We start from the raw sequence: 120,765 nt of genomic DNA on the forward strand, positions 1-120,765 counted from the left end.
GACTTCTTGAAGCAACTGCTACGAAGTGAATCAGGGAAAAGTGTTCATTGGGTCATGTCTTGTTAGCCACCCTGAGCCTGCCTAGGCGGGGAGGGCGGGGTATAAATAAAAGTTATTATTGTTATTATTAGAATTCTTGTCGCCCACGTATAACCATAGCGTGACGTGTACAAACCATGGTGTGATTCCCACATGTGACCCCTATATGCAGAGCATGTGCAATTTCCTCCACGAAAATGACTTCCGTGTAGGAAACAAGAAGCGTGTACAGCAGCCCTAACAAGGGTGCTTAGACAAAGTGGGGGTTCTTTGCTAGAAGTTTGACCTTCTTATTCTCATTTGTACGTCAGTGACCAACGGTGAGCTAGAACCAGACTTCAGAATCATGAGTCTGCAGAAGACCAAAAGGAGAGGTCTTCTGAATGCACAAAGCTTCCTGCACACAGTCCAACATGTCATTATTATATTTGTAATCTCAAGCCAGTACAATTCTGAAAGTTGACGACCATCGATCCAACTTTTTGTCCTTCCCTTCAAAGCACCATGTTTCCCATTCAGTCACAAAGTTCTCCAGGCGCTATTCATTTTTTAAAGACCCACTAACTTTCTACCATCGCCAAACTAGTCGGGGCCGAAATCTGGCAAGAGAGAAGGAAATCGATCTTTTCTCTGCATGTGGAACAATTTCAAGTGGGATGGGAAATGCTGGCGCAGTGGTGAAGCATCTTGTGGCTCTCGGAAGAGAAGGCAGTGAAACAATCCCTCTGAGCATCCTTCTGATATAGTGCAAGCACATGGCAGACCAAGAACTCGCAATGACCATTGAGAAAAGGTAAGATACTTTCCCGGATTCCATCCGGTTTGGCCACAATCGGGTCCTACATGATCTTTCCAGGCTCAACGATAGCTGCCAACCAACTGATGTATTGGGTCGTCTTGAGGGTAAATTCTGCTCCTCCCTTCACGGAAAAGTCCAGCACTCGGAGCCAAAATATAGCCTCTCCCAGGTTCAGCTGGAACTGCTGTTCCTGTCATCTCTATCGATGGGAGTTCATTTCAGGGAAGATGCTTCGATAGCAGGGTCATCTTTCCACCGGGCAGTAAAATCTCTTCCTTGCCTAGATGAGAACAATTTTCTCCCCCAGTCAATACTTTTGAAGATGCCAATGCATGGTTTCTGGGAGCATCTTTCCATCTAGAACACTGTTCTGCCCACGATGCCATCCTCACAGGGTTCCAGCAGAACCTGTCTCTCCTGGAACACCTCCTGCTTCAGGCATTCTGTGCTCAAATGCTGTTCTCTTATGATATGTATTCAATATCCCTCCGGTAGGGCTCTTTCTCTTCTCACTCTCCCGATTTCCCAGGATGGCGTTCAATCTAAGAAAGAATTGTTTTGTTCAGAAATACCAATCTGGCATAATTTTCCCAGTCCAACCCATCAAATCAGCAGCACCGAAAAACTGATACCAATAAAGGCAAGAGATAAGCTGATAATTGCTGATCCGCTCCCTATATGGCAGAGGTGCATTTTCTGTTCCTGTTTTGACTGATGTTATAATGCTGGTTATGTTGGCAATCGCTTGTGTGAGCATTTGGCCTTCTCTGGCTGACAAGCATGTTTCAGGGGCTTGCTATTAGTACATTTGTTTCAGTGAGTCCCCAATGTGGAGACCATGGTACCTGCCAACACCTTTCTAAAGACACCCAAGTGTCTTTAGAAAATGTGCAGTGCGAAGTGGGGCTTTTGTCCAGCAAGGCTTCTGGCTGGCTGCTGGAGATTTGAGTGGCAGTGCAGATTTTAAAGAATATTACTATGGCAGCAGTTGCCACCACCGCACAAGGATCCTAATTGTATGACTAAAGATAAGCTGGAGCTGCCAATTTATGGCTGGCTCCCCCTCCTGTGGCAGTCATTTTGTGGCTAGGGTTACCAGGTCATAGGCTCCTGCCAACAGGGTGGGGGGGGGAGCTTTCCAGGAGTGGGGCAGCATCGCCATGTTGGCATTATGCAGAAGTGATGTTTTTAGGTGCTGCTGATGTCATGCGGTGGCACTTTGGTGTTTTGGGCAAAACTCTATGGTTACTGTAGAGTTTTGCCCAAAATACCAGAGCATCATCACACAGCATCCCTGGTATGATGACATCACTTCTGCATGATGTCATCATATTGGAGACATGATGCCGAGTCATAAGAACATAAGAGAAGCCATGTTGGATCAGGCCAATGGCCCATCCAGTCCAGCACTCTGTGTCACATAAGAACATAAGAAAAGCCATGTTGGATCAGGCCAATGGCCCCTCCAGTCCAACACTCTGGGTCACATAAGAGAAGCCATGTTGGATCAGGCCAGTGGCCCATCCAGTCCAACACTCTGGGTCACATAAGAACATAAGATAAGCCATGTTGGATCAGGCCAGTGGCCCCTCCAGTCCAACACTCTGTGTCACATAAGAACATAAGAGAAGCCCTGTTGGATCAGGCCAATGGCCCCTCCAGTCCAACACTCTGTGTCACATAAGAACATAAGAGAAGCCATGTTGGATCAGGCCAATGGCCCCTCCAGTCCAACACTCTGTGTCACATAAGAACATAAGAGAAGCCATGTTGGATCAGGCCAATGGCCCCTCCAGTCCAACACTCTGTGTCACATAAGAACATAAGAGAAGCCATGTTGGATCAGGCCAATGGCCCCTCCAGTCCAACACTCTGTGTCACATAAGAACATAAGAGAAGCCATGTTGGATCAGGCCAATGGCCCCTCCAGTCCAACATTCTGTGTCACATAAGAACATAAGAGAAGCCATGTTGGATCAGGCCAATGGCCCCTCCAGTCCAACACTCTGTGTCACATAAGAACATAAGAGAAGCCATGTTGGATCAGGCCAACGGCTCATCCAGTCCAACACTCTGTGTCACATAAGAACATAAGAGAAGCCATGTTGGATCAGGCCAATGGCCCATCCAGTCCAACACTCTGTGTCACATAAGAACATAAGAGAAGCCATGTTGGATCAGGCCAATGGCCCCTCCAGTCCAACACTCTGTGTCACATAAGAACATAAGAGAAGCCATGTTGGATCAGGCCAATGGCCCATCCAGTCCAACACTCTGTGTCACACAGTGGCCACTGTGTGACCATATATATATATATAATTTTTTGGCCACTGTGTGACACTGTGTGACACAGAGTGTTGGACTGGATGGGCCATTGGCCTGATCCAACAATATATATATATACCATATTTTTCAGACCATAAGATGCACTCCCCCCCCCAAAAAAAAAGTGGTGGGGGGGAAGTGTGTGCATCTTATGGAGCGAAGGGACGATAGGACGTACCTTCCTCCGGGGGGGGGGGGGGGGATCCGCTGCCTCCACCTCCAATCCCAGTGCTTCCCCCGCGCCTGCCTGCCTGCCTCCAGCTCTTCTTCCAGCAAGCGCTGGGATCGTTCCACGCTGCCCCCACTGCAAACCCAGCGCTTCGTGAGCGCTGGCTGCGGAGGGGGCAGCGTGCTTCCTCTGTGCCTGTCTGCCTGGCTCCAGCTCTGACTCTTACAGCAAGCACCAGGATCGCTCCCTCCGCCCTCCGATCCTGGCGCTTGCTTTAAGCATCAGAGCTGGAGCCAGGCAGACAGGAACGGAGGAAGCACGCCGCCCCCTCTGCAGCCGGCGCTCGCGAAGCGCTGGGTTTGCGGTGGGGGCAGCGTGGAGCAATCCCAGCAGTTGCTGGAAGCAGAGTTGGAGCCGGGCAGGCAGGTGCGGGGGAAGCGCCGGGATCGGAGGCGGAGGCAGCGGATCGCCCCCCAGGAGGAAGGTGCGTCCTATGGTCCGGAGCATCTTATGGACCAAAAAATACGGGTGTATATATACGCACACACTGTGGCTAATACCCACTGATGGACCTCTGCTCCATATTTTTATCTAACCCCCTCTTGAAGCTGGCTATGCTTGTAGCCGCCACCACCTCCTGTGGCAGTGAATTCCACATGTAATGGCTGTTGGGGGTGGGGCTCACTGACCAGCTGATGAAATCGGGATCCTCCTCTCCCCCATGGGGGCTGGCAGCCCTATTTGTGGCTGTGCCCACCACATGCTGTATCAGAATTATAATCGTCTGCAGGCTCAAAAGTTGGATACCCCTGATATAAGCGGCTTGGAGTCTCCATGACTGGGGGTCTCATCTGGGTCTTCTTTGGGTTCTATCATGCAGCCATGCTCTGCAAGTTCCTAGCTGAAACTTAGATTTTCAGGCACATGGGGGTGATTTGGACTGAGGTCACAGTGTGTGGGGGGAAAGGGCTTAAGCTTCCCCTTGAACTGTTTTCCCAATCTGACACAACCCCAAGGAGCCTCTCTTTTGCCTCGCTGGCAAATTTACATGTACTGATTGGCTATATAGTATATATGTCTTGTGGGCTGTAGTCCTGATCTAATTCAGACTCAAGTGCACCTGGAGATCTAATTTTCAACAGAAAATTCCCAGCACACATGTACTTGACAGGACCCAAGGGGGACCCAAAACAGACCTGGAGACAGCAAAGCATGTAGTCAGGCCCCTAACCTTCTAGCGGTGTGTCCCTGTGCCTGGAGCTTAAGCATCATCAGGATGCCATTCCCCATCTAGATTGTGAGAATTCAGATGGGTTTTTAAGAATAAGCAATTAGACTGATGCAATCTTCAGCAAATGCTCTGGGACTCATACCGAGTAGTCACGCCTTTGACTCCCATCTTCAGGTACGTCCATCTACAGGGTGGAGAGACAGAGGAAAAGTTGTCAAAAAGTGATGAAGAAAAGGTTACTTTTCATGTGTTTTTTTTTTTTTAAAGTACAGCCAGTTAAGGAGATTAAAAAACCTGAAAACTATTTGTCAGCATTTGGTAGACTTCTGTAGAGGAAAAGTTGTCAAAAGTGTAGAAGAAAAGGTTACTTTCCATGTGGTTTTCGAAAAGTACAGCCAGTTAAGGAGATTACAAAGCTTGGAAACTATTTGTCAGCATGAGGCAGATTTCTGTATCCTGGCCTCCTTAATGACAGGGACCAAAATTAGAGATGTTCGTTTGATGGAAGACTGGCAGAACATGAAGTGATTTTTTCAGTCAAACCAGAATAATAATGTAATGGCCAGATTTCTGCTTCCAGCAGGAGAGCAATAGCGCGTGCCAGTTCGAGGCTTTGGGGGACTAACGGCAAGACGCCAACTGAGCCAAGGGATGAAGAGAAAGAAGTCAAGATGTGTGTACACAGGAGCTGTTTAGTGCCACTGTGGATTGCAGGCTCTCCCAAGTGTGCTGCCACAGCCTGTATCTATGCTCCCACTTTGAAGGAAGGAAGGAAGAGCAAATGTGTACGTGTGCCAGTGGGAAATGTGTGTGTATGCCAGTGGTTAATTAACAGGGCTTCTATTCTTCTGCTGTCACCAGGGTGGGGCAGATGATGGGGGTATAGTCTGGCTTATTTATTATTATTTATTTATTACTTTCCATTTATATCCCGCCCTCTCCGCAAGTGGACTCAGGGCGGCTTACAACATCATAAAAACAATCAATCCAATAAAACATATAAAACCATAATTTACATATATCAACTTTAAAACCATTCTATAGCGCTATTTCAGTCCAGTATAGGCGGTATTGACTTCTCGACCCAGATCGCCAGCATTCTGTAGGATGTCCGGTGGCAGCCCTTTTTCAATCAAACCGCAAAAGCCTGTTTAAACAATTCGGTCTTACAGGCCCTGTGGAACGCAGACAAATCCCGCAGGGCCCTTATAGCTTCTGGGAGGGTGTTCCAAAGTTCTGGTGCTGCCACCGAAAAAGCCCTGGATCTCGTTATACATAGCTTGGCTTCTTTTGGGCCAGGGGCAGACAGCAGATTTTTTGTCCCTGATCGCAGTGCTCTCTGGGTGATATATGGGGAAAGGCAGTCCCGTAGATAGGCAGGTCCCTGACCATAGAGGGCTTTAAAGGTTAATACCAACACCTTGAAGCGAACTCGGAACACAACAGGCAACCAGTGCAGCTCTCTCAGCACTAGCTGAATGTGCTCCCGTCGCAGCAGCCCCATTAACAGCCGTGCCGCAGCGTTCTGCACTAGTTGTAGTCTCCGGGTTAGCGTCAAGGGTAGCCCCATGTAGAGAGCATTACAGTGATCTATTCTTGAGGTGACCGTAGCATGGATTACCGTCGCTAAGTCGTTGCGCTCCAGGTAAGGGGCCAGCTGCCGCGCTTGCCGAAGATGAAAAAAGGCAGATCTAACAGTGGCTGCCACCTGAGCCTCCATTGTAAGGGAGGACTCAAGAAGCACGCCTAAGCTCTTGACCTTAGGGACCGGTATCAGTGGTACCCCATCAAGGGCCGGCAGCTGGATCTCTCTCCCCGGACCGCCCTGACCCAGGTAGCTGGCAGGAGGCTCTGAAGGGGCCCTGAAAGTAGCTTGACACTTGATGCCAGCCCTGCCATTAGGAAGCAGCACATAGATGCCAATCTTGCTGAGGGCTTCAGCTTGTAGGATCTTTTGAGGCAGAAGGAAGACCAGGTTATGAGATGGTTCTATTTGGATGAGCCACCAGGAACTTCTCACTTTTGAATTTTCAAAAAAGGTTTCTCACAAATCCCATGTTAATCTAGCAACTAAATACAGAATATTAAGTATGCATACATTTGGGCTGCCATTGTGAATATTTACAGCCATTACTGAGAACTGGGTCTAAATAGTTTCTGGGCAACTTGTAGGTTTCCATCCCAAGGCCGCACAACGGACCTCAGGTGGGCCAGCCTAGGGCACACAATCTGCTCTACCCTGCTGGGATCTTACCTCATTGTCTGGGTACAACAGATCTGCAATTTCTACCGGCTAGAAGGTGAACAAACAAACAAAAGCATTAGAACATGTTCAGAAGTTGTATCATTACCCCTTTCGGTCATGAGGGCCTACAACCTATGTCTTGATTGGTAAACATGACCCAGTACAGAACCAAACGCAGATCCCTTTATAAGAGAATGAATTCTTTAAATTAAATTTAGTGGAGGAATAGGTGAGACGCTAGAGCAACTAGGATGTGAAGGAACATATATATGAACATATGAAGCTGCCTTATACTGAATCAGACCTTTGGTCCATCAAAATCAGTATTGTTTTCTCAGACTGGCAGCGGCTCTCCAGGGTCTCAAGCTGAGGTTTTTCACACCTATTTGCCTGGCCCGTTTTTTGGAGATGCCAGGGATTGAACCTGGGACCTTCTGCTTCCCAAGCAGATGCTCTACCACTGAGCCACCGTCCCTCCCCGAGGAAGTGGCAGGGCTTCTTAGAAATGCTTTATGGGAAAGGGAAATGACAGAGATGAGCAGTTACCCAAAATCCATGGAAACCACGCACAGATTTGTGCTGGTGCACTTAAAAAAAATTGTGCAGGGTATTTATGGTGAGGCTAATCCAAAACTCGCAACAAGCAGTGTTTGGTGTGCAGATTATGAATTCACATGTCATGCTACACTGCATACCTTCAAGCTATGCAAATAACTTTTCTTACAACAGGCCCTTTGTTGATTTCCCCCTCTGAATTTTGGTGTAGTATCCTCTTTAATTGAAGAGGTTGCTAATTCCTGGATGACACTGTTCACCTGTGGTGCCATGTTAAAGTGAGGTCACGTGTTCTAAAGGTGGGCCAACGCCATGCTGGGAATTATTAGGAAGGGAATGGAAAACAAATCAGCCAGTATCATAATGCCCCTGTATAAATCGATGGTGCGGTCTCATTTGGAGTACCGTGTGCAGTTATTATTCTTATTTTTATTCTTCTTCCTCTTCTTCTTCTTCTTCTTCTTCTTCTTCTTCTTCTTCTTCTTCTTATTATTATTATTATTATTATTATTATTATTATTATTATTATTAATTTTATTTATATCCCGCCCTCCCCGCCTGGGCAGGCTCAGGGTGGCTAACAACACTCAATAAAACATGATATAAATACAATAATTAAAACACATTAAGCACATTAAACATATAGACACATTAAAATTATAAAACAGCATAAAATTTTTAAAACAACACTAATCCAGCATATGTAATCTATAATATCTAATCTACAGTTTAACAGCAGCAGAGGTGTTCCGGGCGCTGTTACATAGTGGCAAGAATCATTGAAGAATCACTTTATTGGATCCTCCATTCAGTCATCCTCTATCAGCATTCTGAGAAAGCCTGCCTGAAGAGGATGGTCTTGCAGGCCCTGCGGAACTGGTCTAAGCTCCGCAGGGCCCGCACCTCCTCCGGGAGTTGATTCCACAGGCTGGGGGCTGCCACGGAGAAAGCCCGTGCCTGTGTGGTCTGTAATTTTGCCTCCCTTGGCCCAGGGACAGTCAGCTTGCTCTTCCCTGCTGACCTCAGTGCTCTTTGGGGCTCGTATGGGGAGAGACGGTCCTTCAGGTAGGCAGGTCCTCGGCCATATAGGGCTTTAAAGGTAATGACCAGCACTTTGTAGCAAACCCGGTATGCAACTGGCAGCCAGTGCAGTTCGCGCAGTCTCGGCTGTATATGCTCCCATTTCGGGAGTCCTAATAGCAGCCTGGCCGCTGCGTTCTGCACTAGCTGCAGCTTCCGGGTTCGATACAAAGGCAGCCCCATGTAGAGGGCATTACAGTAGTCCAATCCTGAGGTGACCGTCGCATGGATCACTGTTGCTAGGTCCCGGCGCTCTAGGAAAGGAGCCAGCTGCCTTGCCCGCTTCAGATGAAAAAATGCCGACTTGGCAGTGGCAGCCACCTGGGCCTCCATCGATAGTGAAGGCTCCAGTAAAACTCCCAGGCTCTTGACCTGGCGCGCCGCTTTCAACGGCGTGCCATCAAAAACCGGGAGTGGTATTTCCCCCCCCCCCCCAGAGCACCGCGACCCACGCAAAGGACCTCTGTCTTCGTCGGATTCAGCTTCAGCCCACTCAGCCTAAGCCAGGTTGCCGCGGCCTGCAATGCCCAGTCCAAGTTCCCTGGGACGCAGTCAGGCTGGCCATCCATTAGCAGATAGAGCTGGGTGTCATCTGCGTACTGATGACAACCCAGCCCAAACCTCCAGACAATCTGGGCAAGGGGGTGCATATAGACGTTAAATAGCATCGGGGAGAGACCCGCTCCCTGGGGCACCCCACAATCTAGTGTGCGCCTCCGGGAGAACTCACCCCCAATTGCCACCCTTTGTCCCCGCCCTTTGAGGAAGGAGGAGAGCCATTGTAAGGCCAACCCCCTAACCCCTATGTCGGCGAGTCGGCGGGTCAGTAACTGATGGTCGACCGTGTCAAACGCAGCCAACAGATCTAGCAACATCAGCACTGCCACGCCGCCTCGATCCAGTTGCCGTTGGTCGCCGCACCTCAAAAAGGATATTATAGCATTGGAGAAAGTCCAGAAAAGGGCAACTACAATGATTAAAGGGCTGGAGCACTTTCCCTATGAAGAAAGGTTGAAACGCTTGGGACTCTTTAGCTTGGAGAAACGTCGACTGCGGGGTGACATGATAGAGGTTTACAAGATAATGCATGGGATGGAGAAAGTAGAGAAAGAAGTACTTTTCTCCCTTTCTCACAATACAAGAACTCGTGGGCATTCGATGAAATTGCTGAGCAGACAGGTTAAAACGGATAAAAGGAAGTACTTCTTCACCCAAAGGGTGATTAATATGTGGAATTCACTGCCACAGGAGGTGGTGGCGGCCACAAGTATAGCCACCTTCAAGAGGGGTTTAGATAAAAATATGGAGCACAGGTCCATCAGTGGCCATTAGCTACAGTGTGTGTGTGTGTATGTAAAATTTTTTGCCACTGTGTGACACAGTGTTGGACTGGATGGGCCGTTGGCCTGATCCAACATGGCTTCTCTTATGTTCTTATGTGACACAGAGTGTTGGACTGGATGGGCCACTGGCCTGATCCAACATGGCTTCTCTTATGTTCTTATGTGACACAGAGTGTTGGACTGGATGGGCCACTGGCCTGATCCAACACGGCTTCTCTTATGTGACACAAAGTATTGGACTGGATGGGCCATTGGCCTGATCCAACAGAGCTTCTCTTATGTTCTTATGTGACACAGAGTGTTGGACTGGAGGGGCCATTGGCCTGATCCAACACGGCTTCTCTTATGTGACACAAAGTATTGGACTGGATGGGCCATTGGCCTGATCCAACAGAGCTTCTCTTATGTTCTTATGTGACACAGAGTGTTGGACTGGAGGGGCCATTGGCCTGATCCAACATGGCTTCTCTTATGTTCTTAAACAGGGACTGTATGACCACATGCACAATTTGCAAGGCAGCGCGTGTGGATAGCCACACAGGTGAGGACGAAGTTGGACAAGGGAGCGCTCTACATACCGTTAGCAATGACTGCCTCCGTGCTTTCAAGGCTGCCGTTTTTATTGCTCCTTTCTGGTATTCTCTTTCAATCATGTTTGACTGTGAAAGGAAGACGAAAGTGACAATGGATGAATTAACCAGGAAGCACGTGCAGCCGCTTCCAGACGAGTGAAAGAAAATGTGTGGCTGCTTTTTTGACCAGCTGCCGTGAGAGTGATGCTGATTTGCACCCACAAGGAAATGACCCCCATCCCACTACCCCTTTCCAGGATTCCAAGCGAAGCAGCTGTACCTTTTCTAGGTTTGACAGTGTACTGAGGACATCGCCAGCCTTTCCGTGCGTGACCTCACTTGCAAGCATGGTGTCTGAGATGCTGGACCCTCGGATATTCCGTAGCACTATCTCTTGCTCCTGCTCAATATTGAACTTGATGGATTTCACCTCAGTGACTATTCTGTGAGGGTCAAAGCCAAGGAAGCTGAAGATTTTCGCCGACAACAACTTCTTCTATCAAAAGCTAATTTTTTAAGGGGCTGCAAGGATCTCTTCTGTTTTACCGGTACCGACTAATAATGTGGCTGCCCCTCTAGAATCTGCTTTGGAAAGAATTTCTTCTCCCATCTGAAATTATCCTTTACACCTCCTGATACTTCCAGGTGGGTAGCAACAAAATAGAACAGGAGTCCAAAGGCGACTTAAAAGACTAACCAAATTCATTCATTCATTCAGCATAATCTTTTGTGGTTCAGAGCTTATTTTATTTTTATTTATTTATTTGTGATTTATATCCCGCCCTTCCCACAAGTGGCTCAGGGCGGCTTCCAGAAATTGGTCAAACATAAAAATAAACAATTTTAAATATATAGACAATTAAACATTTAAAACAGTTAAAACCTTAAAACCAGTAAACATTCCAATTACATATAAAACTCAAGCTACATTGAGTTCTCATCTTAGCTAGGTGTAGGCTAGCCGGAAGAGGGTCGTCTTACAGGCCCTGCGGAACTGAACAAGGTCCCGCAGGGCCCTCACCTCCTCCGGCAGCTGATTCCACCATGTAGGGGCCATAACGGAGAAGGCCCTTTCTCTGGTGGATTTCAAGCGGGCTTCTTTCATCTGATGTATGAAATGGACATCCATAGCATACATATTGAAGCTTTTAGTATAAATATTTCTGCTAGGGACGTCTGATGAAGTGAGCTTTAACTCATGAAAGCTTTACTGTAATAAATTTTGTTAGTCTCTAAGGTGCCCCTGGAGTCTTACTTTTATATTTTAGTACAGGTCCGTATAGTACAAGAAGAGAAACCCAGACCAGGGTACACATATAAAACCATGTTCTACTGAGTCAGAACCTTGATCTATCAAGGTCAGTATTGTCTACTCGGACTGGCAGTAGCTCTACGTGGACTCAGGCCATGGGTCTTTCATATCACCTGATCCTGATAGCTGAAGACACTAGGAACTGAATCTGGGGCCTTCTGCCTGCAAAACAGATGCTCTACCACTCAGCCACAGTCCCTCATGCATAAACTTCTGAAGAGACCACCAAAGACCTGAAGTCCTTAAGCTGAGGCAACCAGTTCCACAACTTCCCAGAGCTACTGAAAGCTCTCTACGTCTTCAGGAAGAGGTAGGGAGCAGGGAAACCAGGCTAGAAGCTTCATCTCATCAGCTCCTGATGATGAGCCTCTCTCTTAATCCTTAATCCATCGATGGCCTGAGAAATAAAGGGTTTCTGATAAAGATGTCCCATGAGATTAAGCCCTCATGTCATAGTGGTTCAAGTGTCCCAACTAGGATCTGGAAGACCCAGATTCAGATCTTCACTTTGCCATGGAAGCTCACTGGGTAACCTTGGGCCAGTTACATACTCTCAGCCTAACCAACCTCACAAGGTTGTTGTGAGGATAAAATGGAGGACGGGAGAACAATGGAAGCTGCTTTTAGTCCACATTGAGGAGAAAAGCCAGATACATACAAAGAAACAAAATTTTAAAAATACCCCAAGTATTTTTTTTTTAAAAAAAACAGACTCATGTTATCATTCAGAATCCCCATTTTTCTCTCTAGTTTTGTAGGTGGGGGTCAGGATAGATTTTGTATCTTTTGAATCAAAAAAAGATCAAGCAAGGGTGTCAGCTTGACTTGCTTTACTTTTACTTCTTATTGTTTTTACAGCCTAAGTTATAAACAGCAAACCCTCCTTTTGACTTACCGGCTGAGCTCATTCCGGATCTCCTGGTATTCCTTGAGGTTCTCGTGGATCGCTTCCAGGACAACGCAGAGATCGTCACAGGTGGAATCATTCAGGTTACCCAAGTTACCGTAGCTAAGCAGATCCTGGCAATGGACCATGTCTGTGGCATTCATAACTTCTTTCATGTGCATCGGCGTCAGAGGTGGGAGGATATCATCATCTGTGCCATCCTGCTTAAGGATTAAGAGAGTTAGGCTCGTTTGTGGCCCTCCAGGAGCCCTGGCCCCAGTTCATCCACCTGCACTCTGTTTTTCAGTCCACATTGGGAACTGTTTCTTTGCCTAAAATGGATATTGGCTCTTTCCAAAAAGCTTTCCTAAACTGGTGTTTGTGACAGGGTTGGTTTGTTTTCTGGAGCATCCATATAAGATTGTTTCCTATCCACCCATTTTCGGCGCTTTCCCCTGTTCTGCAGAGGCCTTCTCCAACCCTAGTTTGATATGCTCTTTTGAGAAGGTGGCAGTCAAAGTGCCTCCGCATGCTCCGTGGCCAGAAAAGTGCTGATTTTTGCTCAAATTAGTGCCATTTTATTTGCCTCAGTATCCCAAGACACGCAAACAGAAATTCCATGCTTGCTAGAGGGGAAGCTTGGCTTGCAGGATGCCAGCATAGCACTTGGAGAAAGCGACCTTATTCAAATTAATTAATTTATACTCCACTATTCTCCCCAGTGGGGACCCATAATGGCTTACAGCATCGTTTCCCCATCCGCCATGCTTTCATCATCACAACAACCCTGTGAGGAAAATTAGGATGCAGGATAGAGTGACTGGCCCAAAGTCATCTAGCAAATTTCTGTGGCAGAGAAAGGATTTAAACCTGAGTCTCCCAGAGCCTCGTCTGACACTCTTCACCACTACCCCACTGGTCTATCTAGCTCTGTACTAGCTCTGCTCATGACCTGAGTTCGATCCCGGCAGAAGCTGTATTCAGGTAGCCAGCTCGAGGTTGACTCAGCCTTCCATCCTTCCGAGGTCGGTAAAATGAGTACCCAGTTTGCTGGGGGGGAAGTGTAGATGACTGGGGAAGGCAATGGCAAGCCACCCTGTAAAACTCTGCCAAGAAAATGTCATAATGTGATGTCACCCCATGGGTCTGTAACAACTTGGTGCTTGCACAGGGGACTACCTTTACCTTTTTATCTACTCTGTAGCTCTTGTAGATGTGACTGTCTCAACTACCATTAGGAGCTGTCCTCAACATAGCAAATAGTGCCTCTCCAGGGACATTTCAGGTCAAGAAAACAGCTTGGGGGGGAGGTCTAGGCCCCACTCTGTGCACTGCTATCACAATCTGAAACTGAGCCTGGGAGCATCAAGCTTGCATAATGCATCTTTGACATAACCCATGAATACACCAGAGAAAAATGTTAGGCTCATCAGTAAAGTTTGCTGGGTAAGTAATCTTGAGTTAGGCATGTTCTCTCAGCCTAATTAATTTAATTTATACTCCACTAGAGTGCATAATGCATCTTTGACATAACCCATGAATACACCAGAGAAAAATGTTAAGGCTCATCAGTAAAGTTTGCTGGGTAAGTAATCTTGAGTTAGGCATGTTCTCTCAGCCTAACCTACCTCACAAGGCTGTTGAGAGGATAAGACATGGGGAAAGGTGAACCATGCAGGCCATTCTGAGCTCCTTAGAAAAACAGCGAAAGACAAATGAACTAGACTGATAGGCCTTATTCACTCAAATCAAATTATAAGCTATACCCTTCTTCCTTGATGCAGTTGTCGGCTACGTGGCAAAGACCCCCTTGATAGCAACGAACTTTGTTTTGTTTTGTTCTCCCTGTTTGTCTTTAGGTTTTTAATCAGAGAAGTTCAAGCCACGAGCCATTTGCAATGGCTTAAAGATTATTATTTTAAAGCAGCTTTAGCAATAAAAATTATTTTTTAAAACTGAAAGTACTTAACAGTATTTTCAATGTTAAAATATTTTTGTTTAAAAATGTTAGTGTTTTGTTAAAAAAAAAACCCAAAAAAAAAAACCAACCTGGATTTTTGATACTGTGAGTTGTGCCACTGAAGCATCTGATCTTTTCTTTAAATGCAAAGCTGCTACTTGGAGATCAGGAGGAAAGCCTGTGGGGAGCAGGGGTTCTATTTGGGGAGGGATGGTGGCTCAGTGGTAGAGCATCTGCTTGGGAAGCAGAAAGTCCCAGGTTCAATCCTGGCATCTCCAAAAAAGGGTCCAGGCAAATAGGCGTGAAAAACCTCAGCTTGAGACCCTGGAGAGCCGCTGCCAGTCTGAGAAGACAATACTGACTTTGATGGACCAAAGGTCTGATTCAGTAGAAGGCAGCTTCATATGTTCATATGTTTGGGAGCGACGGTGGCTCAGTGGTAGAGCATCTGCTTGGGAAGCAGAAGGTCCCAGGTTACAATCCCTGGCATCTCCAAAAAAGGGTCCAGGCAAATAGGTGTGAAAAACCTCAGCTTGAGACCCTGGAGAGCCGCTGCCAGTCTGAGAAGACAATACTGACTTTGATGGACCAAGGGTCTGATTCAGTAGAAGGCAGCTTCATATGTAGGAGGGACGGTGGCTCAGTGGTAGAGCATCTGCTTGGGAAGCAGAAGGTCCCAGGTTCAATCCCCGGCATCTCCAAAAAAGGGTCCAGGCAAATAGATGTGAAAAACCTCAACTTGAGACCCTGGAGAGCCGCTGCCAGTCTGAGAAGACAAGACTGACTTAGATGGACCAAGGGTCTGATTCAGTATAAGGCAGCTTCATATGTTCATATGTACTTGCCCTGCCAGCAATTTGTCACAAGCATATTTGCAGAGATGTAGGTGATGAAGATGAAGAAGTCATGTCCCCACCAATTTCTCTATAAGTCGTTAAGCTGCTCCAAATATCTCCCCTGCTGTGCTACTTTTCAACCATTCTGTCTGCCCCAAACGACACTCTCCCTACATTTGGGGGGTTTTTTTCCCCCTTACATGGGAAAATATGCAGGATCACCCCTTAATCTCCCACCTTGGCTTCCTTTCCCAGCCCCTTGGCATTAAGACTCACATCCAGCCCAGTATATGCTGCCTTCGAACGGGCCAGCGATTGTGAATGCAGTTCCTCGTTGTAAGCAGCCACTGACTGCTCCAGGTTTGTCGTCACCACAGCCACAAGCAGATTTGAACAGATGAAGGCCCCGCAGGTGATGAAGATAAAGAAGTAGAGAGCCCCTCCAATCTTCAGGGCAATGCCTTCATCGCTGGAGAGGAAAGAGAGGGGGGGTTTACAAGCGACACCGCAGCCCTTCTCCATAGTGCTTCCTGTCCAGAGCATAGCCGTTCTCCAACAACATGCCTTTTATACACAACCGGTGCAACTATAACACGCAAATATACACAACCAGTGCAAATTTCACAAGAAAAATTCACTATCAGAGAACAAAAAGTGACACAAAGATAAAGCAGTCCTAAGAACACGGAAACAGGCCTGCTGGATCAGACCGGCGGTCCGTATAGTCCAGCATGCTACATCCAGTTGCCCTGTGGAGCCAACTAAGAGGGCAATAAAGACCAATTTCTCCCCTGCACTGACTGTTTCTAGACATGGAGGATTACTTCAGTCACTATGGCTAGTAGCCACTGATAGATTTCCCTGCCATGAATCTGTCTTATCCCCTTTTTAAATATCAACTATGTCATAGAATCAAAGAGTTGGAAAGGACCTCCGGGGTCATCTAGTTCAACCCCCTGCACAATGCAGAAAACTCACAAATACCTCCGCCTAAATTCACAGGCTCTTCGTTGCTGTCAGATGGCCATCTATCCTCTACTTAAAAACCTCGAAGGAAGGAGAGCCCACCACCTCCCGAGGAAACCTGTTCCACTGAGGAATCGCTCTAACGGCCAGGAAGTTCTAACTAATGTTGAGCTGGAAACTCCTTTGGTTTAATTTCAACCCGTTGGTTCTGGTCCTACCTTCCAGGGCCACAGAAAGCAATTCTGCACCATCTTCTATATGACAGCCCTTCAAGTACTTGATGGTGATCATATCACCTCTCAGCCGCCTCTTCTCCAGGCTAAACATGCCCAGCTCCTTCAACCTTTCCTCATAGGACTTGGTCTCCAGACCCCTCACCAATCTTTGTCACCCTCCTCTGGACCCGTTCCAGTTTGTCTATATCCTTAAAATGTGGTGCCCAAAACTGAACACAATACTCCAGGTGAGGTCTTACCAGAGCAAAGTAAAGCAATACCATCACTTCACGTGATCTGGACACTATACTTCTGTTGATACAGCCCAAAATTGCATTTGCCTTTTCAGCCACTGCATCACACTGTTGACTCATGTTCAGCGTATGGTCCACCAAGACCCCTAGATCCTTTTTGCACATACTACTGCTAAGACAAGTTCCCCCCATCCTATAACCATCCATTGGATTTTTCCTACCTAAATGCAGAACTTTACATTTATCCCTGTTAAAATTCATTGTATTGGTTTTAGCCCAGTTTTTCAGCCTGTCAAGGTCATCCTGTTTCTGTCTTCTTCTGTATTTGCAACCCCTCCCAATTTAGTATCATCGGCACATTTAATAAGCATTCCCTCTATTCCTTCATCCAAATAATGTATAAAAGATGTTGAACACAACAAAGAGCCCCGTGGTGCAGAGTGTTAAAGCTGCAGTACTGCAGTCCTAAGCTCTGCTCACAACCTGAATTCGATCCCTGATGGAAGCTGGGTTTTCAGGTAGCCGGCTCAAGGTTGACTCAGCCTTCCATCCTTCCGAGGTCAGTAAAATGAGTACCCAGCTTGCTAGGGGGGAAGTGTAGATGACTGGGGAAGGCAATGGCAAACCACCCTGTAAAAAAGTCTGCCGTGAAAACGTTACCCCAGAGTCAGAAACGACTGGTGCTTGCATAGGGGAACTTTCCTTTTTCCTTGAACAAAACAGCTCCCAGGACAGATCCTTGAGGCACTCCACTTGTCATTCCTCTCCAAGAGGATGAGGAACCATTCGCACTCTTTGGGTGCGATCTGTCAACCAGTTACAGATCCACCTAACGGTAGCAGGATCCAAACCACATTTTACCAACTTGTCAACAAGGATGTAGTGTCACTGCATCCTCTTGACAGTGAATTCCACAATATAATTATTCGCTGAGTGACAAAGTCACTTCTGTCGGTCTTGAATCCATAACCCATCAACTTCGTTGGATTCTGTGCAAGTTGATGTATTACGGGGGAAGGTTGAGAAGGTTCTCTGTATCCATTTACCCAACTGTAATTTCATATGTCATGTCCCCCCACTCCATATTTTTATATTCTTACAAAACTGAAGCCACAATCTCTTAAATATCCTGGCTGCAGTTTTTCCGGCTCTGCAATACCCTTTTTGAGATACAGCAACCAAAACTGTACATAGTTTGAGTCACACATGGGAAAAATGAAAATAAGAGTGGGACTTTTAAGGCAAAATAGCCGGCAGGGTCCCAACTGGTCGCTGGCTAGAGGCACACAATCCCGTTTGGACTACTTGTTCATTTTGGCTAGAGATGGGAAGAGGCTTACTCACTCAAAGGCATCATAAATGGTAATCCATCCATCCTGTGTTATGCAGATGAAAAGTGTGTACAAGGCAGTCCCCAAATTCCCAAAATGCACTGGGACAAGACTTCCAAAGAGCGTCACACCAAACACAGAGAAGACCTGCAAAAGAGATGAGATGTTGCGTGAAACCCTGGTTTATTTTTACCTATCGTTAGTTTGCGAAACTGGGATGCAGTTCACCATCACTCAAATTTCCGTTTGCCTCAGTCAAATCCCTAGTTTCAGTGACATCACTCTGTCACCTGGGAGGGGGGTTGTTAGGGAACAAGCCAGGCTCAAGCCCGAATGTCTGCATTCATATATTGCAGGGGTGGTCAATGGTAGCTCTCCAGATGCTTTTTTTTGCCTACAACTCCCATCAGCCCCAGCCAGCATGGCCAATGGCTGGGGCTGATGGGAGTTGTAGGCAAAAAAAAACATTGGAGAGCTACCATTGGCCACCCCTGATATATTGCATGAAGCCAGAGTTAATGTGGTTTATTTATTTATTTATTTATTATTTGTATCCCGCCCTTCCCACAAGTGGCTCAGGGCGGCTCCCAACAAATAGTCAAACATAAAATTAAACAGGTATTTAAATATATAAAGAATTAAAACATTTAAAACTGTTAAAACCTAAAAACCATTAACATTACAAAAATATGTATAACAGAAGTCTGGCCAGCTACGTTTAGTTTCTCATCTCAGCTAGGTGTAGGCTAGCCGGAAGAGGGTTGTCTTACAGGCCCTGCGGAACTGAACAAGGTCCCGCAGGGCCCTCACCTCCTCCGGGAGCTGATTCCACCATGTAGGGGCCATAACGGAGAAGGCCCTGGTTAATAAATCAACTTCATATCAAGATTACTGATATTCTGGTTCTTGTTATATATATATATATATCACTGGAAAATTTTAATTGTTTAAACTTTTACGTTTTAAATTTTAACGGTCTGAATTTTATTATTCTGTCATTATATGTATGTGACTGTGTGAGTTGCCCTGAGCCTGCTTGTGGGGAGGGCAGGATAGACACCGAAGAAAATGAAATGAAATAAATTGTTTGACAGGCCCCCAGCTGAACTACATTTGGGGTGCAGTCACACGTCACGTTAAAAGCACGTGTGTAGCACTCAAAATTTGAACCGCTGAATATTGATTTGATGTGGGGCCAATCAGATGAGCATCCGAGAATGCGCCTCATTCTGCTGTTGAACGATCAGACGTCCGATGCTATCACGCTCTTTTCTTGAAGCATGTGTGATCAGATGGTGATTCGAGGGGGGGGGGGGTTCATTGAACATGGCCTAACCGTTGTGAGGTGGGAAATCAAACTTTGCTTCAGGGGGAAGGGGGGGGGGAAGTTTCGGGAATTAACATTTCAGGAATTAACAATTAACTACTTTCCTAGAAATTGGCAGTGACAATGATATTTGGAAATCCTCCACATTGAAAAAAAGATTCCCCCCCCCCCCGTTTTGAATAGTGGGATAATATCCCCCCCCCCATCCTGTGTGGATCGGAGAAGCAGAAGGGTCACCTCAGATTCCCGGATGATCTGGCCAAGCACACGTCTCCTGGGGCTTTTTTTAAAAAGGGGGGGGGGCGGATGGCAGGCGCTAAACATCCCAATGGGCAGTATCGCATATGAGCTGTCCAAACAGGAAAAAACCCAAATGTATGCTGGTCCTGTGAAAAGGGCTGGCCTTTCTGCGCTACCCAATTAGTGCAGCATTGATCCGGGGCAAGCCGGGATGACCCCGGATGATGATCGATCGCCAGACGTGGACGTCTGGACGAACATATTTAACCCGTCAGCGAGACTGAGCTGTGCCGCCACTAATAGTACGTCTGAACGCACCCTTAGTGGAGTAGCCTGAACTCAGACGCTATCAGCATTTGTTCCATACCGATGCCTGATTCGTCAAGGAAGAAAGACGCTAGAGGTGTGAGAACAAGATATGTAGAAGGGAAGGCGGCTGAGAAACAACAGCAAGTGTGTTTGATGCACTTCTGTCGGGCGCACATATGTGAACCCATGAAGCCACCTACTGGTAAATCGCACAGACCTTGACCTGTTATTTACTCTGACTAGCAGCCGCTCTGCAACGTCTTCTTAGGGCAAGGCCCTTGGACATTACCTACAAGCTTTTCAACTAGAGATGCTAGGGACAACCTGGGACACTGCCTGCAAAACAGACGCTTGACCACTAAGCCACAGCTTAGAGTAACGGGACAAGGACATCTCACCAGCATGATAGAGAAAAGCAGGATCATGATGTTAAGCATGTCAGGAGTCGACTTCAGGATCACCTGGATCATCCTAGCCAGACCAGCCACTAAGGTACAAACTTGCATCAGTCGCATTATTCTGGGAAGAACAGAAGGAACGATATGCATTAGTTGACCATGTCCTGTCCGGCTACGAAGGGTGTAACTTTTTGTCACTGAGAATTCTGTAGCATCAGCTAGAAGATGGTCGGCGTCAAGCCAGAAGGAAGGTCTGCCTTCCGGGTGATTTTCAGCCATGAGAGAATTTGGATTATGCCCACAGTGAGGAAGAAGTTAAACTGATTTAGGATACCAAAGGCAGGGAAGACCCTTCAGTGATGGACTCCGGCAGTTATCCCAAATATGAAAATAGGGACATCTCGTGAAAGTCCCTAATTTCATCTGTGAAATGGCAGGAGCGGGGTATGAGATCACATACCCTCCAATGGGGAGGGACGGTGGCTCAGTGGTAGAGCATCTGCTTGGGAAGCAGAAGGTCCCAGGTTCAATCCCTGGCATCTCCAAAAAAGGGTCCAGGCAAATAGGTGTGAAAAACCTCAGCTTGAGACCCTGGAGAGCCGCTGCCAGTCAGGCGAGGGATGGTGGCTCAGTGGTAGAGCATCTGCTTGGGAAGCAGAAGGTCCCAGGTTCGATCCCCGGCATCCCCAACTCAAAAGGGTCCAGGCAAATAGGTGTGAAAAACCTCAGCTGGAGACCCTGGAGAGCCGCTGCCAGTCTGAGAAGACAATACTGACTTTGATGGAACAGGGGTCTGATTCAGTTAAAGGCAGCTTCATATGTTCATATGTTTTAAAAATGAAAATACAGACAACTCTGTTTTTACACCCAGAATTGCAGCCTAAATACTACTGTCAAACTATCATATTTATTTATACCTCAATTTTCAGACAGATTGGCTTGCAAAGAAAATTACAATGATGTCCACAGTTTAAAGACAGTTGTCGAACTGCATGTTTTGAACATAGGAAGCTGCCTTTCAGCAAGTCATACCACTGTTCCATCAAGATCAGCACTATCTGTTCTGATTGGCAGCAGCCCTCCAGGGTATCAAGGCAGAAGTCTTTAAATTACCAGCTACCTGATCTTTTTTAATTGGATATGCCAGGGACTGAACCTTCATACAAAGCAACTGCTCTGCCAATGAGGAATTCTCTGTCCCCAGTCCCAATCTCCTGCACTCAAGAAATTAAGAAGCAAGAGGGGGGAAACGCTCTCCCAATAGTGATGGAGCGCTGCTCAGAAGTGATTTGCTTCCTCTCCCAACTCCACCCTTTCTAGACGCTGTCCTCCAAACCTCCCAGCATTTGCCTAGACAGTGTTGGGAATCCTAGCACTTGTGCACAAGACTTTGTAAAACGATCTGCAAAACAGGAACAGAGATATATACCTTGGCAGGTGACAGAAAACAGGGACTGTAAATGATAAAAAAAAAAGATAGTTGGAGTGCATGAGACCCATATATTGTGACCTACTAGGTGCTCAACAGCTTCTCAGGTTCTAAAAATGCTACTGGACTTTGCAGGAACAGACTAACACGGCTAACTCCTCTGGATGTATCCTCATGTTCTGCAAGCAAAACTAGGAGAACAATCAAGATTCTGGTGAATGGTCATTCATCCCTTACAGGGGGCATTTGGCTGAGTAGATCACAATCCTGGCAGACCCATACAATTTATACCATAGTTGAATCATAGAGTTGGAAGGGACCTCCAGGGTCATCTAGTCCGACCCCCTGCACAATGCAGGAAACTCACAAACACCTCCCCCTAAATTCACAGGCTCTTCATTGCTGTCAGATGGCCATGTAGCCTCTGTTGAAAAACCTCCAAGGAAGGAGAGCCCACCACCTCCCGAGGAAGCCTGTTCCACTGAGGAATCGCTCTAACAGTCAGGAAGTTCTTCCTAATGTTGAGCCGGAAACTCTTTTGATTTAATTTCAACCCAGTAGTTCTGGTCCTACCTTCCAGGGCCACAGAAAACAAGTCCACACCATCCTCTATATCAGGGGTGGCCAATGGTAGGTCTTCAGATGTTTTTTGCCTACAACTCCCATCAGCCCCAGCCATTGGCCATGCTGGCTGAGGCTGATGGGAGTTGTAGGCAAAAAAAACATCTGGAGAGCTACCGTTGGTCACCCCTGCTCTACATGACAGCCCTTCAAGTACTTGAAGATGGTGATCATATCACCTGTCAGCCTCCTCCTCTCCAGGCTAAACATGCCCAGCTCCTTCAACCTTTCCTCATAGGACTTGGTCTCCAGACCCCTCCCCATCTTTGTCGCCCTCCTCTGGACCCGTTCCAGCTTGTCTATATTATTAATGAGCAATCATGAAAAGACTGAAGGCTGCCCACCTTCCAATTCCTACCTGAGGATGTGGAAAAATGTTCTGTCAGAGAGCACGGGGAGTAATAGGCCCAAGAACAGAAAGACCACAATGAAAAAATTGAGGATATTCCAGCCATCCTGCATGAAAAGAACAAACATAAGAATGGTGGAGTCATGGTAGTTCATTTAATAGCTCAGCAGAAATCAGTGAAATCAAGTAGGACGGCCAGATGCCATCTTTTCAGAGGACAGTCCTTTTTCCTGAGACCTCTTAAACGTGTGGGGACTGATTCTGTATAGTAAAACTGGCTGATATAACTGTGGAGACTCCGTTCCTAAGCAGCCACAGGATACTCAAAAGCCACCTGCATTTGGGAGAAGGGTTGCTCAAACTGACTTAGCTGTTCTGAAGGAATTAAAGAGGAGAATGGAGAGCAGAGACCATTCACAGGTGCATCTGGATAGCAAAAAGAGCCAGCATTTGAGGAGTTGTATTCCTATTTTAAATTATCATTGTATTTGTTGGGATGGGGAATTACCCCTCTCAAGAGCTTATACCCCAAAAATCTTGGTAGTCTCTAGTGAAGTCAAATCCAGCTGTCCTTTCCAACAAAGACCGCTGCGATGCCCAGAAGCGAGGTGTGAAGGCAACGGGCCTTCCCTGTCTGCCCTGTGAGCTGCTCCCTTTAAATCCAGGCCCTCTTGCTGCAGTGATACTAAAAAGAAGGGGTTTTTTGTTTCCTTGCCATAGCAGCAGCAGGGAACCTCATGTCGCAGTAAGCCTACTGGGTGGGCCCAGCTGCAGCTCCAGCCAGCAAGCCAGACAGCCAGAGGAGGAAGGACCTTCGGGGACTAGGGAAGCATGGGCTTCCCACTGGTCTGCCGCTCCCCTTTACAAGGCTGTCGTGGTGGCTGGCTTGCTTGCTGTTGGTGGGCAATTTCTGTCTGGCTTTGGTGGCAGTTTGAGCATTAGGCCAGATCTATTTTTTTTGGGGGGGGGGGGGTGGGGGGGAGGACATGCCTGCATGTCCCCCTCACCTATTTTGAGGAAGCCCTTCAGGGGTCTCAGGGTGGGACTCAGCTGAGGGTCTGTTGCCCTGCTCTATTCCCAGGTGGTGGGGGCACCACGCAGAGGCTTGCTCCCAGGACTTGCCATCCCAGGCTCCCCAAAGAAAAGGGGCTGGGGCAGTGGTTCCATTAGCTTATAGGTGGGTTGCCTGATGCTTGGATCCTTGCCCTATGCTGCACCAATACCTGTTGGGGTTCGGCTTCCCAATCCCCAGGTCCCAGCGGGGGATCCCCCGGTTTTACAGGCTTCCCCCCTCCCCCATCCAGCTGGCCGGCGGAGGAAGCCCCACCCCCACAGCCATTATCCACCTCCATGAACAATTCCCATAAGGAATGATGGGGAATTGATCCGCGGGTATCGGGGGCTCTGGGGGGGGGGGCTGTTTTTTGAGGTAGAGTTGCCAAATTTTCAGTATAGCATCTAGTTCCTCTTCCCAAAATGCCCCCCAAGTTTCAAAAGTATTGGACCAGGGGGTCCAATTCCATGAGCCCCAAAAAAGGTGCCCCGATCCTTCATTATTTTCTATGGAAGGAAGGCATTTTAAAAGGTGTGCTGTCCCTTTAAATGTGATGGCCAGAACTCCCTTGGAGTGCAATTCTGCTTGTCACACCCGTGCTCCTGGCTCCGCCCCCAATGTCTCCTGGCTCCACCCCCAAAGTCTCCTGGCCCCACCCCCAAAGTCCCCAGATATTTCTTGAATTGGACTTGGCAACCCTAGTTGGGGTTTAGAGATACTTTAGCAGAGTTGTGTGGAGAGAACCACAAAGATAAACAAGCCAGGCAGATGTTTTAGCTTAAGAATAAAAGTCGTTTACTTTTACTACGAGGAAAGGGTAGACTGGGATTACTAGAAAACAAATAAGGACTCAGTATCCTTACGAGCTTCCAAGCTACATCTCGACTCTATGGAGACTCTATGGAGCCTGTAAGACAACCCTCTTCCGGCTAGCCTACACCTAACTGATGAGTAACTAAATGTAGCTTTGCCAGACTCCTGTTACATATATATGCTGTAATGTTTAATGGTCTTAAGGCTTTAAATGTTTTTAATGCCTATATATTTGAATACCTGTTTAATTTTGTGTTTGATTAATTGTTGCGAGCCGCCCTGAGCCACTTGTGGGGAGGGCGGGATACAAATCATAAATAAATAAATAAAAAAACTCTAACTGCCTGGAGATCTGAGGGCTTTACACAAAGGGCAATAAAAACTGACCAAATGGGTTTCCCCCAGACCACCTCCCAAATATATGGATTAGCCAATTAGGGCTTTGCTTCAAAGGTCCCTATACATAATGACACCCAGCCTGAGCGGGAAATACGTGCGCACATTCTCACTGGCTCTGTCTCTCACTGGCTAAGCATCAGCATGCATATACATTCATTTAATCAACTCATGGCAACAGGAAGTGAAATTGCAACAGAAAACCCAACAATACCTCAGTGGTTATAACCAACAAAACTATGGCCTGTTTGACCCTCTGTATGGTGGTGGTGGTTGTTTTTTTGTCTCCCCCCCCCTTTCCTCCAGCTCCCCCCCCCATCCACCCACTCTTAGGACCACAAATCAATACCAAGCAGGCTGACGGTTGCATAGCTCCCCGTGCAAACCGCACAACTGAGCACAGTGCCAAAGTGTGCAGTGAAACTATGAATGATACAGATGCGGTGGTGCTACCGCTTCGGTACACGTCTACCTTCTTTAGTAAAGGTATAGATGAGCTGTGGGTAAAATTCGGAACTGAAGGAAAATGACATTTCATTCCTTTACATCAACTTCTCACCAAGCTTGGACAAGAAATATGTGGTGCTATTTGTTGGAAAAGACAGCTGGATTTGAATTCACCTGCACTGGAGAGCCAGTTTGGTGTAGTGGTGAAGTGTGCGGACTCTTATCTGGGAGAACCGGGTTTGAGTCCCCACTCCTCCACTTGCACCTGCTGGCATGGCCTTGGGTCAGCCATAGCTCTGGCAGAGGTTGTCCTTGAAAGGGCAGCTGCTGTGGGAGCCCTCTCAGCCCCACCCACCTCACAGGGTGCCTGTTGTGGGGGAGGAAGGTAAAGGAGATTGTGAGCCGCTCTGAGACTCTTCGGAGTGGAGGGCGGGATATAAATCCAATATCTTCATCTACCTCACAGGGTGTCTGTTGTGGGGGAGGAAGGGAAAGGAGATTGTAGGCCGCTCTGAGACTCTTCGGAGTGGAGGGCGGGATATAAATCCAATATCTTCATCTACCTCACAGGGTGTCTGTTGTGGGGGAGGAAGGGAAAGGAGATTGTAGGCCGCTCTGAGACTCTTCGGAGTGGAGGGCGGGATATAAATCCAATATCTGCTTCATCTGCATCTGCTACCCTAGAGACTACCAAGATTTTGGGGATATAAGCAACCATGAAATGCTGGATCCTGTGGACAACAGCTGGGAGGAGGTGAACAGGCATGTAGAAGAAGAAGAAGATATTGGATTTATATCCCGCCCTCCACTCCGAAGAGTCTCAGAGCGGCTCACAATCTCCTTTACCCCCCCCCCCCCACAACAGACACCCTGTGAGATGGGTGGGGCTGAGAGGGCTCTCACAGCAGCTGCCCTTTCAAGGACAAACTCTGTGATAACTATGGCTGACCCAAGGCCATTCCAGCAGGTGCAAGCGGAGGAGTGGGGAATCAAACCCGGTTCTCCCAGATAAGAGTCTGCACACTTAACCACTACACCATACTGGCTCTCCAACACAGTACCAACACAGTGTCTCAGGCACAATTGTGAAGTGCCACCTTCTAACCAGTGATGATGTTTTAAGCAAATTAGGACCAAACCAGTAGCAATGAGAGCAGAGCCTGTTAAGTTTCTTGAACAATTTGGGGAGACTGACCATCTGTCACAGGAAGACATTTCAGATGTCTTTGCCTACTCCTCATTTAAAGACCCCCATGGGGGAGCAGGGATGGGGTGTGGCCGTGGGGGCAGCCTGGAGCAGCAAAAACTGTAGCATCCCCATCCCCACCACTCCATGGAAAAATTGACTTCCACAAAACTGGTCCCTGGTGCCAAAAAAGTTGGGGGCCACTGGGCTAAAGGACGCTCAGGAACATTCTCAGGGTGAATGTGGGAGGAAACCACCTGGAAAAGTAAATTACTTTTTGCCTGCAAAATTGTAACGTATCCGGATCTGGAAGAAGTGTAGCTGGACATGGGTCTAAACTCTTGCCCCAAACAGAGATGCATTATAAAGAATGTTGTCTTTACAGATGATTCATCCATTGCTCTGTGCTTCAAAGCAGCTGTCCGGTTCTCACCTTCCAGTACAATGAGAATCCATAGTACCAGTTGAGAAATACCTCACAGATAAGGAAAGCCAGGACAATTGTATCTATGGCAGAGAAGAATCCGAAGTATTTCTACAATAGAAAAGAAGAAGAGGATGATATTGGATTTATATCCCGCCCTCCACTCCGAAGTGTCTCAGAGCGGCTCACAATCTCCTTTACCTTCCTCCCCCACAACAGACACCCTGTGAGGTAGATGAAGATATTGGATTTATATCCCGCCCTCCACTCCGAAGAGTCTCAGAGCGGCTCACAATCTCCTTTATCTTCCTCCCCCACAACAGACACCCTGTGCGGTAGATGAAGATATTGGATTTATATCCCGCCCTCCATTCCGAAGTGTCTCAGAGCGGCTCACAATCTCCTTTATCTTCCTCCCCCACAACAAACACCCTGTGCGGTAGATGAAGATATTGGATTTATACCCTGCCCTCCACTCCGAAGAGTCTCAGAGCGGCTCACAATCTCCTTTTCCTTCCCCCCCCCCCACAACAGACACCCTGTGAGGTGGGTGGGGCTGGAGAGGGCTCTCACAGCAGCTGCCCTTTCAAGCACAACCTCTGCCGGAGCTATGGCTGACCCAAGGCCATGCTAGCAGGTGCAAGTGGAGGAGTGGGGAATCAAACCCGGTTCTCCCAGATAAGAGTCCGCACACTTAACCACTACACCAAACTGGCTCTCCAAGAGAGAAGAACAGACTAGATAACCTCTCCAAAGGGGGAGGTTATCTAGTCTGTTCTTCTTACAAAGGGAGGTTATCTTACAAAGGGGTGTGTATACATCCACTTTGTAAGATAATCCTGTAACCCATCGCCACCACTCTCACGCATATGCACAGTAGAGTTCCATTCCACAGGCTGGAGTGGGGGATCCCCTGCTTTTTGTGAAACCCCACCCACACACAGCAACATCATGCGGTGTCGTCATCGACGCGATGATGTCATGCATAAGTGATGTTATCCTGTCAGGGACATTGGTGGCAACGCTTGGCTTTTTTGGACAAAACTCTATGGTTTGAGGGCCATATTGTCATAGAGTTTTGCCCCCAAAGCAGAATGTCACTGCACAACATCCTCCCACTTCCATGTGACATCACTGTATTGGGGACATTGCATGACGTTCCCATTCCCTCCAGAAACACCCCCCAAATCCTCCCGCTGGTGCAAAAGGTAGGACATCGCAAGCCTAGTGCAGGGCTGAAGGATGTTCATGAACATTCCCAGGGTGAATGTGCTTGCAATGGCATGTCGACAAACAATCTCACTTCTAAGAGGGAAGTGAAAAATCGGGGAGATGTTTGCCTCTAAACTATCAGGATTGTGTGCTACTTGTATAATTAGGGTTTGTAGATTCTTTCGGGCTCAAGTGCCGTGTTCTACTGGAGAAAGTTTTTCTTCCAGACGTTTCGTTCTCAGTTGCAGAGAACATCCTCAGTGGCGTTGCAGCTGGAGCAGGCGCTCTGACCTTCTTGGCTGCTGTGCATTGAGTGGGGCCAGGGCTGCTGGAGAGCTGCTATTTCTAGGCTGGAGGGGGTGTGGTGAAAGGGCAATTGGTTTGTGGATGTGCCCATGGTTTGGTAGGGCTTCCTGGAAGGGTAGTGATAAGGAAACTGGCTGTTGAATGTGACCATTGTTCTGTGTTAATTGCTAGGAGGGTTGGAAGGGGTGTGAAGATAAGGAAGATGGTTGTTGACTGTGCTGATTGTTCTGGGGAATGTGCTGGTTGTTCTGAGACTTTCTGCAATTTATAGTCTGTAGGGTGTTTTGCAGAGCTGGATACCAAGATTGGTGGATGGAAATGCCTTCTTCCTTTCTGTTAAAATTGTGCTGGTGTTTGTAAATCTCAATAGCTTCTCTGTTCAGGCGGGTATGATAATGTGAGACCGTAGAAATGACTTCAGTTCTTTCAAAGTGGATGACGTGATCTCCTTCTTGTATAATGTCAGGGAAAATACAAGCAAAGGTGCTCGGCAGTAAGACGATTGGGCACTGGAGCAGGAAATGTGTCGAGGAAAGGAAGAGGCAGGTTGCTCAGAGAAATGAAAAAGGTGGGGAATGGAAGTGAAAGTCTAAGGAGTCACAGGGTGATATATATCTCAGAAGAGATGAATAAAACGTATGTGTGCACACATACATACACACAGATATAAGCAATGACAGTAACAAGAATGTTCATGAACATTTATGGGAGCAGCAAATAGGTATGAAACTCCAAACAGGGTCCTAGAGAAGGGGAAAGCTGTATCCTGATATATGCGATCGTTTCATTTGCTTCTGTTAGAGATATTTCCCACCATACCATGGATAGGGTTCATGAAATTATTCCAAACATATGCAGAGGGCTGATGTCACGGGTCAGCATTTTAATCATCATGCAGACTGATACAAGAGTCCGTAAGCATTTCCCCCCCCCCCCCGTGCTTCACCCTCTTTTCCCTGGGCTTTCTCACTTGGCTTGCTGCATAGGGAAGAGGGCTTGGCATAGCAGGCATCGGCCAGCTGAGCAGGTGGGCAAGGAGTGGGTGGACCAGGCGAGCAGGCCTCTTTGCAGCGCAAAGGAGTCGCACGTGATCATATGGCACGACTCCTTGTCTGCCTGCTCCTCACCTGCCCACTCAGCTTGCTCGCTGCCCTGGTTGCGCACTCCCAGACAAGCTGGCCTTTTGGGTGGAGTTGCGTGGGGGCAAAAGTGGTGGAGAGGCGGCTGGACTTTATTGGCGTGAGTGCGCATGGCTGCAGGTGGCTATTTTTTATTTTATTGTTGGGAAGTCAGTCAGCGACATCACGCCCCCTCTCTGTGTCCACCCCCCCAAATTCCTAGCTATGGGCCTGATCAATCAATTGAGTCAATTTGCTTCTCCTAAATACAGATCTGGGAACTCATGGGGGGGAGAAAAGCAAGCTGATAGGGACAGTTTGGAAGGGAGAAGCAGGGGTAAGGATCAGAGGCAGAGCACATGTTTTGCAGGCAGGAGGGTAAGTCTACGGTCACTAGGCAAGACTGCAACATCAGTACCCCTCAGCCAGTGGGTAGGAGGGCAATGGTGACATCACGACTGAGTTAAGTCCCTGAACTTCTTGGGTAGACAGGATTCAGTTCACAAAGGCAGGAAATGCAGTCTCCTTCCTGGTCTCCTTCCTGGTGCCAGCCACTAGCTGGCAACCCTGCTGCAACCCCATTAGAAGCAAACATGTCCCCGGCACTGCCTCAGAATGGAACAGCAAACCCACCTCTTCTAACGTTGGCTCCGTCCGCAGGGCAATGTTGATCGCGTTGGTGATGATGAATCCCGCCAAAAGCAGCTTATAGGCTGGATGGTGGAGGAATATCCCCATGCACGTGTGTGAGACGAACTCTTCCACATCCCAGTTATCCTACGAGAAGAAACATAAATGGCGGAGCTATTGAAGGGGTGGAGAGCGAACCGCGCGAAAAACAACCGTACGGCCACCTCCTTTTCACAAGCTAGTTGGCTTTGAGTTTGGTTGCGCTTGGGTGCTCTGCGGTGGATTCAGTGAACTGATTGGGCAAGCCCTCCCTCAGACTTGCTATTCTTTCATCTGTAAAATGGGCACATGTGTTCACAAGTTTAATTTCTGCACCGTATCTAGCTAGCCCGTTTTTTACTTCAGCTTTCCTCTAAGGAGCTCAGGGCAGCATACATGTTTCTCCCTTTTCCATTGTACTCGCACAACAATCCTGTTAAATCTGTTAGGTTTAGAGAGGGGGTGACTGGCCGAGAGCCACCTGCTGAATAGAGTGGGAGTTCAAGCCCAGTGCTTCCGGATTCCAGCCCAGCACACGTTAACCCTGACATTGTGTCACATATGAGGCATTATTCAACTTGTGGCTTCACCCACTTCTCTGAGTGAGCTGCTTTGAATTTGGTTGTTGCTTTAGCTAGCGCATTTATTATGTCGCATCCATTCCGATATCAGCTCATTGTTGCTCAAAGGGGGGGGGGGAAAGAAAACAACATGACTTTGAAACAATTAAGAACAATTTAACTCTGTATCATCCAACTGGACTTCTCTGCCATGAATTCCCTGACTGTTTTTGGGACTGAATCAAAACTTCAGCACTCCACTACAGGTGCAGAGGAGAGCAATTAGGATGATCAGAGGCCTGGAGACCAAGCCCTATGAGGAAAGGCTGCCATTTGGAGGAGGGCAGGGAGTTGTTTCTGTTGGCAGCAAAGGATAGAACTCACAGTAATGGGTTTAAATTAAATGTGGAAAGGTGCTGCCTTGTCGTGGCAAGAGGGCTTGCGTGGTTCAATGAGGCTGTGGGCTATGCCATGCAGGGCCACCCAAGATGGACACGGCACAGCTGAGAACCCAGATCCACTGGAGTGATCCACTGGAGAAGGAAATGGCAAACCACTCCAGTATCCTTGCCAAGAAAACCCCAGGAACAGAAAAAAAAGGCTAAAAGATATGGTGCTGGAAGGTGAGCCCCTCAGGTCATAAGGTGCCCAATATGCTACTGGGGAAGAGCGTTCAAGTAACCACAGAAAGAGTGAAACGGCTGGGCCAAAACTGAAAGGACGCTCAGCTGTGGATGTGTCTGATGGTGAAAGAACAATCTGATGCTGCAAAGAACAATACTGCATCGGAACGTGGAATGTAAGATCTATGAATCAAGGTAAGCTAGATGTGGTCAAACAAGAGATGGCAAGACTGAACATCAACATCTTGGGAATCACTGAACTAAAATGGATGGGAATGGGTGAATTTAACTCAGAGGATCACTACATCTATTATTGTGGCCAAGAGTCCCGTAGAAGAAATGGTGTGGCCTTTATAGTTAACAAGAGTGTGAGGAAGGCAGTAATGGGATACAATCTCAAAAATGACAGAATGATCTCAGTCCATATCTAAGGCAAACCATTCCGTATCACAGTAATCCAAGTCTATGACCCAACCACTGATGTAGAAGAGGCTGAAGTGGACCAGTTCTATGAAGATCTACAACACCTTTTAGAATTAACACCAGAAAAAGATGTCCTCCTCATCTTAGGGGACTGGAATGCCAAAGTAGGAAGTCAAAAGGTAACCGGAACAACTGACAAGTTTGACCTTGGAGAACAAAATGAAGCCGGGCAAAGGCTAATAGAGTTTTGTCAAGAGAAGAAGCTGGTCATAGCGAACACCCTCTACCAACAACCTAAAAGGCAACTCTACACGTGGACATCACCTGATGGGCAACACAGAAATCAAAGATGGAGAAGTCAAAGATGGAGAAGCTCCTTACAGTCAGCTAAAACAAGACCTGGAGCTGACTGCAGCTCAGATCGTGAGCTAGTCATCGCAAAATTCAGGCTTAAACTGAAGTAAACTGGGGAAACCATTAGGTCATTTAGGTTTGACCTTGATCACATCCTTTATGAATATACAGTGGAGGTGAAGAATAGGTTTAAGGAAAAAGAGTTGATAGACAGAGTGCCTGAAGAACTACAGACGGAGGTTCGTGACATTGTGCAGAAGGCAGCAATCAGCACCATCCCAAAGAAAAAGAAATGCCAGAAAGTAAAGTGGCTGTCTGATGAGGCATTACAAATAGCTGAGGAAAGAAGGAAAGCAAAAGGCAAAGATGAAAAGGAAAGGTTCACCCAACTGAATGCAGATTTCCAGAGAACAGCAAGGAGAGATAAGGAGGCCTTCCCGAAGGAACAATGCAAAGCAATAGAGGAAAATAATAGAATGGGAAGGACAAGAGATCTAGTCAAGAAAATTGGAGAAATCAAGGGAGTGTTTCGTGCAAAGATGGCCGTGATAAAGGACAAAAATGGTAGAGACCTAACAGAAGCAGAAGAGATCAGGCAGCTGCAGAGTGTTGGGTCCTTCAAGGCCAGGGCCCTCAGCGGTTACCCCTGTTGCTGAGGTACCTGCAAGGTAGACTCATGCCTCTTTCGTCTCTCTTTCCCCTGAATAGGATTTTAGTCTAGGTGAAGTGAGATGTATTCATGATTGCTGCTAGAGTTGCTAATTCTCTTCAAGAATCTGGGGGGAGGGGATGTCTTGATGGGTCAGGAGACCAAGGTAACAAAGAGGATATGTTTTTGTCTGGAGTGTGCAGCTATTATATGTCATGATAATTACTCTCCATCATAGAATCACAGAGTTGGAAGGGGCCATACAGGTCATTTAGTCCAGGGATGACCAAACCATGGAAAACGGGCATCAGAAGAACATACCTGGATGCGAGTGATGTCTTTGCAGTTGATCTCTACTGGCTCTGCATCAGGGTTAGGCCGTCCTCCAGTCTGTGGCAGGTCAGGTGTCTGGGAGATGTAAGAAAGACATGTGTATGGTTTAGGTACCTGGGGAGACATCCTAGCATTCAAAACTGCTCTTTCTGCTTCCTGTAGGTCCCACTTCCTACTATTTGGGCCCCTGTGCTTAGGCTACCCAGTTCCCAAAACACACAGTGAGAGCTTTTCCACAAGGGTCTCTCCCCCACCCCACTCAGGATCAATGCTGCTGAGAAGTGCTCCCCCCCCCCCGAATCTGCTTTTCTGCAATGTTTCAGGAAAGATCTCAGCAAAGGTTGGGTGGCACCAGGTGAGGGGAATGTGGCAAAACAGAGTTCCAGAACCTCTTTGTGGAAACAAAATTCTCAAAAAAATGTTTAAAAGTTCATGATGGGCAGCCATGTGTTTCTCCTGCATTTCCCTCCTGAGTTCTGGCACCTCTTTTTCCAGGAAAAAAAGCCCTGGGTGGCATCCACATGGATGGGAAAGGCTGGATTTTCCCAGTACCTATGGAGGCCCCTCCCCACGACCACCCCAGGGTGGCTTTTTGAAGTCTCTTTAAATTTGGTCATTGACATTCCAATATATGGTTATGTGAATTACCAGGGGGGAGGTGAGATCCTTGAAAAAGAAAACACAGGGAAACGGGCATCAGAAGAACATACGTGGATGCGAGTGATGTCTTTGCAGTTGATTTCTACTGGTTCTGCATCAGGGTTAGGGTTAGGGTCAGTAGTGACACGTCTACCATTCTGGGAGGTAGAGAGGAATTCCCAAAGAGAAGGGGAGGAATTCCCTCCCCAAAGCCTTCCCACAGTCCTCTGCAACCAACCCGTGTTCTCACCAAAGAGTATGCGCGCTGCGTGGCCATTGCACCAACGTGTGGCGTCTCTGTTTCAGAGGTGACCCCTGGAGCACTCCACGGGCTCCACAGCAGCTGTAGCCACAATATGGCTTGCACAGTGAAGCGCTGCCTTGTGGAAAAGCCTTTAGATGTTGATATTGGGGGGGGGGGGGGAGTAGTGCCCAGTGAATGTTACTTCTGCTTTAAAAAAACAACAACAGAAGATAACCTCGAGGCTCAAAATGTGATTCTGTTCCTGAAACTATCAAAGTTTATGCTGAATATACATTCAAATTAAGCCATATTTACAACTACGGAGTACCTTTTTTCTGACATGCTATGTATCTATGTGAGGGGTAGCCAAACGGTGGCTCAGGAGCCACATGAAGCTCTTTCACACATATTGTGTGGCTCTCAAAGCCCCCACCACCCCATAAACCAGCTTGGGGAAGGCATTTGTCTCTTTAAATCACTTCACCAAGTCAGCAGCAGATTGCAGCACCCCACTCTGAAATCCATCCATCCTTCGCAGCTCTCGAACATCTGACATTTATTCTCTGAGGCACTTACGTTAAGCAAATTTGGCCGCCCCTGATCTATGCATCTCTTTCTTGACATTGTAACTGTTGCTTTTCCTCATTCCTGATATTTGCTGCAGCCACCCAGAATCCAGAGGTGATAAATCTCCTTTCCTCTTGGCTGTGCCAACTGCCTTTCAAACACATGCAACAAGCATGTTATTTAAGGCGATTCCCATTCAGAGAGGCTGAACAAAGAGCAGAAATGTTTTGGAGTTTGAAAACTTGGATGGCTTACTCTGCTGCTTATAAAGACCTCTGCGAGCAGCTGGCAGCGGAGTGCAGCGCCCTGCTCTAAAATCTGCTGCCCAAGATGACCACCTCAGATGGCATCATTATAGAGCCATCCCTCAGGCTCCCACTCTCTCAAACACAGTAAATGGTTACAGGGCATTTTTGATGGTGGCACCCCACATATGAAAATCCTTCTCCATATCTGCTATGGTTGCCAGCCTCCAAGGGTGTGGGGTCAAGATCCTCCCATTATGCCTGTTTTCCAGATGACAGATTTCAAGTTTCCTGAAGAAAACCCAGCTGAGCTCCCTTCCTTCCCCAAACTCCTCCCATCCCAGGTACTACCTCCAAATCTCCAGCAATTTCCCTGGCACTGGCAGCTTTCATGGCAGAGAGCGCCTGTGAACCTGATTCAGTTCTGACACAAGGGTTCCCGCTGGGGGGGAGCTTACTCAGAAAGAGAAAACCCAGCCAATGTTGCAGTGACGTATCTACATCACTGCCAATGCCACCCGAAAGTGACATCACCGCTTCAGTAACATCAGGGTGACACTCTGGTATTTGGACAAAAACTCTATGGTTGAAACCAAATTTACCATAGAGTTTTTGCCCAAATACCAGAGAGTCACCCCAATGTCACGGCATGATTATATCATTTCCAGGTCATGTTGAAGATATTGGATTTATATCCCACCCTCCACTCCGAAGAGTCTCAGAGCGGCTAACAATCTCCTTTACCTTCCTCCCCCACAACAGACACTCTGTGAGTTGGGTGGGGCTGGAAAGGGCTCTCACAGCAGCTGCCATTTCAAGGACAACCTCTGCCAGAGCTATGGCTGACCCAAGGCCATGCTAGCAGGTGCAAGTGGAGGAGTGGGGAATCAAACCCGGTTCTCCCAGATAAGAGTCCGCACACTTAACCACTACACCAAACTGGCTCTCCAGTTGTCGGCTAAGCCTCCCTCTCGATATCTCTATCCACCTCCATCCCCTGCCAGTTGCCGGAGGGACCTTGCAACCCCTTATCTGACATTCTAGCCATTACACCATGTTGACTTTCCCCATCTGTATGAGATCTGTGGGCTTTACAATGAGGAGGGGACCATTACAGGCAGCTACCTAGCAAATGTCATACTTCTCCTTAGAGCCATAGATTTTAAAACCAAACAGAAGGCCTTCTTGGTAATGAGGGCCAAACATGTTTCAGAAACACCATCTGTGAGAGAGATAGACCCAAGATTCTGAACCCTATCCCTGGTTAATCAAGGCCTAGACACTGGGAGAGCTGTGACAAGATTTCTTCCAGTATTTTCCATAACGTTTACAACTGCTCTCGGCAGAAAGCCCGACACCCCTGCGTGATGTCACCAATCGATACCATCCTCCTTCCTGCGCTATTAACCCTGGAAAGGCAAAAAGGGGGGTGGGGGGAAGGATCTGTCTCTGTTTCATTTCCTTTCTCCTTTCCTGCAGGTTGAAAGAGCAACCAGGAGGGTATAAAGAAACATTCAGTCTGAGAAAGCTACCAATCTCTATCTTCCTTGATGCTGTGTCCAAATGACTTGAGACTTAAGCCTTGTTTATATGTTACAGTGAATAGACATACACTCTCCATAAGCATGTGCATGTCTGTTTGTAAGGGAAAAATTGAATGCTCATTCGCTTTATTAATGAAACTAAGTGCAAGTAACTGGATAAACATGTAATTTTAGTCATAAAGTCAGCTGTACTGTGTTACATTACTCAGAACATCACACACACACACATCAATTGTACATTGCGAATGGTGGCACCCCATGTTGTACGAGCATTCAATGTAATTTGTCGTGAACAGGGCTCTAGAGGTGGGATGCAGAAGGAAGGTTCCAGTAGTGACACGTCTACCATTCTGGGAGGTAGAGAGGGTGGCCTGACGTTCCCCAAAGAGAATTCCCTCCCCAAACCTTCCCACAGTCCTCCGCAACCAACCCGTGTTCTCACCAAAGAGTTTACGCGCGGCATGGCCATTGCACCAACGTGTGGAGTCCACCACCTACTAAACCATCATTCCTTCCTGCATTATGACACCACCATTCTAAATCTCATAGAATCCTGCAACCATGACATCACAGAAGCCACCACCTTCTCTAGATCGTTTCCATAACGGCTCAAGGGAAGTGAGCAAGCAGCCTGTTGTCTTGGATAGCTTGGGTTGCACATTGCTACAGCACTGGCCACTACTTAAAGCGGGATATCATAGATCAGGGGTGTCAAACTCATCAGTTAGGAGGGCTGGATCTGGCACAAATGGGACTTTGTGGGGCTGAGTCGTGCGTGTCATAAAATGTAATGTGAGGTAGCAAAGAACATATATGAACATATGAAGCTGCTATATACTGAATCAGACCCTTGGTCCATCAAAGTCAGTATTGTCTTCTCAGACTGGCAGCGGCTCTCCAGGGTCTCAAGCTGAGGTTTTCCATGCCTCTTTGCCTGGACCCTTTTTGGAGATGCCAGGGATTGAACCTGGGACCGTCTGCTTACCAAGCAGATGCTCTACCACTGAGCCACCGTCCCTCCCCTTTATAAGCTTTATAAAGGACACAGACAAACACAATGAAAGCTATTATTTTTTAAAACTTAAAACACAAACATGCTTAAAACTCTTGCAGCCTTTTGTTTAAAATGAAAAGGTAGGGGAATAGTGGGATTTGGCAATGCAATTTTAAAAATAAAACATCAAGAAAAAGCACAAATATAAAGTGCTCTGAGCCTGGGAAAACAATGAAATGGCATTGCAAGCTTCTCTCCCCACCAAGGGGTCTACTCAGATTGGCAATGGCTCTCCAGTGTAATATCCTACTTTGGCTGTGGGTTCCCAGGTTAGAGTACTCATTGGGTACCCGTTCTCAGGTTCATTCAGCAGAGACAAGCTGGCTCAAGGCATCAACCCTTTATTTGCAGGAAGCATGAGCTTTAGCTGGCTATAGGAACACTGAAAGTGAAATTGATCTCCAGTCCATTGAAACGCACTGCAGCACAGACAAAGTTGCAAGGAAAATGTGGAATAGATTTTCTATTCAGTTCTCTAGGGTCTATCTATCTGGGCAGAAAGACCTTAATGGAAACCCCATTCCATGTTTTCCTTGCAGCTTTGCTTCTTGCTGCAGCTGGCAAAGACAAGGCAGAAAGAAAAGGGAAGAGCTTCAAGGGTGAGTACTGGGAAGGAGGATGGGGGGGAGAAAAGAGCCCCATGGGCCTGATTAAAGCCCTGGGCAGGTCGGTTCTGGCCTGTGGGCCAGACATTTAAATACCCCTGTCACAGGCAGTCTAAGTTAACAAGAAGCATCCATCCAACTTTTAAGACTTTTCTAGTAACAGCGTGTCCTTGAGTATCAGTGTGCTAAATTCCACATTTCTCTCAGTTGTGGAAGTATCTCAATTGTTTTGATAACCTTGTAAGCAAACAAGGCGCACATATCTATCAATAGATGATATTATCCACAAATCCCAGATTAACTTGCAAACAGAATACTACCCTGATTGCCATAGCCAGACAAAACCCCACATGAGAGGATTATTGAAAAGCATCAAAGGAGAGAACTTCTTCATTCAATTTTCAGACTCACATTCCTGGTTGCCGCTGTGATGCTCCCCCCCCCCCCCCCCAATTCGAAGGCTGATTTTACAGGGCCATGTTCCCTTCCATAAATGACTTGGCTTGCTACTGCTCCAGACTTCTGAGGTGTGTGTATATAGCCTGTAGATGCAAGAAATGTCCCAGTTTTCAAACTAATCAGGGTGTTTGGCTATCCCATCCTCTACCTGACTCAGTGGGGGTGAAACCACAGGGTTGCTGGAGGGCTTCCACAATCAAGTCAAGATAGGTAGCTGCAAGGAGTTGCCCGGGACTTATCACGATCTGGGTTGGAGAGCTCTTGAACCAGCAGCACGTGAAACTCAACTGAGGAGTTATAAAGGGAACCATTTTCTACCCTTTCGTGTAGGGAGAGTTAAGGCCCTGATCCAGCCAAGACTCAGAAGAGACATCTTCCTCCAATGTACAACTAGAGGAGAGAGAGGCCCAAGCTGCCAAGCATAGACTCCTCCTGGTGCTGTTTTCAGTCCTGCCTCTTCATCTTTTTCACTCTTTGAGGAGACTGTGGTGGAACTTGAGGGGCTGCGGTACTGATCCATCAGACTCCAGTTCTTGGATAGGAGCTGATCTGCCAGAACCTCTGGCTCTTGTCTGTGAATCAGCTGTGACAGAGATACCAAGGGCATTTTCTTCTGAAGATCCTGGAGGGCTAGGTGTCTGAGGTGTATTGAGGACCACAGCGGGGTTGTATTCTCCTCGTGGAGTCTCCCTCTAGGGTAGAACCTGACATTGGCAGAGGACATCTTACTTTTAAGTCAAGGTAGTATATTGGTTAGAGTGTATCTCTACTTAGCTATAAAACTCATTGGGTGATTTTGGGGTCAGTTAATCTCTTGCACAGCCGAATCTACCTCGCTGGTAGTTATGTAGATATAATGGAGGAAGGGAGAACCATGTAAGTCTTCCTGAGCTGCTGCTGCTGCTCTTCTTCTTCTTCAGCATTTAAAATGGAGCAGAACTTTCTAATTGGTGTTGAAATACCATCAATATAATGGTATTGAAATACCATGATTGAGGGGTGGTGGGCTTAAGTTCAGCATTTTTACCCTAAGACTTTTCTGTTCTTTTTTCAGATTGTTGGGGTTTTTGTTTTTGCCTTATTTGTTGAGTTACTGGGTGTTCTGGAAGAGACTAACAAAATGTTGTCTTTGTCACTAGTGTGGAAACATCACCATTTTGGGCCCTCCTTCCTGTTCCTTTGTCTTAATACAGAGACATACATATGTTCAGCTATAGTTTTAGTACTTGGAGGGAGGGATACCATGAATCTAATGGTGAATGTGTTCAAGAGTCACTGATGATTAAACATAAGCTCAGCACTAGGTATATATTTTTAAAAAAACACAATTTTTATTATTCTGCAATATATTGTAGTAATATTTATCTATCATTAAAAACTTAGTACCAATACATTACATTTTTCTCCTCCCTCCCCCCTCCCTTTTCGTAACCTCCGACGGTGCATTTTAGTTAAAATACTAAAAAAAAGTAATTTTATCAAATTAAGGATCTTCATAAAAGTCTTATATCCAAAATATAATAAAAATAACGGGGAAAAACCATATACTATAATTATAACTCATCTTCATCACGATCCTTTAGTCCTTATCATAAAAATAAAATTGAAGAGATAATATATTCCCATAGTCTCATTTTTTAACTATAATCCTTATCAAAATAAGTTGAAAAAAAGATATATTCACATTGTCTCATTTTTTAACTGTAGTCCATTTGTATTCCCCTGACGTTCAACTGTTGTCAAAAATCACCAAATGTCCTTTAACCTGTCCATCGTTTTTCAACATATTTTTGAAATTTTCCCCACTCATTTTTAAACTTCTTTTATTCTTTTAAGATTCTTTTAAGATCATATTCTTTTAAGATTCTTGTAAGCTTGTCCATTTCACTCCGATGCATGACTTTTACAGTCCAGTCCCACTTTTCTGGTATTTTGTCTTGCTTCCACATCTGCTCATATAATGTCCGTGCAGCTGAAAGCATGTACCAAATTATCGTTCTATCTTGTTTCGGAAATTTTTCCATTTGTAGTCCCAGCACCAGGTATCTTTGATACAGCATCAAATGAATGCAGTGCCCACTGAAAGGATTTTCATCAAGGTCCCCCCACCCCCCAAAAAACCCCCAGAGCATGCACAAAAACAGTGACAATCTAAATACACTGACAGACATTAATGTTGCTAAAGACAGCTTACTTGAACAAACACGGAATGGCAAAGAATTCTTGCTGCAGCCACCATCATCATCGAATTTGGGACTGATTTTAACCATCTTCTTTAAACACTGCCTTCGACAAGGCATGAGCTGAGCTCTGGCAAGGCCTTTCTAAGCACCTGAATTTTGTGGTTGAGGAGTTAGATTAGCTAACCCTCCTTGTTGAAGGAATTGAAAATAATTTTTTCAAGTATGCTTTTTCCTCGAAGAAGAAGAAGATATTGGATTTATATCCCGCCCTCCACTCCGAAGAGTCTCAGAGCGGCTCACAATCTCCTTTCCCTTCCTCCCCCACAACAGACACCCTGTGAGGTAGATGGAGATATTGGATTTATATCCCGCCCTCCACTCCGAAGAGTCTCAGAGCGGCTCACAATCTCCTTTCCCTTCCTCCCCCACAACAGACACCCTGTGAGGTAGATGAAGATATTGGATTTATATCCCGCCCTCCACTCTGAAGAGTCTCAGAGCAGCTCACAATCTCCTTTCCCTTCCTCCCCCACAACAGTCACCCTGTGAGGTAGATGAAGATATTGGATTTATATCCCGCCCTCCACTCCGAAGAGTCTCAGAGCGGCTCACAATCTCCCTTCCCTTCCTCCCCCACAACAGACACTCTGTGAGGTAGATGAAGATATTGGATTTATATCCCGCCCTCCACTCTGAAGAGTCTCAGAGCGGCTCACAATCTCCTTTACCTTCCTCCCCCCACAACAGTCACCCTGTGAGGTGGGTGGGGCTGGAGAGGGCTCTCACAGCAGCTGCCCTTTCAAGGACAACCTCTGCCAGAGCTATGGCTGACCCAAGCCCATGCTAGCAGGTGCAAGTGGAGGAGTGGGGAATCAAACCCGGTTCTCCCAGATAAGAGTCCACACACTTAACCACTACACCAAATATCTAGGCTAACCCAATCTCATTGAATCTCAGAAGCTAAGCAGAGTCAGCTCTGGTTAACATTTCGATGGGAGACAACCAAGAAATATCAGGGCTGCACAAAAAGGCAGGCAACGGCAAACCGCCTCTGAATATCTCAGGCCTTGAAAACCCCCTTGGGTCAGTGCAAGTCAGCTGTGACTTAACAGTAAAAAAAAAAAAAAGAATTTTTAACAATGATTTCTTTGCTTGATCTGCATTTCCACATATTTACCACAAAGGGGAGGTAAGAGACCAAGAACGAGGCTGGAAACAACTTTTTGGCCATTCTGTGACTTCTCTAGGGGGAGCCCACCGGATCCCAGCCAGACATATAAAAACATGCATTGGTCCCTTCCTCATATAGATCATCTCAGGGTCACTGTGAACCCAAACTTGTTCTAGGTGGTTTTGAAACAGAGCAAGACATGTTTGCTAACATGATGCCCAATTTTTCTCCTGGTCAGGGTACTCAGAGCTGAGGCAGTGATGCCCAGGGTGAGAGAACAAAAGCCACGCATGCACAGCTTATTTCTGATTTTCAGTGAAGTTGAGTCAGTTGGGATTTACTTCAAATGCTTTGCCTGCACTCTGCACTTTTTCCCTCCTCTTGTTTTCTATTGGGAATCAAGGACTATATATTCTGCATGCCAAAGAGAAAATCTGGACAGTGTTGTGGGGTTGGTCTCTCCTGATTAGTCAATTTCACACTGGGAATGTCTTTTGGATTAGGAGATTCTTTGAGCTGAATTTTCTATGAGGTCACCATTAGTGGTCCCCCCCTTACTAGTATACAAACGCCACCGTTGGTCAGTTTCCATCTATAAAATTCTGATTTTTTTTTTAAAAAGGAGAGTTTATTTTTTTTTCATTTTATTTAGTTTATATCCCGCCGTTCTTACCAAAGCAGCTCAGGGCGGCTCACAACACAAAAGTTCTAACATAGGATTAAGTTTTAAAATACATCAATTTACAACATTTAAACAATAAACCAGTAAAAACAGTAAAACAGTAAAACAAAGCCATTTACCAAAGTACCATACTACAGTCTTCTATTTGAAATTTTCAAGTATCGATCAGTTGTATTGGTACTTGAGCCAGTTTGGTGTAGTGGTTAAGTGTGCGGACTCTTATCTGGGAGAACCGGGTTTGATTCCCCACTCCTCCACTTGCACCTGCTGGAATGGCCTTGGGTCAGCCATAGCTCTGGCAGAGGTTGTCCTTGAAAGGGCAGCTGCTGGGAGAGCCCTCTCCAGCCCCACCCACCTCACAGGATGTCTGTTGTGGGGGAGGAAGATAAAGGAGATTGTGAGCCGTTCTGAAACTCTTTGGAGTGGAGGGCGGGATATAAATCCAATATCTTCTTCTTCATCTTCTTGTATGCCAACCGGAAGAGGACTGTCTTACAGGCCCTGTGGAACTGCCCAAGGTCCCGCAGGACCCTCACCTCTTCCGGTAGCTGGTTCCACCAGCAAGGGGCTGTGATTGAAAAGGCCCTGTCTTTGGTCGACTTAAGTTGGGCCTCCTTTGGCCCGGGGATTGCAAGCAGGTTTTGAGAACTCGATCTCAGCGCTCTCTGGGGAACATGGGGGGGAGAGACGGTCCCTGAGGTAGGCAGGTCCTAGGCCATATGTTTAGTGTTAGGAGTGTAGTTTAGCTAACCTGGGATGCTTTAAAAATTTGGCGAGAGGTGGTGTGCGTGTGTATAGTTAAAAGTTTTAAAAGACGCATGCCCCCAGGAGACAAGACGCCAACCACTTGGCCAGAGAGGCAGTGGGCAGGCAGCTATGTGGCAGCTTGGTGGAAGAGGTTCACAAGGGGGGGGGGTGGTGGAGACATCAATGCTTCACACCTGAGCCCCATCCCATGTTATTACAATGAGATGACAGGCCAAGAGGGGGCAGATGTTGAGATGGACCATATTTTTTTTAAAAAGGCTGCTGCAGCCCCAGAACAGGTTCCACAGCATCATCCTTGCATTTGAAATGGTTGTGGGCAGAGTCAATTTAAAAGAAAACCATATTTCCCCTTTAAAAATGAACTTGCCCAAATGGGGAATCATACCAACAACCTTGCAGTTAATACTCTGCATTCAAATCAGCTGAGCACACTGGCCATTCCTGCTAACAAGTCAGACAAAATTTCCTATTTCAAAAGGCACTCCAAGCACAAAACTGACCAATAAGGAGAGACCAACTGGCTTCCGAGGGGAGGAGGGAGGAGAAATCTGAGGGAATGTGTATGCTTTTAAATTGCCTTCAACTTGGAAGCAAACCAAGGGGAAGAATTGTCACAAAAGTCGTTTGAGGAAAGCCAGGGAAACAGTAGACTGAAAGTGGGCTAAGAACTGAAGTGGGGGGATGCAGAAAGAAAAATAAAACACAATTGGAGTGTGCGGAGGAATACAGAAGGGGGAGGGAGCCCGATGGTGATGCACAGTGAAAGCAAGGGGAATGATGTGCATAAAGGGCCAAAGTCAAAATCACAAAAGCACAAAACTGACCAATAAGGAGAGACCAACTGGCTTCCGAGGGGAGGAGGGAGGGAAAATCTGAGGGAATGTGTATGCTTTTAAATTGCCTTCAACTTGGAAGCAAACCAAGGGGAAGAATTGTCACAAAAGTCGTTTGAGGAAAGCCAGGGAAACATTAGACTGAAAGTGGGCTTAGAACTGAAGTGGGGGGATGCAGAAAGAAAAATGAAATACAATTGGAGTGTGCGGAGGAATACAGAAGGGGGGGGGACCCGATGGTGATGCACAGTGAAAGCAAGGGGAATTATGTGCATAAAGGGCCAAAGTCAAAATCCCACACTAGCCAGTTCTTCAGGAGGTTGGATGAGAGTCTAAGCGCCAAAAGCCACAGGTGCAGTCCAATTCAGGCATCCAGTATATCTGGAGGCAGACTCAGGCTACCCACAGAGTACCAAACCGTCCAGAAAGAAGAGACAAGCCATGGCTTGATGGGTTCTGAGATGCCATGCGTGGTCCCTGGGACTCCATGATGAGCACCAGAAAGCTGATGCTTGAAGTCAGAATGGAGACTACAGCCTATGTGGTGATGTTGGGCTGCACAGGAACCCGGTCTTTTCCATTTAGTGCTGAGGCTGCAGCTCAGTAGCAGAACATCTCCTTTGCATGCCAGAGGTCCCAGGTTCAATTCCCGGAATCTCCAAATAAAAGGATTAGGTAGTAGTTAGTGTGCAATGCCTCTGAGACCTAGGAGAGCTGTTGCCAGTCAGAGTAGGAAATACTGACCTTGATAGACTCAAGACTGTACTGAGTAGAAGACAGCTTCAATAAGGAGCAATGAACAGAGCTACGGCCCTTCTGCCAGACATTCTCACCATCAGAATGGAAGCCCCTCACTATCTGAACTGTATCTAGAATCCAGTCTTTGGGAGTATCTCCTCCACCTCCACCCCAGCACCCCATGTGCATTCTTGAGTGTTCACAATTCAAGACAAGCTGTATTTCCAGTGGCTGTCATTTGCTTAGCTAATGGCTATACAAGGTGCCAGAAAGCTTGTTAGAAATGAAATGGAGAGCAAACTGGAATGCTCAGTATGCAGGAAACTTTTTCCCCCTGGATGTTCAGAATGCCCCTGTATAAATCGATGGTGCGGTCTCATTTGGAATACTGTGTGCAGTTCTGGTCACCACACCTCAAAAAGGATATTATAGCATTGGAAAGGGTGCAGAAAAGGGCAACTAGAATGATTAAAGGGCTGGAACACTTTCCCTATGAAGAAAGGTTAAAACGCTTGGGGCTCTTTAGCTTGGAGAAACGTCGACTGCGGGGTGACATGATAGAGGTTTACAAGATAATGCATGGGATGGAGAAAGTAGAGAAAGAAGTCCTTTTCTCCCAATACAAGAACTCGTGGGCATTCGATGAAATTGCTGAGCAGTCGGGTTAAAACGGATAAAAGAACGTACTTCTTCACCCAAAGGGTGATTAACATGTGGAATTCACTGCCACAGGAGGTGGCGGCGGCTACAGGCATAGCCAGCTTCAAGAGGGGTTTAGATAAAAATATGGAGCAGAGGTCCATCAGTGGCTATTAGCCATAGTGTGTGGGTGTGTGTATATACATATACATACATATATATACATACATACACATATATATACATACATACACACACACACATATATATATATATATATATATATATATATATATATATATATATATATATATATATATATATATATATATATATATATATATATATATATAAAAATTATTGGCCACTGTGTGATACAGAGTGTTGGACTGGATGAGCCATTGGCCTGATCCAACATGGCTTCTCTTATGTTCTTATGTGACACAGAGTGTTGGACTGGATGGGCCACTGGCCTGATTTAACAGGGCTTCTCTTAAGTTCTTATGTGACACAGAGTATTGGACTGGATGGGCGGTTGGCCTGATCCAGCATGGCTTCTCTTATGTTCTTTTGTGACACAGAGTGTTGGACTGGATCGGCTGTTGGCCTGATCCAACAGGGCTTCTCTTATGTTCTTATGTGACACAGTGTTGGACTGGATGGGCCACTGGCCTGATCCAACAGGGCTTCTCTTATGTTCTTATGTGACACAGAGTGTTGGACTGGAGGGGCCACTGGCCTGATCCAACAGGGCTTCTCTTATGTTCTTATGTGACACAGAGTGTTGGGCTGGAGGGGCCACTGGCCTGATCCAACAGGGCTTCTCTTATGTTCTTATGTGACACAGAGTGTTGGACTGGATGGGCCACTGGCCTGATCCAACATGGCTTCTCTTATGTTCTTAGGTGCTTGCAATTTGTAATCAACCTGCAATTCATAGAGGAAAGATTACATGTAGACTTAAAAAAATACCCCCTCATCATTGTGTTTGGACAAGGACTAATTGCCCCACATTTCACAGTCTGCACAATGTGTTCTGCTAAACCTCTCCTGACTGGGTGATAGAGAGTGGATTTCCCAGGTACTGTTGCATTTTGGGATGGCTTGGAATTCTGCTAATATAAATGGAAGATTATTTCTTCTATACCGTATCCCAGTCAATCTGCTTGAGAGAGTGGGTTACAATGCTTGCCTAAATTCTAGATGACATATTGAAGTCCTATGGCCACTGAACAGCCGTCCTTCATGACTAGCAGATTTGTGCCGAAGAGTCCATTTGGCACCAGGCTGGGATTCAACCCAGGCCTTCCATGAACCAAGACCCAGTATTTTACTGCTTGCTGTACATGACATTGTAGCACATGACCTTCTCCAACATCTTGGGCTACCGTGGAGCAAGAGCTGGCAACTTAAACACCCTAGGGGCAGTGCTGGATTAAACCCTGTGGAGGCTCCTAGGCAGTTAATACCTCAGGGGCCCCCTTGTAAATTATCTCAGAGTCAGAGCACCCACCCCACCGCAGGTAGCCTCCACTGCAGCTTAAAGGCACTTTCTCAAAAGCCCCTTTAACAAAGCTGCGGGGGAGAGGCAGAGAGAGGCAAACTTGGCGATGATGCCAGCAGCAGCCAAACCAGGCAAGTCGGGCAAAGAGCAACTCAGTCACTGGCTGCATATGCAGGCTGGGAGGGCTGCAAACAGTGGGAAAACCGGGGGGGGGGGTCAACTCAGGACCCCTAAAGGCAAGGGGGCCCATAGGCCAGTGACTACTTGGCCTAATTGTTAATGCAGCCCTGCCTAGTGGTTTGTGCCCCAAATTTGCATTTATTGTGCACACCTCTCTCTCGGCTTGACTTCGCGAACGAAGATTTAAGAAAGGTGCAGTAGTCCACGTCTGCTGCAGGCTCGCTGGTGGCTGACAAGACCAACGCGGGACAGGCAGGTCCGGCCACAGTGGCTGCAGGGAAAAGTCTGCATGGTGTGGGTTGTGGATGTGGATACCCTTCAGGCCTGCGCAGAGGAATTTTTAGGTGCGGCGCAGTGTGTGCAGTACTGGCTCCACCCTTTCACCATGGGGTCATCTGCCATGGCCCAGTAAGCCGGGACACCGGCAGCGAGTCCTCCAGGTGGTAGATGTTACATTAACGAGCTCTGTCTGCCCGGGCTTGATGTTAGAGTTTTCCTTCTCTTGCCTGGCGAGGTTGGTGAGCCCAGCCTGCCTATCCGGTTAACTGAACACAGCCTGCAAACTCTGTGAAAACGGGGGGGACCAGCGAGAAGGTGTTGCCACGGATGCAGTAATGTAGGAGAGGCCATTGCAATGACCATCTGCCAGGCATAGCCAGACAGTGACCACGCAGCGTTCACTACACTGGGAAAGGAGAGGCGATGTATTGCGCATGCACTTCCCCTGGGGGGGGGCAGGACACCCAGAGGGAGCCCACCCCTCCACCCCCCACCCCCCATTGCGCACACAAGACCCATATAAAAGGCACTTGGTTGCATTCTGTACCATCAAGAAGATGCCAGCTGTTATGAGACAATCTTCTTCTACTTGAATGGAGTTTCTTCTGGTTAAAACCCCCCCAATGTTTGTAAAAAAAAAAAAAAAAGCCAACAACAACAACTCTGCAAAGCCCTGCTTGAAGCAAGCTGGAAAAGGCAGCCTTCCCTCAGTGCTGCAGCTCTCCGCAGCTGGGACACTACCCAGACTGATCATTATCTCTAATTCCTCCCCCCGCTGCTGCCACTGTGTTAACGATGCCCACAGCTGCACACTGAAGGGGCAATTAACTGCCTGGCCCGTGTAACCGTGGTTACAAGAGTGATACAGCCAGTGGGGTAAAGATCTGAAGCCGTTGTAGAAAGGGCGGGTGCACTCTTGGATGCAGCCGGCAAGCAGAGCCTGTGGGCGTGGGGAGAGGTTCAGAGCTGCCAAGGGTCACTGTCTCGGAGCTTGGCTGCAGCAAAAGCTGCGTCGGCATCAGACAGAGCATTGCTTAATCCCGGTGTTTTTAAGGCTGATCGTCGGATGCTCTGGTCACACAGCGGAGCATGGCGAAAAAGAGAATTCCGGCCTATCAGTTAAGTGCATTTCAGGGAGAGGTGCAGCAAGCCCCTTGGCGACTGTGTTCAGAAATCAACCCCCCTGAGTTCGCGGGTGCCAATCAGGCATAAACCAATCATTGAGCCTTTGGGAGGCGGCAGCAAATGATACAAATGCTTGCCAAACAAGTTTGCACCAGGCTTTGAAAAAAAACTGCATGCACAAAAAATGGGTTGGCAAACAGATAAAGAATCCATCAAAAAATCAGCTCCCCAGTAATAAATGGTGGACGTGACACAACCTAAATTAGTGGGCATTCAAGCAGCCCTAATGGTTACACCAGTGGCGGAACAAGGGTGGGGCCAGGGAGTGCGTTCTGCCCTGGGTGCAGCTAGAGGAAGGCCCTCGAAGTCAGCATCTTGTGCATCCAGCCAATGATGCGGTCACACTCACCATTAAATCCATCTGCAACGCGCCTCTATTATAATCCGCACAACCAATTTTCCGATCAGACAACAGCCAGGCTCCCGTTCTATCCCATGTGGGTCCCGTCGCTGGTCGATCAGAGTGCTCTACCGGACCTCGTTTCATGAGGCGTCAATCTGCATTAGCGCAGGCGCAGTGATGCCCGCTATCTGCAGCGCGTCGCTTTTAAATGGGTCGGATCACTAAGTTTTGCTAGTCCGTTGGCACTACTTTTCCAGCACGAGCACTACGCGTGCAGAAAAGAACCCAGGAATTCAAATCAGTTCACATCTAGTTCACATCTACTTTCAAAAGTGAGTTTTGTTTCCGGACATAGGGGCGGGTAAACGATTTATCGAGCCAACATTCGCTCGCTCATTCACTGGCGCAGTGATATCACTTGCAGGGGGCTTTGGGAGAGAAGCGGTGGTGCATTTCCGACGAGTCGCCAGCGATGGAGCGTTCAAACAGAGAAATTCCGCTCAGGAACCGTCAGAAGAATTTTGTTCCGGATTTAAAGCAGTATCAAATTGGTCCGCGCCCCAGTCGTCTCAACGCGGGACTCGAACGAGCTAACCACCATTCGCAGATGCTGACGTTTGGACAACCGCTTAAAATCCGACATGCTTCCGGACTCCACTCATGCCCGTAGCAGGATTTTATGAACGTCTGACCTCACCCCAAATGTTTTTCCTTTTATTTTTAAAATGCAGTTCTTGCTGCAACCGCTAAGGGTGCAGGGAAGTCTGAGCGTAGTGAAAAGCACTTTATGATCAGCTAGACTTCCCTTTCTCCAAGACTAAGGCAAACTTGCTTAACAAATAGTACAACCAAGCCAGCACCCTAACTGCTGCTACAGTCATTGCCAGCCTACAAGTCGTTTTCTCCAATAGGGGTGTCAAACATATGGCCCGTGGGCCAGAACTGGCTTGTCCAGGGCTCTTATCCAGCCTGCAAGCAACTGGTGCAAGGGCAGGAAGGCGGGAGGATGTTTCAAAAGGGGGGAGGGAGGCTGGATGCATCTAGTGAAGTGTGTGTGGTTGAAGCTAGAAGTATAAAGGAAATGGATAGGAACGGGGCTAAAAGGCTGAGGTAAAATAGTGGGGGGGATGGCAGTGAAGGTAAAGAAAGAGGAGGCATCCTGTTTTTCCCTCTCCTGCATCCTCCAACTGCTTCCTCTGACCACAGCAAAGCCACTATATCTGAGGGGGATGGATCTGTGCGGCCAGCGCTGCCACCACTAAATGTTTTCCCCCGATGTTGACCTTGGGGGGGGGGAGGAGGTTGACAAGAGTGGGTGCATGGAGCAGAAGTTTGCCAACAAAGGGGTGGGGCTGGTGGGAGAGAGAGGAAGAGGAGACCAGCACGTGGACTGGGAGGCAACTGGGCTGCACTCTGAAGGGAAAGATGTCCTGGCCTCAGAAACTGTCGGTGCGGGTGCTAGCAGAGAGAGCGGCGTGATGAGACCGACACTGAGCTCCAGGAAAGAAATCAGCCAGACACCTGCAGCTAGTGCCAAAGTAGTGTATTTACAGTATATACAACTTGTGCTCACTAGTGCAGTCCAATATATTGATCACAGGAACAAAATGCTTCGCCAGCACGTCCACTCTCAAAGAGAGACCTGTGCATTACAAACACAGTCCACTTATAGTTCAGTCAGCCAATCCTGGCAGTCCACTCTCATGCTGACTCAGCAGGTTCCTTCACTTGTCTTCAGCCGGCTCAAACCAGCCTGTTGATAAGGTCACTGTGACCTAGCATGCCGGCTAGATCACCAGCTGTCATTGCAGAGCTGTCAACCTGGGTTAAGATAGATTCCTTAACCAACAGAAACAGGTGGAGAGGCAAAGAGAAAAAGGGCAGCTGCTGTCACTACCACATGTCTGAATAGCCATGGAGCTGGGAGGCAGAGTGAGTGTTGGGGCAAGTGGAAGATGGCGACCTCCCGTCTCTCCCCACCTGTCCTCAGCCCATGAGGGAAACGGGGTTGCAGGAGGACAAAAAGCACCCCTGGAGGTTTGGGAAACAGCCTCTCCATCAGGTCTTCCCTTCAGCTCTTCAGCTTCTGTGGGAAATTCAGGAAGGATGAAAACTGGGGGTGTGGATAGCTGAGAGAGCCAGGCTCGGACTCCCCCTTCCTGAGCAAAGATCCTTTTTCCTGGGTCACCCTGTTGCTCAGTTTGGTTCACCTCATGGGATTGTTATTGATGGCGAGGGTGGGACAGTGGAGGGGGGAGTCTGGTGTGCCTCTTTGAGATCCTCAGAGGTAAGATGGGGGAAGAGAGGAAACAAAGAGTGAGAGATGGATTGTAGCCATGCTCAGCTGCTGAGGCTGAGCGTGGAGGGGGGGGGGGTGCCTGAAAAACGACCTTATTTGCTTGCAAGGAAGAGCGCTCATTCACTGCTAGGTATCAACCGCTTTTATTTGTATTTCGAGTAATAAATAATACTGTTCATTGGATTTGTCTGTTTTCTTTAACAGTTTGCATTACATTTTATGGCATGCACGGCCTGCCCAGCAAAGTGACATTTATGCCAGGTCTGGCCCTCATAACAAATGAGTTTGACACCCCTGGTCCAGCCTTTCTCTCTCCCTTTCCTCTCCTTGCACCCAGTTCAGCAAGATCTTGCAAAGCAATAGTTGAGGTATTGCAGCAAGATAAAACAACTTTTCCCTCTCTTAATTTCTCTTCCTCTTTTCCATACATTTCTCATTCATTTTTGTCTCTCTCCACCTAATTTTTTCCCTGCCCCTCACCCTTTATTTTCACTTTTTTAGTTTCAAGACCCTTTCATCCCCATCCTGCTTGGTGACAGAATGATTTAAGAGTGGTATAGTAGCAAGGGAAAGGGAAAGGTAGTCCCCTGTGCAAGCACCAGTCGTTTTCACGGCAGGCTTTCTACGGGGTGGTTTGCCATTGCCTTCCTTCCCCAGTCATCTACACTCCCCCGCCCCCAGCAAGCTGGATACTCATTTTACCGACCTCGGAAGGATGGAAGGCTGAGTCAGCCTGGAGCCGGCTTTGGTGTAGTGGTTAAGTGTGCGGACTCTTATCTGGGAGAACCGGGTTTGATTCCCCACTCCTCCACTTGCAGCTGCTGGAATGACCTTGGGTCAGCCATAGCTCTGGCAGAGGTTGTCCTTGAAAGGACAGCTTCTGGGAGAGCTCTCTCAGCCCCACCCACCTCACAGGGTGTCTGTTGTGGGGGAGGAAGGGAAAGGAGATTGTGAGCCGCTCTGAGACTCTTCGGAGTGGAGGGCGGGATATAAATCCAATATCTTCATCTACCTCACAGGCTGTCTGTTGTGGGGGGGAGGAAGGGAAAGGAGATTGTGAGCCGCTCTGAGACTCTTCGGAGTGGAGGGCGGGATATAAATCCAATATCTTCATCTACCTCACAGGGTGTCTGTTGTGGGGGAGGAAGGTAAAGGAGATTGTGAGCCGCTCTGGGACGCTTCGGAGTGGAGGTCGGGATATAAATCCAATATCTTCATCTACCTCACAGGGTGTCTGCTGTGGGGGAGGAAGGTAAAGGAGATTGTGAGGCAGTCTGAGACTCTTCGGAGTGGAGGGCGGGATATAAATCCAGTATCTTCATTATCATCATACTTGAACCAGCTTCTGCTGGGATCGAACTCAGGTCCTGAGCAGAGGGCTCCAACTGCAGTACTGCAGCTTTACCACTCTGCGCCACGAGGCTCTGTATAGCAGCAAACCTTGGTAAATATGAGCAGAAGGCACTGGGTTTACGGAGCACTGTACATAGCTCTGGTTCTGCTGGCTTCCAGCCCCCCTGCTTGGATTGTGATTCTATAGTCAACACTGGCTGGCATTGCCACAATGGTGCTGGGCTCTGCTAGGCATTCTGCAATTGCACTGGTACTGCTGAGTACTCTGTACATTGCACTAACTCCCCACCAGGGCCAGTGCGCCCATTAAGCGACAATAGGTAGCTGCCTCGGACACGGCCTGGAGGTGCCAAACTGGGCACCCCATACGACGCGAGGCAATTTCCAGAGTGAAAGCTGGGAGGGTGTGGGCCGCCTCTTCCCTTCCAGGCAATTTAAATTGTGCAGCCACTGCTTTTCCCGCTCCTGGGAAAGATCCTTTAAATCTCCTGGGAAGCCAGTGCGTGCTCCTGGGTGTTCTCCCAACCGTGCGGGAGCACCGGCAGAAGCGGCTGGGCTGGCCTCCCCCTCTCTTTAAAGAGCCAGCTGCTCAGCAAGGTCTTGAAATCGCACTGGAAGGGCAGTGGCTGCTCTTGCCACTCTCCCATCCTACTTGAATCACTGGCGGGACGACCTTCAAGCCACAGCCGAGGTGTTTGAAGGCCAGTGATTCAAACTGTGATTCAAATCAGCTGGTCAGCAGGCTCTTTAAGTGGAAGGGGGGGAAGGCCGTCCTGGCTGCTTCTGCCAGAGCTCTCGCATGATCAGGAGAGAACCTAGGAACAGGCGCTTTAAAGGCCCTGTCGATCAGCCGATCAGTGGGACCACTCCTGGGCATGGGAAGGGCAGCAGCAGTTCCTAGGCTCCCTGCTGCACAACTTAAATCACCCGGGAGAGAAGAGGCAGCCCCCACCTTCCCTGCCTAGGGCACCAACAAGGCCCTGCCCCCCACCTTCAGGTTCTACTGCAGAGAGTCTCCATTTTGACTCTCTAAATCAGGGGGCCTCAAACTTTCTAAATAGGGGGCCAGTTCACTGTCCCTCAGACTGTTGGAGGGCCGGACTGCCGTTACTGTACAAGGCCGCGGGCCTTCAGTTCTCCGTCTTCTGCATCTCTCTCCCTTCCCCACACCACACACCCCGGCCTGGGAACTCACCTCACCTCGGTATCACCTCACACTCTGTCTCCGCCGCCTCAGCCCAGTGCCAGAAGTGTGCGTCGCTAACGCAAGTTTAGGTCGAACGTCACTTCTGGTCTGATTTTGCCATAACCCGGCGGGCCGCATAAACATCCTCAGCGGGCCGCATTTGGCCCGCGGGCCGTAGGTTGAAGACCCCTGCTCTAAATCTTATTCCCTGAACCTCTATTTGGTCTCTAAGGTTCATGGACCTTGGCCAGTTCCGCAGGGCCTGTAAGACAGCCCTCTTCCTGCTGGCCTATAATTAACTGGCATTAGAAATTCTATAGAAGGTTCAGTGTAGTATTTTGATAGATCGCTGTTTAAACATTTTATTATTTTACTGTTTTAACTGTTGTAATTGATGTATTTTAAATTTAAAATTCTATGTTAGATTTTATACGCTGTGAGCCGCCCTGAGCCACTTCGGTGGGAAGGGCGGGATATAAATTGAAATAAACTTTATTACATTATTATGACTGCAAATAATTTTGTTGTATGGAGGAGGGGGCGTCAAAAAATGATCCGCTCTGAGCGTCGAAGGTGCTTAGGTATGCCGCTGCCGCGTGGGGTTGCCATAAGTCAGCTCCGGTGATGGCAGAAAAAAAACGGAGGAGGTGGGTAAAGCATGGCCCCTTCTTCCAAGGCGACAGGAGGGCTGCCAACAGGGACCGGAGCTCTGGCAGGTAGAAACTACTTAGGATCTCCCACATTTCTTTATAATGAGAAACTTCAGGGAGGAAGGGACCTACTCCAGTCAGGAGTCTGGCACTGAAGGAAGGGGTTTGCAGCCTCTTATGGCATTGTCGTAATCCTAGTCACCCTTGATCTACAGATGGCACACATGAGCACCCACAGTGTATGTGTTTTCTGTGGCAGAACAAGTTACAGTGGGGAGAGGGAGAATATGTATTGGGGAAATGGCATTTGGGACAACGTTGTAACCCTTCTCCCCAAGCCACATTTCCCCTTTCCCACGGCTGCCTTTAAAAGAAGAAATGGTAGGGAATCCTGGATCATGAATTTCCCTGGGCCTAATAAACCCTCCAATTATTTTATTTTATTTTATTTATTTATTTATTTAAGATTTATACCCCGCCCTTCCCACAAGTGGCTCAGGGCGGCTTCCAATAGTAGATCCATCAAAATTACACATATAAAGGGATCCATATTTAAAACAGATAAAACAGATAAAACCCTAGTTATTAATACACATAAATATTTCAGCTATATATAAAAGGAATCCAGCAATTATGCAGTATTCATCTTCTTTTCAACCACTAGATGGTGATAAAGAGTTGCACTTTGTGTCCAGCACTGAGATTGACATGTCCGAGCTTTGATTTTCACTGCCCTTAGAAAGGTGGCACACTGTTTTCAGTTGACTCTTGGTCCACCAATGCAGAAGGCCTTCCAGTACTGACCAGTGTGTGTGGAGGGGGTGCAGGGATGGCTGGGGACTGTGCAGCTCCCAGTGCAGAAACCCTTGCCAGTGGAGACACAGTTATTTGTTCAGCAGCCTCTGGATTTGGGAGATGCTCAACTCCAGCTAAGTCCATCAACACTGTTGATGCTGTGTGGGATTGCTCACCGCAGCTATGAGGCAGGACTGCATGCTACATATCTGGGAGAGCAATGAGACATTCCAATAAGAGTGCCCAGCATTTGAGTGTCCATTGTATACTTTATCTCACTGCTATTCCTAACAAAGACTCTGTTGGATAGATCAGTAATTACCTGCAGATTGCAAAGAAAGCGGGAGAGCTGAGTGACAGTTTCTTGTCAAAAAAACCACCTAATGAATTCATATTCTCTGCAAGATTTGAATTCACAACTTCCTGATTCATCTACAATACAATATTGCGCTGAATCTGCACATCTCCACCCTGCCTGAATTTTGAATTTGAAAGGATTCATTCTGTGTTACGGGAACAGCTTTCAGTTTCTCTGCAGAAGGAAATTACTCCCTTTAGTTCCAATCAGCAGGCTTGGAAGAAGATCTCTATTTGAACCAGAGGTCACGATTGCATGGGTAACAGACATCCAAGACATATCTGGATTCTATACACAAATCATAACTTCCTTACAAATCAAGGAAAGAGACCATCCCTCGCACCCCTCACAATGCCTTGTGACATAGTTGTTACCCCAGAGCTGGCCCAAGAGGTTTTATTTCCATCTCTGCAGGTCTGGTTTGGAGATTCTCTGTGGTGTCATTACCCACGGTCAAGAACACCTAAGCAGAGCTCCCACCACAAGCCACATGTGGCAGCATTTCATGCCACAGCGGGGGTCCAGCAAAGTTTTTACAATTCAAAAACCAAACTGCATCAAAATTCAAAGCAAGAGATCGACAAACAAGCAGTGTAAGAAAGCTTGAATGAGTGAACACTCATAAAAGCTCACACCCCGCTACAAATTTCGTTAGTCTTTAAGGTGCCACTGGCTTTCTACTGCTTGCATTACTGAAATTATGAAAAAATTAAGAGGTGATATCTCGATTCCAGTAGCCCAAACACTAGTTGTTTTACGTTCTGACGTAGGAAAAGCACCACACAAGGTGTCAATGCACACAGGTGCATCCTGAGAGATTGATTTAGTACACTTGCATAAATCTGTGTGTGGTTCACACTTCAGTTACTGGCAACAGTTCACCTCTTACCATTTCCCCTTCTGAAAAGTGTCACAGAAGCGCTTTAGTGGGTCCTGAGGAGAAAAAGGGAAAGGGAGATGATACATAAATATTCTAAATAAATAAATGTTGCCTGCAATTTTCTTTACAATCAGGTCATGCCACATCCCATTTATCTTTCCATTATACCTGACAGACAGCAGCATGGTGTTGGGCTTAGAGTGTGGGACTAGGATCTGGGAGAACCAAGTTCAAATCCCCACTCTGCCATGAAGATTCATGGGGTGACCTTGGCTCAGTCGTTCTTTCTCAGCCTAGCTGACCTTGCAGGGTTGTGGTGAGAACAAAACGGAGGGCGTCTACATAGGGAAGAAAAGTGTGGCATAAATCTAGTAAATAAGTAAAATGATGTGTGAATTTTTGTTTCCTTTTTTGAACAGCCACACTTATGTATTGATTGGATTTTTTTTTTTGTAGTCTCCACTCACCCAAATGGTCTCATGGCAATTTACAACATAAAAACCATATAAATAAGGTTAAAACAACATGGAAACAGATAACAAATATTGAGGGGGGTAGGGGAAAACCCCAACAGGAACTAATTTGCATATTAGGCCACACCCCATGACACCACCATTGTTTCACACAGGGCTTTTTTTGTAGAAAAAGCTCAGCAGGGACACATTTGTATATGAGGTCACACGCCAAGCTAGATGGAACTGCATCCCTGTGCGTTTCTACTCAAAAAAAGACCGCCTGCAGTCTACAAAAGTGTTTTCAAGAGTAGCCCTACGCAGAAGCAAATTGCCTCCAATCTGGAGGTAACCACTGCACTGACCAATATGGCAAGCAATGAAAATCCTGTCAATTTAGGGGAAGGTATTTGTGAGCTTCCTGCATTGTGCAGGGGGCTGGACTAGATGACCCTGGAGCTCCCTTCCAACTCTATGATTCTAAGGTCTGATCCAGACAAATAAGGAGCTAGTTGGCAGGCAGGGCCAAAGTAAGTCCCGTAACCAGTAATTTTTTCCCCAGAGGTGCTGGGGGCACTAATTAAATTGTTTGAATTCATTTAATTTACCTTTCATCCCCCCATCTAGCCAGCCTCACTTTGTCTGTATACCACACAGCCACTTTGCCTGGTGGGGAGCAAAGCCACAGCGTGCTCCGGGCCTCAGGTGGCCCCGCCCACCTTGCTCTTACTGGCTCAGCACACACTTCTCAGGGGGACGTACTCCATGGCCAACAGGGAATTTGTGGGGCTCCTCAGATGGGGGAACATGCTTGTCATAGTTCCAGCCATCAGTGTTGCACTGCCAGGTGCCAGGCAGCAGCAGCAGAAGAAGAGGATATTGGATTTATATCCCGCCCTCCACTCCAAAGAGTCTCAGAGCGGCTCACAATCTCCTTTCCCTTCCTCCCCCACAACAGACACCCTGTGAGGTAGATGAAGATATTGGATTTATATCCCACCCTCCACTCCGAAGAGTCTCAGAGCGGCTCACAATCTCCTTTCCCTTCCTCCCTCACAACAGACACCCTGTGAGGTAGATGAAGATATTGGATCTATATCCCGCCCTCCACTCCGAAGAGCCTCAGAGCGGCTCACAATCTCCTTTATCTCCCTCCTTCACAACAGGCACCCTGTGAGGTAGATGAAGATATTGGATTTATACCCCGCCCTCCACTCCGAAGAGTCTCAGAGCGACTCACAATCTCCTTTCCCTTCCTCCCCCACAACAGACACCCTGTGAGGTGGGTGGGGCTGGAGAGGGCTCTCACAGCAGCTGCCCTTTCAAGGACAACCTCTGCCAGAGCTCTGGCTGTCCCAAGGCCATGCCAGCAGGTGCAAGTGGAGGAGTGGGGAATCAAACCCGGTTCTCCCAAATAAGAGACCGCACACTTCACCACTACACCAAACTGGATCTCCAGACCAACACCCTCATAGCCTGCCCAGTGACGGACAGCCCCCAGCCAGTGTAGGACACTCGGTCGCCCATCACAACTATGACCACCCAGAGACAGGGAAGATTGCAGACTCTGCCCCCTCCTGAATCTACAACACCCCACAATCCCCCACCCCAACCTGGGAAGGTGCCAGACCAAGCTTACCCCCTACCCCAGTGGGCAGTCACCGGATTTCCTACTGTGGCTGAGCAGGGGGAGAGGGAGGGGTGTGACCTTGCAGCCAGCTACTCAAAGCCCCTCTCCTTTCCTGCCTCTTTGATCACAGCTGGAAGCGGAAAGCCTGGTGAGGCTGTGGAGCGACTGCCCACCAGAGTAAGGAGCTGCTTCTCTCCCTCCTCTCCCATCGTGCCTGCACCATTCTGCCGTGCCCGCCCGCCTCCTCCACATGCAGCCTCCTCAGGGAGATTCCCTGCTAACCCCCTACCCGCTTTCTGCCCCCCTCGTATTTCACTCACACCCAACGTTTTTGGACTCCAGGGCCATTGGAAGGCCTGGTGTCAGTGAAAAACTGTCAACTGGACGACCATGGACAGTTGCAGGCTGGTTCTCAGGGGTTTCAACATCCATGCTGACACAGCCTCCTCCGCATAGGCCCTGAGCCTGGTATCATCCGTGGCGAAGTCGGGACTCTCCCAGATTGTATTGGGTCCTACACAAAAGAACAGGCCACACCCTGGATCTGATCTTTGGAATGGGAATAAGTGTTGATCTGATTGCCACGGGCAGATCACTTTGCCCCGAAAGCCGGGCTGTGTGCACCACCCCCGCCCTGCCTAGGTGGTGAGCAGGTTTCTGCTCATCTGCAGAGAGGCTTATGGATCCTGTTGGTTTCCAGAACACTCTGCGGGATCCAGCATCCCCCCCAGCAACTCATTAGATGAGGTGATAGAGGTTTTCTGGAGCCACTGATGAGATCATTCCTCAATACATTCTTCATTCCTGCCCCAATCTGGCTCCATGGTATACAATGGAACTCAGAGAGATGAAGCAGGGGAGTCAAACATGCAGCCCAGGGGCTGAATCTGGCCCTCGGAAGGCTCCTATCAGGCCCCCAAGCACCTGGCTGTCATCTACTTTCTTCTCTCTCTCTCTCTCTTGCTTCCTTCTGCATAACTGCTTGCTTTGCAAGGTTTGCTCAATCGCACAGGAGCTACAGAACAAAGTCTCTGTTTTCTCCATTGGGCTGATGCTCCTCCCTTGGAGAGGAAGGGGGGGGGAGGAGAGCTTGCTTTGCTAGGCTCTCTCAATCGCACAGCAGAGCTACTGAGCCGAGCCTCTCTTCCTTCTACTGGCTGAGGCTCCTCTCCCTCCTGAACCCCTGGGAAAGGAAGGAAAGAGCCAGAGCTTCCTTTGCCCAGTTCCCTGGATCCCATGGGAGAGATAAGAAGAAGAAGATGATATTGGATTTATATCCCGCCCTCCACTCCAAAGAGTCTCAGAGCGGCTCACAATCTCCTTTACCTTCCTCCCCCACAACAAACAACCTGTGAGGTAGATGAAGATATTGGATTTATATCCCGCCCTCCACTCCGAAGAGTCTCAGAGCGGCTCACAATCTCCTTTCCCTTCCTCCCCCACAACAGACACCCTGTGAGGTAGATGAAGATATTGGATTTATATCCCGCCCTCCACTCCGAAGAGTCTCAGAGCGGCTCACAATCTCCTTTACCTTCCTCCCCCACAACAGACACCCTGTGAGGTGGGTGGGGCTGGAGAGGGCTTTCACAGCAGCTGATGTTTCAAGGACAACTTCTGCCAAAGCTATGGTTGACCCAAGGCCATTCCAGCAGGTGCAAGTGGAGGAGTGGGGAATCAAACCCGGTTCTCCCAGATAAGAGTCCACACACAAAGATACAAAGAAAGCACCTTTAAGACAAATGAGTGCTAATGTTTTAAGCGTTTAAGTTTTTGTGTTTGTCTGTGTCCTTTATAAAGTTTATATCTCTTCTACCTAATTTTAAATAGGTACACACATGGCCTGACATGGCTCCGCCCACCAAGGTCTCATTTACGTCAGATCCAGCCTTTATGAGTTTGACACCCCAGGGCTAGAGTGAGTGTGGCGCCAGTCTTATGGTGAAACTACAGGAGCACCTTATAGGTGGTTTATGAAAATCGATGAGACGTCAGTACAAGCTGTGAAGAGGAGTTTCTTTAAACTTTCCATTGCATCTGCTAACTCCTGCCCAGCTCAATTATTTAGGGTAATTTGGTCCTTAACCGCCCGTTCAGTGAGAGCCCAAAATACGAGAAATTCAACCCTTAGCTGTGAGGCATTGGCAAGGTTTTTCGTGGATAAAGTCTAGTCGCTCTGCCACAACCTGCCCACTACGGTTGATACAGTAAGGAACTTGAGGCCCCTTGGCCGTTCTTGAGTTCATTGTCTGACAACTTCAGCCGACTCTCTTGGGCTGACCTCAACAGGCTCCTGGGTGCTGATAGGCTGACCGTGCGCCTCTTGGGCCTGTGCCCCTCATGGCTAGTGAAGGCCAGCAACGATGGAATATGGGACCCCCGGTGGACATTATCAATCTAGGGTTGCCAATCCCCAGGTGGGGGCAGGGGATCCCTCCGGTTTGGAGGCCCTCCCCCCGCTTCAGGATCATCAAAAAGCGAGGGGAGGGGAGGGAAATATCTGCTGGGAACTTTATTATTCCCTATGGAGATGTATTCCCATAGGAAATAATGGAGAATGGATCCGCGAGTATCTGGGGCTCTGGGGGGGGGGCTGTTTTTTGAGGTAGAGGCCCCAGATTTGCAGTGTAGCATCTGGTGTCTCTCCCCAAAAGTCCCTCCAAGTTTTAAAAAGATTGGACCAGGGGGTCCAATTCTATGTGCCGCAAAAGAAGGTACCCCTATCCTTCATTATTTCCTATGGAAGGAAGGAATTGAAAAGGTGTGCCGTCCCTTTAAATGTGATGGCCAGAACTCCCTTTGGAGTTCAGTTATGCTTGTCACAGCCTTGATTTTGGCTCCACCCCCAAAATCTCCTGGTTCCACCCCCAAAGTCCCCTGATATTTCTTGAATTGGACTTGGCAACCCTAGGTGGCTGAGCAGCTCCAGAGTTTTCTGGAGGACATGTCAGTCCTTGGCCCAGCCCAGTCTGGCTTCCACCCTGCCCACAAGATGGAGAGGGTGCTGGTTGCTTTCACAGATGATCTCCACAGACAGCTGGATCATGGCAGGTTGGCGCTGCTGTTGCTGCTAGATCTGATAGAAGCGTTCATCACGATTGATGACCTGTTAGACCACTGCCTCACCAATGTAGGAGTTTGTGGGGTAGCCTTGAAGTGGAAGACTTCATTCCTCCAGGGTCAGGGACAGAGGGTGGTGCTGGGAGAGAGGGGGCCACCCCTTGGTGTGTGGGGTTCTTCAAGGGGCAGTCCTCTCTCCTATGTTAGGGGAGGGACGGTGGCTCATTGGTAGAGCATCTGCTTGGTAAACAGAAGGTCCCAGGTTCAATCCCCGACATCTCCAACTAAAAAGGGTCCAGGCAAATAGACATGAAAAACCTCAGCTCAAGACCCTGGACAGCCATGAATGGGGCTGTGGCTCAGTGGCAGAGCATCTGCTTGGGAAGCAGGAGGTCCCAGGTTCAATCCCCGGCATCTCCAACTCAAAAGGGTCCATGCAGTAGGTGATGGAGATGGAGGGATCGTGGCTCAGTGGCAGAGCCTCTGCTTAGGAAGCAGAAGGTCCCAGGTTCAATCCCCGGCATCTCCAACTAAAAAGGGTCCAGGCAAATAGACATGAAAAACCTCAGCTTGAGACCCTAGAGAGCCGCTGCCAGTCTGAGAAGACAATACTGACTTTGATGGACCCAGGGTCTGATTCAGTATAAGGCAGCTTCATATGTTGTTTAACCTCTTGCCCAGTTGGTGTGGAGTTTCAGGTTGGGCTATAACTGCCACCCAGCTGTATCTGCTGATGGATGTATCTACTGACCCATCAAATTTGTCCATGGGATTGCAATCCGTGGCTGGATGGTTGAAGAAGAGCCAGCCGAGACTGAATCCACCAAAGACAGAAGTACTGTGGCTGGGGAGGGGGGGCGCAACTCCCAGCACTTGACAGCATGCTGCTGATACTGGCATTGACTGTCAAGAGCTTGGATGTGCTCCTGGGCTGCCCTTGATCAATGGAGACTCCAGTTGCAAATGTTACCAAGCTGGCACTTTTCTAGCTTTGCCAGATCAGGCAGCTGGCCTCTTTCCTCTGTAGCCCAGACCTTACCACAGTGATCCACACAAGTCACCTCAAGGCTGGATTACTGTAATTTGTTCTACGTAGGGCTAACTTTGAGGCTGTTGAGAGACTGATCCAGAAATTACAGCTTGTCCAGAATGCATCAGTAAGGGTACTTCAGGTACTGAAATGATAGTACATATAGTACTTACAGCACATATTCAACCTGTGCTTTGCCAGCTGCACTAGCTCCAAGTTGGGCACCAGGTCCACTTCAAGATTTTGGTTTTTATCTTGGACCAATGTACCTGTGGGACTGCCTCTCCCGGTATGTTACCCAAAGACCTTGATGCTCGGGAGACCAAAATTTAGTTGCGATCCCCGGCTCAAAAAATATCTGACTGTCTTCAACTTGAGCCTGGTGGAACTCTCTGCCTAGTGACATCCATGTCTTGCAGGACTGAGTTTGGTTCTGCAGGGTGTGTGAAACAGAAATGTTCCATCAGCCCTACGGTTGAGGACAGCAGCAGCCTCTCAAGATGGCCTAACCATGGCCTTCACCAAGTCCAGGCCTTGATCTGCCAACGGAGGGAGTGAAATCTTGTGCTCACTTCGGCAGCACGTATACTGAAGTTGGAACAATACAGAGACGATGGCTCAGTGGTAGAGCATCTGCTTGGAAAGCAGAAGGTCCCAAGTTCAATCCCTGGCATCTCCATAAAAGGGTCCAGGCAAATAGGTGTGAAAAGGCTTCAGCTTGAGACCCTGGAGAGCAGGGGAGCGATGGTGGCTCAGTGGTAGAGCATCTGCTTGGGAAGCAGAAGGTCCCAGGTTCAATCCCCGGCATATCCAGTAAAAAAGGGTCCAGGCAAAGAGGTGTGAAAAACCTCAGCTTGAGACCCTGGAGAGCCGCTGCCAGTCTGAGAAGACAAGACTGACTTTGATGGACCAAGGGTCTGATTCAGTACAAGGCAGCTTCATATGTAGGAGGGATGGTGCCTCAGTGGTAGAGCATCTGCTTGGGAAGCAGAAGGTCCCAGGTTCAATCCCTGTCATCTCCAAAAAAGGGTCCAGGCAAATAGGTGTGAAAAACCTCAGCTTGAGACCCTGGAGAGCCGCTGCCAGTCTGAGAAGACAATACTGACTTTGATGGACCAAGTGTCTGATTCAGTACAAGGCAGCTTCATATGTTCATATGTTTAAGATCAGCATCGTGAGGGAGTGAAATCTTATGTATGTCACGATTATCTGGAAGATGTGTGTTGATTTTGTTATTAATTATCTATCATATTTTAATTGGTTGTACGCCCTCTGATGATGTGCATTGCCCTAAGCCCTTTTGAGGAAGGGTGGTTTATAAATTAATCAGACATCATCATCATCGCCCATTAAATGACTATGACAGGGGTGTCGAACTCATTTGTTATGCGGGCCGGATCTGCCATAGATGAGACTTTGTCGGGCCAGGCCACACACGTCATAAAAGGTAATGCCAGGTAGAAGAGAGATAAACTTTATAAAGGACACAGAAAAACACAAAGATTTCTTTTTAACTTTAAATAATATATGCTTAAAAGATTAGTACCCTTGCAATATTTTGTTTAGCAGTTTCTAACAACTGACCCCTCTCGTTCTGAATTATGGCATCAAAATCTGGAGACCGTGTCTGTGTTGTAGTAATCTTGAATATGCTGTTCACCTGTGTGTCTGTACGTTGCAAACCTACTTTTGATGGATTGACATTTATTACAGAAGCTTCATGGTTAATGCTTTGAGCCTAAGACCCAGGGAAAAACATGAAATGGCTGGGCATTGCATGCTTTTGTACATAAGCTGCTTCATGTGCTGGTCAGCCAATGGAGAAAACAGAGGGTTTGCTCTGTAACTCCTGTGCGATTGAGCAAGCCTGGCAAAGCAAGCTGTGATGCAGAAGGAAGCAAGAGAGAGAAGGAAGCAGATGACAGTGAGTTGCTCGCAGGTCTGATAAGAGTCCTCCAGGGGCCTGATCCAACCTTCGGACCACACGTTTGACACCTCTGGACTAAGGGCCCCCAGCAATGGCCAAGCCATACCAAAAGCTCAAGAGAAAGTCATTTTGCTTTTTCAAATAAACAACAGCATTTAGGGTTGCCAATCCCCAGGTGGGGACAGGGGATCCCCCGGTTTGGAGGCCCTCCCCCCGCTTCAGGGTCGTCAGAAAGCGGGGGGAGGGGAGGGAAATGTCTGCTGAGAACTCTGTTATTCCCTATGGAGATTTATTCCCATAGAAAATCATGGAGAATTGATCTGTGGGTATCTGGGGCTCTGGCGGGGGCTGTTTTTTGAGGTAGAGGTGCCAAATTTTTCAGTATAGCATCTAGTGCCTCTCCCCAAAATACCTCCCAAGTTTCAAAAGGATTGGACCAGGGGGTCCAATTCTATGAGCCCCAAAAGAAGGTGCCCCTATCCTTCATTATTTCCTATGGAAGGAAGGCATTCTAAAAGGTGTGCTGTCCCTTTAAATGTGATGGCCAGAACTCCCTTGGAGTTCAATTATGCTTGTCACACCCTTGCTCCTGGCTCCGCCCCAATGTCTCCTGGCTCCAACCCCAAAGTCCCCAGATATTTCTTGAATTGGACTTGGCAACCCTATAACAACTGCTTATTTGGCCTACTTACAGGCCTGGTGTAAGAATGGCAGCAAGATAATGTACGTACATCAAGCACTTAGAACACTGATAATATTATACAAAAGATAATGTCAGAATCAGCAGAGTCCTAGTCATGCTCTAACAGCGCCAGTCTTCCAGAAAATGAAAGGATATGACCACTTCTGAACATCTCTGCATTAAAAAAAAATGTTTTTTAGCTTTCCAGGTTTGTTGGAAAGGAATAAAAGACAGAAATACACGCGAGTCATTATCAGTGAAACAATCAAGACCCAGAAGAGACTTGTGTGCAAGTTTCTAGTCCTCAGGGGACAGGAACTCGGTTCAGACATTTCTTTGTTGAATCTCATGTTATCCTGTCCTTTGACCTATAGTTCTCCAAGGCAACTTACAAAACAAAGTGTTCAAAACAAAACAAAACAAAAATCACAAAAATCTACCGCTCAACATAAACCACTGACAAAAGCATCAGCAACAAAATTTTACATAAAGACTGCTGTGGTGTAGGGGTTAGAGCAGGCATGTCAAACTCACTTTTTATGAGGGCCAGATCTGACACAAATGTTGCTTTGTTGTGCTGGGCCATGTATTCCATAACACATAATGCCAGGTACCAGAGATATAAACTTTATAAAGGACACAGGCAAACTCAGTTAACAATCTTCTTCTTTTAACTCCAAATACAAACAAAAGTAGTAGATTCCTAGCAGTGAAAACAATTGATATACTGGGGAACCCACAGAAGCCCCAAAAACTGTATTTAATCATATGCAAGACTAGTTTTTTCCCCAAGGGATATCATAAAAAGTGTGGGGGAATCTTACACTTCCATGCAAATTAGCTGCTTTTTGTATATATAGCACTTTTAAGAGATGAGTCATAATCCTTGCAAGTAAATAAGGTAGGTTTTGACACACACCCTCCCCACATGCCCAGTCTCAGCAGCCAAGCACGGCTATGCTCTGCAATCTGTCTCTCAGTCTTCCACTCTTCCTCCATCCTGCCTCTGAGGATCTCAAGGTGGTGCACCAGACCCCTACCTACACCACCCCATCCCCACCACCAACCCTGTGAGGTGGTCCAGGGTGAGCAACTAGCCCTGGGTGACCCAGATGACAGGTTCCTGGCTCATGAGGGGGGGGGGCTGAACCAGATCCACATACACACACACACCCAGTTATCTCTCCTGCGTTTCCCACAGAAGTGGTGGGACTGAGGAAAGGCCTGATAGAGAGGCTGTTTCTGAAACCTCCGGGGGACATGTTTTGTCCTTTTGTGATCCCTTTTCTCTCACAAGCTAAGACCAGATGGGGGAGAAGGGATGTCACCGTCCCCCACCTGCCTTAATACTCACTCCGCCTCCCAGCTCTGTGACGTTCAGACATGTGGCAGTGACATCAGCACCCCATTTCCCTATATTTATTTGCCGCCCTCCCCCCGAAGAGCTCAGGGCAGCGTATACCATAGTAAGTTAAATGATAACATCAAGTACTTGATCAATTAACAGGATAAAACCATTACAATACAGTAAATTCGACAGTCGGATAGCGTTCAGTATATGTTTCTCTCCCTCCGTGGGGACGGATCATGGACCAAATACGATGGAGGCCATTGCTGTCTTCAGCCATAAGCCCAGCAGAACATTTCTGTCTTACTCGATCTAAGGAGCCATAGGGCACAGATGTCATCAGGTAGAGCGTTCCACAGAGAGGAGCCCTCGTTTAGGTTGAAGACAGCCAGCATCTTTTGGGCCATGGATCACTAGTAAGTTCTGATCTTCTGAGCATAAAGCTCTTAAGGGGACATACCAGGAGAGGCAGTGCCACAGGTCCATTGGCCCAAGACCATTTAGGGCCTTGAAGGTTTTAAACCAAACTTTGGAGCATTTCCAATGCTCAACTTGGAGTTAGTGCAGCTGGTATAGCGGTTGTATGTGTACCGTTACCAAATGCAATGCGAGTATCCGTTTTAATGCTAGAGATGTAACCTCTTATTTTTAATAATAATAATAAATTTATTTTTATATCCCGCCCTCCCCCGCCAAAGGCAGGCTCAGGGCGGCTAACAAGAAATCGTATGCACCATGATTATGGTAAAATACAATCATTACTATAAAGCAATTAAAATAGTTACCTGTAAATTACATTCATAAATTAAGTTAAAATTAGATAAAACAGTTAAACCATTATAAATTATAAATTTACTAGATTTTCCTTGAATGTTTTGAAGCCCTTTATTCTTCCAAAGAGAAAATATTCTTTAATGTTGCAATTATGTTCTCTGCTACTACAGTTGAAAAATGTGTTTTTATTAATATCGCCGGTTTCCCTCGTTGTCAATATCTATTCATGATATCTGATTTTAATGAATTCTTATTTTCCCTAATCCCTCTTTTTTTTTTCTGTATCCCAATTATCTTTTGAGGGGAAAAAAATATTAAAAGGCGTACTTGCTGCCATGGGGGTACCTGTATGTTCCTGGGCCATTTGTAATTTCCGATTCAGGTTCAAGGATAGCCTGGCATACAGCAAGTGATTGTAATCCAGCCTCAAGGTGACTGTTGCATGAGTACTGTAGCTAGGTCAGGGTGAGAGAGGAAGGGGGCCAGTTACTAGGCGTAGTTGGAAAAATGCCAGTCTGACAATGTTTGCATCCAGAAGCACACCCGGGTTCCTTTTTGTTGGTGCCAGTATTCATGCCAGCCTGGCACTAACAAACACCTGCATGCCATCAAGGGCTGGAAGTTGGCACTCCAGACTAGAGCTGCCCCCACCCAGCCACAGCATTTCTAGCTTTGACAGATTTCATCTCCAGCCAGCTCTGTTTCAACCATCCAGCCACAGCCTCCAGTCCCTCAACCAGATAAGATATTGGATTTATATCCCGCCCTCCACTCCGAAGAGTCTCAGAGCGGCTCACAATCTCCTTTCCCTTCCTCCCCCACAACAGACACCCTGTGAGGTAGATGAAGATATTGGATTTACATCCCGCCCTCCACTCCGAAGAGTCTCAGAGCGGCTCACAATCTCCTTTCCCTTCCTCCCCCACAACAGACACCCTGTGAGGTAGATGAAGATATTGGATTTATATCCCGCCCTCCACTCCGAAGAGTCTCAGAGCGGCTCACAATCTCCTTTCCCTTCCTCCCCCACAACAGACACCCTGTGAGGTAGATGAAGATACTGGATTTATATCCCGCCCTCCACTCCAAAGAGTCTCAGAGCGGCTCACAATCTCCTTTACCTTCCTCCCCCACAACAGACACCCTGTGAGGTAGATGAAGATACTGGATTTATATCCCGCCCTCCACTCCGAAGAGTCTCAGAGCGGCTCACAATCTCCTTTCCCTTCCTCCCCCACAACAGACACCCTGTGAGGTAGATGAAGATATTGGATTTATATCCCACCCTCCACTCCGAAGAGTCTCAGAGCGGCTCACAATCTCCTTTCCCTTCCTCCCCCACAACAGACACCCTGTGAGGTAGATGAAGATATTGGATTTATATCCCGCCCTCCACTCCGAAGAGTCTCAGAGCGGCTCACAATCTCCTTTCCCTTCCTCCCCCACAACAGACACCCTGTGAGGTAGATGAAGATATTGGATTTATATCCCGCCCTCCACTCCGAAGAGTCTCAGAGCGGCTCACAATCTCCTTTCCCTTCCTCCCCCACAACAGACACCCTGTGAGGTAGGTGAAGATACTGGATTTATATCCCGCCCTCCACTCCAAAGAGTCTCAGAGCGGCTCACCATCTCCTTTACCTTCCTCCCCCACAACAGACACCCTGTGAGGTAGATGAAGATATTGGATTTATATCCCGCCCTCCACTCCAAAGAGTCTCAGAGCGGCTCACAATCTCCTTTCCCTTCCTCCCCCACAACAGACACCCTGTGAGGTAGATGAAGATATTGGATTTATATCCCGCCCTCCACTCCGAAGAGTCTCAGAGTGGCTCACAATCTCCTTTCCCTTCCTCCCCCACAACAGACACCCTGTGAGGTAGATGAACATATTGGATTTATATCCCACCCTCCACTCCGAAGAGTCTCAGAGCGGCTCACAATCTCCTTTCCCTTCCTCCCCCACAACACACACCCTGTGAGGGAGATGAAGATATTGGATTTATATCCCGCCCTCCACTCCGAAGAGTCTCAGAGCGGCTCACAATCTCCTTTCCCTTCCTCCCCCACAACAGACACCCTGTGAGGTAGATGAAGATATTGGATTTATATCCCGCCCTCCACTCCGAAGAGTCTCAGAGCGGCTCACAATCTCCTTTCCCTTCCTCCCCCACAACAGACACCCTGTGAGGTAGGTGAAGATACTGGATTTATATCCCGCCCTTCACTCCAAAGAGTCTCAGAGCGGCTCACAATCTCCTTTACCTTCCTCCCCCACAACAGACACCCTGTGAGGTAGATGAAGATATTGGATTTATATCCCGCCCTCCACTCCGAAGAGTCTCAGAGCGGCTCACAATCTCCTTTCCCTTCCTCCCCCACAACAGACACCCTGTGAGGTAGATGAAGATATTGGATTTATATCCCACCCTCCACTCCGAAGAGTCTCAGAGCGGCTCACAATCTCCTTTCCCTTCCTCCCCCACAACAGACACCCTCTGAGGTGGGTGGGGCTGGAGAGGGCTCTCACAGCAGCTGCCCTTTCAAGGACAACCTCTGCCAGGGCTATGGCTGACCCCGGGCCATGCTAGCAGGTGCAAGTGGAGGAGTGGGGAATCAAACCCAGTTCTCCCAGATAAGAGTCCGCACTCTTAACCACTACACCAAACTGTCTCTCCATAATCCAGCCTCATGGATTATGGAGTGTATCAATAGATACAGCTAGGTGTCATCAGTGTATTGGTGACAACCCAGTCCGAAACTCTTCACCAGCTGGGCAAAGGATCCCCCTTTGGGGAACCCCTCACCTCACTCCTAGTGCCACCCCAACCCCGGAGAAGTGAAGTAAGCCACTTCAAGGCTACCACACAAACTCCTACATCGGTGAGGCAGAGAATCAAGAGATCATAGCTGACCTTGTTAAACACTGCTGTCAGATGGGATAGCAACAGCAGCGCTAAACCCCCATTGATCCAGCTGTCTGTGGAGATCACCCGCGAGGGCAACCAGTCCTGTGGCTGGGGCAGAAGATGAACTGGAATTGATCTAGGGCTGATGAATCTTCCGGGAGACTCTGGAGCTGCTCCACCACTGCTCTCTCAATTATCTTGCCCAGGAATCAAACATTTGAGACTGGGTGGTAATTGGAAAAATCCAACGGATCTAAAGACGGCTTTTTAAAAAGCAGTGTTATCACTGGGTGCTTCCACATAGCAACTGCAAGTAGATTTTGCCGTTCGTAAACAGAGAAAAAATCCCGTTGCGAAGCACGTTATTTACTGTGTGCAAACACACCCACTGTCTCTTTTAATCCCCCCTGAATAGACCCCCAGATTGATAATGTCCATCAAGGGGTCCTGTATTTCATCACCACTGGCCTTTAGTCACAATGGACATGGGTGTAATGAACACACAGTCTGTCTGAAAGCACCAAGGATCCTGTTGACATTGGCCCAGGAGAGTCAAATGAAGTTGTCAAGCCCTGACTCCAAAGACAGCCAAGCAGCCTCTAGTTCCTTACTGTATCAACACTGGCAGGCAGGTTGTGGCAAAGCGACAACACTTTATCAGCATATAACCTTGTCAATGCCTCACAGCTAATGGCCAAATTTCTCATGTTTTGAAGAAGAAGATACTGGATTTATATCCCGCCCTCCACTCCGAAGAGTCTCAGAGTGGCTCACAATCTCCTTTACCTTCCTCCCCCACAACAGACACCCTGTGAGGTAGATGAAGATATTGGATTTATATCCCGCCCTCCACTCCAAAGAGTCTCAGAGCGGCTCACAATCTCCTTTACCTTCCTCCCCCACAACAGACAACCTGTGAGGTAGATGAAGATATTGGATTTATATCCCGCCCTCCACTCCAAAGAGTCTCAGAGTGGCTCACAATCTCCTTTACCTTCCTCCCCCACAACAGACACCCTGTGAGGTAGATGAAGATATTGGATTTATATCCCGCCCTCCACTCTGAAGAGTCTCAGAGCGGCTCACAATCTCCTTTACCTTCCCGCCCCCCCACAACAGACACCCTGTGAGGTATATGAAGAGATTGGATTTATATCCCGCCCTCCACTCCGAAGAGTCTCAGAGCGGCTCACAATCTCCTTTACCTTCCCCCCCCCCCCCCGCCACAACAGACACCCTGTGAGGTAGATGAAGATATTGGATTTATATCCTGCCCTCTACTCCGAAGTGTCTCAGAGCGGTTCACAATCTCCTTTACCTTCCTCCCCCCACAACAGACACCCTGTGAGGTAGATGAAGATATTGGATTTATATCCTGCCCTCTACTCCGAAGTGTCTCAGAGCGGTTCACAATCTCCTTTCCCTTCCTCCCCCACAACAGACACCCTGTGAGATGGGTGGGGCTGAGAGAGCTCTCCCAGAAGCTGCCCATTCAAGGACAACCTCTGCCAGAGCTATGGCTGACCCAAGGCCATTCCAGCAGGTGCAAGTGGAGGAGTGGGGAATCAAACCCGGTTCTCCCAGATAAGAGTCCGCACTCTTAACCACTACACCAAACTGGCTCTCTGAACCCTCCCTGGAAGGGACGTTAGAGATGTAATTACCCTAAATAATTGTGCTGGGCAAGTCCTAGCGGATATGACGGAAGCTATAAAGCAATCTCTTTTTGCAACTTTTACTGCCATGTCGTAGGTTTTCATAGATAACTTATAGGATGTTCTTGCAGCTTTGTTGCGCGATCAACACCACAGTCGCTCTAGCCTTCTGTTCTTGCTTTATCTCCCTGATCTCCATTGTATACAATAGAGTTAGGTTAGGGCAGGAACAGAGAGATCTTCATGGATGGCTTCAGATAAAGGTATTCCAATCCTCTATCAGCACATCCAATTAATCACTGTGAGGTAACGGATCCCGCACAGCATTCTGGAAACTAATAGGATCCATAGGCCTCCAGAGGTGAGCGTAAAGCCATTCGCTGCCTAGATAGGGAATGGGTGATGCATTCAGCTGGGCTTTCAGGGTATAGTGATCTGACCATGCAACTCTGTCAGTGGTAACCGGATCCACACTTAAATCCATTCCAAAAACCAGATTCAGCGTGTGGCCTGCTTCGCGTATAGGACCTGATACAATCTGGGAATGTCCCAGCGTCGCCACGGACGACACCTGGTCCACAGCCGGTCTGGAGGTGGCTGCATCAGCATGGACATTGAAATCCCTGAGAACGTACGGCCCTAGAAATTCCAAGGCCCAGGCAGTGACCGCCTCCAGCAGACCTGGCAGCCTGTTGGTGCACTAGGTGGTTGGTATACCAACCAGACAGCTTAACTCTCCTCTGTTTCCCACACCAGACCCACACAGTCAATAATGGAGAATTTTTGGTGAGAAAGAACCCTGAAAGAAAATGACTGATTAGTATCGCTCCCCCCCCCCCCACTCATTTGTCCAAGAGCGATGGAGGACTGAGAAACCTGAGTTCTATCTAGGTGATTGTTTTGTTCTCCCTAATGCCACATTGACACATGGAGCTGCCTTCTTGCCGAGTCATACCCCTGACTCTGGACATATATATGGACATATGAAGCTGTCTTATACTGAATCAGACCCTTGGTCCATCAAAGTCAGTATTGTCTCCTCAGACTGGCAGCGGCTCTCCAGGGTCTCAAGCTGAGGTTTTTCACATTTATTTGCCTGGACCCTTTTTTGGAGATGCCAGGGATTGAACCTGGGACCTTCTGCTTCCCAAACAGATGCTCTACCATTGAGCCACTGTCCCTCCCCAAACATATGAACATATGAAGCTGCCTTACACTGTATCAGACCTTTGGTCCATCAAAGTCAGTCTTGTTTACTCAGACTGGCAGCGGCTCTCCAGGGTCTCAAGCTGAGGTTTTTCACACCTATTTGCCTGGCCCGTTTTTTGGAGATGCCAGGGATTGAACCTGGGACCTTCTGCTTACCAAGCAGATGCTCTACCACTGAGCCACCGTCCCTCCCCTAACATATGAAGCTGGCTTCTTGAATCAGACCCTCGGTCCATCAAAATCAGTATTGTCTTCTCAGACTGGCAGCAGCTCTCCAGGGTCTCAAGCTGAGGTTTTTCACACCTCTTTGCCTGGACCCTTTTTTGGAGATGCCAGGGATTGAACCTGGGACCTTCTGCTTACCAAGCAGGTGCTCTACAACTAAGCCACCGTCCCTCCCTCTGCAATGCCTACTCTGATGAACAAACACTCTCCAGGCTTTTGAGCCTTTCAAGATCTTTCATGTTACCTTCTACCTGATTATTTGAACTGGAGATGCTGGGGTCTGAACTCCGCATGCTATGCCACTGAGCCAGCGCCCTACCCCCTTGATACAAACTTTGTTAATTAGATGGGTGTCATATGCAAATAACCTGAATAACCTGTAGATAAAAATGCCTTGTCTTCTGGAGGTCTCCAGAAATAAGGTTCAGGGTAGCTGTTCTGTAAGTTTTGAAATGAAATCCACTTCCTAATCTTAGCAAACATCTGGCAACCAAGTTTGCTGCAGAAAGTTGTTTGGTTGGTGGTGGAATACAGTGGCAAAACTCCTGCTTCGCCAAAAAGAGCTCAAATTTTGCGGTAAACATCTTCGGCCCTATCACGCTTTGCCACCACCCTCCCTCTACACCATTGCGTCCCCGTTTTCCCCACACGACAGCCCTGTGAGGTAGCTTAAGCGGAGAGGCATGACCGGCCAACTACCTCACAGCAGTGTCGCCCTGAGGACACATGGGTCCAAGAGACCTCCATGCCCTGCCACCTTGCACAGGCACCCCAGCAGAGAGAAGTTGGCAGCCGAGCTCAAATTTTGCGGTAGACATCTTCGGCCCCATCACGCTTTGCTGCCACCCTTCCTCTACACCATTGCTTCCCCGTCTTCCCCACGCGAAAGCCCTGTGAGGTAGCTTAAGCGGAGAGGCGTGACCGGCCAACTACCTCACAGCAGTGTCGCCCTGAGGACACATGCGTCCAAGAGGCCTCCGTGCCCTGCCACTTTGCACAGGCACCCCAGCAGAGAGAAGTTGGCAGCCGAGCTCAAATTTTGCGGTAGACATCTTCGGCCCTATCACGCTTTGCCACCACCCTTCCTCTACACCAGGGGTCCTCAAACTTTTTAAATAGGGGGCCAGTTCACTGTCCCTCAGACTGTTGGAGGGCCAGACTGCCGTTACTGTACAAGGCCGCGGGCCATCAGTTCTCCGTCTTCTGCATCTCTCTCCCTTCCCCACACCACACACCCTGGCCTGGGAACTCACCTCACCTCGGTATCACCTCACACTCTGTCTCCGCCGCCTCAGCCCAGTGCCGGAAGTGTGCGTTGCTAACGCGAGTTTAGGTCGAACGTCACTTCCGGTCCGATTTTGTCATAACCCAGCGGGCCGCATAAATGTCCTCAGCGGGCCGCATCTGGCCCGCGGGCCATAGTTTGAGGACCCCTGCTCTACACCATTGCTTCCCCGTCTTCCCCACATGACAGCTCTGTGAGGTAGCTTAAGCAGAGAGGCATGACTGGCCAACTACCTCACAGCAGTGTCGCTCTGAGGACACATGGGTCCAAGAGACCTCCATGCCCTGCCACTTTGCAAGGGCACCCCACCAGAGAGAAGTTGGCAGCCGAGCTCAAATTTCGCGGTAAACATCTTCGGCCCCATCACGCTTTGCCGCCACCCTTCCTCTACACCATTGCTTCCCCGTTTTTCCCCACGCGACAGCCCTGTGAGGTAGCTTAAGCGGAGAGGCGTGACCGGCCAGCTACCTCACAGCAGTGTCGCCCTGAGGACACATGCGTCCAAGAGGCCTCCGTGCCCTGCCACCTTTGCACAGGCACCCCACCACAGAGAAGTTGGCAGCTGTCCAGCCTCCCTTTTGATTTCATTGGCAACGATTCCAGCTCATTTCCGGGCAAGGCTCTGTCACACCCCTCCCCTCCAGCAACTCTTGAAGCTGCAGGGTGGGAACAGTGCTAATTGCACAGGTCCTGATAAACCATGCTGACGGTGAACGTTTGTCTGGCCTAGGAGGAAGGCGGTGGGGGGGCTTGCATTCTTTTGATTATTTCACTTTTTTAAAAAGTTCCTTTGGGGCTTGACGGGGGAAGGGGGAGAGGGAGAGGGAGAGAGAGAGAGAGAGAGAAGGAAGCTGCCTTCGCGCGCGCGCGCCCTTTTGCAAGAGGAATGCGTTAAGGCTTTTTGCATTTCCAAAGTGATTGACGGCCTTTGGAAGGCGGCTTGCAATGCGCTCTAATAGGCGGGCGGGCGGGCGGAGGGGGGGTGTTGTTTGCGGACGTGTGAATGAGCCAGCGAGAGAGGCGAGCGGTGAATGGGCTTGGAAAGCGAGCTGCGCAGAGCTCAGCCGGCAGGGAGGGGAGGCGCGGGGGAAGGAGCCGGGCCCGGAGCTCAGACAGCCTGGCGCCAGCAAACACCTGCGAGCCTCGAACAGGAAGACAATGGCAAACACAGGTGGGGGAGTGCTGTCAAGCCAGGCCTCTCCCCGCTGTTAATCACGGCTGATTGCATCAGTTGCCAGAGCTTGCCAAGACCCACCAGCGGCAGCCGGCCGGAGTTGTTCTGTGTCAGGGGTTTTTTTTTTTTTTGGTGCTGATTTAAAGCAACTTTGCATTAATTTTGCTCTCCCCTTCGAGCACAAAAAAAAGGAGGGGGGTGGAGAGGAACAGTGTAAGAGTTTCCGGCGACTGAAAAGAATAAAACCCAAGCGAACTTACGCCTCCCCTTCACACGCCTTTTGCCCCCTCCCTGTGCACCCGGCTAGGAAAGGAAATGTTTCAGCTCTCCTTACTCACTAGGGGGCAATCAGAGGTGGTCTGGGAAGAACGACTTCACGTTAACAATTTCCCACTTTTAAAAACTTCTGTTTTCCTCGCTTCTCTCCTTGCTTTGCTTTCTTCCCTTTCTTTTTCGTTCCCTGATCACTTTGTTTCTCTTTTCTCTATCTTCCTCTCTGGCTGTTTTCCTTCTTCCCCACTTCATTTTCTTTCTCGTTCCATTCCAGTCTTTCATTCTCTGTTCTTTGTTTTACTCCTTCCTTCTTTGTTCCCTCTCTCGTTTGGTGTTTTGCCTTCTATCGCTGTAGTTTTTCTATCCTCCTTTTCCTCTTCACTGGTTATTAATCTGTTTTGGAAAATCCTGGGGGCTCCACTGAAGTGGGTTTTGGTGTTGTTGTTAACCACTCAGTCTTGTCTGACTCTTGGTGATTCTATGGGCCAGCTCTAGCCATGTTCTCCAATCTTATACTGTTTCTTTAGCCAGTTTGGTGTAGTGGTGAAGTGTGTGGACTCTTACCTGGGAGAACCAGGTTTGATTCCCTCCCCACTCCTCCACTTGCACCTGCTGGCATGGCCTTGGGTCAGCCATAGCTCTCTTATCTGGGAGAACCAGGTTTGATTCCCCACTCCTCCACTTGCACCTGCTGGCATGGCCTTGGGTCAGCCGTAGCTCTGGCAGAAGTTGTCCTTGAAAGGGCAGCTGCTGTGAGAGTCCTCTCAGCCCCACCCACCTCACAGGGTGTCTGTTGTGGGGGAGGGAGATAAAGGAGATTGTGAGCCGCTCTGAGACTCTTTTGAGTGGAGAGCGGAATATAAATCCAATGTCTTCTTCTTCTTCTTTGATTTTTTTTTCTGTGCTCAGGCTGGTGGCAATTTTATAATGCCTAGCCACAGTGTCCTTTGGTGGCTTAAGTTTCCTTTTGCCACTAACCCATCCAAGCATAATTGCTTTTTTCGAGTGAGTTCTTCCGCATGACATGGCCAAAATAAGTCAGTCGCAGTTTTGTGATTTTCCTTCCAATGGCATGTCTGTTTTGATGTGTTCCAACCCTTGCTTGGTTGTTGAAAAGTTAAAATGTAGGATGAGAATTGGAAGCTGCTTTGGGCACCCATTGGGAAGAGAACTCATGTATAAACTTATACATACAAGTGAGGTAATAGCTTTGGTGCCTTAGGTAACATATGATGGGATATCAGCTCTGTCTTGCACTTGCCTGTATCTTCCCCACCCCCCGGCCACAAGGTACTTTTCTCCTTAGTCAGTACATATATTTAAAGCACAGTTTGGTGTAGTGGTTAAATGCACGGGCTCTTATCTGGGAGAATCGGGTTTGATTCCCGCTCCACGTGCACCTGCTGTCTGTGACCTTGAGTCGGTCACAAGTTCTTGTAGAGCTATTCTTGAAAGAGCAGTTCTCAAAAGAGCTCTCTCAGCCCTATCTATCCCACAGGGTGTCTTTTGTGGAGAGGGGAAGGGAAAGGAGATTGTAAGCCACTCTGAGACACCGAGTGAAGGGCAGGGTATAAATCCAATATCTTCTCTTCTTTCTTGTCCAGCAGGACTTCCCAAAGGCTCACAAGAGCTCAGGAAGCCTGACTGTGCATGCATGGCTTAAAGAGGAACAGGGAAGGAAGCTGCTGTTCTGGGTGGGAAAAACAGGACCTCCAGAGGTACACTTGGTCAAGCATGCACTGGCAGAGCCCCCCCTCTTGTGCTCCTGTTCACTTTTGTGTGACACACCTGTAGGACTGTTTGCACAGACTGGGGGTGGACAACATGACTCAGGAGGGCGCAGATGGAAACATGTTGTCTAGAACAGGGATGGCCAACGGTAGCTCTCAAGATGTTTTTTGCCTACAACTTCCATCAGCCCCAGCCAGCATGGCCAACGGCTGGGGCTGATGGGAGTTGTAGGCAAAAAAACATCTGGAGAGCTATCGTTGGCCCCCCCTGGTCTAGAAGACTGAAAGATAATTCATGGTGTCTGGAATGCAACCCTGTGTGGGGGTAGCCATGGGAGGTCACCAGTTTGGTGTAGTGGTTAAGTGTGCGGACTCTTATCTGGGAGAACCGGGTTTGATTCCCCACTCCTCCACTTGCACCTGCTGGAATGGCCTCGGGTCAGCCAGAGCTCTGGCAGAGGTTGTCCTTGAAAGGGCAGCTGCTGTGAGAGCCCTCTCCAGCCCCACTCACCTCACAGGGTGTCTGTTGTGGGGGAGGAAGGTAAAGGAGATTGTGAGCCGCTCAGACTCTTCGGAGTGGAGGGCGGGATATAAATGCAATATCTTCATCTACCTCACAGGGTGTCTGTTGTGGGGGAGGAAGGTAAAGGAGATTGTGAGCCGCTCTGAGACTCTTCGGAGTGGAGGGCGGGATATAAATCCAGTATCTTCATCTCCCTCACAGGGTGTGTGTTGAGGGGGGGAAGGTAAAGGAGATTGTGAGCCCCTCTGAGACTCTTTGGATTGGAGGGCGGGATATAAATCCAATATCTTCATCTACCTCACAGGGTGTCTGTTGTGGGGGAGGAAGGGAAAGGAGATTGTGAGCCGCTCTGAGACTCTTCGGAGTGGAGGGCGGGATATAAATCCAATATCTTCATCCACCTCACAGGGTGTCTGTTGTGGAAGAGGAAGGTAAAGGACATTGTGAGCCGCTCTGAGACTCTTCGGAGTGGAGGGCGGGATATAAATCCAGTATCTTCATCTCCCTCACAGGGTGTGTGTTGAGGGGGGGAAGGTAAAGGAGATTGTGAGCCCCTCTGAGACTCTTTGGAGTGAGGGGCGGGATATAAATCCAATATCTTAATCTACCTCACAGGGTGTCTGTTGTGAGGGAGGAAGTTAAAGGAGATTGTGAGCCGCTCTGACTCTTTGGAGTGGAGGGCGGGATATAAATCCAATATCTCCATCTACCTCACAGGGTGTCTGTTGTGGGGGAGGAAGGGAAAGGAGATTGTGAGCCCCTCTGAGACTCTTTGGAGTGGAGGGCGGGATATAAATCCAATATCTTCATCTACCTCACAGGGTGCCTGTTGTGGGGGAGGAAGGTAAAGGAGATTGTGAGCCGCTCTGAGACTCTTCGGAGTGGAGGGCGGGATATAAATCCAATATCTTCTTCTTCAGTGACTTTGGCCCAAGCACTTTCTGTCAGTGTAATTCCCTCACAAGGTTGTGATTTTGAGAAGTGGGCTGCTAAAAACATCAAGACAAACAATAAACATTTAAAAATATATCCAGAGCAGGAAACCATCCAGAGAATCAGTTGCGTCTTTAGATCACAAATGAATAAAGGAATTGCTAAAGAAAGATGCAGGGACGGCAGAGAAACTCAATGGATTTTTTTGCTTCTGTGTTCACTGTGGAAAGTGTGAAGCATGTACCCATGGCCATAGCCACTATTTTTAGGAAGGGAATCTGAAGAACTTGAGCCAAATTGAGGTAACCAGAGATGAAGTTCTAGACCTACTGGGGAAATTTAGAAAATGATAAGTTTCCAAGTCCTGATAGCATACACTTGAGAATTCTTAGGGAACTCAGATGGGAGATAGTATATTGACCCATATATGTAACCTATCATTCAGCTGCTATGCCAGAGAACTGGAGAGTAGCAAATGTTACAAAGGGATCCAAAGGGGAACCAGGAAATTACAAGCCTGTTAGCCCACCATCTGTCCCAGGCAAATTAGTAGAAACTGTAATCAAAAATAAAATATTAGGCATGTGGAGGAACAAACTTGCTGAGGAAGAATCAGCATGGCTTCTGCAAAGGGAAGTCCTACCTCACAATCCCTTTGGAGTTCTTTGAGAAAGTGAACAAGCATGTAGACAACAGTAAGCCAGTAAATATTATATTATTGTAAGCACAAACAAATAAATATTACAAATTGCAAGAGTCCCAAAGGCTAGGTAACCTCCTCTGCAGGTGTGTTTGTAGAAGCTCTATATTTCAAACAACGTCCTTGAAATGTTGGCAAAACAGCCTTCTATGAGAATCCAAGTTTCAGAATTCCATATACATAAAACGAAGTCTTAATGTCTACATAAAGTCTCAATGTCTACAACATGATTTCCAGATGTCTAACGCATTTCAAGAACGTGACCCTTCATCAGGGAAGTTTGTTCCAGTCCAGGGCAACTCTTCAAATCAAAATCTATCACACTCATACAATCTATTTCTTGTTGAGATCCCGATTGATTTTTTTTTCTTTTTACCAGCAACACAGCTTTACATATATACTCTCTGAGACTTTGAACTATGTGAAGCTGTGTTGCTGGTAAACAGGGCTTGTTTTGAAGAAAAAGCCCAGCAGGAACTCATTTGCATGTTAGGGCACAGCCCTGATGTCACAATTGTTTTGCACAGGGTTTTGGTGTACAAAAAGCCCAGCAGTGACTCATTTGCAGTGACTCATTTGCACCCCCTGACACCAGGCCAGCCAGACCTGTGTTTCTGTGCGTTCCTGCTAAAAAGATTTTCAATCAGGATCATTTGTTAAAGAAATGCAAAAAGAAAGGCTTAAAAACAAGACATACATTTCAGTGGCAGTAAAATGCACAGCAAAAATAAGAAAACTAAGCAGCTACCTCTCACTGGAGTCCTAACACAGCACAATTGGTTCTGAAAGCAAAGAGTCCTTGAACATAATACAGGTATCTTCTTGGGAGACACAGGGAGAGAAGAGTTAAAGGTAACATTGACTACTTTTATAGAAAACTTCAAGCCATAGCCTCCTGACCTTCTCCACCAATTGCTGGACAGCGTCCACGGAATCTTCCAGATCAGTCCCCACCACCAGCAGATACACAGATGAACTAAGTGAACTCAATTAGCAGGCCTGGATGGGCAGTCTTGCCAAATATCTGCAGGTGTGGGAGTTACATGGGCTTGCAGTAAATCAGAGAACTACAGGTATCTTCTTGGGAGACACAGGGAGAGAAGAGTTAAAGGTAACATTGACTACTTTTATAGAAAACTTCAAGCCATAGCCTCCTGACCTTCTCCACCAATCGCTGGACAGTGCCAGCCAGACCTGTGTTTCTGTGTGTTCCTGCTCAAAAAAAGCCCTGCTGGTAAAAAGATTTTCAATCAGGATCATTTGTTAAAGAAATGCAAAAAGAAAGGCTTAAAAACAAGACATACAGTTCAGTGGCATTAAAATGCACAGCAAAAATAAGAAAATTAAGTAGCTACCTCTCACTGGAGTCCTAACACAGCACAGTTGGTTCTGAAAGCAAAGAGTCCTTGAACATAATACAGGTATCTTCTTGGGAGACACAGGGAGAGAAGAGTTAAAGGTAACATTGACTGCTTTTATAGAAAACTTCAAGCCATAGCCTCCTGACCTTCTCCACCAATCGCTGGACAGTGTCCATGGAATCTTCCAGATCACTCCCCACCACCAGCAGATACACAGATGAACTAAGTGAACTCAATTAGCAGGCCTGGATGGGCAGTCTTGCCAAATATCTGCAGGTGTGGGAGTTAAATGGGCTTGCAGTAAATCAGAGAACTATGGAGAACAATGAAGTAACTTGGGGAACAGTGTAGCTGGAACGAACTAGAAAATTCTCTTAAGATTCTCTCTGTCTTGACAATTGTATACTGGAATTTTCAAAAGGCTTTTAACAAGGAACCTTACCAAAGACTCCTTAGTAAACATAGTTGTCAGGGATAAGAGGACGAGTTCTCTTATGGATTAAAATTGGTTAAATGACAAGAAACAAAGAGTAGGAATAAATGAACAGTTCTCACAATGGAAGGAAGAAAACGGGGGTCCCATAAGGATTGATATTGGGGCCAGTACTATTTAATTTATTAATAAATGATCTGGAACTAGGGAGACTAGTGTTCTGACCAAGTTAGCAGAAGACACATTATTCAGGATTGTGAAAACCAAGGCTGACTGTGAAGACCTTCAAGACAACCTCCACAAACTGGGTGAGTAGGTGACAATGTGGCAAAAGAAATTCAGTGTTGGTAAATGTAAGGTAATGCACACTGGGACAAAAAAATCCCAACTTAAAGTATAAGCGAATGGGGTCTGAACTTGCTGAGACTGAGAGGGGAAAAGATCTCGGGGTCATAGTGGATAGCTCAATGAAAGTGTCGATCCAGTGTGTGGCAGGGGTGAAAAGGGACTGAAAATTTTTTAAGTTAGGGATTATTAGGAAAGGGACTGAAAACAAAATGGCCACGTGTCATAATGCCCCTGTATAGATCTATGATGCAGCCTCATTTGAAAAACTATGGCCGTTTTCCCACCAAGCTTACCTCGGAGCGACGTCCCTCTTCATCGTGCAGTTGATTTCCCACCAACTGCTCCGAGGCTGCTCCAAGTAACCAAGTAGAGTTGCGGCTTTTGCGTTGCTAACGTAAACTGGTTTTTAGCGGTTTCCATTTGCGACGCAAAAGGTTGGGAACTTCCTGGTTCCTCGGAGCAGCCTCGGAGCAGTGGGTGGGAAATCCGCGCAGACGCTGCGCGTTGAAGAGGGACGTCGCTCCGAGGAAAGCTCAGTGGGAAAACGGCCTATGTTCAGTTTTGGTCACCTTATCTCAAAAAGGACATTGCAGAGCTGGAAAAGGTATAGAGGAAGGCGACCGAGATGATTAGAGCTTTGGAGCACTATCAGTATGAGGAAAGGCTGAAAAGTCTGAGGCAGATTCCCCACTAGTCTTGCTGGAGTCTCGTGCTCCTTTTTCCCTTCCCCCGGGGTGCTTCTGCCTGATTTTGCACACCCTGCTGCAAAGCTGTGACTTGCCCCGCCTCTTTCCCAAGTTCTCTCCATGGTTGCAGGATTATCCGAAAACCTGATTTTGAAGCCTCGGAGAGAATTTGGGAATGAGGGCAGGGCAAGAGAGGCACCATGTGCAAAATTGGGCAGAAGCACCATGGGAAAAAGGAGCACAAAACTGCAGCAAGACTAGTGGGGAATCGGCCTCAGACTTTTCAGTCTCAGAAGAAGAAGAAGATATTGGATTTATATCCCGCCCTCCACTCCGAAGAGTCTCAGAGCGGCTCACAATCTCCTTTCCCTTCCTCCCCCACAACAGACACCCTGTGAGGTAGATGAAGATATTGGATTTATATCCCGCCCTCCACTCCGAAGAGTCTCAGAGGGGCTCACAATCTCCTTTCCCTTCCTCCCCCACAACAGACACCCTGTGAGGTAGATGAAGATATTGGATTTATATCCCACCCTCCACTCCAAAGAGTCTCAGAGCGGCTCACAATCTCCCTTCCCTTCCTCCCCCCCAACAAACACCCTGTGAGGTAGATGAAGAGATTGGATTTATATCCCGCCCTCCACTCCAAAGAGTCTCAGAGTGGCTCACAATCTCCTTTCCCTTCCTCCCCCACAACAGACACCCTGTGAGGTAGATGAAGATATTGGATCTATATCCCGCCCTCCACTCCGAAGAGTCTCAGAGCGGTTCACAATCTCCTTTCCCTTCCTCCCCCTCAACAGACACCCTGTGAGGTGGGTGGGGCTGGAGAGGGCTCTCACAGCAGCTGCCCTTTCAAGGACAACCTCTGCCAGAGCTATGGCTGTCCCAAGGCCATTCCAGCAGGTGCAAGTGGAGGAGTGGGGAATCAAACCCGGTTCTCCCAGATAAGAGTCCGCACACTTAACCACTACACCAAACTGGCTCTCCCTCACTCTTCAGTGGGGAGGGGGGAGACATGATAGAAGTTTATACAATTATGCATCTGGTGGAGAGAGCTGACAAAGAGAGATTTTTCTCCCTCTCCCAAAATATTAGAACTTGAGGGCTGATGGGCGGTAGATTCAGGATGGGGAAAAGGAAATACTACTTTACTCAATGAGTGATTAAAATGTGGAATTTACTGCTAGAGGGTGTAGTGATGCCCCCAGGAATAAAGAGCTTTAAAAGGGGATTAGACATGTCAGATAGGTCTCTCAACCACCCATGGTGACTGAGGGGAACCTCCTTTGAATCCCAGAGCTGGGAGGCAATATCAGGGGAACGTTGCAGCCTCTATGCCCTGTTGTTGGCCCTCCAGAAGAACAGGTTGGCCACTGTGTGAGACAAGATGCTGGACTAGATGGACCACTGCTCTGATCCCGCAGGGCTCTTCTGATGTTCTTGTGAGGGGAAGGCCTCAGCCTCTATGCCCTGTTGTTGGCCCTCCAGAAGATCTGGTTGGCCACTGTGTGAGACAAGATGCTGGACTAGATGGACCACTGCTCTGATCCAGCAGGACTCTTCTGATGTTCTTGTGAGGGGAAGGCCTCAGCCTCTCTGCCCTGTTGTTGGCCCTCCAGGGAAACTGGTTGGCCACTGTGTGAGACAAGATGCTGGACTAGATGGTCCACTGCTCTGATCCAGCAGGGCTCTTCTGAAGTTCTTGTGAGGGGAAGGCCTCAGCCTCTCTGCCCTGTTGTTGGCCCTCCAGAAGAACTGGTTGGCCACTGTGTGAGACAAGATGCTGGACTGGATGGACCACTGCTCTGATCCAGCAGGGCTCTTCTGATGTTCTTGTGAGGGGAAGGCCTCAGCCTCTCTGCCCTGTTGTTGGCCCTCCAGAAGAACTGGTTGGCCACTGTGTGAGACAAGATGCTGGACTGGATGGACCACTGCTCTGATCCAGCAGGGCTCTTCTGATGTTCTTGTGAGGGGAAGGCCTCAGCCTCTCTGCCCTGTTGTTGGCCCTCCAGAAGAACAGGTTGACCACTGTGTGAGACAAGATGCTGGACTAGATGGACCACTGCTCTGATCCAGCAGGCCTCTTCTGATGTTCTTGTGAGGGGAAGGCCTCAGCCTCTCTGCCCTGTTGTTGGCCCTCCAGAAGAACTGGTTGACCACTGTGGGAGACAAGATGCTGGACTAGATGGACCACTGCTCTGATCCATCAGGCCTCTTCTGATGTTCTTGTGAGGGGAAGGCCTCAGCCTCTCTGCCCTGTTGTTGGCCCTCCAGAAGAACTGGTTGACCATTGTGTGAGACAAGATGCTGGACTAGATGGACCACTGCTCTGATCCAGCAGGCCCTCCAGAAGAACTGGTAGGCTACTGTGTGAGACAAGATGCTGGACTAGATGGACCACTGCTCTGATCCAGCAGGGCTCTTCTGATGTTCTTGTGAGGGGAAGGCCTCAGCCTCTCTGCCCTGTTGTTGGCCCTCCAGAAGAACTGGTTGACCACTGTGTGAGACAAGATGCTGGACTAGATGGACCACTGCTCTAATCCAGCAGGCCCTCCAGAAGAACTGGTAGGCTACTGTGTGAGACAAGATGCTGGACTAGATGGACCACTGCTCTGATCCAGCAGGGCTCTTCTGATGTTCTTGTGAGGGGAAGGCCTCAGCCTCTATGCCCTGTTGTTGGCCCTCCAGAAGAACTGGTTGGCTACTGTGTGAGATATGATGCTGGACTAGATGAACCACTAGTCTGATCCAGCAGGTCTCTTCTTATGTTCTTACATTGTTGTTTTGAGGATAAAATGGAGAAGAGGAAAATGAAGTATGCTACCCAGAGCAGGATTTTAAAAATGTACTAAGAAGAAAATGATTGATGTAGGTGCCATTGGAGTTAAAATGTATCCTGTGCTTATGAATCTGAACAACTCATAAGTTGTGCGGCCAACATTTCATGTTGGTGCTCTGCAGAAGAGACTGCACACAGAGAGAGATGCCCCACAATGCCTCCTGGCTAAGTGACCACTTAGTGCCTCTTCTATCATGCACTTGCACAATGGATTAAAGTTTGGAAAGAGAAAGTATCCCTTTGAGACTTTCTGCCCTCAAGCCCCCTGAATGCAGAGTATCATTTTATGCATCGTGCTGGAAATCTGCATCCAGGACAGAGTTGAAATCCAGTCAGGAGTCCTATGAGACTGGCTGCTTCCACACAGAAGTTTTTATCCGTTTTGATATTCAAACTGAACCCCACCTCCCATTCATGTGATGTTATGCTCCAGTAATCCTTTCCTTGCCCTCAAAAGTCTTTCCCAAATATACTTTGCTATGATCATTTTGAGGAGAGCACAATCCAAGTGTCTTATCACACCATCTAAACAGGCCATATGGACATCATTGCCCTTTCCTCAGACCCTTGTCATGAACATATGAACATATGAAGCTGCCTTCTACTGAATCAGACCCTCCTGGGTCCATCAAAGTCAGTATTGTCTCCTCAGACTGGCAGCAGCTCTCCAGGGTCTCAAGCTGAGGTTTTTCACACCTACTTGCCTGGACCCTTTTTAGCTGGAGATGCCGGGGATTGAACCTGGGACCTTCTGTTTCCCAAGCAGATGCTCTACCACTGAGCCACCGTCCCTCTCCTGCTATCCTATTCCTCATTTCTTTTTAAAAGAGCCTTCTGCAGTCATAGGGACAATGGATGCAAAATGTAGAACCTTGCTATGTGGATGCAGCCACCATGAGGAACCAGGGATGTACTCTCTGCCTTAATGAACAATGTGTAAAGCTTGCAGGTCCCTCTTCCTGCCATTTATGGTGGATATGTTCATGAGGGTACACACTGGCCCTTGTCATATCTGTGGTACACCTGTAAATTCAGTAGGAGCAAAAGGGGATATGGCAACTGCCGTAAGAGGATGTGAAAACTCAATGATGTCATGTGATTGAAAGCTAAGCAGATAATACGGGCCAATTAATGGGGAGTGTAGTGATTTCAAGCATAGGACGTGGGTTGGGAGAAGCACATTTGCATCCTTGGGAAGGCCGCTGACTTAGTGGCAGCTCCCCGGCACATCAGGAGTCATGTGGAGAGCAAGTTTGGTGTAGTGGTTGTGGAGAGCAAGTTTGGTGTAGTGGTTAAGTGTGCGGACTCTTATCTGGGAGAACCAGGTTTGATTCCCCACTCCTCCACTTGCACCTGCTAGCATGGCCTTGGGTCAGCCATAGCTATGGCAGAGGTTGTCCTTGAAAGGGACATAGCTCTGGCAGAGGTTGTCCTTGAAAGGGACATAGCTCTGGCAGAGGTTGTCCCCACTGTGAGAGCCCTCTCCAGCCCCACCCACCTCACAGGGTGTCTGTTGTGGGGGAGGAAGGTAAAGGAGATTGTGAGCCGCTCTGAGACTCTTCGGAGTGGAGGGCAGGATATAAATCCAATATATTCTTCATCTTCTTCTTCTTCATTTGTAATGGAGATGTGGCAGCTGAGGTGAGAGTGGCATTTGGGTTGAATGTTCCTGGGCTGTCAGTGGGTGGGGGAGAGTGGAGTCACTGTCAGCCAATGCAAGGCCAGAGGGGGTGAAGAATGTGAGATGAGCCAATAGTTGATGCAGTGCAGTCCCACCCAGTCCCAACCAATGATTAATCTCAATCAATGCTGGGATGTGCCAACATGAAACCAGTTTTATATCTATAGATAATTGGAAGAATTAACAAAGTACCACAGATAAACTCTATGGTTGGGGAACTTGTAGGAGTTGACATGGCTAAATTAGCTGAAAATATTCCGTCATTACAAGCACACCAGTTTCCTGTCTCATGACCAATGCCAGTATCTCCACACCTGCTACCCCTCTGCATATCACACCTCATCCAATCGAGCCTGCTATTGCTATTCAGCGTCTGAAATCGTTTGTATGAAGTTTATATTTCTGGTACCTCGTGTTACATTTTATGGCCCAGCCCAACAAAGTGGCATTTATATCCAGTGACAGACTGGCCAGGGTATCAACTTGCCCGATGGCAAGTGGGATTTGTGGACCCCTGGCGAAGTGGGCCCCTTAAAGATTAGACAATACGTTAAAACTGTTAATGACCTTTTAGTAGCTTGAAAATATAACAGCAGTTCCAGTGTTATCGCTGTAATGCAGCTAAAATTTACATTGTATTTGGGGTTGCCAGCCTCCAGGGGGGGCCTGGGGCTCTCCCGCTTTTCCAGCTGATCTCCAGCTGGCAGAGATCAGCTCCCCTGGAGAAAATGCAGTCTGTATTTACATTTAATATCTACTGTCTACTGCCAGTAATATGTACAGTATATGCACACTGTAATGACTAATATATATATATATATATTTCACAAAAGTTTTAATTGTACCTTTTTCCCCACTTCTGGGCTGTGATCGCCCATTAAATTAAGAACCTTCAATCCACTTTCAGTGCGCTTTCTGACGACTTCACTGTGTGAACTGGCAACATCCAGTTGGAAAGTGCATTATTTAGTGTGTGTGATCACAGCCCTGTGGTTTTTTTTTAATGTTATTTATTTCTTACAAAAATGAAATAATAATAAACTTTTATTTATATCCCGCCCTCCCCGCCAGGGCAGGCTCAGGGCGGCTCACAGGACATGGTGCATACCATGATTACAATAAAATACAATTAATACAATAAAATACAGTTAAAATGCAGTTAGATAAATAATTTAAAACCAATATAAATTGAAGGTGCTACAGTACAATACATATATATCAAGATGGCTAGGAGTCATTTCCAGGATTTCCAGGATTAAAAGCCAGTTGGAAGAGGACAGTTTTATAAGCCCTGCGGAACTGATTGAAGTCCCGCAGGGCTCGCACCTCCTCTGGTAGTTGATTCCACCAATGGGGAGCCATTATTGAGAAGGCCTGCTCCCTCGTTGTTTTCAGTTTGGCCTCCCTTGGTCCAGGGATTTTTAGGAGATTTTGGGAGCTAGATCTCAGTGCTCTCTGGGGGATATATGGAGAGAGGCGGTCCCTAAGGTAGGCAGGTCCTCGGCCATATAGGGCTTTAAAGGTAATAACCAGCACCTTGTAGCGAACTCGGAACACAATTGGCAGCCAGTGCAGCTCCCGCAGCCTAGGCCGTACATGTTCCCACCGAGGTAGTCCCACTAGCAGCCTGGCTGCCGCATTCTGCACTAGCTGCAGTTTCCGAGGTTGGTACAGGGGCAGCCCCATGTAGAGGGCATAATAGCCTTATAGTTGTGGGTGGGTCCCTATGTCTCCTGGCAACCAATATTCTAGACCCAGTCCACCACTGTTTATATCAGATCCATCTGTCATAACAGATGAGTTCAACACCCCTGAGCTAGAGGGATAAAACAAAGTTATATTTACCTGGCATTGGGAATCAAGTATCTTCATCAGGTACTTTCTGTGCAGGCACAGGTTACATTCCCTGATAGTTTTGACGATCCACCAGGACAGAAGTTTGAGAAGAAGCCCTCTTTCCTCGATTGGGACCAGAAAAACATACAAACAGGGTTCAATCCCTACAGAACTCCAGGGTTCTTTTAAGGTAAAATAATAACGCCCTTCTAACATCTAAGGAGTGCAATGCTGATTTTTCAGAACTTCATGACGGAGAAAAGATGGGCACGATAATATCTTGAGATAAATGGAACCTGGAAACTATCTTGGGAGAAATCTAGGTCACGGGATTATGCTTTCAGGAAAGATCTTCAAAAATGGAGGGTTCACCTGAGGTGCTCACATCCTCCTGGCTGATGTAACAGCCACTAGAAAACAATTTTCATAGAAAGTTCCACCATCGAGCACACAGCAAAGGGTTCAAAGGACTTAAGCATCAACTGTGCCAAATCAACTGAAAGAGACCACTGGAGAATCAGTGGGCCCAGGGGTGGGCAAAGATTACATAATCCCTCCAGAAATATTTTGGACAAATAATGGGAGAAAACTGGCACCCTCCCTCAACTCCCTGGTAACAAGAGATGGCAGCCTCTTAATGAAGAGAAAGCCAGTACCTCAGGTTCAATAAATATTCAAATATAACTTGCACCAAGCCACTACCCAGAGAAACCTTCCTTCCACTGAACTGGAAAGAGAACTGCTTCCACTTATACATATAGGATTTCCTAGTATTAGGCTTGTGTCAATACAGGAGTACATCATTAATCTCCTGCGAAACTATCAGGTCTCTATCCCTTGCTTCTAAACATCAGGTTGAAACAATTTAGATCGTGATGAAACACTTGATAGATACTGATTAAATCTGGTTGCTGGCAAGGGGAGGTACTTGCCCTGGGACATATCCATAAGGGCTGGAAACCAAATTTGTTGAGGCCAGAAAGGAGCTACCAAGATCATGTTAGATCTTTCCCTCCTGGCTTTCTCTACGATCTTGATAAGGAGCGGAAATGGAGGGAACACATTAAAAAAAAGAGTTCCCTCCTAATGAATCTGTAATGTATCCCCTAAGGAAACACTGCTTTTCTCTGTGCAAGAGCAAAGTATTGCAGCCTTCTCTCATCACAAAAAGATTGACATCTGGAATCCCCCAGAGGTTGAAGGTTGATTCAAGATGCATGGACTTTAAGGACCATTCATGAGAGAGCATCCCAACACTGCTCAACCTGTCAGCCTCTGTGTTTAAGCTCCCAGGAATGTGAACATATGAAGCTGCCTTATACTGAATCAGACCCTTGGTCCATCAAAGTCAGTCTTGTCTTCTCAGACTGGCAGCGGCTCTCCAGGGTCTCAAGCTGAGGTTTTTCACACCTATTTGCCTGGACCCTTTTTTGGAGATGCCGGGGATTGAACCTGGGACCTTCTGCTTCCCAAGCAGATGCTCTACCACTGAGCCACCATCCCTCCCCTGTGGATGGCCTGAACTGAGGTTCAGCACCATGAACCAAATCAGAATAGCTGCCTAGACTACTGGAACCTCCCCGCCCCTTGCTTTTTAAAATAAAACATTGTAATAGTACTGTCTGGGCAAGAATGGACTGATTCTGCAGGATATCTGAAAAACAGCTACGGGTGTGATGAACTGCCTGCAACTCTAGCAGATTCATATGGAGTTACTTCTCATCTTCTGACCATCTACCTTGGGCAGACAAAACCTCACTGTGAGTGCCCCATCCCAAGAATGAAGCATCTATAGTAAGAACAAGAGAAAGAGATTGAGTTTCTACAACAACAACAACAACAACAACCAACAACAACAACCAACAACAAAATTTTATTTGTATCCCGCCCTCCCCGCCGGAGCAGGCTCAGGGCGACCAACAGCATAATTCAAACCTTAATTATACAAAGATAAATAAAACTACATTTAAACAGTTTAATTAAAATTCTGATTAAGTTTTTAAGATTAATTAGTAAAAGTGCTAATACTATTTTTGCTTTTATGATGGCGGTTTTCCTTAACAGTTTCCTTCTTCTAGATGCTGTCAATGACTGTGCTGTGGAGCAGATGGTCACAGAACCTACCAGGGGTGGGGCGATCCTGGATTTGGTCCTAAGTAATGCCCAAGACTTGGTGAGAGAAGTAAAAGTGATTGTACCACTTGGGAGCAGTGACCATAACGTTATTGATTTCACCATTTGTATAAATAGGGAGTTGCCCCCAAAGACCAGCACAACCACGTTTAACTTTAAAAGGGGTAAATTCTCTGAGATGAGGAGGCATGTGAAGAGGAAACTGAAAAAAAAGGAAATACAGTCAAAACCCTTGGGGAAGCTTGGAGGCTATTTAAAACTACAATCCTAGAAGCTCAGATAAAATATATACCACAAGTTAGGAAAGGCACAAACAGGTATAAGAAAAGGCCTGCATGGTTAACAAACAAAGTAATGGAAGCTGTAAAAGGTAAGAAGGACTCCTTTAAGCGATGAAAAGCTAGTCCAAGTGAGATTAATAAAAGGGAACACAGGCTGTGGCAAATCAAATGCAAGATTGTGATCAGGCAGGCAAAAAGGAACTATGAGGAGCATATTGCAAAAAGCATAAAGACCAACAATAAAAATTTCTTCAAATATATTAGAAGCAGGAAACCAGCCAGGGAGGCAGTGGGGCCCTTGGATGACCAATGGATAAAAGGATTACTGAAGGAGGATAGGGAAATGGCTGAGAAGCTGAATGCATTTTTTGCCTCTGTCTTCACTGTGGAAGATGAGAAGTGTTTGCCCGCTCCAGAACCACTAGTTTTGGAAGGGGTATTGAAAGACCTGAGTCAGATTGAGGTGACAAGAGAGGAGGTCCTACAACTGATTGACAAATTAAAAACTAATAAGTCACCAGGTCCGGATAGCATACATCCAAGAGTTCTGAAAGAACTCAAAGGTGTTGTGGATCTCCTGACAAAAATATGTAAATTTTCATTGAAATCTGCCTCTGTTCCTGAGGACTGGAAGGTAGCAAATGTCACCCCCATCTTTAAAAAGGGTTCCAGAGGAGATCTGGGAAATTACAGGCCAGTCAGTCTGACTTCAATATTGGGAAAGTTGGTAGAAACCATTATCAAGGACAGAATGAGTAGGCACATTGATGAACACAAGTTATTGAGGAATACTCAGCATGGGCTCAGTAAGAGAAGATCTTGCCTCACTAACCTGTTACAGTTCTTTGAGGGGGTGAACGAACATGTGGACAAAGGGAATCCAACAGATGTTGTTTACCTTGACTTCCGGAAAGCTTTTGATAAAGTTCCTCATCAAAGGCTCCTTAGTAAGCTCGAGAGTCATGGAGTAAAAGGACAGGTTCTCTTGCGGATCAAAAACTGGCTAATTAATAGGAAGCAGAGAGTGAGTATTAATGGGCAGTCTTCACAGTGGAGGACGGTAAGCAGTGGGGTGCTGCAGGGCTCAGTACTGGGTCCCATGCTCTTTAACTTGTTCATTAATGATCTGGAGTTGGGAGTAAGCAGTGAAGTGACCAAGTTTGCAGATGACACTAAATTGTTCAGGGTGGTGAGAACCAGAGAGGATTGTGAGGCACTCCAAAAGGATCTGTCGAGACTGGGTGAGTGGGCATCAACGTGGCAGATGAGGTTCAATGTGGCCAAGTGCAAAGTAATGCATATTGGGACCAAGAATCCCAACTACAAATACAAGTTGATGGGTTGTGAACTGGCAGAGACTGACCAAGAGAGAGATCTTGGGGTCATGGTAGATAACTCACTGAAAATGTCAAGACAGTGTGCGATTGCAACAAAAAAGGCCAATGCCATGCTGGGAATTATTAGGAAGGGAACTGAAAACAAATCAGCCAGTATCATAATGCTACTGTATAAATCGATGGTGCGGTCTCATTTGGAGTACTGTGTGCAGTTCTGGTCGCCACACCTCAAAAAGGATATTATAGCATTGGAGAAAATGCAGAAAAGGGCAACTAGAATGATTAAAGGGTTGGAACACTTTCCCTATGAAGAAAGGTTGAAACGCTTGGGGCTCTTTAGCTTGGAGAAACGTTGACTGCGGGGTGACATGATAGAGGTTTACAAGATAATGCATGGGATGGAGAAAGTAGAGAAAGAAGTACTTTTCTCCCTTTCTCACAATACAAGAACTCGGGGGCATTCGATGAAATTGCTGAGCAGTCAGGTTAAAACAGATAAAAGGAAGTACTTCTTCACCCAAAGGGTGATTAACATGTGGAATTCACTGCCACAGGTGGTGGCGGCTACGAGCATAGCCACCTTTAAGAGGGGACTGGATAAAAATATGGAGCAGAGGTCCATCAGTGGCTATTAGCCATGGTATATATATGTGTGTGTGTCTGTGTGTGTATACACATAAACACACACACATATTGGCCACTGTGTGACACAGAGTGTTGGACTGGATGGGCCATTGGCCTGATCCAACATGGCTTCTCTTATGTTCTTATGCTCAGAAACTCCAAAGGAAATACCATTCCCTAGATCACTGTACCACCCTAGCCTTTCTAGATGAGAAATGTCCTCACCATCCAGGAGGAATGCTCTACACAGCTTTCATTGACCTTCACGAAGCTTTTAATTCTGTTAACACGGCCCTACTATGAGAAAAACCACACAAACTAGGTATTGATCAACATGTTTTATTTTTGCTTTGCAAATTTCATTCTGCAAATACCTGCCAGGTTAGATTCGATGGGAGAGGGTCCCTTACACATAAAATCTCTGTGGCTAAGGGTGCCAAACAAGGGTATGTCCTGACCCCTCCCCTTTTATGTTTTAACAATTTATTGATAGCATATGGTTACACAACTTAATTATTTCTTAATTATTTCAGTATTAGCCCATATGACATTTCAATCCCCCCTCCCTCCTATATTGACTTCCCCGAGGTTATAAATTCAAATTCAATACTAAAGGTACTACTAACTGATCCAAATTCAATATATATGTTCTTACTACTAAAAAATTGTCCAATGTCTTTTTACTTTCCACTCTTTCTCCATATATCCTTTAAATTTCCTCCACTCCCTTTTGAATATCTCTAAATCATAGTCTCTTAGTGTTCTAGTTAGTTTGTCCATTTCACACCACGATAAAACTTTCATGGTCCAGTCCCATTTCTCCGGTATTTTTTCTTGCTTCCAAAGCTGCGCGTATAATGTCCTAGCAGCTGATAGCAGGTACCAAATTAAAGTCCTGTCTTCCTTTGGAAATTTTTCTAATTGTAATCCAAGCAAAAACGTCTCTGCAGTTGACCCCTCCCCTTTTAAATATTTTTCTCTCAGATCTCCCTTCTTGTTTAGCAAAAGTTCTCCTCAACTGAACACTTTTTCTGCTCCTATTTAGACAAAAATATGGAGCAGAGGTCCATCAGTGGCTATTAGCCACAGTGTGTGTGTGTGTATATATATATATAATTTTTTTTTGGCCACTGTGTGACACAGAGTGTTGGACTGGATGGGCCACTGGCCTGATCCAACATGGCTTCTCTTATGTTCTTATGTGACACAGAGTGTTGGACTGGATGGGCCACTGGCCTGATCCAACATGGCTTCTCTTATGTTTTTATGTTAACTGGAAATGCTGGTAGTTGAACCTGGGACTTTCTGTACGTCAAACAGATACTCTGTCATTGAGCCATGCGTCACCCTGTGGCTTCCTGGCATCCACCTGCTTCTTTGACAAAGCGGCTCTTCCCTAAGCTAAGAGCCCACCCCGGCTTTCCTTCACCTCACTGAAGCAGGAGATGCTCCTGAAAAGCCCAATAGGCATCACCTTTGTACCTAAAGGGAGTGCCTGTTTGAGAACAAACTGCCTCCTTCATAGGATGATGCTTGGCTTGCAAATTGCAACCCTTCAACATTTTGTGACTGCCCCAGCACCCACTCCCCGTTTTTAGCATTCCCCAAGTGCCCAGACAAGGGCTCCTACTATTTCCTATTCTGCACTAGTTTCAGAGTCAAGAAAGGGCTTGTTCTTTAGATTGGAGATATATAACGAGGACAGAAAAAAAAAAAAAAGGACAAGCTGTCCTATGAACTGTTTGGAACAGTTCAAAATTAGCTTCTCCAACATGCAAAACGGTAGGCGGACTATGGCAATGTCATGCATGCACACTGAAGGAAAAGGCACATCCAGCCCCTATTCAGACAGTTCAGATATAACATGACACATAGTTTAATTTGTGAAGCCAGGGTTTGGCTTGCAGATGAGCATTCAGATCCTGGTTAGCCTCGACAAATGCTGGCTCCATTACCTTCATTTGAGCCAAACATCCCTATAGCGAGGGAGGTCCCGAAGGCATCAGTAGAGAATAAGCCAAGATGTGTGTACTGATGCAATATGCAAAACCATAGTCAAGAATAAATGTAATAGTCCCTCTTCAATTAATGGTTTCAGATCCTGGTCTGATGGACCCTAACCAATTATATTAGAGTGGCCACATTCAGACAACCGCCCTAGCCATAGCAAGTTTAATTAAACCATAGTTTCATGTCATGTCCAAACTTCTGCCTTCTAGGAAGCAACTGAAGCCTAAAAACTGACAGCTCTAGAAACTCTCTCTCTCTCGGCTTAACTTCGCAAACGAAGATTTAAGAAGGGTGCAGTAGTCCACGTCTGCTGCAGGTTCGCTGGTGGCTGACAAGACCAATGCGGGACAGGCAGATCCAGCCACAGTGGCTGCAGGGAAAAGTGTGATTTGATTTGGGGTTGGTGCTGTAGCAGTGCGATTCTTCCTCAATCTCCTTTTGTCCTCAAGACCAGCTATGCGTGCGTTCTCAAAGGAAGAGACAGCCTGGTGGATGGTGTGCCTCCATGCTTTGCGATCTGAGGCTAGGTCAGACCACTGGTGATGGTTGATGCGACAGGTGCCAAGGGATTTCTTCAAGGAGTCCTTGTACCTCTTCTTTGGTGCCCTTCTATTTCGATGGCCGGTGGAAAGTTCGCCATACAATCTTGGGAAGGCGGTGGTTTTCCATCCTAGAAATATGCCCCGCCCAGCGCAGCTGCGTCTTCAACAGCAGTGCCTCAATGCTTGTAACCTCCGCCCTCTTGAGGACTTCAGTGTTGGTCACAAAGTCACTCCAGTGGATGTTGAGGATGGTGCGAAGGCAGCGCTGATGAAAGCGCTCGAGGAGTCGCAGGTGATGACGGTATAAAACCCACGATTCGGAGCCGTAGATGAGGGTTGTCATCACAACCGCTTTGTAAACATTGATCTTTGTGCCTTTTTTCAGATGCTTGTTGCTCCACACTAGAAACTCGCTTGGCAAGGAATTCCTCAAAGGCCAACATTGGAACAAATCTACATTTTTTTATCCTATTGAAGGGGCTCAGTGTAGTGCACATGCCTCTTTCTTCCTGTTTCCTTCCCATAACAATGTTATGAGGTAAGATTTGGCTGAAAAGGAGCGACTTGTAGGGAACTTAACCTCAGACTCCCAGGTCTTAGTCTAACCATTACACTACATTGCCTTTCTCAATGATTATGCCAGGTCAAATTTCAGAAAGTAGGGAGTGTTTCTGATATGATGCAGATACAGTTTTCAGAAGACAAGAATAATCTAAGTGACTAGTAGAAAAAGGGGCAGGAAGTTCCAGGACAGTGTTCTGAAACAAACACTGTCTCCAAGTGTGGCTCTGACAACTATCTTGGCACTTGCATTTCTGCCACGTTCAATAAACCCCGAGGGCAAGAAGGACCTCTTTTTGGGGAATATCACTGTTCACAAGATCTTCTTGGGCTGTTTCTTACATCTTGTGGATAATCTGCTTCCATAAAGAAGGCGTTCTAGCCATCTCCTGCATACCACCCCTGCCGGCTCCTCTGCCAAAATCTACACCTTTGCACTCAAAACTGTTCCTCACCTTTTAGTTAGCATGCTCTGTAGTTGTCTGTAAAACCAGGTGCTCTTTAGGGAGTGTTTCCTCTAATGTCAGCCATCAATCATGGGCCTGATAGCCTGAGATTATATACACAAAAGCAGGATCTGTTCCTGCCCTGTAGAGTCACGAATGAGGCTCTCCTGCCAGCATGGCATGCACCCCCATGTGGCCCTCCCCCCACCCCAGTTAATATTTCCCACATGTTATGTTAAACCCAGGAAAGACCTTTTTGATAGGATTTAGCACTTTCAGAGGCAACATCTGTACAGATACATCACTGCCATTATCTTATAAAGGTATGATAACCTGCAAGAATCCTCTTTTTCAAAGAGATGAGAGGCTGAAGGAAGGGAAGAGGGAAGACCACATCCTTGGAACGCAAGGCAGTGTAGCTCTGCAGTAGTAGAACACCGACATGCACACAGAGGTTCCCAGGTTCAATTATCCCTGGTGTTTACAGCAAAAGATTCCTAGAATCATAGAGCTGGACGGGATCTCCAGGGTCATCTAGGCCAACCCCCTGCACAATGCAGGAAATTCACAAATACTAAGTTCACAGAATCAGCAGTGCTGTCAGATGGCCACCTAGTCTCTGTTTGAAAACCTCGACAGAAGAAGAAGCTACAACCTCCGGAGGAAACCTGTTCCACTGAGGAACAGCTCTAACTGTCAGGAAGTTCTTAATGTTTAACTGAAAACTCTTTTGATTCAATTTCAACCCATTTTGATTCAATTTCAACCCATTGGTTCTTGTCAGACTTTCCGGGGCAACAGAAAACAACTCCACACCATCCTCTATATGACAACCCTTCAGGTACTTGAAGATGAGGCAGCTACTTGAAGATGGTGATCATAGCGCCTCTCAGTCATCTTAGGTTGACAATAGTAAGGAAATGACTCTTAGGGAGTTGCTGCCTTATGGCACATTTTTGTGAGGAGGGGCCACGGCTCTGTGGTGGACCCCTTGCTTCACATGTGAAAAGTCTCAGATTCAATTCCTGATGTCTTCATTAAAAGATCTCTGGTAGGAGGTACAAGGGAAGTCAAGACTCAATAGAGGGACTGCCAATCAGAGAAGACAACCATGGCTGGCTAGATGGAACAATGGCTTTCCTAGAGATTTTAAGGTAGCTTCATCTGGTCAAAGCTCTTTAGGAACCTTTGCAAAGCTCTGGTTACTTCCATTCTGCACGACACAAACAAGGAATGCCATAGATTTTGCAATCGAGGTGTTCAATAGTCAAACAGGCTAAATTTGACCGCACTGATCAGATGTGAGCTGATCAGTGGGTCCATTCAGTTCAGCATCAAATGACTCAAAACACCTGCCAAACAGGTTTGGGTTGGGTTTCTGCCAGATTGCACACGTGTTAAAGTGCTACCAATCCAAAAAAAAACCTGGCAGCTACTAATATTGCTAAAGACTATCCTGACCTGAATGGCCCAGGCTAGACTGACCTTGTCAGATCTCAGAAGGTAAGCAGGGTGGCCTTGGTCAGTACTTGGATGCAAAACCACCTCAGGGTTGCTACTCAGAGGCAAGCAATGCAAACCACCTCTGCTCATCTCTTGCCTTGAAAATCCCACAAGGTCGCCATATGTCAACTGCAACTAGACAGCACTTTACACATAAGAACTGTTTATGCACCCCCTTGCCCAGATTTCCTGGAGGTATGGGCTGGGATGTCACCAATATGTGGACAACACCAAGCTCTATCTGCTGTTGAGCAGCTGGTCTTTCTCTGAGCCAGAAAATCTGGACCTGGCATTACAAGCCATGGCTGGCTGGCTCAGGCTGAGTTGACGGAATCTGAATCCGACCAAGATGGAGGTCCTGTACTTGACTGACCTTGCGACAGTGACCTATGCTATGGTCGCCTCAAGACCAGTGTTCCCTCTAAGCTAGCTCGCAGATTTTTAGCCTCCAGCTCACGCGTTTTTGTCTTAACTCAGGAAGGATGACGCCGGAGCACAATAATTTGTGCAGTAGCTCACGACTGTAATGCTAGTAGCTCACAACGAAGTATTTTTGCTCACAAGACGCTGCAGCTTAGAGGGAACATGGCTCAAGACTGGACTACCGCAATGCTCTCTACATGGGGCTGCTCTTGTCTCAAATATGAAAGCTTCAGCTGGTGCAGAACACTGCAGCCAGGTGGTTATTGGTTCTCTTCTTGCGGGAACACATTCAGCCTGGGCTGAAAACACTGCACTGGTTACCTGTCACATGCCAGATTCCTTATTACCTTTAAAGCTCTATATGGCCAGAGAGCTTCATACCTACAGGAACTGCCTTTCCTCATATGTGCCCCAGAGAGTGCTACGGTTAGGTCTCAAAATCTCCTCTCGATCCCCAGTCCCGGAGATGCCAGGCTGGCTGCAACTTGAGTAAGGACCTTCTCAGTTGCAGCCCTGCACTAGTGGAATGAGCTCCCTGAGGATGTTAGGGCCCTGTGGGACTTCTTGCAATTCCGCAGGGCCTGTAAGATGGAGCCTTTGATGGTTAAATCTACTACTTGCCTGGACAAATTGATCTGGTCACCATGGAATTTGGCCCTCAGACCTGATAGGTATTGGAGGTTATAATAGAGCGGGTTCGATGCGAGGAGGAGACGCGGTTGCAATGATCATAGCTCTTTTTATTAGTTACAGCGTGGTAATGGCTGAACTAGAAGAGCGCTTTACTGGGCCAATGGGGCCAACGATATACAGTTCAGGGTTCCCACGCTGGGATGCCATTGGATCATTCAAACCAGCAGGGGGCTCATGACTGGAGCACAGCAGCAAAAATTTGGATCCTACTGCCCCTTGTTCCTTAGTCTCCAAGCTCCAACCTAAAGCTCCAATGAGCCATGCAAGAACCTGGTTAATAGCAACTAGGGTTGCCAAGTACAATTCAAGAAATATCTGGGGACTTTGGGGGTGGAGCCAGGAGACATTAGGGGTGGAGCCAAGATCAAGGCTGTGACAAGCATCATTGAACTCCGAAGGGAGTTCTGGCCATCACATTTAAAGGGACGGCACACCTTTTCAATGCCTTCCTTCCATAGGAAATAATGAAGGACAGGGGCACCTTCTTTTGGGGCTCATAGAATTGGACTCCCTGGTCCAATCTTTTTGAAACTTGGGGGGTACTTTGGGGAGAGGCACTGAATGCTATACTGAAAATTTGGTGCCTCTACCCCAAAAAACAGCCCCCCCCCAGAGCTCCGGATACCCGCAGATCAATTCTCCATGATTTTCCATGGGAATAAATCTCCACAGGGAATAACAGAGTTCCCAGCAGACATTTCCCTCGCCTCCCCCCGCTTCCTAATGACCCTGAAGTGGGAAGGGGGTGTCTCCAAACCGGGGGATCCCCTGCCCCCACCTGGGGATTGGCAACCCTAATAGCAACATCAGTCCACATGCACGACAGAGGTCACGAATGCTCCGACGAAGATGACTCGCGGTGCCGCCGTCACTGAAACAGCATTTTAATTTTATTGCCCTGGTTGTCCAATCGGTTTTAATGTTTTAGTTCGCCCATCGGCCTTGCTAGCCGCCCTGAGCCTGCTTCAGCGAGGAGGGCAGAATATGCGGGCAAACGAAGAAACTTATAGGATTTTGTGACCATTTAAACATTTGTCGGAGCGCTGCAAGGGATGCTTGACTTGAACCGGGCAACAACAAAGGCAGGGCATCCCCGGCAACGTTCACAGCAATGTGAGCCTCGTTGTAATCTAACGCTTGTTCCAGAGCTGTTTAATATCCCATGACACACTCTGCCGTGGAAGCTCACTGGGTAACCTAAGGCCAATCTCTCTCACGCACCTTAACCTAGATCAGATGGCAGATGTTATGAAGATGGAATGGAGAAGGGAAGAACGACGCTGTACATATGAACATATGAAGCTGCCTTATACTGAATCAGACCCCCCTGGGTCCATCCAAGTCAGTATTGTCTTCTCAGACTGGCAGCGGCTCTCCAGGGTCTCAAGCGGAGGTTTTTCATACCTATTTGCCTGGACCCTTTTTTGGAGATGCCAGATTGAACCTGGGACCTTCTGCTTCCCAAGCAGAGGCTCTACCACTGAGCCACCGTCCCTCCCCTGCTCTCCAGGGTCTCAGGCTGAGGTTTTTCACACCTATTTGCCTGGACCCTTTTTTAGAGATGCCAGGGATTGAACCTGGGACCTTCTGCTTCCCAAGCAGAGGCTCTACCACTGAGCCACCATCCCTCCCCTGCTCTCCAGGGTCTCAGGCTGAGGTTTTTCACACCTATTTGCCTGGACCCTTTTTTGGAGATGCCAGGGATTGAACCTGGGACCTTCTGCTTCCCAAGCAGATGCTCTACCACTGAGCCACCATCCCTCGCCTGACTGGCAGCGGCTCTCAAGCTGAGATTTTTCACACCTATTTTGCCTGGACCCTTTTTTGGAGATGCCAGGGATTGAACCTGCGATCTTCTGCTTCCCAAGCAGAGTCTCTACCACTGAGCCACAGCCCCATTCATGGCTCTCCAGGGTCTCAAGCTGAGGTTTTTCACACCTATTTGCCTGGACCCTTTTTTTTTTTGGAGATGCCAGGGACGGAACCTGGGACCTTCTGCTTCCCAAGCAGATGCTCTGCCACAGAGCCACCGTCCCTCCCCAAGTAGGGAGTTGCTTTGGGTTGCCCTGGAAAGAAAAGTAGAGAGCTGGTGGCAGCTACATGCATAGATGGCTTCAAGAGGAGATTGCATAAACATATGGAGCAGAGGTCCATCAGTGACTTTTAGTCACATGGTGTAGATGGAACTCTCTGTCTGTGGCACATGATGCTCTGTATTCTTGGTTGGAGGGGCAACGGTGGGAGGGCTTCTAGTGTCCTGGCCCCACAAGTGGATCTTCTGGTGGCACCTGATTTCTTTGGCCACTGTATGACAGAGTGTTGGACTAGATGAGCCATTGACCTGATCCAACATGGCTTCTCTTATGTTCTTATGTGACACAGAGTGTTGGACTGGATGGGTCATTGGCCTGATCCAACATGGCTTCTCTTATGTTCTTATGTGACTCAGAGTGTTGGACTGGATGGGCCATTGGCCTGATCCAACATGGCTTCTCTTATGTTCTTATGTGACACAGAGTGTTGGACTAGATGAGCCATTGACCTGATCCAACATGGCTTCTCTTATGTTCTAAACAAATCCCAGCCCTGACTAAGGCCTTCATAGAACAGGTATAGTGAAGTCAATCAGTTAGCCTCTGCTCCATGCAAGTGTATTCCATAAGGAACCTATTCATCTTTCAGACTCTGTGGGGTTGTTTTTCTCCCCCTGTGCATTGCAGAGGATTGCCCAGCCTTGGGACGTTGCAGGCTGACTTCTGACATGACCTATAAAAAGCTATTTTGCAACAAGCCCAAAACAGCTGTGCAGCTGGATGTGAGTAGGAGGCTGAAGTTTACTTCAGCTTGTGTTTTTGCTGCTCCCTGACATCGATGGCTTATTAATTATATAGCCCTGCGCTCTTTTCCTTCCCACCAAGGTAGGTCAGTATTTTGTTAGGCCAGGTAGGTAGGAGAGACCGAAAGGAATCAATTGGTGCAAAGCTGGCCTGGAAAGTTTCCAGCCCAGCTAGGATTGCCAGGTCTGACTCAGGAAATGTCTGGGGAGTTTGAAGATGGAGCCAGGAGACTTCCCCATTCCCTATAGAAATAAATTAAAATACAGCAGTGGAGTTCCCCTGAATACAGTCTTCATTTCCCCATCTTCTTTTTTTGCCTACCCTGGCAAATGCACTTCAACTAAATGAAAGTGAAATTTGTCATACCTCCACGAGTCCACTTGTCAGGCTTTGAAAGCATTTCCAAGCATGGCCTTTTTAAGGGACATGCACACACACTCACAAAGCAGCCAAAATAAACAGTGTTCACAAGCCCCCACTTTCATGATCTCACTGGGGCAATTTACTCACTGGAGTTGCTGAAGGTAACAATCTACTGGGTTTCAACCAGCTTCTTCAGACCGAAACAGGAATGGAGAGCAGCCTAGGGGGCGGAGTTTTCCTCCATCCCATAATCAGGTCCTCTTTCCTCTCCATTTTACTATAGAAATGACTTCTGAAGCAAATGCAAAACAGAGGAACTCTGGTCTCTGCCTTTCTCACAGCTTCTCTCTGCCTGCTCGCCCCACCCCTGCTTCCCTTCTGCTGTGACTGAAAGGCACACACATGATCCAAAACACAAAGAGTTGCAAGCATCTTCTAAGCCTGCCGAGATTTAAAGGCTCATGGCAGCTGTTGAGGTGGCGTTTTCTCCTGCCGACCATCTAACTGGCAGTAGAGGAGCCTGCAAAACTGAGGGTATCCTCTGCTGGGACCTGTGGACTGGAAAGCCTAAGCCCAGCTGGGATTTGAACTCGGGCCTCCCTAGGTTCAAAGCATGCTTAGCACTGCAGATCACAATCGCACTTCCTTTAAATCAAGCAGATCTTCAGCTCACTTGCCTGCTACACGAGAAACACCCCCAACACCCCCAAACATGCTGAAAGTGCACTGCAGGGGGGGGGGGGGGGGCGACTGCCTAGCAAGAAATGAGCACACACAGTGCCAGCCTCAAAACCCAACCAAACCCAAATCACTGTCTGCAATTCAGCGCCTGCCAATTTCACAGAAGTCAAAGGGGCTCTCAAGCAGCAACAGGAAATCAGTGCTGTTCCAGTTTCTTAGCACTGCAGATCACAACAGCAGTTTGGTGTGTGGAGAGCCAGTCTGGTGTGTGGTGAAGTGTGCGGACTCTTATCTGGGAGAACTGGGTTTCATTCCCCACTCCTCCACTTGCACCTGCTGGAATGGCCCTGGGTCAGCCATAGCTCTGGCAGAAGTTGTCCTTGAAAGGGCAGCTGCTGTGAGAGCCCTCTCAGCCCCACCCACCTCACAGGGTGTCTGTTGTGGGGGAGGGAGATAAAGGAGATTGTGAGCCGCTCTGAGATTCTTCAGAGTGGAGGGCGGGATATAAATCCAATATCTTCATCTACCTCACAGGGTGTCTGTTGTGGGGGAGGAAGGGAAAGGAGATTGTGAGCCGCTCTGAGATTCTTCAGAATGGAGGGCGGGATATAAATCCAATATTTTCATCTACCTCACAGGGTGTCTGTTGTGGGGGAGGAAGGTAAAGGAGATTGTGAGCCGCTCTGAGACTCTTCGGAGTGGAGGGCGGGACATAAATCCAATATCTTCATTTACCTCACAGGGTGTCTGTTGTGGGGTAGGAAGGTAAAGGAGATTGTGAGCCGCTCTGAGACTCTTTGGAGTGGAGGGCGGGATATAAATCCAATATCTTCTTCTTCTTTTGGATTTATGTGGGTTTCTTTTAACAACCCATAGCCCATATATAGAGAGCCAGTGTGCTATAATGGTTGTCAGGCTAGGATCTGGGAGTCCTCAGTTTAAACCCACTCTGTCATGAGGGCTTGCTGGGTGATCTTGGGCCAGTCACACCCCCTCAGGTTTATTATTAGGATACAATGGAGGAGAGGAGAATGATGTCACTCATCTTTGCATCATCTCTGGGGAGAAAGTCAGGGTATTTTACCCTCTTTTTTATCTTCGTAACAGCCCTGTGAGGTAGGCTAGGCTGAGATTGTGTGACTGACCCGAGGTCACCCAACAAGCTTTCATGCACAGTGGGTATTTGAAGCTGGGTCTCTCAGACCCTAGCCCAACACTCTAAACTCTACACCATGCTAGCTTCCTTGCTCACTTAAAAATGTAGCATGGTCAGGCGAGAGCGCAGGGTGGAATCTAGATGTTCCAGCTCCTTTCGGGAGGCTCTTTACTCTTGGCTGACAGAGCCACCAGCCCCTTAAAAGGAACCTGGGTTGGAAAGTTCCAGCTGGGACAACATCTGTAGTGACCAAACCCCTTTGATGCATTTCGCGCTAGGGCTTGTTGTAAGTCACATTGAGTAACCGAGGACAAGAGCAGGGTATAAATATTATTTAAAGCTTTTGGGATAGTTGCCTTCGCCTACTTTGCAGGGCTCTTGTGAGCGTAAAATGAAGGAAGGGATTAACCTGTATCCCCTCTCCCCCCCCCCCCCCGAGCTCCTAAACAGTAGGGAAGAATAATGATATTAAGATGACAAGAGTTATTGCAGCTGGGGTGTGTGTGAGAGAAATATTATTGCAGATCTCTCTTCCTTCCTCCTCACCATGGTTCCTTCTTCTGTGCAAATGATTTATTACTGCTCTGAGTTTCAGGCTGCCTCAAGATTAAGGTAACTGCTATTCCTGTTCCATGCCACCTTCCCCGCCACATATGCAAAGGGAGGACATGTATTCTTTGCAACATCTGCGCAGCTGTCTGATGTGTACATCATCCCACGCAACCCATCGCCTCGCTTCAGCTTTGCAGCTTTTCTCCTCCCACACTTTTGGTTGCTCTTCTGTATAAAAAAGACACACCAGAGTGACAAGGAAACACAAACTGAATGCTCTTCAGAGCATTTAGATAGCACATTGTGAGCAAAGCTACTGCGGGAATAGACCCTGGCTTAAAGCCCACATTCAGTTGTGATGTTCGCTGGAATGCCCTGGCGTCCCAGCCAAACCTGCACAATGTTGTAAGAACAAAATGTAGGAAGCATATTCTAAACCCTTGGAGGAAAGCATGGAGTCCAGCTGAATGCCCATCGAGCCAGGTAGCAAGACACCAAAGTCACCTGAAGATTGGCCTGAAGTTCTCCCAACATTATAGCTATTTCCAGAATATAGTGTTCAATTCCCATGCGGAAAATGGTAGTTCTGGAGAATGGACTCTATGGCATTACATCCCCACTGAGCTCCTTCCCCAAAACTCCCTGCTCCCCAGGCACTGCCCCCCAAATCTCTAGGAATTTCCTAAACCCTAGTTACAGATTGGCACTCAAAAACAAGCTGAGCAGGAACTGACCATTAAGAGTTGGGGATGGAGCTGAAGCTTCAGGATCTCCACAAGAGAAATCGAGAGTTCCTATCCTGGGCACAAGGACCTGGTGAAAACAAAGCACAAGATGGTTTGGTAAAATTTATTTATTTATTTTATTTATTTATTTCATTTGATTTATATCCCGCCCTACCCCACCGAAGCGGTAGATCCTGAACAAGGGGAGGCTAGTGACCAATTGAAATATAGTGTAAAAGAATTAATCCCATCCACTTTTCTTGTAGCCAGACTTTAGTCATGCATCCTGCCAAGAACTAGAGAGCTAGGTTTCCTTCTTGAGGAGATAAATACCTGAGATGTCTTGTGCTGCCAGCAAAAGTTGCCAACTGGCCTGGAAAGGGGGGGAAAAAGAAAATCTGTCCCTTGAATAAAGGATTAGCATCTCACCTGTTTGGTATAGTGGTTAGGCTGTTGGACTAGGGTCTGAGAGATCCGGGTTCAGATCCCCACTCCACCATGGACACTCGTTGGAGGACGTCGGTCCTGTCACATACATAGCCTAATATACCGCATGTAGTTGTTGTGAGGATAAAATGGAGAAGAGGAAAATGATGTCACTTTGTGTTTTAACAATTTATTAATAACATATGGTTACAATATTTAATTGTCTTTTTTCTATACTAACCCATATGATATTTCAAAACCCCCCCTCCAATTTTTGACTTCCCCGAAGTTATAAATTTAAATTCAGTTATAAAGGTACCGCTAACGAATCAAAGTTCAATGCTTTTCTTTTCTCATTAATACTAAAAAATTGTCCAATGTCTTTTTACATTCCACTCTTTCTCCATATATCCTTTAAATTTCTTCCAATCCTTTTTGAATATATCTAAATCATAGTCTCTTAAAGTTTTAGTTAATTTGTCCATCTCACTCCACGATAAAACTTTCACAATCCAATCCCATTTCTCTGGTATTTTTCCCTGTTTCCACAGCTGCGCATACAATGTCCTAGCAGCTGAGAGCAGGTACCAAATTAAAGTCCTGTCTTCCTTTGGAAATTTTTCTAATTGTAATCCAAGCAAGAAAGTCTCTGCAGTTTTCTTAAAGTCATAACCCAAGATTTTGGAGATTTCTTGTTGTATCATCTTCCAAAACTCTTTCGCTTTTTCACAAGTCCACCACATGTGAAAGAAAGAACCTTCGTGTTTTCTACATTTCCAACATCTACCCGACATCTTCTTACTCATCCTAGCCAGCTTTTTCGGAGTCATATACCACCTATACATCATCTTAAAACAGTTCTCCTTAATACTCTGACAAGTTGAAAAATGATGTCACTTTGGACCCCTCCCCCCCACCGCAGAGAAAGGTGGAGTGAAAATGAAGTAAAACAAAAATAAATCAAATTGAAATGAGATGAAATATATGGAAACAGGCAGTTAAAAATGTCTCATAGCATGGCGGTAAAGATCATTCAGCCTCTATTCAAGGGACAGGACATTTTATTCCACGGGCCTCTGACAGCGCTAGATGGTTGTCCCAGGCTTGAGTAATGACCTCCCCTTTGTTTTTTTGGGTCCCTCTGAAGTTAGGCAGGTTTAGTCAGAGGATTTGTGGCCTGTCTGTTTCAAGGGAGTCAGCTGTTGGAGAATAGGCAGGGGGATCTTTGCCTAGAGCTTCCAGAATATTTGAATTCTTGGATTCAGTGAGGGCTGTGGAAGGCTTCCCTCCCTTTGAGGAGCCTTCCTCCCATATAGAGGTGAGACCAGGGCAGGATTATTTTGTTGGAATCCTTTCAGGGGAGTAGGAGACAGAAAGATAGCCCTAAGGCCATTTAGGGAGTCTGTAGCAGAGAGGAAAATTTTGACCTCGGGACCTCCCAGATTAAAGAGGGAGGAGAGGGAGGGATATACCAGAGGTGAAGGTGATTCAGAAGTCACAGTGGGTGGATTCAGACTCTTGGCTAATGGCAGATTATTATGTGGGAGAAGGGGATGTTCTGGCAGGCTCACCTTTCTGGTTCCTACAGGAAACCAGCCCAAATGTCTAGGTTCAAGTCTCAGGTTGGTACCTGAATCACTTGGATTGAGTCCTGGAAGCTTGGAGGCTCCCGACAGTGCAAGCTGACCTCTTTCACTTAACCACATTCTTCCAACGTAGAGTCAGCTTTCAAGCAACACCAGAAGTTTGAAAACTGTGGGATGGATTTCCTCTCTCAGGAGGCCACAGGTTGCTCAGAAGATATGTTCGCCTGCTGTTTGCTGGGCTGCTCTTTCCCTCTGGCCAACAACTCTGGAGGAAAATGTTCTCTCTCTCTAATAGAGGTTTAATGTGAGGAAATGGGCATCTGAAGGGTTTCATGGCATAGTGTTACATAACACCACCTGGTAAATAACATCCAACTAAGCCTTTATTAAAGGGACAGGACATTGCTTCTCCAGTCAGTTGGCAACCCTACATGAGGATAAGGGAAGATTTGCAGATTTGAAGCTAGCAGGAAGAACTCTTTCCTAAATTCTGTTACCAGTGGGAGAAGAAGGCCTGATCCTTCCAGAAGGGTCTTTTTAGAAGCCACTTGCGGTTGCAGATTTGAAGCTAGCCGGAAGAACTCTTCCCTAAATTCTGTTTCCAGTGGGAGAAGGAGGCCTGATCCTTCCAGAAGGGTCTTTTTAGAAGCCACTTGCGGTTGCAGATTTGAAGCTAGCAGGAAGAACTCTTCCCTAAATTCTGTTTCCAGTGGGAGAAGAAGGCCTGATCCTTCCAGAAGGGTCCACTTCTGAGCCTGCCACCAAATGTCTAGAAAGGGCAAGTAATGTCACGATCAAGTGGTGCAGGAACAGTGCCACAGCCGTTCCTGCACCTCTGCGTTTCCAAACAAATAAATGGGAAATGAATGATCCATTCTACGCGGAACTTCTGTAACCGTGTTGCTAAGTCTGATTGTTGAAACACCTTGCAGTGCGTAGGAACTGTTAGCGTCAGGAAGAAATCAGTTGAATTGAGGATCCGCTTTACTGGCTTGCAGGGCTCCTCCTTGTTTTATTTCTTTTGTTTACCTCCTTCGCTTATATCCCACCTGTCTCCCCAGCAGGAATCCAAAGGAGCCTACATTCTCCATCTCCCTTTTATCCTCACAACAACCCGGTGAGGTGAGTTCAGCTAATGTGTGTGACTGGCCCAAGGTCATCCTGCAAGTCTCTATGGTAAATGGAGGACTTGAACCTGAAGGTTCCCAAATCCTAGTCACACGCTGTAACTACTACTCCACTGTGGCAATCATGAGTTCCAGCAGCAATCTGTGTAAAGAGGCATCCCAAGGTGGGCACAGGAAAAGGGAATACCTCCTCAAATATGCCTTGTCTTTACAGTTCTTTGTATTAAAACGGAGAGGGGCTTTTTTCCCCCCACAAAGAAAATCCATTGCACTAATTAACTAGGACAGCCTTTTCCTTGACGGAAGTTTTTAGAAAACCTGGTTAATCCATTAAACGATTGCAGCCACCATTCCTGCCATCTCTGGTGCTTTACTTCGCTTTCTCCTCGCTCCTGTCGACCTTCCCAAGGAGCAGCAGGAGGTCTGAGCCTGGTCAAAATCTAACAAAACCAAAGACTGAAGTCTCCTTGGGGAAGCTAGCCTCCCTGGCATTTTAAGAGCCCTGCTGCTAGACTGGAAAAATTAGTAAGGACCAAGCGATTATAGGAGGACTGCAATGTGGGAGGGAGCGGATAGTTGCTATGGCAGACTCCAGCCTGGAATAGGGCTGGGGGGAAAGGAAAGGTCCCCTGTGCAAGCACCAGTCATTTCTGACTCTGGGGTAACGTTTTCACGGCAGACTTTTTTACAGGGTGGTTTGCCATTGCCTTCCCCAGTCATCTACACTTTCCCCCCAGCAAGCTGGGTACTCATTTTACCAACCTCGGAAGGATGGAAGGCTGAGTCAACCTTGAGCAAGCTACCTGAAAACCCAGCTTCCATCAGGGATCAAGCTCAGGTCGTGAGCAGAGCTTAGGACTGCAGTACTGCAGCTTTAAGACTCTGCGCCACGAGGCTGGGACACCTACATAAACTTCCGTGCTCCTTCTCCAACAATATAAGAACTCAAGAGGCAGTAACTCAATTAAGTTGATGGACCAAAGATTCAGGATGGGCATGAGCCAACTCATGAACTAAATTTCATTATAAACTTTTTGTAGTTTGTAGTTCACAAAGTGAAGTTCATGGCAGGTCAATTGGCATGAACTTTTCATTAACTTTCAAGTTGTTTGTGGAGGTTCCTGACAGTTTGCAAACGGATACATTTCCAGACAGTCTGCTCAATCAAAATGTTTACCAAACTTCAAAGCAATGGCGTGGAGGGGGTGGAGTTCTCCAGCCTCGGAAAGACTCTGGTCAATTTCAAACGACTCATGTCTCTTTCAAAAGGTCCCACCCCTTTGCCCATCTTCCTGTGCCCCCTTCCCATTTTCTTGCATAAAGCTTGTAAAATTCCCTCTCTTGCTTGGATTTATTTTGAGAGCAGTCCTTTTAAGCTTGCAATGCCAGTGGCTGCATAAAAGAGTGCATAAATCTTATGCCGACTGCATAAAAGAGTGTGGAGCAACAAGCATCTGAAAAAAGGCACAAAGATCAATGTTTACATCTACGGCTCCGAATCGTGGGTATTATACCATCATCATCTGCGACTCCTTGAGCGCTTTCATCAGCACTGCCTTCGCACCATTCTCAACATCCACTGGAGTGACTTTGTGACCAACACTGAAGTCCTCAAGCGGGCGGAGGTTACAAGCATCGAGGCATTGCTGTTGAAGACGCAGCTGCGCTGGGCAGGGCATATCTCCAGGATGGAAAACCACCGCCTTCCTAAGATTGCCCTGTATGGAGAACTTTCCACCGGCCATCGAAATAGAGGGGCACCAAAGAAGAGGTTCAAGGACTCCTTGAAGAAATCCCTTGGTACCTGTTGCATTAACGATCACCAGTGGTCTGACCTAGCCTCAGATCGCAAAGCATGGAGGCACACCATCCACCAGGCTGTCTCCTCCTTTGAGAACGCACGCATAGCTGGTCTTGAGGACAAAAGGAGATCGAGGAAGAATCGCATTGCTACAGCACCAACCCCAAATCAGACTTTTCCCTGCAGCCACTGTGGCCGGACCTGCCTGTCCCGCATTGGTCTTGTCAGCCACCAGCGAGCCTGCAGCAGACGTGGAGTACTGCACCTTTCTTAAATCTTCGTTCGCGAAGTCAAGCCAGGAGAGAGAGAGCCAGTGGCACTGGGCTCTGCTGGGCATCCTGTACATTATAACTGCAGGGATTCTCTGGCTTGACATTAGTCTTCCTTTTGCTTTCTGCACATCGTGCGCCTGGCCTGGCCAGCCACTCGATTCACACGCTTCTATAAGAGGACATCTTTGGTGAGCTGGCCAGCAGTTTTATTCCTCCCCCCCCTTTTAATATGTTTATTTCAAATCAATCTAATCGCTCTTGAAACAAATATAAAAGAATCGCAGTAATACAAAGGACACTGGCGCATGTCAGTTAAACTAGAAATAAAAAGTATACATGGCATCCCTTTTGGGCAGCCCAGCCCAATCGCGTCAGATTTGCGAAGCCAGACAGGGTTTGCCCTGGCCAGCACCCACAGGGCAGACCTCCAACGGAACACCAGGGTTGCAATGTAGAGGTAGACCTCAAGCCAGCAGCTTTCCACAGGGGCCTGTGATGTCTTAGATCAGCAGACCCCAGCACAGTGTCCATGGGTTCTGTGTGTTCCAGGAAAGTGGGTGGGGCCAGTGACAGTCTGCCTCCAAGCCAATAAAGGCTAACGCACAGAGAGGGGACATTAGACAAAAGATAGAGAGAAAAAGAACAGGCGTGTGCTCACATGGCTGAGCGCATTAGGGGGGCGAGAGAGTGAGCGAGCACTGTATTATGCATTAGAGAAAAGATACATACACAGGGAGAAAGGGATTAACGTTATCTTCCAGTCACCCTGGAGGGGGAGTTGAACATTGAAGAATCACAACCTCAACAAAAAATATTCTCGTCAAAAATAGTGAGTTGGAAAAAGTACACTTCCTTGAGCCAAGGCCCAACACTGTCGCCGCTACCTTAAGCTGCCTTTCAATAGACAGCTCTGCTGTATTATGAAGGTAATGATTTGCCAGAGGGATGGTGGCTCAGTGGTAGAGTATCTGCTTGGTAAGCAGAAGGTCCCAGGTTCAATCCCCGGCATCTCCAACTAAAAGGGTCCAGGCAAATAGGTGTGAAAATCCTCAGATTGAGACCCTGGAGAGCCGCTGCCAGTCTGAGAAGACAATACTGACTTTGATGGACCCAAGATCTGATTCAGTAGAAGGCAGCTTCATATGTTCATATGTTTGGGGAGGGATGGTGGCTCAGTGGTAGAGCCTCTGCTTGGGAAGCAGAAGGTCCCAGGTTCAATCCCTGGCATCTCCAACTAAAAAGGGTCCAGGCAAATAGGTGTGAAAAACCTCAGCTTGAAACCCTGGAGAGCACCGCTGCCAGTCTGAGGAGACAATACTGACTTTGATGGACCGAGGGTCTGATTCAGTAGAAGGCAGCTTCATATGTTCATATGTTTGGGGAGGGATGGTGGCTCAGTGGTAGAACCTCTGCTTGGGAAGCAGAAGGTCCCATGTTCAATCCCTGGCATCTCCAAAAAAGGGTCCAGGCAAATAGGTGTGAAAAACCTCAGCTTGAGACCCTGGAGAGCCACTGCCAGTCTGAGAAGACAAGACTGACTTTGATGGACCGAGGGGGGTCTGATTCAGTAGAAGGCAGCTTCATATGTTCATATGTTTGGGGAGGGATGGTGGCTCAGTGGTAGAGCCTCTGCTTGGGAAGCAGAAGGTCCCAGGTTCAATCCCTGGTATCTCCAACTAAAAAGGGTCCAGGCAAATAGGTGTGAAAAACCTCAGCTTGAGACCCTGGAGAGCTGCTGCCAGTCTGAGAAGACAAGACCGACTTTGAGGGACCGAGGGTCTGATTCAGTATAAGGCAGCTTCATATGTTCATAGGTCCTTTTTTAATATGAGCAAAGTGACAATTCCAACGCAGGTCTCTGAGCACAGCCTACCATTCTAATACAGGTCTCTGTTCTTAGGGAAGCTGCAACAGACCCCAGTTCCCAGTCTTGACAAGTTAAAGGCCAACTTCCAAAATTGTGCACAAGGCGACCACACAGGGTGGAAGACTGAATGTGTGCACTGTTCAATTATCGAGATTGCTTCATGGGGCATTCCTGCGACGCAACTGTTGCACATGTACAGAATGGCACTCCATTTTGCAACCAGCTTGCGCCCGCAAGCCAATCAAGCTTGGACTGGCAGATACAAGGCTGAAGAGCTGTTATAGATTGGTGTATGCCCTGGATTGTGCATTAGGCAAATAAACTTGGGGTTAGCAGTTTACGTAGGATCCTCCTCCAGGCTGCAAAACTCAAGAGAAAATATGCAGCACTTTTCCCTAATAGCTAAATGGGATTTTTGCCCAAAGCAACCAATTCACAGCGACCCCTTCCATGGGGCATACCAGACTCAAGATAAACAGAGGTAGTTTGCCACTGGCTTCTTCTGAGTAGCAACTCACATCTTCCTTGGAGAGCCAGTTTGGTGTAGTGGTTAAGTGTGCGGAGTCTTATCTGGGAGAACCGGGTTTGATTCCCCACTCCTCCACTTGCACCTGCTGGCATGGCCTTGGGTCAGCCAGAGCTCTGGCAGAGGTTGTCCTTGAAAGGGCAGCTGCTGGGAGAGCCCTCTCCAGCCCCACCCACCTCACAGGGTGTCTGTTGTGGGAGAGGAAGGGAAAGGAGATTATGAGCCGCTCTGAGACTCTTCGGAGTGGAGGGAGGGATATAAATCCAATATCTTCATCTACCTCACAGGGTGTCTGTTGTGGGGGGAAAGGGAAAGGAGATTGTGAGCCGCTCTGAGACTCTTCGGAGTGGAGGGCAGGATATAAATCCAATATCTCCATCTACCTCACAGGGTGTCTGTTGTGGGGGGAAAGGGAAAGGAGATTGTGAGCAGCTCTGAGACTCTTTGGAGTGGAGGGCGGGATATAAATCCAATATCTTCATCTACCTCACAGGGTGTCTGTTGTGGGGGAGGAAGGGAAAGGAGATTGTGAGCCGCTCTGAGACTCTTCGGAGCGGAGGGCGGGATATAAATCCAATATCTTCATCTACCTCACAGGGTGTCTGTTGTGGGGGAGGAAGGGAAAGGAGATTGTGAGCCGCTCTGAGACTCTTCGGAGTGGAGGGCGGGATATAAATCCAATATCTTCATCTACCTCACAGGGTGTCTGTTGTGGGGGAAGAAGGGAAAGGAGATTGTGAGCCGCTCTGAGACTCTTCGGAGTGGAGGGCGGGATATAAATCCAATATCTTCATCTACCTCACAGGGTGTCTGTTGTGGGGGAGGAAGGGAAAGGAGATTGTGAGCCGCTCTGAGACTCTTCAGAGTGGAGGGCGGGATATAAATCCAATATCTTCTTCATCTTCTTCTTCCCATTCAGATACCGACCATTGGTCAGCCTTGCAGCTTCCAAGCCCTCATGAGCTCAGGCCACTCGCCTAATGGGGCTGCTAAGGTGTAGGAGACCCTGGGTTAAATCCCTACAGAGCCAAACCTACATCAGAGGATTGTTGAGAGGATAAAACGGAGGCGAGAATGATACAGATCACTTTGGGTCTACACTTATATGCAAGTTCTATATAAAAGTTTAGCAGAAGACCAGACTTAGCCTGCCTTACATCTTTCCCTTTCTGAGGGCAGCCTTCCAGAGTTCGGGGATCGACAGAAGTTCAGAGAGTTTGGGTAGGAGCATACTTAAGCCTGACTGATCTGAAATATCATACTACTCAAAGCATCTGCACCATAATCTTACCAGAGGTAGGGCTAGCTCAGTGCGCAAGTGCCTGAAGCAGCCAAAGGGAGGTACAGGATAAGACACAGGTCTGTTATCTGTTATCTCCATCATGCATTTAAGGCAGCCGCTTCTGGAGAAAGTACTACAGGAGACATACTCCCTCCACAAATCTCTACTGCCAGTTTGCATCTGAACTTGGCTAGTGAGATGACACCAGAGGGGTGTGCGCTCAGGGCAGCAAAATGCCTTGAAGTTGCAATGAACCATTGGTGCAGTGTACACCCAGACGACTGGCTCCCCGTGCAGCTGCTTAGGATGCTTGCAAGGTTGGACTGGCTCCACTTTTGCTCCATTTGCGTTTAGCATGGGCTCCGACACATTTCGAGTTCCTAGTCATTCAGCTTTACATTAAAAGCCTTCTGCCCCACAGAAAAATGTTGTTACTGAATTGTTAGCCATTTGTGGATGGTAGACAAATTTCCATCAGCAAAAGAACTGACCAAGTAGGTTTGGTACAATTCCCTTCAGAGCTTTCCTCTAGTGTTATTTTGCAAGCTTCGTCCCAGAAGATAAGAATTGGCAAATATTCCTTTGAATTTGTAACACCGTCTTAACCTTGGCCTACCTGGGTCAGCAATGTCCGCTGTGGCTGGCAGCAGCTCTCCAGGATGAACATATGAAGAACATATGAAGTTGCCTTCTACTGAATCAGACCCTCGGTCCATCAAAGTCAGTATTGTCTTCAAAGACTGGCAGCGGCTCTCCAGGGTCTCAAGCTGAGGTTTTTCACACCTATTTGCCTGGACCCTTTTAGTTGGAGATGCCAGGGATCGAACCTGGGACCTTCTGCTTCCCAAGCAGATGCTCTGCCGCTGAGCCACCGTCCCTCCCCTAACTGGCAGTGGCTCTCCAGGGTCTCCAGCTGCGGTTTTTCACACCTATTTGCCTGGACCCTTTTTTGGAGATGCCGGGGATTGAACCTGGGACCTTCTGCTTCCCAAGCAGTTGCTCTACCACTGAGCCACCGTCCCTCCCCTGCTCTCCAGGGTTTCCAGCTGAGGTTTTTCAGACCTCTTTGCCTGGACCCTTTTTTGGAGATGCCAGGGATTGAACCTGGGACCTTCTGCTTCCCAAGCAGATGTTCTACCACTGAGCCACCATCCCTTAAGGATCTCAGGCTTCAATCTTTTCCTCATCCTTTTAACGGATGTCACGGATTGAAGCTGGAGCCTTGCACATGCCAAGCAGTTGCTCTACCATTGATCCATAGCCCCCTTCCTTCCATGTGGCCGACGGTAGCTCTCCAGATGTTTTTTTTTTGCCTACAACTCCCATCAGCTGCAGCCGTTGGCTTGATAGGGAGTTGTAGCAAAGAAAATAAATTCATTTACGTTGGCTTTTTATTTTACTGCCCAGCTCAGAAGCACCTTCAAAGCCCATTGAAGCTGCACAAACGACCAGGTGACTTTACACAAGCTTGAACCCCTCCCCTCCTACCATCAGCACCTTCCAGGACAGTGTGAAAACCCAGAAAAAGCGTTGTATCAACACTTGTTTTCAGAATAGAAAAGAGTTCCTGATGATAATGAAATACAGCTATACCGAAGGGGGCGGGAATCAGATGATGTATCACCAGACACCTCTTCCAGGTTTGCAGCACACAAGTCAAGGTAGAAATCATTGTCTTAACAAATAACCATGGGTTCACTAGCACACAGATAACTGATTGCACTTTTAGCCCTCCTAATGGGTTCCAAAATTGAAAAATAGGCTAACAACCGTTCTGATACATTTGACCAGTTCTTAGGGGAGAGGATTACAAGACTTTGATCCAGGTTCTTCAACACTGAAACCAGTATAATTATCAGTAACGAAGTCATTATTTCAGTAATGAAAGAGTGCAAGAAAACACATTTCCAAAAACATGATAGGCACCAATGAGAAATTCACTTTCTAAGCCCTCAAGTTCCTGTTTTAATCCGTTCATTTTTGCTTTTATAGTCAAATTACACCTTTTTAAAGGAAAAAAAATGTTGAATGTTTTACCTTGCCGTTGTAAGAGCTGGTTTAGGAAACTTCAGCTTATGCCATCAGATAGAACAAAGTTTGAGTGCAATGGCACCTTATAAGACCAGCAAAGTTTAGTTTTGGGTATACGCTTCATGCACACGAAGGCTTATAAAGGTAAAAAGGTAAAGGTAGTCCCCTCTGCAAGCACCAGGTCATTACTGATCCAGGGGGGTGATGTCACATCACGATGTTTTCTTAGCAGACTTTTATGGGGTGGGTTGCTATTGCCTTCCCCCAGTCATCTACACTTCACCCCCAAGCAAGCTGGGTATTCCTTTTACCAACCTTGGAAGGATGGAAGGCTGAATCAACTTTGAACCGGCTACCTGAACTCAGCTTCTGCTGGGATCAAACTCAGGTCATGAGCAGAGCTTGGACTGCAGCACTGCAGCTTATCGCTCTATATCATAGGGCTCCTACAAAGGCAGCATTAAATGTTGTTGGTCTTAAAGATCCTTTTTTTGGTAGAAAAAGCCCAGCATGGAACTCATTTGTATATTAGGCCACACACCCTGACACCAAGCAGCTGGAATTGCATTCCTGCTCAAAAAACCCCCTGCAAGCACCAGTGCACTCAACTTTCTTCTGTTGCTTCAGACCAACATGGCTATCCCCTTTGAATCTGCCCTCAAATAGGTTCTGCTGCTAACTCTCATAGAAGAGCTTGTGGGGGGTAGACTGAGAAAAGTCTAGCATAGCGACTAGGAGGATGAGCTATGGTCTACAAGGTCCCCCACCTCAGCTATTCAAATCTCTGCCAGACTTGCTAGATGGCCTGAAACAAACTACTTCCCATTCAGCTAGGGTTGCCAATCCCCAGGTGGGGGCAGGGGATCCCCCGGTTTGGAGGCCCTCCCCCCGCTTCAGGGTCATCAGAAAGCGGGGGGAGGGGAGGGAAATGTCTGCTGGGAACTCTGTTATTCCCTGTGGAGATTTATTCCCATAGAAAATCATGGAGAATTGATCCACGGGTATCTGGGGCTCTGGGGGGGCTGTTTTTTGGGGTAGAGGCACCAAAATATCAGTATAGCATCTAGTGCCTCTCCCCAAAATACACCCCAAGTTTCAAAAAGATTGGACCAGGGGGTCCAATTCTATGAGCCCCAAAAGAAGGTGCCCCAATCTTTCATGATTTCCTATGGAAGGAAGGAATTGAAAAGGTGTGCTGTCCCTTTAAATGTGATGGCCAGAACTCCCTTTGGAGTTCAATTATGCTTGTCACAGCCTTGAACTTTGCTCCACCCCTAATGTCTCCTGGCTCCACCCCCAAAGTCCCCAGATATTTCTTGAACTGGACTTGGCAACCCTACATTCAGCCTCACAGATGCCAACAGGATAATGCTTTCTCTCACCCTACAGAGCTGGCTTTAAAAAAAAAAATAGGTGTGTGTGAACACACAGAAGAAGGTAAAGAAAAAGTCCACCATTAAGAACAATACTTATCCTATACTTACAGAACCACATTTAAACTTCCAATTATCAATTTTTCTTTTTTTTATGTATCATGGTGGGATGCGGAGGAAATGGAAGGGTGGACTATGCATATTGAAACCCACCCACCAACAGCTAGGTTACCACAACATCAAAAAAGCCGAAGAGGTATTATGTAAGAAACTTTTATAAAAAGTTTTTTTTACAAAGCAAGTACAATTCATGGCTGCAGAAATTCACCTTCCTGCAAAAAAAAAGGTACACGAGTTATCTCTATTATAGAGTTCAACATTTTTTTTAAAAAAACCATGAGGCCAAAACCCCAAGACAGTTCATTCATATTCTTGAAGGTCCTCTTCCACCCCCCGCCCCAAATCAGATGTTAGAAAACTATAATCCAAAAGATACACACAAGCTGCATTCTGTGCAAGGGTAGCTTGTCTTTGCAAACTGCAGATCTGTCCATGATCTTAAGAACTGTCACACCATTGGAAGGATGCGATTGCATTTCCACTTATAAGCCTCCCCGAGGAGATGTGCCACGCAGATCAGATGGTTCAGAGGTTTTTTGCCCCGCAGCAGAAAACATTGCCTTGGACCCCTGCTTTTTCTCTTCTCTAGGTGCAAGGCAGCAGTCCCACGCGTTAGTATGAAGAGGGATTTAAAAAAAAAAAACTTGTCGTTTTTATCCTTCTACCCTGTATGGGATTATGTTTTCAGGAAGATAGAAGTTGTGGGGGGAATCAGAAAAAAAAAATTAAAAGCTGTTACTGGAAGACCCAGACAAGGCATCTGAAATTGCCACGTGCAATCCTGTCTCAGAGTCCAATTCTCTGGAAGATAAAGCAGTTTCTCTGTTACTGAATTGCAAGGGTTAAACTTCTGATCTTTTCTCCAGTCAAGCTTTCTTCTTTTCCCCCGCATTGGAGAGAACCGAGTGTCAGGATCGCACACCTGCAGTCTGAAAAGAGAGGGGGCGGGAAAGAAAGACATGTCATTTTCAGGAGGCAGATCAGAGGTAGGCCTGCAGACATCCTGGCGCCAGAGAGGAAACGTCTATTTACCTCCAGCTGATAAGAAATCAGGAGCCAACACTCAGACTGGGGTGTTGCTAATTGGCACTCACACACACACACAAACTCAGGGAGGGGCAAAGGGAGCGAAATGGACCCTTCTGTTTCTAAAACTCTCTGCAGATGGGTCTAAAATTACAGATTCCGACAGAGGGATGCCTGGGGGGGGGTGGGGAGGAGAGAGAGAAGAGTGCCTCTTGATTCACTAATTTCAACAGGGCTTGTTTAAGCAGCTGCAAAGACTTAAAACGCTATAAAAAGAATGACATTGTAAAATAATGATTCCATTTACCGTCTGAGGGAGAGAGGCATCCACGCAACAGCCTGTATCATACTGACACAGACGGCAGCCTTGTGGTATGGGCAAGGCAGTCCGGTGGGGCTACTTTGGAGTAACTCATTGTAAATCTGTGTTTCTAGGCGACCAGTTTGTAAAAGGATTTGCATAAGTCTAGGGTGTGAGATGGGAAGGGTGATGGGGGGGAATCCTAGGTTTGAGGACGTACCTGTTGAGGGAGGCGTTAGTGGCACAGATTTCTCTCGTCTTTTGAGCAGAGTTCTGAGGCCAGCTCAGCCGCCTGCAGGGAAGAAAGGGGAAAGAATAAAGTCAATCTTGATTTCAAGGTAACAGAAGCAGTATCGCGACAAGAAATGGTGGTATTTTAGAAGATATGCTTGTAAACAGACTTAAGACTCAAATCCTTCGGGCACTTCTCCACAACTAAAGGGGCTGGCTTACAAGCAGACATACTTAGGATTCCCCTGCATCAATTCGGAAGGTGATTTTCCCCCAAATGTCCCCATCCCTATTAAGGCGTCCGCCCAGGAAACAAGTACACATTCAACATACACACAGCCCAATCTTCTGCGTGTTTACTGGGAAGTAAGTCCCACGGAGTTCAACAGACCTTTTTCCCAACGTTGGGTAACGAATAAAGGTTGTAAATGTAATATTTTTTTTAAAAAAAGTTTTGAAGGTGGCTCTAGAATGAAGCCGGC

At 47.4% G+C, this 120,765-nt stretch overlaps 2 protein-coding genes across 2 annotated transcripts in view; both read right to left on the minus strand.

Moving 5' to 3' along the window:
• Positions 1-449: 449 nt before the first annotated feature.
• On the minus strand, positions 450-81,709 carry CATSPER4 (cation channel sperm associated 4). The gene is made up of 14 exons (XM_060258107.1): positions 81,616-81,709; positions 33,347-33,433; positions 30,381-30,524; positions 27,121-27,222; positions 22,801-22,898; positions 20,393-20,513; positions 18,132-18,265; positions 15,629-15,821; positions 12,566-12,777; positions 10,639-10,801; positions 10,365-10,445; positions 6,818-6,856; positions 4,706-4,747; positions 450-1,380 (listed from the first exon to the last, which is right to left on the minus strand). The coding sequence occupies exons 3-14, from the start codon at positions 30,483-30,485 to the stop codon at positions 1,348-1,350; spliced, it is 1,323 nt and encodes a 440-aa protein (XP_060114090.1). The 5' UTR covers positions 30,486-30,524; positions 33,347-33,433; positions 81,616-81,709; the 3' UTR covers positions 450-1,347.
• Positions 81,710-118,862: 37,153 nt separating this feature from the next.
• Positions 118,863-120,765, minus strand: part of ID3 (inhibitor of DNA binding 3) — a 3,522-nt gene continuing 1,619 nt past the window's right edge. The window contains exons 2-3 of the mRNA XM_060258004.1: positions 120,273-120,344; positions 118,863-119,654 (exon numbers count right to left, since the gene is read on the minus strand). Coding sequence (XP_060113987.1) covers positions 120,288-120,344 — 57 coding nt within the window. The 3' untranslated portion in view covers positions 118,863-119,654; positions 120,273-120,287. The remainder of the gene's footprint in view (positions 119,655-120,272; positions 120,345-120,765) is intronic.

The sequence above is a fragment of the Heteronotia binoei genome, chromosome 17, assembly GCF_032191835.1.
Source record: "Heteronotia binoei isolate CCM8104 ecotype False Entrance Well chromosome 17, APGP_CSIRO_Hbin_v1, whole genome shotgun sequence".
Lineage (NCBI taxonomy): Eukaryota > Metazoa > Chordata > Lepidosauria > Squamata > Gekkonidae > Heteronotia > Heteronotia binoei.

Coding starts and splice junctions, on each gene's coding strand:
- CATSPER4 (XM_060258107.1), bottom strand. CDS start 30,485: ATGGGGATATTCCTCCACCATCCAGCCTATAAGCTGCTTTTGGCGGGA. Junction 10,802..12,565: donor ATCCGGAATGAGCTCAGCCG/GTAAGTCAAAAG, acceptor TGACCCTCACAG/AATAGTCACTGAGGTGAAAT. Junction 6,857..10,364: donor GGAGGCAGTCATTGCTAACG/GTATGTAGAGCG, acceptor TTCACCTTCTAG/CCGGTAGAAATTGCAGATCT.